At 42.4% G+C, this 143,552-nt stretch overlaps 4 protein-coding genes across 13 annotated transcripts; 2 read left to right on the top strand and 2 right to left on the bottom strand.

Moving 5' to 3' along the window:
- Positions 1–30,345: 30,345 nt before the first annotated feature.
- ACADSB (acyl-CoA dehydrogenase short/branched chain) lies at positions 30,346–77,293 on the bottom strand. Of its 2 annotated transcripts, XM_065923491.1 has the most exons (11): positions 77,149–77,293; positions 49,985–50,162; positions 49,662–49,762; positions 46,724–46,930; positions 45,851–46,021; positions 44,525–44,650; positions 43,071–43,163; positions 39,071–39,160; positions 37,547–37,684; positions 35,081–35,180; positions 30,346–34,344 (listed from the first exon to the last, which is right to left on the bottom strand). In XM_065923491.1, exons 1-11 carry the CDS (start codon positions 77,188–77,190, stop codon positions 34,274–34,276), a joined length of 1,317 nt encoding a protein of 438 aa, XP_065779563.1. In that variant the 5' UTR covers positions 77,191–77,293; the 3' UTR covers positions 30,346–34,273. The 2 variants fall into 2 exon arrangements, with proteins under 2 accessions (XP_065779563.1, XP_065779564.1); XM_065923492.1 differs by lacking the exons at positions 30,346–34,344; positions 35,081–35,180 and adding an exon at positions 35,301–35,578.
- Positions 77,294–77,399: 106 nt separating this feature from the next.
- IKZF5 (IKAROS family zinc finger 5) lies at positions 77,400–93,690 on the top strand. Of its 5 annotated transcripts, XM_065923487.1 has the most exons (6): positions 77,400–77,522; positions 79,038–79,160; positions 85,587–85,835; positions 88,367–88,567; positions 90,502–90,684; positions 91,285–93,690. In XM_065923487.1, the coding sequence occupies exons 4-6, from the start codon at positions 88,435–88,437 to the stop codon at positions 92,226–92,228; spliced, it is 1,260 nt and encodes a 419-aa protein (XP_065779559.1). In that variant the 5' UTR covers positions 77,400–77,522; positions 79,038–79,160; positions 85,587–85,835; positions 88,367–88,434; the 3' UTR covers positions 92,229–93,690. The 5 variants fall into 5 exon arrangements, with proteins under 5 accessions (XP_065779559.1, XP_065779560.1, XP_065779558.1 ...); XM_065923488.1 differs by lacking the exon at positions 85,587–85,835; XM_065923489.1 differs by lacking the exon at positions 79,038–79,160 and having other exon boundaries at positions 77,447–77,522.
- Positions 93,691–96,589: 2,899 nt separating this feature from the next.
- PSTK (phosphoseryl-tRNA kinase) lies at positions 96,590–111,925 on the bottom strand. Of its 2 annotated transcripts, none has more exons than XM_065923480.1 (6): positions 111,678–111,925; positions 109,034–109,325; positions 108,398–108,596; positions 105,724–105,799; positions 103,128–103,221; positions 96,590–99,331 (listed from the first exon to the last, which is right to left on the bottom strand). In XM_065923480.1, exons 1-6 carry the CDS (start codon positions 111,888–111,890, stop codon positions 99,132–99,134), a joined length of 1,074 nt encoding a protein of 357 aa, XP_065779552.1. In that variant the 5' UTR covers positions 111,891–111,925; the 3' UTR covers positions 96,590–99,131. The 2 variants fall into 2 exon arrangements, with proteins under 2 accessions (XP_065779552.1, XP_065779553.1); XM_065923481.1 differs by having other exon boundaries at positions 111,696–111,925.
- A 10,464-nt stretch (positions 111,926–122,389) lies between these two features.
- On the top strand, positions 122,390–139,789 carry LOC136160185 (ATPase PAAT-like). Of its 4 annotated transcripts, none has more exons than XM_065923482.1 (6): positions 122,390–122,652; positions 124,745–124,948; positions 125,764–125,836; positions 127,724–127,930; positions 132,735–133,189; positions 138,502–139,789. In XM_065923482.1, exons 1-6 carry the CDS (start codon positions 122,489–122,491, stop codon positions 138,734–138,736), a joined length of 1,338 nt encoding a protein of 445 aa, XP_065779554.1. In that variant the 5' UTR covers positions 122,390–122,488; the 3' UTR covers positions 138,737–139,789. The 4 variants fall into 4 exon arrangements, with proteins under 4 accessions (XP_065779554.1, XP_065779557.1, XP_065779556.1 ...); XM_065923485.1 differs by having other exon boundaries at positions 132,735–133,109; positions 138,502–138,692; XM_065923484.1 differs by having other exon boundaries at positions 138,507–138,692.
- The last annotated feature ends 3,763 nt before the right edge of the window (positions 139,790–143,552 follow it).

Raw genomic sequence — 143,552 nt, 5'->3', positions numbered from 1 at the left:
GCTTGGCTAGTGGACACTAGGCCTTCAGTTCCTCCAATTCATCCTCCAGGGAAGCTGAGACTCTGAGCAGCGCATTGGGTCCTTCTAATTTGTACAAAGCAGGTTTACTGCCATCATCTCACTTGATACTCACGGCTGTGCTGGGAAGCTGTACTGTTATTATCAACCCCATTTAACAGATAAGGAAACAAAAACCCCGGAGGAAAATGGCTCAGCCAAGGTCACACTACTGGCGAAGAAGCAGGACTCAGATGTCCTGAACTCACTTATTTGGAGACAAATTCATACATTTCCCACTGATTCTTGGGGGACAGTGAAAAACAGGCATTAGCCGGGACCTCATCAAGGTAGCTCTGAAGATGTAATCTGAAGCCAATTTCGTTGCTTTTATGTAAGGAGTGTATCTTCTCAGTGCAGTTCTGGTTGTGTTCCATTTAATTATTTGAAACGCAGCATTTTCACAGATGCCAGTAAAACTACGTATAATTACAGTGTGCAATGATCGGAATCCTGAAAATCCTCAAGGCAGCCACTTTCATGGGAAGGTGAAGACTCCCGAATGAAGCAGCCCACTGCTTCTTCACCAAAACATCCCCTATAATTAGGTCACGTTAAGGATGCAATGCCCGTAAAATTGGATTATTTAAAAATAATGAAACTTTAAGCAGCAAAAAAAAAAAAAGAATTTCAACAATTAAAGATTTTCAGAGGGTGATTAAGGGAGATTTGCTCCAGTTCGAACTGATTAAAATGTCACTGAGGGAATCAGATGCAGGGAAGGAATGGAAGGAGTACCTTTACCTCCATGACGTGGGTGAGACCCTGGTGAGTTCTATCTCCGAGGGGGTGGCCGTAGAGAGTCATACAGATGGAGTCTCAGAAGCTTAGAGGTTGTGGGGCATCACCAGTTATGGTGTGATTATGGGTTGAAGAAAGGCTGCCAGTTTTTGAAAGAAGTCCAATTACATGCCTTTTGGGCTTCGATTTTTAAAATATATATTTATTTATTTGGTTGTGGCATGCGGAATCTAGTTCCCTGACCAGAGATCAAACCTGAGCCCCCTGCCCTGGGAGTGCAGAGTGTGGGCCGCTGGACATCCAGGGAGGCCCCTGGGCTTTGATTTTAACACTGGGAAAGATCAGTGAAGTCCACCCAAGATGCCCGGCCTGGATCCCTTTCTCCCGCCGCGGTCTCTGTGGCCGGCCTGGCCCTCGGGCCCAGCCACCACCTTAACCTAGCTTGTTTACAAGGGCAACAGCTTGGCCTCTGTGCCCCTAGGAACATCAAGCCTGGGATCAGAGACAGGAGGTCAGGAATCCTCCTCACTCCTGCTCTGGAAGCTTCTAGAAAGCTCTCTAGAGAGTTCTGGAAACCAGGCCCACGAGCCGAATCGGGAAGCATGAGGGCACATCCGCTCGCTCAGGGAGGGGCTGCACTTTCCAGGGGAGGTGTCATCTTGGTTGGGGTGTCCACCCCTGGAAGATCGTTCTGGGTCGTGAGTGTCCCTCACATTCACTTCCTGGTTCCGTGTTATTGGGGGGGAGCCCCCTGCTCCCTGGGCCCCAGGCACTTGCACTGTTAGGGGGAGAGGCAGACAGGCCCTAAAGGGAAAACATGCAATTTCAGACCGTGAGGAAAGTGAGCAAGGAGGATGTGGGAGAGAGTGGGCGCCAGGTTGGAGAGGCTGGGCAGGGGGGGCGTAGGAGAGGGGAAGGACCCCAGGAGGGGCTGCTGCCAGGGGCTCGGCTGTGTCTGGGGGTAGTCTCCCTCTCTCCCAGGGCTGGTGGGGAGTGGCATCTGGAGGGACTCTCTCCCCTGCCTGGGGTCCGCCTGGGGTCCTGGAGGAGGCCTCCCCCACTCCTGGAGGCCCCGCCGGACTCAGCCCTTCACCCTCACTTTCCCACCTGCCTTGCCCACCCTGTACCTCACACGTGGGTGCCCCGGGATGGACCAGTTGCTTCCCCGACTCAAGCTCTGGGGCAGAGACACCTGTGCTGCTCATCACAGTGGGTGCAAAGAGCGGACAGAGTCTTCTGGGGTAGGGGTGGGGGTCATTCAAAGAGGGGATGGGAAATACCACTTCATTTCTTGTCTCCAGCCTCACTTGTCAGGCCCTTTCCAGGCCAGTGTTCATGGGGTGTCCATGTTGCTATCAAATTGGGTGCAAAAAAATGGGGGAAAATCGAGGTGAATGCTGGTTCCCTGGACCACTCAGAGTCTCAGGAAACAAGGCCAGAGTAAGATCGTGCTACAGGGGCTTCCCTGGGCGGTGCAGTGGTTAAGAATCCACCTTCCAATGCAGGGGACGCAGGTTTGATCCCTGGTTGGGGAACTAAGATCCCACACGCCTGCAAGGCAACGAAACCTTCAAGCCACAGTTATTGAACCCGCGCCACAACTCAAGAGAGAAGTCAGACTTCAACTAGAGACAGCCCACACGCCACAGTGAAAGATCCTGTGCCACGACTAAGACCCAACGCAGCCAAATCAATAAATAAAATCTCTCTTTTTAAAGATAGTGCTACAGCTCCCAGGCCTGAACAGACCGTGGTGTGTGCCTCTTGACCCTTGTTTCTGAGGCCCTTTCAGAGCTGTTTGAGGTTTGGAGACAGAAGGGTGTCATCCCCACTGCCCAGGGAGTAAACCGCCCACTTGATGTGAAAAGCCAACTCAATGGAAAAGATCCTGATGCTGGGAAAGATTAAAGACAGGAGAAGGGGACAGCAGAGGATGGGATGGTTGGATGGGCATGAGTTTGAGCAAGTTCCAGGAGATGGTGAAAGACAGGGAAGCCTGGCATGCTGCAATCCATTGGGATCACAAAGAGCCGGACATGACTGAGCAACTGAACAACAATAAAAACCACTATGCTCCGCTGTTATCACTGAGGCCAAGATGACTCCATGTCCTTGCTAATGGGCATGCCTGGCAGGTGGGACACTGACCAAGTCCCGTCTCCCTGCAGAGCCTGGGCTTCCTACCCACTGCCTTCTTCCACTTCTTCTCCCCATAGTTAGTGGACAGCGACCTGGCTCACTCCTGTGCCCTAAGTGACTCAGGCTAGCCTAGCCTTTCTGTGCCCAGGACATCTTCCCAATGAAGATCATCAAACTTGCCCTGAGCCTTTCTTGTGAGGGCCCTATGGGCTGACATATTCAAAAGAGTATTGAAAACACTTGAAGTGTGTCATTAAACATCATCATGATTCCCAGGACTTCCCTGGTGATCCAGTGATCCAGTGGTTAAGACTCCATGCCTCCACTGCAGGGGGCTCAGGTTCGTTCCCTGGTCAGGGAACTAAGATCTCACATGCTATGGCAGCACGATCAGAAAGAGAATCATCGTCGAGATTGTTAAAACCTTGAGTGGAACAAGCCAAGTGAATAAGTAAAGGAGCAGAATGGTCTGTGCCAACCCCCCAAACACATGGAGGCTGTAGAGGGGAAAGCCTGCCCTCTGAGCCAGGACCCGGCTGCAGGAAGACAGGTTTCTGGCTCTGAGCCTCCATGGCCACTTTGCTGAGTCAGTCCCCAGACGAGGGCTGGACCAGCAAACTGGCACCAACTGTCACTTGCCCGCAGGCCTGGAGCAGAGCTCTCGGGTCAGGCCATTTGCATGCAAGCCACAGACAGATGAGACATTTAAATTTTACCAGCCCTCAGTTATATGCTTGACATAGAGAAATGGCTGCAATCCTTTTTATCAGCTGAGGGAACAGGCATTACATGACAAAATATTAGCCAGGGCCAAGATTCACAAAACCTATGTGCTCTGAAGCAGCTTCATGAAGTTTAAACTTGCAGGGAGGCTGGAGGAGAGAGAATGGCCTGGGCCTCCCTTGCCAGGCAGAGCTCTCCAAGCATCTTGTCCATTCTTATATTTATTGTTTTGCCCAATCACTTTATTCGTCTGTCTGTTTATCTGTGCCGACCCATTTTTTTAAAATTTTAATTCTTATTTATAGACTGACCTTAATAAACTCTCCTCAAGTACCGCGGGTTTGTCACTGTCACGGATGAAAACATTATTAATGGCAGGCTGGTTGACCGGGGACAACAGCTGCCCTTTAAACTCCTCGCAGATGACCAGACTGCAGAAACTCAGCTGCGGAGAGGGGCTGCGGTCGATGAGGTCAGGGGTCAGCCATCATGGCCCATCATTAACGCCCTTGCCTATCATCACAGCCCACCACGCCCGCAGTTGGAGCGTTCTGCTCCTGCATTCATGAACAGTCCCCAGCTCTCAAATGCACCCGAAAATCCACAGCCGTGGTCCTATTTGTTTAAAATTAAGGCAGATAAATGGGAAGTGGAGGGAGCCATTTAAGGAGAGCATGTCTGACATCACCGGGGGGTGGGGAACCATAGGGCAGCATGGGGAGTGGTCTGGGTCATGATGGGGATACACGATGCCCTTCATCTTAGCTCCTCCAATGAGCTGCCTCGGTCAGGATGTCCTGTCCTTGAAAAAGAGAAATTCCCAGAGGAGGATTTGAAGGTTGGATCCTGAAACCCAGATCAGGGCCAATGTACCCACCAGGCACAGTCCCTAGGACCCAAAGAAATGTTTAAATTTTCATTTCTTGCAGAATCAGAAGCAGAAAATTTAATATCACAGTAAAGTCTTTCTAATCACGAGTCTAGTCCAAGTTTTACTTGTCTTCATACCAATGCAGTCATAAAATGCAATTTAAAATACACAAATCCATTATACACTTATATATATATTTATATAGTTAACGAGTATTTTAAATTATGTATTTTTAAATTTATTTTTAATGGCAGGAGGAGCACAAAAAGGCAAAAGCATCTAGGACCATGAGAGTTCAGAGGCAGCCCAGCCACTGGTTCAGGCTTCCAGGTGGTTCTGAGCTGCCTCCACCATTCTTCCCATATGAGCAATCCGTAATTTCATTAAAGGCACGGCCCAGCTTTGTGGGCTTCTCTTGTTCCTCGAGACAACAAACATTCCAAAGATGCTGGCTTTTACAGGGTAGGAAAATGTTGGGTCTCGCTGTTTGTCCAAAGAAGGAGGGGATATGTGTATATAAAGCTGATTCACGTTGCTGCACGGTAGAGATGAACACAGCATTGTAAAGCCATCATATGCCAATTAAAAACATTTCTTTTAATTATTAAAAAAAACCGTAAGTCAAGGAGGTGCCCATTAGCCTTAAAATTAGATATTTTTACATAAGCCTTGGACATGCTCTTGACAGACCACAGTCTCTGGCCTCACTGAGGAATTGGCCGAGTCCCCTCTGTCCCTGGAGGACTAACTTGCTTGAAATAGACATTTTCTTCCCTAGTGACTTAAAACCAGCTGAACAATTATTTGGCAATCTCACCCACCACTTACGTTCATCTCAGGAGAGCCCTGCCATGTGGGGTGACGTGGTTTGGGTACCAAAGGCAGAGCTGAAGGGCTGCGGTGTCACAGCTTTCCCAAACACGTGGCCGCTTGGACGCGGGACATCCTCTCCGGCCACGGGGCCCGGAGCCGGCGAGGTAAATCACGCCGCGTCCCCATTAACGTCTCATGTTGTTGCAGGGTGGTAATTTTGACAGCAAAATAAGCTACAAAACTGCATATGCTATTGGGTGACATGCAATTTTAACTTCATTCAGGAGCAAGACCTTTGAGACATTGTTACCTGCGGGAGCAAGCAATAAAACAAGGATGTACAGGGATGTGTCAAATAGAAGCCCTCCCTAAATTATGCCGGGAGGCCCAGATTAATACATTTAATATATTCTGGTCATGAGTGAAGTGCTCATAGCAGAACAACTGCTCCTTCAGCGATATCAGTCATGGGAATGAACTACAGTCTCACTGACAGCCTGGAAAAATGCTCCCACTTTTCAAACTGTACAAATGGTGGTTGGTCACAGTAACTCAAAACTGGACACTTCATTTCAAGTTTAAAGCTAGTGGCCCAGCCACAAACTATTACTCCATCTTCTTTATTTGTGGTCCATGGTTTTGTACTCTTTAAGAATCAAATAAATACTGGTGTAATGGTTAGCAACTGCCAGTTCAACGAAAAATACTGCTAAATTCACCAATAAGTCTTTTTTCCACACACACAAATTTATGCCCCAAGACCAGAAACCATTCCTGCCACAGGGCCTGGATAGTTTTTTAATGTAGAGGGAGACTCACTTTAGTGATAAGAGTTTAAGCCCTTGCTCCTTTTTCCTTTCCTCTTGCTCATAGATCTAGCGCTGGGAACAGGGGGAGGTAAACGATCGATATATGTAAGTGGAGGCGCGTTCACTCGAGCCGTTCACTGCTTGGTGGACCAGGCGGGACTCCTCCCCACTCCGTGCCAGCTGGACATGGCTTCTGGAATTCCAGTCCACGCTGGGAATCTTCCGGGTTTGCTTCATAGGCGTCCACCTTATGCTGAGTCCTAGCCAGCACTAACTTACTGTGATATTGTTGCTGTTGATAAAAATATCTCCTGTTTCCAGAAGGTTTTTCTTTTTTTAAATAACAGCTTTATTGAGATACTATTCACAAATACAAGTCACCCATTTGTTTATTTTCTTACTTACTTTTTGGCCACTCCCCATGGCATGTGGGATCTTATTTCCCCGATTAGGGATCAAACCCAAGCTCCCTGCACTGGAGGCGTAGAGTCTTAACCACTGCACCACCAGGCAAGTCCCACAATTCACCCACTAAAAGTGTATGATTTGGTGGCTCAGACAGTAAAGAATCCACCCGCAGTGCCGGAGACCTGGGTGGGGAAGATCCCCTGGAAGAGGGCATGGCAACCCACTCCAGTATTCTTGCCTGGAGAATCTCCATGGACAGAGGAGCCTGGCCAGGCTGCAGTCCTTGGGGTTGCAAAGAGTCTGACAAAGTGACTGAGTGACTAAGCATAGCACAATACATCTGTAGATACGTGCAGACATCACCACAATTTTAGAACATTTTTATCATCCCTAAAGAAATCTCAAACTCATTAGCAGTCACTTCTTATTTTCCCTCAATCCTCCAGGCCTCGGTAACCACGGACCTACTAAATGTCTCTGTAGATTTGCCCTGTAGATTTGTAGAATGGGCAAATATATTCTGTGTATTTACATAAATAGAATCAAATAGCACATGATCTGTTGGGGTTGGCTTCTTTCACTCAGGATAATGTTTCCAGGGTTCTCCTACATGGTAGCATGGATCAGTATGTCACTCCTTTTTACAGCTGCATAATATTCCATTGCATGAATAGACCACAGTTCACTCGTTAATGGATGGATCAGAGTGCCTCCCTCGCCCCTTCCCCAAATATTCATGGCAGGCCTGCTATGCTCTAAGCATGCAGAGGACAGTACAGCATGTGTTTATTCACGGCTTTGAGGGCTTGTGGTATACCCCGAGCATCACCCTTGGCACTCTTAGTTCCGAGATATTTGATAGCTGGGGACTCCACAACCATCTTACCTGGGACAACAGCTCAGAATGTGCCTTCTGCTCAAGGATCTTCCTCCCACACAGGATGGATACGCTTCCTGTGGGGTCATTACCCTGGGAAATGTAAGCCCCTCCCATTGAGGCAGGGAAGGAGTTGGGCTGCATGTTCTTTAGAGGCCACCTCACAGATCACCAGGGTTCAGCACCCTGGCAAAGACCACAGAGAGGCCAAGCTGCAGAATCCATAGGTCAGGGCTTCAGCAGGGCTCCTCTCCATACCCGCCCTTGGGAGAGGGATTGGCTACGACTTAGTCATCTTTCCAAGGTAGAAGGCCCATCACGAGTTTGGGCGAGACCAGGAGGAGCTGGATTCAACAGGAAGCCAAAGCAGAGATTTGGGCACCGTAGCCCCAGCCGCCCTGTGTGCTGTGCGGAGAAAGCTGAGGAATCGTGCCCTGGACAGAGGCTGTGAGTTCCGGCCTGATGTCTGTTCTCCCTTCTTCCTCACTGACATAACCTCAATTACATCCAGGCATCGGTATACCCAGTTCAAAGACTATATTCCCCAGACTCCCTTTCTACAAGGGCTGGCCAATGAAAAGAAAGCAAAAGTTATTGGACAAGGATTATGGGAAATAGATCTTTAAAAAGAAGCAAACTTTTTATTAAGAACGTTTTCAAGCATGAAAAAAAGGGTAATGGACACCCATATACACCCATAGCCCAGATTTAATACTTGTTAATATTTTGCCATGTTTGCTTCTTTTGTACCCCATATATTAACCAGCCTATAATTCAAGTTATGAAATCTGTTTCAAAAAGTTGACTCAGATAGGAGACAGGTGTCCCTTGTCCATCCTTGCTTTATCCTTCTTCTTTCCTAAATCACAAACAAGAAGACTGGAGCCCCAGCAGCCATCTTGTGATTCTGAAGCCATCATGAGGATACAAGCCAAGGATAAGCATGACAAAATGTAAAGAGGGAAGGATAGCTTGCTTGATTAGCAAAATCAAACAAATAAAACTAACAAAATAAGATACCAAAAAACAAAACTCCCTCAAAAGCAAATAAAGAAAAGAATAAAATCCCCGAACACCAGTTTAATTTGAATTTCAGATAAAAATGAATGATTAGTTTAGTATGTCTCAGGCAAAATTTGAGACATACTTATAATTTTAAAATTCTCTATTGTTCATCTAAAATTCAAAATTAACTGGGCGTCCTGCATTTTGTACGGCAATCCTATAATGGGTCTGGGTCTCTGGTGCTTGTGGACCTGCCATACAAGTGCTGGACTGTCCATTTAGACCTCCCATTTTATCTAATTAACTTATTTAGTGAGCACCGATGTAAATACCTAATCTGTGCTCAGTCTTGGGCAAAGTCCTGTGAAAACAGTCAGATGGACACATGGGATTCACAGTCTAGTGCGCAATACCAATATTAAGACAAATACCCAAGTACCAGTGAAGTGAGTAAGGTAAGGGGGACCTAGGTTTTCCCCTCCCCACACTTGTCCGTACTGGTTATTCCTTGAAGACTGGGCTGTTCCCACCCCCGACCTTTGCCCACAATGCCCTTCATCTTGGAATGTCCTCATCAACACATCTGCTCGTTTCACTTCTTCCACTCATTCATTCGTTGAGCAAACTCTGGTTAAGAATCTCCTGTGCCGTGTACTAGGGGACAGAGTGCCCACCCTGCAGGGGCTTAAGGACTCACTGCCCTCTGATGAGTCCTCCACGTGCCAGCTAGAGGTCAGACTGCGTGATGATGGTGGTGCAGGGACAAGAAAAGAAGGGGAGGTGGAAGGGCAAGCCAGCAACAGAGTGGGGTCTTGAGGGATAAATAGGAGCTCAATACGCATGTGAGGTGTGAGTGCAGCCGTGATCAGTGGACAGGTGGATGAAGCTGATCACGAAAATGAGGCCACCCCACATCACGACTGGCCCCAGCCCCACCTCCCCTCTCGTGGGGAGCAAGCCAGATCCAGGGAGGTTTTGGTGTCCCCGCAGGGTGGACAGAGGGCTTCTTGGGAGCCAGATGGCCCCTGGCCCTGCAGTCACGCCCCGAGCCCATTCCAGAAGGAGAAGCTTGAGTCAGGGCATCTGAGTCATACCATCCAGCTTCCTCCACCCCAAACTTAACACTCTACAAAACAATCCTGGAAGGCCCCCGAGTGGCCACATTCTCCAGGCCCCATGAACTTTTATGGAGTGCTCCGGGTCAAGGCCGGAAGGTTTCTTAGCTACGGTCTATTTCAACCGCTCACTTGTGCTGTACTGAGCTGTCATTCACTCGTGTCTGACTCTTTGCGACCCCGTGGACTGTACCTGCCAGACTCCTCTGTCCATGGGGATTCTCCAGGCAAGAATACTGGAGTGGGTTGTCATGCCCCCCTCCTGGGGGGATCTTCCCAACCCAAGGATCCAACCCAGGTCCCCTGAGTTGCAGGCAGATTCTCTACCTTCTGAGCCACCAGGGAAACCCAAGAATACTGGAATAGGTAGCCTATCCCTTATCCAGGGGAACTTCCCGACCCAGGAATCAAACTGGGGTCTCCTGCATTGCAGGCGGATTCTTCACCAGTTCAGCTACCAAGGAAGCCCAACCTCCCATTTAACTGATAAATAAAAACGTCCCAGAGAGGGGAAAAACCCAAGGTCACATCCCACAGCCGGGTCCTGTCCAGCACTGCGGGACCCCAATTCCCTGGCCTTCCAGTGTGATCAACAGCAGAAGTTATACTTAGCAAAATCTATAAATAACACCCTGCAACCAATTGTTCGGTACACCCCAGCAGTGATCTAATCCCCTGTGTACAGACCCCAGCCCTGCCAGGCCTTAAGCCCCAGGCAGCTCAGCTTGGCGGCCACCTTAGAGAGTACAGGCCACAGCTCTAGCAGCCAGAGGACCTAGAGGTGCCTCTGGGCAGATGGCCGGAGCATCCTAGAGATTCTTTCTACAGGGGCACAGGAAGGATCCCTCTCCCAAGCTGGTCTCTCTTTCCTTTCTGTAGGGACTCTGCCTCCTAACCAGCCAGGAGCGAGCTGGCCACAAGCAGACAGGGAGGGAGCCACGGTCAATCACTCCCGTTGAACAGATTTGGGGTTGCAGCCTGGCAGGGCTAGAGCCTCCGATTACCTTTGGAGGGAGCCATCATGGATTGTGGAGTAGCTGGTTTCCCCAGACTTTGGGGAAAGTGAGGACAGCCCAGAAGCTTAGAGGACTTCAAAGACCTGCTAGACAACAGAGAGAGGCCAGGCCTCCCGACTCCAAACCCAGAGCTCCCCTGGGGTTCATTTTCACCCCAAGCCCTTCACGAACGCCAGCTCCTCCAGGCAGAGCAGTCACCCAGATGGCCCACTGAGAATGTTCCAGGGTCCTGGGATGGGCCCGTCCTAGGTGAGAGTGTCCTCTCAGGAGCGGGGGACATTACCCTTCATGGACTCAAAGGTTAGCTGCCAATTCCACCTTGCCGCCGGTAATGAAGAGCGCAGGAGACAGATGGAGGCTGCCCCACGCACAGTATGCTAATTCCGCTAACCAGTGGACCAGGAAATGGCCGGTCATTTGCGCCGCCATCTAGAGTCAGAGATGCTGCCTCAAAGCTCACTTGTCTTTAATGCTGTCCCCCTGTTGAGGATCCTCAGAGCGATCGCTCCAGCCAATTTCCAGAGAGGCAGGCAGCCGGAGGACAGGAGGAGTGATGGATGTGCGGGCCTTGCAGGGAGCCCTCCACCAGCACTCAAGTTGCCCGGGGTCCGAGCAGGCCCTGGGTGCTCTTGGGGCAGTGCCAGCATCTCCACCTTTGTTTCCCTGCCCATGGGGCCTCCCTCTCGGGGTTGAGGCCTGGACCAAGAGGCAGGCAGACTGCTTCCATCAGCCTCCTGTAAAAGAACAGAGTTCCTGTTTGTTGTCGTTCAGTCGCTAAGTCGTGTCCGACTCTTTGCAACCCCATGGACTGCAGCACGCCAGGCTCCTCTGTCTTCTGCTATATCCTGGAGTTTGCTCAGATTCATGCTTATTGAGTTGATGATGCCATCCAACCATCCAATCCTCTGCCTGCCCCCCCGCCCTGACCCCCACCTTCTCCTTTTGCCTTCTGTCACTCCCAGCATCAGGGTCTTTTCCAATGAGTCAGTTCTTTGCATTAGGTGGCCAAAGTATTGGAGTTTCAGCTTCAGCATCAGTCCTTCCAGTGAATATTCAGGGTTGATTTCCTTTAGGGTGGACTGGTTTGATCTCCTTGAGTTCCTGTTGCCAGTGGGCGTTTCTGGGCTTGCTGCTGGCTCTCAGCCCCCAGGGGGCCGCTCTCCTTGCACGTGGGGTGGTGGATGAGGGTAGGACCAGAACACTGCCTGGTACATGCAGAGCTCTGTTCTCAGATTCTGGGACATGTTTGAGGCCAAACCAGGGCTGCCTCCTTGGCTCCCATTCAATCCCTCTTACGTCCACGTCCTGGAGCCCTGGTACTTTGAACTTGAGTCCAGTCCTCCTGGGACACTTTCTCTCCAATCACCAATGGTCCTTTGCCATGGGGAAGCCACTCATATTGGGAAAGCCTGCCCTACCAAGGTAACAGAGACCTGGAGAGGCTGGTCCCACCTAGAACCTGAGGGTGAGAGCTCAGGACAACTGATTCCTGATTCCTCTCTCTCTCTCCTTCGTGTGTGTGTGTGTGTTTTCCCTGCTCACTTATGCTGGGCAAGTGCATGTAAGTGATGAATCTCAGCAGCTCTGAATCATAACATAAAGAATGTCCACCTTTTGTCCTGGGGATCCTGGGACCTCACCTGGGGTACACAAGATCCACTCATCCTAGGAAAATTAGTGCTAGAAAAGGCCCATTTTAAATGGACCTGTGTTAAGCCGGGATCTCCTTTCTTAGTAAATGGTAAAAACTAAAAAGATGTGGAATTCATCTTAAAGCTTAAATTTGTCTTAAAACTTATAAATGGTATTCCAATTTATTAAAATTAATTTATCTTGTGTGTTAAGCTATGACTATAATGCCATCTGTAATCTTTGAGCAAATAATGAATCAAATGTTGATTTGGGGGTATAAATTTTTCAGCAGAAAATTGTGCGATGACTCACTCTGTAGCCGTTCTTTGTGGTTAATTTTCACAGCATGATCTTCCCAGGTGTCATTTTTTTGCAAAATGATCCAAAGTCTTCATACATTTTCACAAAGGTGTTCGTTAATCCATGGCACTCAAATCATTCCCTTTTAGTGTCTGCTGTGTTACCACCTTCCTCCTTTCTTTCCTTCAAATAAAAAATGGCCAGATCCTTCTTTGTCAGTGGCTTTGCACAGAATTTGAATGCTTCTTCAGCGTCATTTTCACTTCTTGAAATCCTGTAACTTTAGTACAATTTGCATTTTGATTTTGCAATCAATTTATCTGAGTTTTGTATAAGTGGGCAAAGATGGACACCAGAGTTTAGCAGAAGGGGGTGTTGACTGGTCACCACATTTATAGATGGTCTGTTTCTTAGCAAACAGAGTGTTATGTTGACTCTCATTGCCCTAAGGAAGTGATGTGACTGGGGGACCCAAGTACTGAGTCCAAGGATAACAAGGACCGTGTGTGGTACCCCTTCTTTTATGTACCCAGATCCTTCTCCTGGCCAGGAGTAGTGGAGGCAACGTGCTTCATCTTCCTGGTCTATGATGGCTCTTCCTGAACCACATCGGGGACTCATCCTGACAGGGGACTTGAGCCTCTGAAAAGGACCAGCCAACACTATCAAAAAGAGCTCCCGATTTAACTGTACCCACCTTAATTTGGGTCCCAGCAGCCTTCTCATCCCTGAACAGGGTGTAGGATTCAATCTGAGATGGCACTTTCCTGCCATTTTCCCTGGGGGCAAGAGGCTGCAGGATCCAAGGAAGTGGTGTGCAGTACTTGGGGACATCCATTTCATTAAACATCATCAACAGGTTTAAAAAAAAAAAGAAAAGAGAATTTGTCAGAATTTGTTACATGCAGCTGAAGCTGCTCAGTACCATTAAATGTTAATACAATGTGGAATCTTAAATAAGGTTCGAACATAAATAATGGACACTAACATAAAATTTTGTGAAATTTGAACAAAATCTGTACTTTAGTTAATAATACTATATCACAAGTTAATTTCCTGCTTGTTTGTTTGTTTTGTTTTTTACAACATAGTATTTCTTTATATTCTCAAGTTCAGATTAGAAGTTTCAAGTCTCATTCAAAATTTTTTTTAAATCACTAAAATAATAAAGTTTCTAGACTTTTAGCAGTAATTCTAGAAGCCAGAATAAATGGCATCAAAGTTTTGAATGAACGTAAATTAGAAATCTAGCATTCTATTCATACTTAGTCAAACAAGTGGAACCAAAATGTCATAAATTCTTTAGCTAAGCAAAAATTCATGTTTTATAAAACATATATATTACACATACTATATATATGTATATAAAAGTTTTTCTACTATATTTGATAAAGGCTTGAGAAAGAACAACAAAAAAAGAGAGAAATTGGAAAGTGTTAATTAACTAAAATGGGAGCAATGAATATGAAATAGAAAAAGTGTAACAAACTAGATAAAAGTAAAAGATCATCATATCATCCAGTTGTTTTTAAACATGGCTCTTCATTAGAATCACCTCTGGAGCCTTGGAGAAAAAAAATGATACCTGGGCATTTGTGCTATTTTTTAAAAGTTCCAAGATAATTCTAATGTGTATCTAGATTTTTTAAAGTGATTACAGATTTTTCTATTAAATGACAGTTTTAGTGGTATAGAATTCTATTATTTTCTGTTGACCAATCATGATACAATGGTATTAAAATGAATAATAGTTCAAATAATCACAATAGTAAAAGATGTCTGCCCGTTTCCACAATATGTTAAAAACTATTTTCTAATTTTCCTTAGTACAGCTTCTTAGATATACACATCATTTAAAAGTGGACATTTAATTTCCAAATACATGGGGTTTTTAAAGTATCTTTGATATTAATTTCTCATTTAAATATTTTATTTTCTGCAATCATTCTGTTTTTTTTTCAGTCTTTTTATTGAGGCTTTCAATGGTTAAGTCAAAGATCTCTGTGTAAATGTCACGTTACACTTGAAAATATGTGGGTTATTTTCAAATATCTTTTGATATTGATTTCTAACATAATTCCACAGTGATAACAGACTTCGTATGATTTTAGTACCTTTAGACCATGAAACGTTTGCGCCTTGTTTTTTGTTTCTGGTTACATCCCAGTGTCTCCTGGTTCATAGTCTGTGCGGTCAGTTGCTCAGTGTCTCTGACGCTTGGTGACCCCATGGACAATAGCCCGCCAGGCTCCTCTGTCCATGGAATTCTCCAGGCAAGAACACTGGAGTGGGTAGCCAGTCCCTTCACCCGGGGATCTTCCCCCTCCAGTGATCGAACCCGGGTATTCTGCATTGCAGGCAGATTCTTTACGATCTGAGCCACCAGGGAAACCAGTTTATAGTCTATGGGAACTTAAACAGAATTTGTATCCTGCTTTTGTGTGAAATTACATAAATCTTAATTATGTTGAATTACTTTATAGTGCTTTTCAGGTCTATTATATCCTTCTACTTTTCATTCTATTAATTCCATTATATTTCATTATTATATTATTATTTCTTTCTATTAATTTTTGAGAGTTTGATATTGAATCTCCAACTAAAAATCTTAATTTACCTACTTTAAAAATTAATGGTAATTTATAGTGGAACTATATGTAACTTTGTTCTGTATTTTCCAAGTCTGTAAATGTGTTATCATATTTTCATAATTTTAAAAAATCAAATGAATTTATTTTTTTTAAGTCAAATGAATTTAAACTAAAACTATAGTAAAATAAAGAAAATGAAATGACAAAAAACAAAAATCATCATGGTCTCCCAAGTCTTAAATAATAATAGTAATAAGTAAAATGTATTGATTACTTACTATATGCCAGGTATCGATGTAAACATTTCACAAATATTGTCTTACTCAGTCCTCACAACCCTGGTTAGCGTTACCACCATTTTACAGTTGGGGAATAAAGACATAGAAAGCTTATTTTTTTCCAGGTCATAAAAATGATAAATCGTGAATTGGGATTTGAATCCAGGCAGTCTGACTCTAGACTTCGTATTCATAACTAGTAATGTGTTGGAAATTAACATGTCTTTTTTCTTCTGGGTTTGAATGATGCTGGGGGGGTGGATGTAGAATTGATATGTTGCAGGACAATAGGATAATCTGAGGAAAGAAAACTTGCCAAATGCAGCCTCCAAAATCAATAGCAAAGTGCCATACTGAAACTAGCAAGTGTACTTTATGTTTAATCATGGATCCATTTTGAAAATTCTGTGCGTAAGTCAAGAAACTGTCTTTTAGGACCACGAACCCCAGAAAACCCGGTGTCCCTCAGTTTCAGGCACAGAAAGCATTTTCCCAAAGATGCCTCATTTCTTGAAACTAATAAAATAATTGGGTTGCAAATGCTCGGGGCCTCTTTCCCCTACCAGTGAGCTCTTTTATAGACACTGAAAAGTCACTTTTTGGGGGGGCTCATTATCCCTCAAGATCCTGTGCCGCTCATTTGCATATGAAAGAGGAAGTTCATAAAAGCTCTTTCTTATTTTCCAACACTAGTTCAAATCAGGGGCCATTATCACCCTATAGAAAGATCCAAATGGCATATGGATCATTCTGGAGAAGGGGGTGAGCGCCTTTTAAGAGAATTGTTTTAGTTTTTGCAGGAAATTAATCAGAGGGATGGGCTTTGTGGAGCGGGAGCAAATCTAATCTGTTCTTTGTTCGAATTTGCCTTGCTCCAATTCCTAGCAATTGTAGACAACATGCTCTTTTGTTCGGGAGACACTTGTTACATGCATAATTAGAGACTGCAGTAGCTGTGTTTAAAGAAAAACTGTTTTCCAATGTAATGTGTGATCTTGATAATAGTATTTTCATCAAAGGTAGCAATTACATTCATTAAGCTGGGACTGGCGTGGCGGCAAGGAAATTAAGTGGCAAGTGAATAAAAAGCTCCCCTCCCCCCCTGTTATCTCCTACTCTTTATAAGTTGAAATGCACCATGGTGAGCTGGAACTGGGAAATACATAGTGCATATAAAAAAATAAAGTCCTCCTTAACCTTTCTGAATAATGACCCTGCAGATATCCTAGGGACGTCAACTATAGATGCACTTTTCAAATTAAAGGGTTTTATTCTCCCTTAATTTCCTATGCAAGTTTTAAACGAGCTCAACATATGATTCAGGTCTTTAAAGGCTGCAGGGCTCTTTAGGATTAATTCACTGTTCTTCGCACTCATAAATTAATAGTTTTGTGTCCTCAAAGAAAAAGAAAAAAAAAGCTACAACAAGGCATAAATCAACCAGTTTAGGAGAGAAATAGAGCCATTTGCCAGTTTTTAATTACTCCTTTAACTATTTATTTAGGCTTCCTTATACTTTCATTTTAAAGATGCTGAAAATGAAGTCCACATGTGGAGGGTGGAAAACACAGTGCAGGAAAAGAGCCCCCTCTCCACAGACACTCAGGTTCTTGAATCTCACTATGTTGCTGTAAGAAATTTATCCTGAAAAAAAAAATCCCACACATGTATTTGTATGTGTGTGTGTGTGTGTGTGTGTGTGTGTGTGTGATCTCCTCCAGGCAGATGCTCTGGGTCCTCCCCCACTCCATCCCCCTGGTTTAAAAGTCCTGCTTGAAAAATGTCCTTGCAATGCCTCAAAGGGCTTGATGATTTCAATTTTATTCAACAGAGCACAATGATAGCCAGACATTTCTGGGCAAAAGCAGATGGAAATATGCCACCTCCTATCAGCGCCCTAGCTCCGGCCAATGTTTTGACCTGAAAAGCTTTCTGAGAAAATGAAACCAGTCCACAAAAATCAATTGGGGACCCCTATTTCTTGTGATTGGACATGCACCGCTCTGCGGCAAGAATCATTATCTGTAAATTGATTGACCCAAATGTCATGCAGACCATCTTGGAGTGGGAAGCCGAGAGCTTGAACGGCCTGTGCATTTTCTGCTGGCTGCACAGCCAGATGTGGCAGTGGCCTTGATGGCCAACCTCTAACCAAGCGGGTCAGGGTAGGGGAGCTGCTATAATTTGAGAAAAAGCGAGACTTCAGAAGTTTTTCAACTTAACTTTCTGCCCTACTCTCTGGCAGTTGATCTGACAAGGGTATTGAATGAGGAGCCAGGAGACCTGCACGTGGTCCCAGCTGGTAATGAGAGCTAAGCTTTGTTGAATGGCTTACTATCTGTCAGGTACTTTGCTGTGGTTCACACACACCATATATCTCATTCCTCACAGCAAGTCTTCGAGGGGGGCATTGGTATTACCATTTTCACTTTCCAATCAAGAAAATAAAACTTTGCAGAAGTCAAGTAAGCTACCTCAGTTTGCATAATTAAGACATCAGGGAATGGACATCCCTACACTGCAGTCTGATTTCAAAGCTCAACCCTTTTGGTCATTGACTTCATTATCGTGAGAGCAGGGGCTTTGCTCTTTTCAGACTCAGGTTCCCTGGATGTCAATAAGGGGGCAGCTGACAAAGCCCCAGGGTCCCAAGCAGCTGGACATTTACAAGATTTTTCAGGAGACCTTTGAAGTTATCTTGTCGAAGCAGCTACTTTGCTTTTGGGGCTTTTTGGGAAAGCCACAGGTAGCCCCCAGAGATGAGAGAGGACAGAGCTGGGTACCCAAAGATCATGGGCAGTTGAAGCTCCTAGGAGGGGGTCCAAAGACAGGGGATGGGTGTGGACCTTGGTCCACTGACTCAGGTGAGCAAGAAGGAAACAGCACATTGGAGCTCAGTGGAGATGCTTTCTAATCACCATCTCAAATTACCCTCTGCCCTATACCTCTCCCCTGCTAGGTGGTAGCTCCCTTGACAGCTGTAGATCTCAGTTCAATGTGACAAAGTCAGAGTCACTTTTGGTTCATTGATCAGTCTCGGTTCGTTCTTAAGACTTAGCCATGTTGGGAATTCCCTGGTGGCCCAGCGGTTAAGAACCTGCCTTGCAGTGCAGGGCATGTAGGTTCGATCCCTAGTCGGGGAACTAAGATTCCACAGGTCATGGAGCAGCTAAGCCTGAGTGCTGCAACTACAGAAGTTCACGTGCTGCAACTAGAGAATCTGTATGCCTCAATGAAAGATCCCAAGTGCCACAGCTAAGATCCGATGCAGCGCCCACTCCCCAAAAGACAGCTCAGTTCATTTAAAAACCACAGCCTCATGTCCATTTAAAAAAAAATTTACTTATTTAGGTTTATTTTTTGGCTAAGCTGGATCTTGGTGGTTGTATGCAGGTTTTCTCTAGTTGCAGTGAGGGGGACTACTCTTCTCTGTGGTGTACAGGCTTCTCGTTGTAGCAGCTTCTCTTGTGGCCGAGCACAGGCTCTAGGCATGCAGGCTTCAGTAGTTGTGGTGCTCAGGTTTAGTTGCCCCAAGCCATGTGGGATCTTCCTGGACCGGGGATCGAACTGGTGTCCCTTGCATTGCAAGATGGATTCTTAACCACCTAACCACTCAACCATCAGGGCAGCCCCCTCATATCCATTCTGAGGCTCCTATGAACAGAATCCCAGCAGTGGCCCCATCTGCCTTCTGTCTCTGACAGCTTGTGGCACCTGTGTGTGTGTGTGTGTGTGTGTGTGTGTGTGTGTGTGTGTGTGTGTGCGCGCGCGCGCGGGCGCGCATGGTATGGGGAAGAGTTCAGGGTCTTTCTTGACTCTTTCCTTTTTCCCTCTGGTGTTGGGGTTGGCTGTGGCTTGAGAATGGATGGGAAGGGGGGAGACCTGGGCAGGTGACTCCGCTTGACTTTGTTGTTCTAGCTCCTTTTCCATGAGCATGTTATGAATGAGGCTTGACTGTCAAGGGGATTTGTTTCCTTGGGCCTTGGGGATCTCTGGCAAGAGTGGCTGCATTTCACCGCTGGCTCTTTGCATTCCTTCCCCATGCCTATTTCTTTGTTCTCAAGGGAAAAGATCCTATAGAAAGCATACCATCTACAATCCCATTCTACCTCCTGTGCCAACTCTTAGGCCTATGGACACAAGCAGGACCTGTCTTCCTTAACTTTTTGGAACAAAGAACTCAAGATGAGGTGATCCTGATCCCCTCTTGAACATTCCCCCATAATGCCATATGGTTTCCTGGGTTCTTTTCTCCTGCTTTTATGGGAAAAATTAACAATCACCTGGCTAAGTAAGTTGTCCAGGTAGGAACAAAATGCATTGGCTGATGGATTCTTTACCACTAGCGCCACCTGGGAAGTCCAGAAGATCTAAACACACTAAGAATTATTTTGGAGTTCTCCCTGCCCCACAGTCAGCATCACTGGGCACTTTTGGACTCTTTCTGACTTCCTGAACTTGCCTCCTTGCTTGTTCTTAAGGTTTTGGTTCCCTGTTGCTCCACATCTGAAAGTCAGTCCCTAATGATCCTTGGCACCAGGACTCATCTCATCCTTCCTGCAGTGAGAATAAAAACGTTGGGGGGAAAAAATGAAACGTTGAAATCCTTTCCTCAAGTACCTTCAGTACAGTTCAGTTCAGTTGCTCAGACTCTTTGCAGCCCCATGGACTGCAGCAGGCCAGGCTTTCCCATCCATCACCAAATTCCGAAGCTTGCTCAAACTCCTGTTCATTGAGTCGGTGATGCCATCCAACCATCTCATCCTCTGTCATCCCCTTCTCCTCCTGCCTTCAATCTTTCCCAGCATTAGTACAGTTCAGTTCAGTTCAGTCGCTCAGGTGTGTCCGACTCCTTGCGACCCCATGAACCACAGCACGCCAGGCCTCCTTGTCCATCACCAACTCCCAGAGTCCACCCAAACCCATGCCCATTGAGTCGGTGATGCCATCCAACCATCTCATCCTCTGTCGTCCCCTTCTCCTTCTGCCTTCAATCTTTCCCAGCATCAGGGTCTTTTCTAATGAGTCAGTTCTTTGCATCAGGTGACCAAAATATTGGAGCTTCAACATCAGTCCTTCCAATGAATATTCAGGACTGATTTCCTTTAGCATGGACTGGTTGGATCTCCTTGCTGTCCAAGGGACTCTCAAGGTCTTCTCCAACACCACAGTTCAAAAGCATCAATTCTTCGACACTTGGCTTTCTTTATGGTCCAAATCTCACATCCATACATGACTACTGGAAAAACCATAGCTTTGACTAGACAGACCTCTGTTGGTAAGTAATGTCTCTGCCTTTTAACATACTATCTAAGTTTGTCAGAGCTTTTCTTCCAAGGAACAAGCTTCTTTTAATTTCATGGCTGCAGTCACCATCTGCAGTGATTTTGGAGCCCAAGAAAATAAAGTCTGTCACTGTTTCCATTGTTTCCCCATCTATTTGCCATGAAGTGATGGGACCAGATGCCACTGTACCTTCACCCCTACCTAAAGGATATCCGCCGCCTTTAGGATAAAGCTGGATGGGAAAAGCAGGCAGAGCCTGCACCTTCTCTCTGGTCTTGAACCTGATCTTCCACTCAGGGTTGAGAAGCAGAAGCTCTGTGGCAGACAAGAGATGTCTACTGTATACACTGGGAATGGCCTCGGTGGTACCCAACTCTACTTTCCTTGTTTGTTAGGAGCCAAATCTTAAACCAAAACTAACAACCTACATGAAGATGTGGCAATAGAAGCAATTTTACACCTAGATAAGAGTGTAACATTTCATCACAGTTTTGAGAATTTGGCTAGTTGTCTCAGAGTATTTCAGAACGAAGCACTGTGCAAGTACTGTATGAATATTCTCAAAGTTAGTACCTAATTAAACATGGGCGAGGCGAGCTGCTGCCTGGGGCTTTTGCGTTTCATAAACACACAACTGTCCCTGTGTTCGGATCTGGTGCTGTGCCGGCCCCGTGACCTGAACCGGAAGCATCCACTCTCCTGACTAACACCTGTCAAGCCATGGGGTCCTTTTTCAACTCCTCCCCCTGAGGTGCCTGAGACAAAAGGAGCAGGAATCCTGATGAGCATCTCAGAGAGAGATACCGATGTGGGGGTGGGGGTGCGGTAAGGAGGGTTTGCCTAAGCAAAAGACAAATTTACTAACCTGTCCATTCTCTCCTCTCAGAAAACAAGAGTGCAAGAGATTCTTGAGTAACCAGTGACCATTTCCTAAAGCAGGGAGTGTCCCTTCTTTGGTTCCTCTGTGTTCCAATGGAGACTTCCTGAAGTTCTCATGAATTGGCATAGCTTTCCAACAGTTTTATATGGTGCTGGACAACATTTTGTAGTAATAATTCACGTGACTTTTGATTTTATGTTCGAAGGTCTGGAACTAACATGCATGATATGTGACAGCAATTCATTACATTAGCTGATGAATACAAGAATTGTGAATGTTCTTGTTTATAAAAAGCATTTACAACTAATTGAAATATCAAAAATTAAAATTAAAAAGTTTCATTTAAATAATTAAAACTTTTATACAGGTTGGAATTTTATTTGGCCTTTTAATATTAACTATTTTGAGTACTTTAAAAGCTGGCTTTTGGGAACAGATGGAAAAAGAATTCTAATTTTAAATTCTGCATTAACTTCAATTTACATTTTAAAAAATGTAAAGGTACATTCTACTTTTGTACACTTTGAATTAAAAAAATTTTTTTTTAGGTTAAAAAAAATTTTTTTTAGATCCTGAGTACACATAAGATCATAGTAAAAATAGGAAGTACAAAAATAGAGGTTAGAAAACAAAAGTAGAAATAAACTAGAAATAGAAAATCTTCAGTGAGGTGGTGATAGTCAGCTTAAAACTTTAAAACTTCATAATATCAAGTGGGCACAAGCAAGATAAAACACATTTTTTATTTAAAGAAGATTTAATTACTGATCATAACAATGTAAAGTATGTGAAAAACCATTCCCATCAAATCCATACCATGAGGAAGGTTGAAATCTCTACAATTTCACCCTGTTTATTAATGAAAAAAATAATTACTGGGGTTTCCCTGATGGCTTAGTGGTAAGGAATCTGCTCGCCAGTGCAGGAGATATGGGTTCAATTCCTGGTCCAGAAGATCCCACATGCCACCGAGCAACTAAGCCTGGTGCCACAACTACTGAGCCTGTGAGCCGCAAATACTGAAGCATGCAAGCCCTAGAACCCATGCTCCACCGCAAGAGAAGCCACTGCAATGAGAAGCCTCTGCTCCACCACTAGAGAGTAGCCCCTGCTCCTCGAAACCAGAGAAAAGGCTTCGCAGCAAGGAAGACCCAGCTGAGCCTAAATAAATAAAGTAATAACTGATTAAAACAATAAGACCAGGGGAGCTCTTTGGTGGCACAGAGGTTAAGGTTCCAGGCGTTCATTGCCATGGCCCAAGTTCAATCCCTGGTCAAGGAACTGAGATCCTACAAGCTGTGAGGTACAATCAAGTGAAGTTGCTCAGTCGTGTCCAACTCATGGTGACCCCATGGACCGCAACCCGCCAGGCTCCTCTGTCCATAGGATTTTCCAGGCAAGAATACTGGAGTGGGTTGCCATTTCCTTCTCCAAAAACTTAATTCATTATTTTAAAAAACCCAATAAGACCATAGCTGCGCCTCTGCTGGTGGGTTAGCTCCAAGAGCAGGGCTATCAGGGCCTGGCCTCCTCGCCTTCAGAGAACAGTTGCAGAGATGATGGCATGGGCTCATGTTCTGTCTCATGCATGCTGAAATCATCATGGCAAAGTCAGAAAGTAGGGCGGTAAAAATGGTAGAGGGACTAGGGGTCAAAAACCATTAGAAGCAAAGGCTTGTTTTGAAACTTATATAAACTTGTTTGAAATTTTGTCTTTCCTTTTTTTTGCCTGAGCCATATGGCATACAGGATCTGAGTTCCCTGACCAGGGATCGAACCCACAACCCTTGCAGTGGAAGTGTGGAGTTTTAACCACTGGACAACCAGGTAAGTCCCCTGAAATTTTTATTCTTCTGGGGTTTGCCGTGGATTGCTGAGGCCCAGTAGAAATTTTAGACCAAAAAACCTGCTGGGAGGCTGCAAACATTTGTATGAATTTAGGGTCAACTGGGGCCTTCCCAGGTGACTCAGTGTTGAAGAATCTGCCTGCCAATACAGGAGATGCAAGAGATGAGAGTTCGAACCTGGGTTGGGTTGATCCCCTGGAGTAGGAAATGGCAACCCATTCCAGAAGTCTTCCCTGGAAAACTCCATGGACAGAGGAGCCTGGTGGGCTACAGCCCATGGGGTCGCAAAGAGCCGAACATGACTGAGCACCCCACCCACATATTATAAGGTCAACTGAAGTGAGAAGTGTGCTGATTCCAAGACAGTAGGAAGGTTCACACCAAATGATGACCTGTTAGAACATGACGGTAGATGAATGGAGCCTGAGTTTTTAACGTTGAGTAAAGCAACACCTACGCCCTTCTGTATCTAGTCAGTTTTCAGTGTTAGTACATTTCAACCTGAGTAATTCCCAAGAATTCTTGCCCGCTGTACAAGGGCAGGGTTGTTTCAGCCTCAAGATGCTCTTTATTATGAAATATACTTAAAATGAGCTTAGCAGCAATCAATAAGCAGCACATCCTTAGCTTTTGTCTACTTGGAAAAATCAATTGGGTTGAAAAGATGGAGCATTAATACTCAAAGGAACTGTACATGCATTATACATGCAGTGATAGGTTTCTGTACATGCAGTGATAGGTTTCTGTCATATGACCGAGTGCAAAATAACTCAAAGGACCCACAGAAGCTGTCTACTCAATCAGAGGTGTTCCCCTCAGACTCCCCAACCATCCAAAGATGCAAAACCTTACAACTCTGGTATTATTTTATTGTGTTTACATCTCCAAGAGGAAAATAAAGAACAATTTCTCTCTAAGACAAATGATTAGATTTTAAATCACCACGTTCAGTTCAGTTCAGTCGCTCAGTCGTGGACTGCAGCATACCAGGCCTCCCTGTCCATCACCAGCTCCCTGGAGTTTACTCAAACTCATGTCCGTTGAGTCAGTGATGCCATCCAAATATCTCATCCTCTGTCGTCCCCTTCTCTTCCTGCCTTCAATCCTTCCCAGCATCAGGGTCTTTTCAAATGTGTCAGCTCTTCATATCAGGTGGCCAAAGTATTGGAGTTTCAGTTTCAGCATCAGTCTTTCCAGTGAACACCCAGGACTGATTTCCTTTAGGATGGACTGGTTGAATCTCCTTGCAGTCCAAGGGACTCTCAAGAGTCTTTTCCAACACCACAGTTCAAAAGCATCAGTTCTTCAGTGCTCAGCTTTCTTTATGGTCCAACTCTCACATCCATACATGACTACTGGAAAAACCATAGCTTTGACTAGATGGACCTTTGTTGGCAAAATGATGTCTCTGCTTTTTAACATGCTGTCTAGGTTGGTTGTAAGTTTTCTTCCAAGGGGCAAGCATCTTTTAATTTCATGGCTGCAAACACCAAATCTAAGGTGATTTATCTTATCATTAACTCTCTTGCTAACAAAGGTAAACTCTCATTAAAGCAAGCCTCACTGAGCCTCCTATCTTGGGGTGGGAGAATTGCAATGAACACACTGCCCACGATTGCTTTTGGCTCCACAGAACTAAGTGCACAGCTTCTAGCTGGAGCCCTGGGAGAGTGACTGCTCACGCTCAATGAGCAAGTCACCTCTGGATTCGATAGGAGGAGGTGCCCCTCTTGTTCCTTCTGCTCTACCCCTCTGAGTAGGTGGGTGTTTGGGGACTTCTGGATTTGCTTAGTCAGTCCTGTTATATTGGGGTGCTGCACAGGTTGAAAAGGAGCTCAGACATTGGGGCTGGAATCATGCGAACATTACTCAAGTTTGAGTGTGTAATGAAGACGCTCAGGGGTGTGGTGACAAAGGCAGACTCCAGTCCCCAGGTCCAGTGATCTAACTGGAAGTGATCTTCCTGACTGGTCAGGAAGTCTGTCTTTCCACAATGACAACAGGTGATACAGGACAGAAGGCCCAGGGGAAACCTGTCTTTACACCACTAGTAACTGTTTACGTTGTCTCCCAGACCTCAACCTCCCACCTTATTTTATGTTTGGGTTATTGTTTTTGTTTTTTTTAGCTGTACCATATCATTTGTGGGATCTTAGTTCCTGGAACAGGGATCGAATCCACACCCCTTCCAATGGAAGCTCACAGTCCTAAACACACGACCACCAGGAAAGTCCCCTCCTGCATTTTACATATAAATTTTCAAGAGCCTCTGGACATTCTGCTGGGACAGGATCTGAAAATAAACATCATCTCTAACGACTCGGGAATTCTGGGACTAGTATTCCATGGTCTGCACTTTAAGACTCCAGAAGTTACTCTAAAGTACAGTGAGGACGTTGATACAAAGGATAGAAGATGAGTCATGGTAGAATCTTGATAAATGGAAGAATGTCCACGTAAGGGAAAAGAAACCAAGAGTCGGTCAAAAGTAGATGTTTGTCAAAAAGCAAAGGAATCAGAGTCTTAGAAGATGGGTATCCAACTCTATAAAAGTCACCAATTATGGGTCCAAAGATAACTTGAAGAAAATCATTTACATTCACTGACAAAAGTAAACACCAACCAAAAGGAGATTAAAGGAGCAGGCGCTGAGGATGAGCGGATGCCCGAGCGCTTCTGCAGACTGAAGGAGGGAGCCCATCGGGCTTTGTTTTTCCGTCGCTGAATCATGTCCAGCTCTCTGCGACCCCATGGATTGCAGCACGCCAGGCTTCCTCTGTCCCCTGCACTATCTCCAGGAGTTTGTTCAAATTAATTTCCATTCAGTTGGGCTAGACAAGCTACAAATGAAATTACGAGAGAATAATGATGCAAGTTCCTAGGGAAGGTCTTCCCTCTCTCTTTTTATGATGTGACACCCAGATGAACTGACCAACTTCGGTGGGATCTGACTTAGGAGGCAACACTTGCATCAAGGGTTGGCCAGTTTTTCTTTAGGCTTCATGGGCAAGAGGCATAATTGGGGATATCAGGTCCATGTTTATATAGCATTTTAAATGTAAAAAAGAAATTACTTTGCAGGTCATAACAAAACCAGGCAGTGGGTCAGATTTAACCCCCAGGCCCTGGTTCTGCCCACCCAATTTAAACCTGGGTCCTTGGATTTGAGATGCTTTGAATGTTGTTGTTGTTGTTGTTGTTTTTTTTTCTGGTCCAAGAAAATATTATGTTTGAGTACCTCAAGTCAAATCACATATAATCAAATTACAACCAAAGGCAAGCTGGTAATCCCAAGGCCAGGGTGGCTGGTCCAGTTGATGTGAGAGGGCCCCAGGGAAGTCTTCCCACTCCGCACACACACACTGCTTTGTGGGGGGGCGTCTTTCAAAGTGGTCAGTGCTGCTTATCCGCAGAGGTCAAACCTTCAAGGAATTAGGTATCAGACCCCTTTTCTGTCCTCTCTGTTTCAGAGTCTAGTCTCCCGTGTGGCCGAATGGAGCTGACTGCATGGCTGTGTCTATTTGAGAAAAGCAGAATGATCAGTTAAAGGTAAATGAATGCACAAAGGGAAAACTTCCAGTAACCCTATAGGTAGCTTTAATTTTATTTTAAATTACACAAGATTATATTTACTTTATTACAATTGTATGCTCTAATAAAATTATGAAGTTCAAATAGTCAGGATGATACCAGTGATCCCTGTGGCTGCCCTCTTGACCCCCCGTCCCAGGGCAGCCCCCAGCGTGTTGACTGTGTTTTCTGAGTTTATTCCAAGAATTTATATACATGCTTGGATTTACAGAATATATAGATTTGTACTGTTATGCACAAATTTTATGTGATGTGTTATTTTCTTAAACAATGGAACTTGGTGATGATTTAATCTTGGAACATGGGTCTTACTCTTTTAAACTGCTGCACCAGATCACATGGTATGTATGTCCATGATTTATTTATTCTCCTACCTAGCTATTTCTAATTTGTCACAACTGCAAACTCTGCTGCCCTCAAAGTCCCTGACATGACTTTCTGTCCATCCTCCCAGAGGCACTGGCCACTACAGCTGGGTTTCTTTTGACAACAATATATAATTTATATGTTTATTTTCCAATTAACCAAGGTTATTTGAAGTTATGATCAGTTTTTTGCAGCCTACCTTTTGGTTATTTACTTCTCATTGTGTACAGTAAATGTTGCCTGTTAAGTCTGTCTTCTTGGCATTTATAAAAGCTTCCTTTATGGCAAAAATTCAAAATTAGATAATTCATTTGCATTTGAAAAGAAAAACTTCTCTCTGTATATATATATATGTCACACTTGCTGATTATGCTACCCAGTCCCTCTCTGCTCTTACCATTTCCTACTTGACTTGTTGATTTCTAAGTCAGAGGCTGTGATTATGACTTTATCAATGTTTTCACTGTATTTTTATTATTTGTTTGGTTGTCTACAGTTCCCAGCTACACTGTAAGAGACATAAACTTCATGACTACTGGACCTTCTTGGTGAAGGCTTCCTGTTTTATTACGAGATCTCCTTTTCTGCCATTTAAAAATTATTTTAGCCTTTAACTCCATTTTGATGTTAATTTTGCTGTTCTTGCTTCCTTCTTAGTAGCATTTTGTATGGGTTTTCTCCTTCTGTTCATTTCAACTTTCCTGTGCTGCTGTTTTTTTAAGATGTTTCTAACATTATGTAGCTGGGATTTAAATTTTCCTTTTGTCCCATTTTAACATAGTTTAATGGGTGAGTTTAACCCATTTACAAGTTTTACTATGTTTAGCTACCTTGCTTTGTTCTCCACTTACCATAATTTCTTTGGGGAAAAAAAAGCTGTGTAAAGTTAAGTTTTTTTAAAGTTATTTTAAAAATGTATATTTTATGTATTGGCTTCACCAGGTCCTCTTTGGTGCTCATGGACTTTCTCTAGCTGCAGTGAGCAGCGTCTACTCTTCATGGTGGTGCACAGGCTTCTCTCATTGTGGTGGCCTCTCTTATTGTGGAACATGGCCTCCAGGCTCACGGGCTTCAGAAGTCGCAGCTCATAGGCTGAGTAGTTGCAGCGTTGGGCATGTGGGATCTTCCTTGGAGCAGGGATCACTTATGTCCCCTGCATTGGCAGGCAGATTCTTAACCAATGGACCACCAGCGAAGTCCTCAAAGTTACGTGTCTTTTTTCCCCTTTATATTGTGAGTTACCCACACAGGTGATGGCAAATCAAACCTCCAGCAGCCACTCCCGCTCAGATCTGTATCCTGCTCCATCTTTCTTCCTGCCTCGGGGTGGTTCTTTGACGGCTATGATGGAGATGAATTTCTTTTGGAATTTCCTTAGTTCCCGTTCAGTACCCTTCTCACTCCTCTCCTGCATCTTCCTATTGCCCTGTCCACCCACCCTCCATTCTTTCTCGCCAAACCCATATGCTCCCACCACACCTGTTTGTCTTACAGGCCATGTTCTCAGCTAGTTTCTCTGCTTGAAATGATCTGAAACAATCCCTGAAGAATTATTAGCTAGCAAAGGGCTATGTGGCAGCGAACTTTTAATAGGACACTCCTAAAAACGAACACACCTTAAAGACCCAAAGGAATGAATCTGAGGGGGCCTTCACCAGCCAAACTGAGTTTGAATCATTTCTGTCATGTATCAATAAGCAACTTATTTCCCTGTCTGTGCCTCAGCCTCCTGGCCTTTAAAATGGGCTCACAAGAGCACCTATCGTATAGAACTGAGTTAAAATGTGTCGAGAGCATAGAATAATGACTGGCACATGATAAGAGTGTGAGAGATCTTAGTGCTATTGTTGTCATTCTAATGGATCTAAAGAAATACTTTTTTAAATGCTGCTGCTGCTAAGTCGCTTCAGTCATGTCTGACTCTGTGCGACCCCATAGACGGCAGCTCACCAGGCTCCGCTATCCCTGGGATTCTCCAGGCAAGAACCCTGGAGTGGGTTGCCATTTCCTTCTCCAATGCATGAAAGTGAAAAGTGAAAGTGAAGTCGCTCAGTCGTGTCCGACTCGTCGCGACCTCATGGACTGCAGCCTACCAGGCTCCTCTGTCTATGGGACTTTCCCGGCAAGAGCACTGAAGTGGGTCACCATTGCCTTCTCCATTTAAATGAGCTTTTTAAACTAATTAATTTGGCTGTGACAGGTCTTAAGTTCACATGCAAACTCTTAGTTGTGGCCTGTGGGACCTAGTTCTTTGATCAGGGATGGAACCTGGGCCTCCTGCATTGGGAGCATAGAGTCTTAACCCCTGGACCACCAGGAAAGTCCCTAAAGAAATACTTTCGCATAGGGTTGGCCTTGGTGGTTTTCTATGTGTGTGGATTCACTAAGGAGAACAGGAAAAAGACACCTGACGTAAACGTCCTGATGAGAATGTGGTCTTCCTCAATTTCGCACGGCAGCCTGGAGTGCACAGCACCTCGTGCCCTTGGTCACAGTGACTGCGTGGCACACGTCACTGAATGACAAATGTAAAGACGGACTGGAATCTAGGTTTCTAAAACACTGCAGGAAATGATGGGGAAGAGATAGGCTGAAACCTCCTATGAGCTTAGACAACAGTGTATCACTGAGAAAAAGGTCCAACAATACAGATTTCCAGAAGTGATACTACAAACACAGGCATAAATATCAGCTAGATAAGAGCTATCCTGTGAAGTCAGTCATGTCTGACTCACTGCAACCCTATGGACTGTAGCCTACCAGGCTCCTCCATCCATGGGATTTTCCAGGCAAGAGTACTGAAGTGGGTTGCCATTTCCTTCTCCAGGGGATCTTTCCGACCTAGGGATTGAACCCAGGTCTCTGCGTTGCAGGCAGACGCTTTATGATCTGAGCTACCAGGAAAACCCCATACATAGTGTGAAGATGTGCTCAAAAGACGTGACCTCTCCACTTAAAGCTGCTTTTTTTGGTTTAAAAAGAAGCAGGGGAAAGGGGTGATCAATCTGGTAAAAATTTTATTTAGCATCACAAATTTAAAATTGGTCTCTTCCCTGAAAACAAACAAAATTGGCTTACATGACAGGCAAGCTACCAGCTTGGTAAACAAAGGTGCAGTGTCTGTCTTGCGGGAAGAGTACATAGTTTTCTTACTTCTGTATGCACAACAAACAATTTTGCTTTATTAAAGTAGCAAAAGCCTTCAGGTAGTGCTTTATTTTTTCATTCTCCGTAGAATACTGATTTTGTAACATGATTACAGTCTGATGTGTACCATTACAACCAAAGTTTTACTTTCTGAAAGATCAGCAAAAATACATCAGCAAAGATATAACTAGTGCATTTACTAAAACACACCATAATCATAAAACCAAGTGATTACAATCATCCTCACGTTTGACGTACCAGCTATATCCTAGGAGAGCTGGTATATTTGGCAGATGATTTATAAATGTAAGTAATGACATCTATCAGTCTTAACACTTCTGAAATGTTATTTCTTTATCAGTTAAACCTAAAACAAACCAATAAGAGGACTGAAACATAACAAGGATGTAATCCAGAACGTGTTGAACAGAGACAGTGGTAAACAGTAGGAAGAACACTGAATTGGGAGCCAGTACATTTGGATTTCTGTCTTATCTTTGGCCCTGGATGGATGATCTTGGGTAAATATTCTGGGCTACATGAATCCTTCACTTTTAAAATGAAGAGAGTTGGCTGGATGGCTCTCTAAAGTCTTTCTAAGATTTGAAAGTGAAAGTGTTAGTCAGTTAGTCGTGTCGGACTTTTTGCGACACCATGAACTGTAGCCTGCTTCTGTACATGGAACTCTCCAGGCAAGAGTATGGGTGTGGGTAGCCATTCCCTTCTACAGGGGATCTTCCCCACCCAGGGACTGAACTCGGATCTCCTGTACTGCAGACAGATTCTTTACTGAGACACCAGGAATCGGGAGCTTTCCATAATTCTAAAACCTTTGACACCGATTCATTCTTGTGTTGTAAAGTGAAATTCCTGACAATACTAACGTGGCAGTTGGGGTGAGTCCAGCTCTGCCCACATAAATACAACTTGGTGCTTGTGTTCAAGTCTCTTTCTTCTGGGACCCGTAATGGCCCTATTCTCAAATTAACAAAGAGTAATGATAGGTTTCAGGAGGTAAACAAGCCTGTCCTTCCACTAGACACAAATTCAAAACCCCCAAAGTCATGGTTATTAAGAAAAGCTATAATGGAAGAACTATGAGGAAAACCCACCATATCCTTTTTGGTAACTGGTACAATAACAAAATTCACTAATGGAAGAAGGCAGGGACAGATATTAACTACAATACATGATTTTCAACTGTTATTTTCAAACATGTGCAAAACTATACACACAATTAGAACTGTATCAATATGAAATATAAATTCAAGGTTCAGATATACACAGAAGCCTCGCTCATACTGCTAATCTGAACAAGGTTTATTGTAGCTTCACGTGTTTATAACTCTAGGGGAGGAAGTTAGCGTTACTTATGTTGGCTTCTGTTCTGTCATCTGAAAAGCCCACCTCATTCAAATAATCACGGAAATCAAAGTTGTCCCTGCCACGCTTTAGGACAATTCATCCATCCCCTACTTTCCTTATCAGAGTACCGTCCTTTTGTTCTGAAAGACTGAATGACTGGTTTCCATCAGCTCCCTATCTGAAAGTAGACTTGATCTCTTTTGATCGGAGGTCAAAATTTGTCCATATTTCTAATATTCTAATGTAACTCCCATCTCCACTATACTTACACAATTCTGAATATTTAACCAAGATATGCATTATACAGATTTGAAGAACATGAATGTGTAAAGCAAAATTACTTTGAAAATGTCAAGTTTTCTTAATAAACATCATCCTTTCATTAAAGTACTAAAGTGCTTCCCATTTGACAGCAGTGATTGCTTTAAACAACTGGATGTGTTGAAACATTCTCCAACACCTCTAATCCATGCCCTGTCCCAGGAAATATAATACACTCAGCCCTTCACTGTACACCTCCCGCCTAGGGGACAGAGGACTTAGATCCTGTTCTCTTGGCGAGAATCCCTGATACTGAAGAACTGGCATTGCCAGCTAGATATTTTGTTGAGCTTTGTCCTTCTATAATTTGACTGTAAAACAAAAGATTTTTGCCTTCCTAGATCTGTCCTTTTTTACAATATCTAAATATGCTTTTCAAACCCTACAGCTCTCTTGTACTCCTCCTTCCTTACAGGATTTTATTTTTTTTTTAGATTCAAAATGTATACTTTATTTTTTCCATTTATTTTTATTAGTTGGAGGCTAATCACTTTACAATATTGTAGTGGTTTTTGCCATACATTGACATGAATCAGCCATGGATTTACATGTGTTCCCCATCCCGATCCCCCCTCCCGCCTCCCTCTCCATCCCATCCCTCTGGGTCATCCCAGTACACCAGCCCCGAGCACTTGTCTCATGCATCCAACCTGGGCTGGTGATCTCTTTCACCCTTGATAGCTTACAGGATTTTAATATACTTCATTAAGAGGGCAAGACAACCCCTCTGGATAATCACTGAACTAAAGTATAATTTTTGAATTACCTATCATGATAAAGCTCAACAACTAAGCTTGAGTAAACAGTTTTACTCAGTATTCAATTTAAATTGAAGCCCAAGTATTCAATATAAAGAGAAGTAAACAGCATCGTTGGTAAAATGAATATTACAGTGTTGAGTATATTCTGATTATTAAACCAAATTATTTAAACTTCATACTTGAAAACTACTGTAGAGACTGTTTATTATTTTTTTTTAAGTCTGATCATCTTTAATTTATTTAAATGTTTTTTTATTTATTTGGCTGTGTCGGGTCTTCGGTCACATGGGATCTTTCGTTGAGGCACACGGGCTCTCTAGTTGGGTCACACGGACCCTGGAGCATGCAAATTCAGTAGTTGCCGAGTGTGGGTCCAGCTGCTCCGTGACACATGGGATCTGAGTTCCCCTACCAGGGCTCAAACCCATGTCCCCTGTACTGCAAGGCAGATTCTTCACCACTGGACCATCAGGGAAGTCCTCAAGACTTGTTTTCAAAATGATTTACTGCAATCATCATAAAATACACCTTTCACACTGGTCAGTTATAGGAACAAATTATATCACTTTCCTTTGTTAAAATGTTTTCTTCAATTATATAAATTATAGAGTTATACCCTCATTTTCCACTCATTTTCTTATATTCAGAACACTTTCAGTTCAGTTGCATCTGACTCTTTGCGACTCCATGGACTATGGCACACCAGGCTTCTCTGTCCATCACCAATTCCCAGAGCTTGCTCAAACTCATGTCCATCAAGTTGGTGATGCCATCCAACCATTTCATCCTCTGCCATCCCCTTCTTCTCCTGTCTTCAGTCTTTCCCAGCATCAGGGTCTTTTCCAATGAGCTTTTCCAAAGACTTTTAGATTTTTCTAAATAAATTTTGATCAGTGTCTACCTAGTTTAGCAACTTAGAATTGAATCTGTTTGTTCTATAGAACTGCCAATGATCACAAATGTCTCTTTGACTGATGATGTATAATGATAGGAATATAAAATAGCCATATCTGCAAGAAAGACTCAAACTGTCTTTATTTTCCCAAATTCTAATAAAGTGAAACTTCTGTATACTGAAGCTAGAATGATAATAGAGCTTTAAAAACAGTTTTGGAGAAAATATGGGCACATTTCTTCCCAAATTTTAAAAATGATTTTCTGTGCCTAAGTTAAACAGATTGTAAAGAAAAGACAGAAAGGGTCTCAGATCCAAGATGAAGGGCCCAAATGAAATCATTCAGTGAGACGGAGGTCCACAGCCCCCAACAAGGCACAGAGTTTAAAATTTAACACCAGCGGCACCAGGGAGAGGCTCCAATTCTCTGGCTGGCCTGTCAGTATTCCTCTCCGATGCACTTTGCAATGGTGTTCAGCTGGATATTTGAAGTTCCTTCATAAATTGTGCCTTAAAGAAAGGGGAGAAAAAGAACAAATAGGAGTGGAGCCACGGTAAAAGAGTCTGTACAACAATCAGGTCAGCAAACACCACCTCTGCATTTACTATAAAACTTTACCAGGAACACTATCCAATGTCCCCTAAATGTGGTATTATTTGACAAGGTAATTTTACCTAAGAGATAACAATATTCCATTTGATTTACAGATTTCCAGAATCAGTATTAAACAGGTGAAGTTCCCCGTTCCTAAACTATCAAGGTACAAGCCTGGATGGTTTCCTGGGAAGAGGCAGCTTTTATAACTGCTGAGTATCTGTCTTCCCACCTGGCAGTGCAGCAGCAGAATGCTCAGGCTTGGTTACCCACTTAATGTCTAAAATTAGCACTGAGCTTCCAGCAACAGCATTAAACCAGTCAAAAATATTAGCATTTTTAGTAAAAGAACAATTAAGACAGCAGAATTTGTTGTGGTTTTATTGAAAGGCCTTCAGAGGCCTTGAGGCATTTAAAAAGACAATTTGATGCTTAAAAAAAAAAATAAATCTACCTTTTGAAAGGAAGAAGTAGGGGAGAAAAAAACCCAGCCACAAGAAAAGGAGAGCCAAGAAATATAGTAACTGAAGAGATTAAAACTGCCTCTTCCTAGGTACCAGTAACAACAACAACAAAAATCAAACCAATACAACAGCCTAAAACACCTACAGAGTCAAAGAAAACAAAATAAATGTTAAAAACTCTATTTACCAATCTTCGCATCTCGGAAATATTTTTCCACAGGGTAACTTTTGGTGTAGCCCACTCCTCCCATCCACTCGATACACTTGCTGGTAATGAGGCCTGCAAGCTACCAAAAAGAAGCACAAATCATGCTGAAACCATATAACTTACACATGACCAACACTCTAAAATATTCTTAGTAACACGGATTCACTGCCATTGGCAACTGGAAGGATCGAGGTTATTTTGTAAATTAACATTTCTTCGTCCCACTCTCTATACCATTTATGGAAAATTTCCTACTAGTTCATAAAATTCTTCTTCTTTTAAGAGAATTAGGGTCTTTGTTTTAGATTCATACACTTGTCGACAGTGTCATTTACTCAGCAAATGTTAACCAAGAGCCTTCTTGTATCACCCACTCTGCCAGCCACAATGTCCGGGCACTGACCAGTCACTGCTCTTTTGGTCCTGCTGGTCGTTCAGAGAGACGGATGTTGAACCACGATCACCGAAACTGAAAACCTGTATGGGGTCAGAGAAGAGCCTGCAGGAGAAACTGCCGTGGTTTAGATGGGGCAATGGGTGAGGAAGGCACAGCCTCGCTGACAGCTAAAGGACAAGTCCAAGGGACATTTCAAACTGAGGAATGAGGCGTAGAAAGGCTCCAAGGGGGAAATGGGTTCACTGACCTCAGAGGCCTGAGGACCGATGGGCTGGGATAGGGGTGAGCTGTGAAAAGGGAATGGGTGTGGGCAGCAGTGGGCCTCATGTGATGTGAGCAGTTTAAATATTCTGCTGGCCCCCAAAAGGTGTCCAGAGAAGGATCCCCAGAAAGTATAAATGTGCATCACCTACATGGCATAGGAACTGGCAGGTTGATTAAGTTAAGGGATGATCCCAGGTTATCAGGGCAGGTCCCGTGTCATCACAAGGGTCCTTATAATGGAAAGAGGGCAGTAGAGAAGGGTGATGTGGCCACAGACACAGGAAGATCTAAACACACGACACTGCCGGCTCTGAAGACAGAGGAAGGGGCCCTGAGTCTCAGAAAGCGAGTGGGTTCTAGAAGCTGGGGAAGAAGAGGAGATGGACTTTCCCCTAGAGCCCCCAGGAGGGCAGCTCCACTGACACTCATATTTCTCCCCATGTGTGTGTGCATGCACACGTGTGTGCAGACACATGTGTGAACGTGTGTGCATGTGCGTGTGTGTGCTCAGTTGCTCAGTCGTGTCCAACTCTCTGCAACCCCACGGGCTGTAGCCCGCCAGGCTCCTCTGTCCATGGGATTCTCCAGGCAAGAACACTGGAGTGGGTTGCCGTGTCCTCCTCCAGGGGATCTTCCCGGCCCAGGGATCGAACTCGAGTCTCCGTGCGTCTCCTTCATTGCAGGTGGATGTTTTACCACGGCACCACCCGTGAGGCTCATTTCAGATGTCTTACCCCAGAACTGTGAGACGATAAAACTGCACTACCTCAGGCACCAAATTCTCAGTAATTTGTTCAAAGCAACAATAGGAAGTGAATAAAAAGGCCCCATTTGTTGTGAGGAGTCACTGAAGGGTTTAAAACTGGAGCGCGGCATGGCCTCATGGACACCTTGAAAGGGACACTGGACTGGAGGAAGCCACAGGGACCAGCGAGAAGCTAGAAGGAGACTCCGGTGGTTTGGTAAAGAGGTGTGACAGCCTGGACTAGACAACTGGTAATGAATACCAGGGGAGAGAGAAACAAACTCAAGACAAATTGAGGGGTGGAATTCTCGTGACGGATGACGGGTTCAACAGGGAGCAGGCGCGCAGCAGGGGTGTCGAGGGGACTCAGGTTTGTGAGTGCGCAGGGCGGGGAGGGCGTGGGGGGTAGAGCAGAAGCGATCTGTTAGTCTGCAGCTCAGGAGGGAGGCTGTGGCACAAGATTAGACCTGAGGGCCGAAGGGGCTAAAGAAATATCTGAGGCCAGGGAAGGGCATACACTGCCGAGCCCCGTGATGCGACCAAGTCTCCGCCCAAGTCCACCTCGTCACATGCAGAGTACAGTCAACACGTGGACAGTCTTCTCCTGCTATTTTCTATTTCACATTATCTCCAGGGCGCTCGCTTTGTCCCAACTTGAAACCACAGCCACGATGCCAGTGTTCAGCTGAGGCTCGCCTAGGGATTTACAGTGGGTTTTCCACCTGAACTGGGTGACTTGGTTTCTCCTGAGAGCCATGAGAACAGGGAAACCCTACAGAGTTAAAGCACCCTCCTATGGCAGCTTTACTTTCTTGCATTTCCTGTGTAGGAACTAGAAAGTCCATGTTATTTTACTTGAAAAACAAACAAATGTTCAACCAATGTTCCTGAATGACAAGGTTAATAAATAAATGTCTTAAAAATTAAAAGATTGCAACCTGAAATTATCACAGCATTGTTAATCGGCTATACTCCAATGTAAAATAAAAAGTTTAAAAAAGAGTTTTTTTAAAGACTGCATGACTCTTGTTTGTTTTACCTCTGATGCATAGTATTTGGCCATAGATGCTTCTTTGATGATTGGCCTTCCAGCTTCTAAGAGCCTCGCAGCATTGTATGTGAGTAATCGTGTCGCTTCCAGCTGGGTGGCCATGTGAGCCACTTGATGTTGGAGCCCCTGGAATAGTCAGACCCAGTGTAGAGAATCACGATTTCTGGAAACACAGCTCATCGTCAAAATCCTGCCTGGATATGGAACACCGACAGACGCAAAACGTACTTGCCCAAAAATAAACATTCATTTTGCAAAAGTGTTATTTAGTTATACCCAACTCTTTTTGACCTCATGGGCTCTATGTAGCCTGCGAGGCTCCTCTAGTCCATGGGATTCTCCAGGCAATTACACTGGAGTGGGTAGCCATTCCCTTCTCCGAGGGATCTTCCCAACCTAGGGATCGAACCCAGGTCTCCTGATTGCGGGCAGATTCCTCACTGTCTGAGCCGCCAGAAGGTACCTTAAAACCTGCAATCTAAAATAAACCACGCCACATATTGCTTCTGAAAAATTTTTCAAAGTTCAGGTAAATTGTTTACAACTGCCGAGATTTAAAGCCTTCCCTGCTGGCTCAGTGGTAAAGAATTCACCTGCAATGTAAGAGTAGCAGGAGATGCAGGTTTGATCCCTGGGTCGGGAAGATTCCCTTGAGGAGGGCATGGCAAACCACTCCAGTATTCTTGCCTGGAGAATCCCATGAACAGAGAAGCCTGGCGGGCTACAGTCTATGGGGTCGAGAAGAGTCAGATACAACTGAAGCAATTTGGCATGCATGCCAAAATTTAAAAGATAAATTATCATAGAATTATGTTTAAAAATGTAAGTGTTATTTTTAATACTGTGTCAAGCACTTGAAACATCTGAAATAAAGTGAAAGTCGCTCAGGCATGTCCGGCTCTTTGCAACCCCATAGACTGTAGCCTGCCAGGCTCCTCTGTCCATGGAATTCTGGGGGCCAGAATACTGGAGAGAGTAGCTGTTCCCTTCTCCAGGGGATCTTCCTAACCCAGGGACTGAACCCAGGTCTCCAGCATTGCAGGCAGATTCTTTACCATCTGAAACACCAGGGAAGCCCTTTAAAACATCTATTTGATTCCAAATCATCCTAAAGAGTCTGCAGTGTTATTTTTACAGATGAAGCAGCTGAGGTTTGCAGAGGTGATGTAACATGCTCAAGGACTAAGCCAGCAAGACAAAGAACCGGGATTCTAACCCAGGATGTCTGACCACAAACCCCAGGCTCTGGAACTTGGAATCCGTGAGGAGGCAGCTCCCAAGTGCTCACCTGTGTATCCTGAATCATGCCATAACCAGGCCTCAAGGACTACTGTTCTGCCCTTGGAGAAAGTCAGGGCAGTCACAAGTATACACACTGAGACCTATTCCTTCTTCCCTGTGCCTCTCCCATTAAAATCCCCGAGAGGATTCCCTTGCGGCTTTGCAACAAAGCTTTTCATCAACAGGAAGACAAGAGTATGGAACGGTAGAAAGATGCCCATAATTACATACCTGAAAATCAAATACCCTTCTGCCAAATTGTTCCCTTTCTTTAATATATGGAATAGTGGAGTCAAAACAGCCTTGAGCCAGTCCCAGCATCTGTTAAAAAAAAAAATCACACTTTCTTATTTTTTATTAATAGTTTATGTTCTTAATTATTCAGGTTACAAATTCTTTTTACAGGCAAATTGAAAAGTTGGGGTAGAGAAAGAATCAGGCATACCTAGATGGTGAGGCATGTTAATGACCTTCACCCACTGCATTTATAGAACTTAAGGTCTAGTAATTGGGAGAACACTTCCCTGATGGCTCAGTGGGTAAAGAACCTGCCTGCCAATGCAGGAAATACAGGAGACTCGGGTTCGATCCCTGGGTTGGGAAGATTCCCAGAGAAGGAAATGGCAACCCTCTCCATATGCTTGCCTTGGAAATCCCATGGACAGAGGAGCCTGGTGGGCTACAGTCCATGGGGTCGCAAAAAGTCGGATGTGACTAAGTAGGCAGGAAGGCAGGGTTTTCCATCTTTCTCTGTGTTCTATTTCCACTGTCGCTAAGCTTAGATTAGGAAGTCATAAAGTCATGAATGGGAGAAAATGTGAGCAATTTCCTATGAAGAAGAGTACATTTGACTCCAGCATGGAGGTAGACTTTTTGGCGTGGTTATGCCCACTTTTACAAATTCTTCTTTAAGCTTGAGTCTCTAGGCACAAACTAAGCCTCAGAAATTTTATCGCTTCTGAACCTTCTATCTTCTGGTCCATTTTGTATATGATCAGGATTAATAAGAGCTGTGGTGCTGGATAAAGACTCTTGAGAGCCCCTTGGACAGCAAGGAGATCAAACCAGTCAATCCTAAAGAAAATCAACCCTGAACATTCATTGGCAGAACTGAGGCTGAAGCTGAAGTTCCAATACTTTGGTCGCCGATTACGATGAGCTGACTCATTGGAAAAGACCCTGATGCTGGGAAAGACTGAAGGCAGGAGGAGAAGAGGGTGACAGAGGATGAGAGGGTTGGACAGCATCACTGACTCCATGGACATGAGTTTGAGCAGGCTCCAGGAGACGGTGAAGGACAGGGAAGCCTGGCGTGCTGCAGTCCATGGGGTCACAAAGAGTTGGACAGGACTTAGCGATTGAACGACAAGAGCTTGTGTGGGCTGGGTGTCAGAACCTAAAGGAGCAGTGTTTCTCAACCCTGACAGCATGTCAGAATCATCTGGGGGAACTCAAATAATAAAAATACCAATGTGGGGCTGCCCTGAGCAGTAACCTCTCCAGGACCCCAAATGCTCAGCCACCCTCCTTCCCTTGCCGGTTGACTTAGAGCAGAATATGAGAGGGACCCTTTTCATACTGGTCATGGAGTTCTCAAGGCAGGAATACTGAAGCGGTTTGCCATTCCCTTCCCCAGGGGACCACGTTTTGTCAGAGAACCCTCCATCTGCCTGGCCTGCTGCAGTCCATGGGGGTCGCAGAGTTGGACACAACTGAGTGACTGAACTGAACCGACGGGAGGGACCATAAAGGTAAGAGTCTACGCGGCACTGGGGATGGGTCCTTAAAGGCACTTCTTTCTGGGGTGATGAAAAAGTTCTCGGGTAAGAGTGGTGACCGCTGAGTAACATTGGGGATATAACACATGCTGCTGAATTATTCACTTTAAAAGGATTAATTTTGTTACACAAACCTCACCTCAATAAATTATTTTCAATGGTAGAAAAACAAACAGACAAACAATGTGAGGGCCTAGCAACCAAACCCAAAGCCTGGGCATGGGACCGAGGTGGGGGAGAGTGGGCCTGGGCACGAGCATTCTGAAAACTCTTTAATGATTTAACACACAGCGAGAGTTGGCAGAGTTGGGGGCAACTGACACAGAGGTGCCAGTAAAAATATCTGTGTATACATTTGAGGAACAAATCAGGATATGGTGGCAGTTATAGCTAGACTGTCTCATTGCCATCCCAATCTCCGTAAGAAGTGAATGCATTTGAGCTTAGAAACTGTTTCTACATTTTAACATAGGTAGCTGTTAAATCACTATCTAATTACATCAAACCATGTAAGTTTTAGAAAAAGGAAAAAGAAAATCAAGAGTTAAAGCTTTTGGGGGAAATGCCCACAAACTTAGCAATATTCCGTTAGTGGAATTTTTCCTCAGCCTTTTACTTTGAACTTTCTGGAGGATGGACTATTATGCTCCATTATATTAAGGACAAAACCCAAACCAAGTCAAAACCCCAAAAGCAAATTAAAATGAGGCAGCAACTCATTGCACTTTCGGCTGTGAGAGAAGATGATGTCGTTAAACCCTTACAACTAAAGTTCACAGGATGCCAACAATTGGTATATGGACACAAATTGTAGTGATCACTTGTCAGTCAACACAGGCTTTTCCAAAACAGAGTACAATGTGTTCACTATAAATAGTGAAAAACTAAAATTCTTTACAACTACAGAGTTTTGATGATGGGTGCCACTGTTACAGGTGTCTCCTTCTCTAAAAGGCAATCACAGTATTAATCAAGAAACAATAACTACCAGACCTTACTCTTTGTTTCTCTTTTTCCTGACCTTAACTTTTAATTAGGTTTTAGGATAACTTGGAGTAATTAGACTAAAGCCCAGGCTGTGTATTTACTGCCAGCCATCTGTATTATTTATGTGTCTGGGAAGAACAAAATCCAGTGCTATAGTTTTTAATGCCACATGTGATGAAGCTGAATCACAGAAAAACTTTAAAAAGAACAGATAAGCCAATTCTCTTTACTGATATGTAATCTATGCTTTGTGGGAAATATGGGTTAAGTTTGAGCTAAGAATATTTTATTCGCAGATTAACAGCAGGGAAGAAAAATCTAGAGTAAAATTATAATTTAACTACTCCAAATAGTTAATATATGCAGTATCTTCAAAATCTAAAAGCTGTAAGTTTTTAAATTCTGAATACTCACTGATTAAAAGTTAATACGTTACAAAAATGAATTCATAAAACCAAAGATTTCATTTTGTGATTCTAGAAAACAACTGGTGTCATCTAATAGAAAAATTTAATATGCTATTTAAAGGGCAAATTTGGTGTAAAAAAAAAATTGAATAGTTCTTATCGTATATATCTGTTTAATTGTTGTCATTTTTGCCAGGCCAAAAAGTTGTTTGATTTTCACATGCGAATCACTAAGTAAAAATCTTTCATTATCTACAGAGACTCTACTACACTACACAGACTACAGAGACTCTACTACACAATAGATTGTAAATAAAAAGATTTATTTATTTATTTTAAGTGTTTATTTATCCGGTTGTGCTGGGTCTTAGTTGTGGCACCTGGGATCTTCGCTCTCCCTTGTGGCACGTGCGATCTGCTTCCCGGACCACGGATCAAACTCGGGCCCCCTGCCACTGGACTGCCGGGGAAGTCCCCTAAATGTTCAGTTCAGTTCAGTCGCTCAGTCGTGTCCGACTCTTTGTGACCCCATGAACCGCAGCACGCCAGGCCTCCCTGTCCATCACCAACTCCCAGAGTTTACCCAAACCCATGCCCATTGAGTCGGTGATGCCATCCAACCATCTCATCCTCTGTTGCCCCCTTCTCCTCCTGCCCCCAATCGCTCCCAGGGTCTTCCCCTAAATGTTACTTACTCTTAATTTTAAAAATTGCAAAATGAATTGCATGCTTTGAAAAGTTGATTTTCAAAAAAAATACCACATTAATCTACTTGTTATCAATCCAGGTATTACATAGTACTTTAATGCTCCCAAAGCAGAAAAAAACTGTTAGCTCTAAGCCACTGTTTGGGTCTGAGGCCATTACATAATTGACGAAAGTGGAATTTTAAAGAAATAGCAGCCAGAAGCTATTCTTTGACTTCATGGAAGGGAAGGACGCCATCTTGTGTTGACAAGCTTCCAAATACTCACTGGTTTTACTGATTTTTTTTTTTCCTTTTCACATTTTAATTGACTGTGTGGAAGAGTCAAGTTAAAGGGCTAAAATCTGACTAACCTGTGCAGCAATTCCTATCCTGCCTTCATTAAGACTCCCGATGGTGTACTTATAGCCATGTCCAACTTGTCCCAGGATATTTGTTTTTGGAACCTGAAAAGAAAAATGTGCAGTTATTTCTCACTTTAATTTGCCATAATTCATTTTGATTATATATTTTTAAATGCACATAATACTCTCAATTTCTGTGATAACACTCTAGCAGAGTATTCATTAAACTCCAAGGAAATTGTCCGGTATGTCTCTGTAACTCCTTCTAAACTGCTTCCCACGCACTCTCAGAGGGATGGAACTCAAGTCCACGCTGTTCACTACTGCATCTCCAGAGCCTAGTACAGACATCTGTGGAATCCAGAAGAATGAAATCTCATACAATTAATAACAACACAAATGAATAACAATTCCCCTCTCCCCAAACTCTTACTTGTATGCTACAATGTGAATAAACTATCGGGAATAACAGAAAACATGTAAGGGTGGTAAGCCTTCTTCTCCTGTTGAGACTTCTTGCGACAAAAATCAATGGAGTGTTGTGTGTGGACACATGTGTGTGGACACGTGTGTGTGGACACGTGTGTGTGGACACATGTGTGTGGACACGTGTGTGTGGACACAAGATAAAGGAGGGGTGAAGAAACAGATTAAACTGTTTACTCATATTTTAAAAATCTAGACTAGGATCAATTTAAAAAAAAAAGACAGCAGAACTCCCTGGAGGTCCATTGGTGAGGACTCTGCGTTTTCACTGCTGGGGGCACAGGTTTGAACCCTGGCTGGGGACCTAAGATCTCACAAGCTGTGTGACATGGCACAAAAGAAAAAACAAAAAAAACTGCTTTACAGAGAGCAGGAGAGAAATAAAAAAAAAACACACTTAGCTTCTTAACATGAGCAGTTAGGAGACAAGAGAGGGCAGCGCGGGGAAAGCAGAGGGAGATGAGGAGAAGAGTGAGGGCTGGGGTGCAGCAGGGAGGTCACACGACACCATCAGGACGCCCCAGAGCACAGTCACCAGGGGCCCGGAAAGGTGACACGCTCACCAGTGGCAGCCGACGACTGCACCCGGCCCTGACTCAGTCAAGTCTGAAGCACCCCACTCTAGTCATCGCGGCTTTTTTTTTAAGACTCAACTCTCACCAGCCGGGGGCTGCCCGGCTGTTTTCCATTCTTCCTGGGCAACAGCCCCACCTGGTGGCCTCCTCCGAAGCCACGTTTGGTGCACCTTAAGCACCAGGCTGCTAAAGGGTGAATGAGATGGCCCTGGAGCCAGCGGCTGGGCAGGCCGCTTTCCGTCCTTGGTGTCAATGCTTGTGAGAAGCACACTGAGGTCATGACCTCAACTAAGATCACTGCTCAAGAGGTTTGCAAAATATTCTGTGTAGGACTAATAATTTTGATACCTTACTCGCGTCTATACATATAGGCAGAGCTTATTCCTTGTCTAAGATACCCACCTTGACATTTTCAAATGTGATTGGGCAGGTGGAAGATGCTCTGATTCCCAATTTGTTCTCTGGTTTCCCTATATGAAGGCCCTCGGAATCACCATCGACCAAGAAGCAGGTAATTCCTTTATACCCCTGAAATGCAGATTTAAAATGCTATCACCACTTTGACTGAGAAGATCTGTTATTTCCTAAGGGCTCAAAGTAAACAGATAACTAAAAGCAGACTTTAGCACTAATTACTAATGAACTCAGAATGGCACCACATGCGTTATGAAACCAGAGTGGTGAAAGTAGACTCAATATCAAGAACTTTACTCTTTATTTTACACTTTCAGAAACCACTGTTGCTATTAAAATTATTAAGCAACACAAAAGTATTACATGATTAATTCCCCAACTTAAATTTAACTTTATTTTATAAATTTCAAATTTTAATTAAATTAAATGTTACCCTAGAGAAAAAACAAAAGCAATCTTTACCATTTTGCTATATGTCTGTTTTTCAACTGAATGTGTATGTGCGTGCTGTCATGTCCGACTCTTTGCAACCCCATGGACTGTAGCCCACCACACTCCTCTGTCCATGACGGATACTCTAGGCAAGAAAACTGGAATGGGTTGCCATTGTCTCCTCCAGGGGATCGTCCAGACTCAGGGATTGAACCAGTGTCTCCTGTGACTCCTGCACTGGCAGGCGGATTCTTTACTCCTGAGTCATCTGGGAAGCCCTTTTTCTTCTAAATAAGAATAAGCTCTTCTTATTTTAAGAATGTAATAAAACATTCTTAAAAATAAATGTGCTAGAAAAAGAATTATAAAAAATGTGCCAGGGGACTTCCTGGCTGCCCAGTGGTTAAGACTTCACCTTTCAATGTAAGGGGTGTGGGTTCAATCCCTGGTTGGGGAGCTGAGATCCCACGCTTCCTGGCCAAAAAACAAAACAGCAGTGATACTGTAACAAATTCAATAAAACTTAAAATGATCCACATCAAAGATAAATAAATAAATGTACTAAATAGCTATTTAAATTCTTCATTATTAAACAGAAAATCTGAAATTCTATAAAATTCAAGATTCTAGCCTCCTGTCTAACAGATTAGGAGATTAATTAAACGGTCCTCCATGTAGCTAAAATTTATTGTTAATTGTAATATTTGTTTTACAAGGTCAGTAAATTAAGCGGATGAAAAGATGTTGGCTGTCTAACCTTTCCAATTCTGAGGAGAATGAAGAATTTAAGACTAAGTCCTAAGAGGAAAATGGAAGTAAGGAAAGGAAACAAAGAGAAAAGATGAGGGGGGCAATGGCGAGCACGTTTGTCTTCACACTTACAGCAGAAAAGTCTGCATTTGCCATCACCACAAACAGCCCAGCAATCTCAGCGTTGCTAATCCACATCTTTGACCCGTTGATGATGTAATAATCTCCCTTTTTATCAGCTCTGGTCTTCATAGCAAATGAATCGCTACCTGCTCCAGCCTCTGAAATGCAGATACTTGATACCTACATATGCAAGGAAATAATTCCAAATTAAGACCTATATTTATATTTATTATATTTATATTCTGGATAACACATACCCACTTATAGCAAAATCAACATTTGAAAATCAAAAACTTTTAGCTACTTCCAAAAGCCTGTACATATCAAAATAGTAATGGCATTCTGACAGCATTATTTCCCAAAATATATCCCACTATTTGTCTAGGTCAGACTTAAAGATCTAAGCACACATATTCAAAGTTCATTTCATTAAACTGGTTTTCATAATTGCAATGTAAATGAAACTACCAATCAAAATAATAGATATAATTGGGCCCAAAACAGAAATAATTTAATTGTGCAATGGTAAGTCTCTAAGTTTCCGAGTGTATTTTTCTAGTGCATATTAGCCACTCAGTCATGTCCAACTCTTTGCAATCCCATATACTGTAGCCCACCAGGCTCCTCTATCCATGGAATTCTCCCAGCAAGAATACTGGAGTGGGGTGTCATACCCTTCCAACCCAGGTCTCCTGCGTTGCAGGCACATTCTTTACCATCTGAGCCACCAGGGTAGCATTAACTTATTGAGCACTGTTGAGTAATTAGTGGCGCTGTGTTGTGGTCTTAAACAGAAAAGCCAACACTGTAGCTACTTTTCTCCTGAAAACATCCTACATTTAGACAAGATCAGATCCATTTTAACAACTCATGTCAACTCACCTTTTCCATAGCTAGCTTGGGCAAATAGGTAGCCTTCTGTTCTTCTGTTCCGTATTTTCCAATCATCCTGTTAATTAATGTGTTCTGAATGCTGCATACCAGAGCCACAGATGCATCAACTTTGGCTAACTCCTCCATCACTAGGATAGAGGAAAAAAATGAAGCTCCTGTTCCTCCATATTTTGGGTCAATTTCAATACCCATCAACTAAAGGAAAAAGAAGGAAACACACACTAAGAAAGCTATTTTTTATATGGGACAATTTCTTGCAAGAATGAGTTCAAAAATAATTTGTAACTATATACATTCTTAATTTTTAAATTCTGTATGTATATCTTATTTTTATTTGGTATGGCTCTATCCCTCTAATAACAAAAAAAATCTGTAACAGAAAAATCTATAACAGAAATATATTTTCAAAAGATAAAATGACATGCTAGAACTATCAATTATTTGCTTTTGGTATCTAAAAAACAGAAATAAGAGAGGTAAAATAATTTGAAGGATACTGAAATGGAATAGCAATAAAGTATGTAATAAGGAAACTGGAGAAAGCAGCAAATATCTCCGATTTCACTGAGCAGAATCTCTTTGAGTCAGTCCCCTCCACCTTGATCCTTTAAACTGAGATAATAATTGAATGAATAACTGAATGACCATTCTTTTGGGGACTATTTCAGCAAGTCCAGATGGTTAGCAGACCACATGTGGTCTAGTGTTTCCTAGAATCACACAAGACAAGGCCCAGCTGCCTGACAATCATGGTCAAAACTGGTCAAGGCTTTTCAGTTAACTGCCTGACTGTTCAGTAACCAGTCCTCCGTCTGGAACATGAAACATCCACAGTATTCCATTTTTTAAGTATCCTCGTTTCAGAAAGAGAATGTGTGCACATGTAATTCAAGACCCAAAACTGTGAATTCTCTGACTTCTCTCACGTAGAGTAAAACTTCTGCCTTTTACTGAGGTGGGTGGGGGGGACACACAAAGCCGTGAGCAGGCAGAGGAATGCTTCTCTCTGTTCTCTCTAGGTCGCAGGGAGCTGCACGCACTGCAGCCAGGGTATAGTGGTGTTTTTAGCTGATGGGAAACTTAGTTGACAGGAAGTGAGAACCGCAAGGGGGAGGATAGAGGGGCTGAGCAAACCTGCAATGATGTCCTCTGAGGAAGGATTCGGGACTGGGGAGGTGCCTGGAGGCTGACGGAGGCGTGAGAATATTGGACTATCGTATTCTCTAAAAAGGTCACCGATGGACATATTTGTCAGTTATCTTGGCAGGTGACCTCTGTAGAGGTCAGAAGTCAGGAGTCACGTGAGACCGAGAATAGCTGATGCAAGATATGAAAGGACGCAGACCCCCAAGGGGTGTGTGACAAGCAGGCAGAAGTGACTGCGATGTGGCAGGCAACCTGTCGCTACAAAGGACCCTGCCTGCAAGAACTACCCCCTCGCGAGAGGGAAGCTCAAACTGTGGGGCCCCAAGACCTCTCAGAGAAGTGAGGTTCTGTAAATGGACCTGGCTGAGAAATGGATGCTTTCTGAACCACTGTGACTTCACATAGGTTCTAGTTTCCCAACAGTTTCACTGCTAAAAGAAAGCTGAAAAACTACTACTGTATGGTATCTAACAACAAAAAAAAGCTAGTATTATTTCAACAGTAAGAAATAAAACAATTACTAGAAAAGGCTAATTTTCAAACACGATAACTGGTTAAGATTTAAGCCAATGGCTCTGAACTAATAGGGACTATTAGTTCTGGGATAGCCTTGTGTGCTAAGTTGCTAAGTGTCCGACTCTGTGCAACCCCATGGACTATAGCCCACCAGGCTCCTCTGTCCATGGGATTCTCCAGGCAAGGATACTGGAGTGGGTTGCCACGCCCTCCTCCAGGGGATCTTCCCAACCCAGGGATTGAACCCAAGTCTCTTACGTCTCCTGCACTGGCGGGCAGGTTCCTCACCACCAGCGCCACCTGGGGTAGTCTTGCATGTGTGTGCTTAGTCATGTCCCCGCTCTCGGTGACCCCATGAACTGTAGCCCAGCAGGCTCTATGGGGATTCAGCAGGCAAGGATACTGGAGTGGGTTGCTATGCTTTCCTCCAGGGAATCTTCCCGACCCAGGGATCGAACCCAGGCCTCCCACACTGCAGGCAGATTCTTTACCAGCTGAGCTACCAGGGAGAGCCTTGGTATTCCAAAAAAATCAAGAAAAATCTTCTCACCTATACAGAAGGGAGAGATGAAGAGCCCGGTGATTCTGAAATGTTCTCCGTGGGGCTCCCATGATGATAACCTCTCCCTATACTCACAGTCAGAACATTTCTATTTTTATCTATTTTATATACTGTGCTTCTATTAAAGCACCATGAGCTTCTAATTAAAAAGTTGGAAACTGGTTGCCCGGGTTAAATCTAATAAGATTTCAGATATGAACCTCTTGCTTTTAGGTTTCCTACATACACAGAGATTCAGGTAGATGCTCTGGTGTGAAGTTTTACTAAAGCAAGTTTTCGTATCCTTGGCGTTACTAAGCTGGATAATTCTGTGTCTCAGCAGGCCATCCTGTACACTCTGCGATGTTTTGCCTGCATCTTACTAGACGTCAGTAGCACATCTAGTTGTGACTACCAACGTCTTCAGACATTGCCAGATAGCCTCTGGGGAACAAAAACAGACCCTAGTTTAATACCGCTGGTCTGAAGAAATCACTCCTGCTTCTAACCTTTTACTTAAAAAGCACCGGTGTTTCTAATTTTAAAAGTTAATTCAATTTAAAAGAAAATTTAACTGGGCTCTCAATCTGAAAGAGAAGTCACATAATTCTGACTAGGAAATTATGCCATCATTACCATTCCTAAATTTAAAATTATGCATGCATTTTAACACTGGAAGGTATTTCTGAAAGTTTGAAAGTAGAATAATCATGAATTATATACCCCTTGTTGAAATAATCCTTGTATTATGGATTTTTCCATTTTTGAATCTTCATCCATTTTTGAAACAAAAGGAGCAATTTGTTCCTGGGCAAAATTTTTAACTGTAGGGGAAAAAAAATACTAATAAGTCTTTATTTTATAAATCTGGCATGTATTAATTAAAAAAAAAAAAAAGGAAAAGAGGAAGACTTAAAATTAATGACAAAAATTCCATTCACAAACTTAGGAGAACACCGCCCCCAGTCCTGCCACAGGCCGTGTGATCTCATACCAAAGGCCGCGCCGTGACCCGAGGGGAAATGTAGTGAAACCGGTTCACTCACCTGTGCTCTTTATCATCATCTCCTCATCGGTAAATGTTTGCAGAGGGGCAAGAGGTAGTCCATTGGTTGCTGCTCTGAGCTGAGCTTCTGGCTGAGAAGAGTTTAGGGCGTGAGGAGGAGTGTTCCAGGAAGACAGGCAGCTTGGGAAGTTTCTTCGTAGCTGTGCGAACCGTCGCCACTGCGTGGGGAACACACGCACAGGCGCCAGGGCAGAAGAGCATGTCAAGAGGAGAGAACGCCAGTTGCTTTGGGAGTTAACTTTACAAACCCACCCGTTATAACGTCTTTCAGCAAAATAAGGGAGACTGTCCTGGCGCCTGGTCACATCCTGTAACCAAAAACCACAGGCTGGGTTATCCGGGGAGGAGCTGTTCGAAAGGCATACGTCTCCCCACGTAATTACTTCTTACCTTCGAGGAAACAGAACGTTCCAGGTGGAACTCATTCTTCAAATGACACATTTCTGTAACCTCTTGGCTAGGAAAATCAGACTCTAACAGTTCTGACTGACTTCAGTGAAGAGAATTCTCCCGTGGGGCAGGGATGTGTGAGGGCCCAGGGACAGCTGGAGCTGAGCATCCCAGCTGCCCTGCCTGGCTGCATGAAGCTCTGCTTTTTGGGTTTCTGTGGCCAGTGTTTTTTTGTTTTTTTTCTTCAGCTTCTTATTAATTAGTACCAGAACATACAGGTTAAGAAAACAGGCTCCGGAGTCCGAAAGAACTAGTGTCAGTCTGGCTGCTTACTATGTGATCTTGAAGTGAAAAGTGAAAGTCACTCAGTCATGTCAACTCTTTGTGACCCCATGGACTATGGAATTCTTCAGGACAGAATACTGGAGTGGGTAGGTTTCCCTTCTCCAGGGGATCTTCCCAACCCAGGGATCGAACCCAGATCTCCTGTATTGCAGGCAGATCTCTTTACCAGCTGAACCACAAGGGAAGTCCAAGGATACTGGAGTGAGTAGCCTATCCCTTCTCCAGTGGATCTTCCTGACCCAGGAATCGAACTGGGGTCTCCTATATTGCAGGCAGATTCATTACCAACTGAGCTATGTGATCTTGGGCAGGTGGTTTTTAACCTCTGTGTTAAAATCGCTCATCTTAATTTCCTTCCCTGTAAAAATAAGGATAATAACCTTTGGAAAATAAGGATAATAACTTTGTGGAAGCAATCCACATCAAGGGTTTAGCATGGTACCCACTGTATAGTAGGAGCTCAACAACGGTGATGACTAACTCTCCTCTGACCCCTAAGAACACAGCCGTGGTGGTCTAAGAGAAGAAGTCGGGGTTGTAACTCCGTGAAACTGCAAGGCTAGCTCCTCCTGCCATTAGTGTGTCCCCTGTCACAGGGCCCCAAATCCTTCAACTTCTGGCCAACAATGGATGTGTGGACCAGAAAGAGAGACTGTCCGATTTCAATGAAAAGAAGAGCGAGACAGAGAGACAGCATCTGATTTCAAATGCTTGTTATAAGTCTGTTCTCCATGCCTGCATCTCCACTGCTGTCCTGCAAGCAGGGTCCTCTGTACCATCTTTCAAGATTCCATATGCATGCCTTAGAGGGTGGGATGAATTGAGAGAACAGCATGGAAACAGATACATTACTATAAGTAAAAGAAAGAGCAAGTGGGAACTTGCCGTGTGACACAGGGAGCTCAAGCGTAGAGGGGTGGGATGGGGTGGGTGGGGAGGGAGGTGGGAGAGGGGTTCAGGAGGGAGGGGACATATGTACACCTGCGGCTGATTCATGGTGATGTATGGCAGAGGCCAACAAAATATTATAAAGTAATTACCCTCCAATTAAAAAAACAGTGAAAAAGAAAAAAGAGTACATGGAATATCTAGTATCACCTCTACCTGGGAAGAACCCAGAAAATGCTAGGCAGATGGAGGTAAAGGGAAGAGAAAGAGCACAGATAACTGGCTTGGGATGCAGGGATTCGGACATCGGGGTGTAGGGGTATTAAAAGATAGGAAGTTAAATAAATGGATAAGTGTAAATTGCATAGATGAGGAAATTATATGAAGAGGAATTATTTTGGGGAAAAAATGCTTGTTATGCCTTCCCAATTTTTTTTCTGTAGAATTTTAGTACAGGGGAAACAAATGAGGAATTAGTTTTTTCCTGAACACACACAAAACACGCCAAGTAAAAGAAGCCAGCTCAGAAGACCATTTATTTATGTAAGTCTCTTTATATGAAATTTCTAGAACAGGCAAATCCATGCAGACACGAAGTGGAGCAGTGGTTGCTTGTGGTTCAGGGCGAGAATGAGCGGTGCCTGCCAAAGGGCACGGTGATCTTTATGGGGTGATGGAAATGTTCCAGAATCGGACTCTGATGCTGGCTGCACAGCTCTGTGTATTTACTATTGCATTAAATTCTTAAAAAGCACGAATGACGTTGCTGCTCAGTCACTCTGTCATGTCCGACTCTTTGTGACCCCACGGACTGCAGCACGCCAGGCTTCCCTGTCCTTCACCATCTCCCGGAGCCTGCTCAGACTCATCATCGAGTCAGTGATGCCATTCAACCACACTATAATTACACAGCGTGAATTATATTGCTATGTAAATTATACCTCAGTGAAACTGTTAAAAGAATTAGTGTCTTCCTTGCGGCCAACAAAAATTAACAGAATATGCTGAGGATCTGCCAAATGCCTGAGAGAACATAGGGACAGAGTTTACTAGCTTCTGAGAAGCTGAGGGCACTGTCAGGACAAGACAGAGTTCAAGGAACAGGCAAGAAACAAAGTCAAGCTTTGCAAAATTTAAAAGCAAATGTAAAGTTGAGGGGAAAAAAAGCCAATTAAGCAATCTGGGACTATACCCACAAGGCACAGCCAGCCCCCATTAAAAATACAGAGGAAGGAGTAGGACTTTCACGCACACACACACAAAAAAACCCGGGGAGATCAAATTCTTAAAACCTGGAGAGAGGGGTCTCTCCAAGACCACCTATTGACTCATTGGAAAAGACCCTGATGCTAGGAGGGATTGGGGGCAGGAGGAGAAGGGGACGACAGAGGATGAGATGTATGGATGGCATCACCGACTCGATGGACATGAGTTTGAGTAAACTCCGGGAGTTGGTGATGGACAGGGAGGCCTGGTGTGCTGCGATTCATGGGGTTGCAAAGAGTCGGACACGACCGAGTGACTGAACTGAACTGAACTGATTGCTGTCAAACTGCAGGGGATATCTAGTTGGGTACACTTGTCCAGACTAAAGCTTTTACCCTCAGAAACCCTGCAGGTCACAACAGAAAATAGTATACCTGTGAGCCAGAAGCTCTGAGATACCTGTTCAAAAGATAGGCACCATCAGACAGCTAAGTAAAATGATGTAGAGGGTTGGCTCCTATTTGAAGTCTTATAGGGCCTTGGAAATGTTCTTGTTCCCTTGGCTGACATGGTTCTTGACAATTGTGTGACCCTTGATAATCTTCTGACAGAACAACTGCTTCCTGCTGCACTTGGATCAATGTGCCAGAACAGATAAAATTTAATATTAAGGAAATACAAGCCTAGGCTACATATTGTCACCCTGCTTATTTAACTTATATGCAGAGTACATCATGTGAAATGCCGGGCTGGATGAAGCACAAGCTGGAATCAAGATTGCTGGGAGAAATATCAATAACCTCAGATATGCAGATGACACCACCCTCATGGCAGAAAGCGAAGACGAACTAAAGGGCCTCTTGATGAAAGTGAAAGAGGAGAGTGAAAAGCTGGCTTAAAACATAGCATTCAGAAAACTAAGATCATGGCATCTGGTCCCATCACTTCATGGCAAACAGATGGGGAAACAATGGAAACAGTCAGAGACTTTACTTTTTTGGGATCCAAAATCACTGCAGATGGTGACTGGAGCCGTGAAATTAAAAGACACTTGCTCCTTGGAAGAAAAGCTATGACCAACCTAGACAACATATTAAAAAGCAGAGACATTACTTTGCCAACAAAGGTCTGTCTAGTCAAAGCTATGGTTTTTCCAGTAGTCATGTATGGATGTGAGAGTTGGACTATAAAGAAAGCTAAATGCCGAAGAATTGATGCTTTTGAACTGTGGTGTTGGAGATTTTTGAGAGTCCCTTGGACTGCAAGGAGATCCACCCAGTCCACCCTAAAGAAATCAGTCGTGAATATTCATTGGAAGGGCTGATTCTGAAGCAGAAACTTCAACACTTTGGCCACCTGATGCGAAGAACTGAGTCACAGGAAAAGACCCTGATGCTGGGAAAGACTGAAGGCGTGAGGAGAAGGGGATGACAGAGGATGAGATGCTTGGATGGCATCACCAACTTAGTGGACAGGAGCTTGAGGAAGCTTCGGGAGTTGGTGATGGCCAGGGAGACCTGGTAGTCCATGGGGTTGCAGAGTCAAACACGACTGAGCGACTGAACTGAACTCAACTGAACAAGCCCAGGTGATATTGCCTCCCTTATCAACATTAAGGAAGACCAAAGTTAACCAGGTTCCTTCTCTTTCTAGGTTCTTCAATGGTTATTGTTCTCCTTTACATCCCTTGCTTGTTTAACCTTTTGGTTAAGTTTGTGTCCTTTTGGCTCCAACAGCTTGATGTAAGGCTCATAATGGCTCAAGGAACTCAGTCCATTCCAGTGGAGAGTGGCCCAGGTCCCCACAGGTCCTTGGAACAGTCAGGGAGGGACGTCTACACCTCTAGGGTAGGCTAAGGTCTGCGGTCCCTGTCCAGCAGGAAGGAGTTTCAGAATCTTGAGCACCTTAAGAACAACAATGTAGAGTCTCTCAGTGGGGAATGAGACAGGTCTGGGATCTGGGACCCTTTGCTGCACTGCTGCAAAGTTTATACCTGAACAACCTCTCCTCCAGCAATAAAATACAAAGAAACTATATGGGATGAAAAATAACTGCCTGCATGAGCAGTTAGGGCAGATTCTGGGTAAAGGATACAAAGAGACCAAAAAACCCAACTGCCATGAAGAGCAAAAGCATGCCCTAGCCCCCAACACCACCTAAGGGGTGGGCAGACCACCTAAGTAAGCCACCCCTCCTACTGTCCCCTGGACACATCCCTACCCTCTCCCATATGAGGAACAAGCTCAGCCTTCCTTGGGGTGCAGAGCAAGCAGGGGAAACTGTTGGCTTGTTCTCATATACCCCCACTCTGCAGCAGGAGTCCCAGTAAAGCCTGGCCTGGGGAAAAAAAAAAAAAAAAGGCATATGTAGTAATATATTGCAATATATTTTCTTAATATCTTTTGAGTGTTCACTGAAAAGCTTATTGATAAAAAGAGGAAAAAAGAAACAAGAGTCACCATGTCTGACATTACTGTTAATCTTACCTACATATGGGTTAGTCTCTGCAGTTCTGTGCTTAAGAGTACATGCAGTCTGCTCTGGGTTTTCCTGGGGAAAAGAAATACTGGCCAGTCAGGGAAAAAAAAAAAATGTGTCCAGCTCAATTTTTCTAGCTGATTTTGTTTTGAGAATTAGGAGACAGACAATTCAGGGCAAAGCTGCATGGACCTTTTTCTTTTCTCATTAAAACACAGAGGTGAGACATGAAAACTTGGGACTAGATAAAAGGAAGGGGGAAGACACTGCCTTCTTCCTGTTGAAACAGATGACAAGAATGAAAACACAGGATAAGGAGTGAAGTCAGAAATGCAAGTATGAAGGGGCCCCCCAACCCGACCTCTGGGGGGTGGGGCAGGGGAGCGTTGCTAAGCAGCAGAAGGAGACAGAGTGATCGGCAGAAGCAGGCACAAGGAGGGAGGAAGAGTGGGAGAAGGGCAGCTGGAATTAAGTGCAGGTGCCCTTCTGGTCAGTGGCTGAATGGGGCCCTCAATCTATATTCGAATGAATGAAAGAACCGGCCAAGCTACTTTCTCCACAAAATGCTCTGGAATCTTGCCTATTACATGTCAAAAGCTGTAATACACTGTCCACATTTCTTATTTCTAGGGGAGATTTGCTTCACTAAACCCACTACAGAACTCGCTATACATCACCTTTCTACCAAAGCTATTCTTCAGCAGAAAACCCAGCACCAGGGGGTCTTACTGTACCCAGTTTTCCGTGCTGGCACAATTGTGACCCCGTTAAGTCTCAATATTGTTACTGACAAAGTATATGACTGTTCAACCCATAGCAGTTACTTTAGACACAAGATAACAGGGGCAAACGTACTTTAAAAAAGTGGTGTACAAGTATAGGAGACTACTGAAGATACTCATCATAAAACAGTGGCTGTGTATGCTAAGTGAATGGAATCCATTATAAACCAAAGCATTGAAAGATAACACCTCTCCTTTTGGGCAGGGAAAAAAAGACTTCCTTTTAACACAGCAGTTCTTAATAAAGGAGATATCTCCTTGCCTTGCCTTTAACAGCTCAGCCCAAGGTGTCCACGATGATTTTCAACTGCCCCCTGCCCTTCAGTGTTGACCTCAGCCTCTGCAATTTGGTGTCCACTCCATCAAAATGATTTTCCACGGTTATAACCCATTGCACCACATCATCACATTTTTTTGTATAGAGCAGCAATTGCTAGCTGAATGGAATAATGGTTATTTATGCCTTGCCAAATACTCTTCGAAGCTTGAGTCTGATCTGTTTCCCACTCAACTGCCCAGAGTTCTGCTGCACTCAGAAGTACTAATGATCAAATCTGGGGTCTGCAGGCTCCTATAGGCAGAACAAAGCCCAAGAACATAGATGGGGAAAAACTATATTTTATTTCACTAACCTCTAACTGGAATATTAGAGATTATGCTAATACTTGATTCAGTTCAGTTCAGTCGCTCAGTCGTGTCCGACTCTGTGACCCCATGAACCGTAGCACGCCAGGCCTCCCGGTCCATCACCAACTCCCGGAGTCCACCCAAACCCATGTCCATTGAGTCGGTGATGCCATCCAAGCATCTCATCCTCTGTCGTCCCCTTCTCCTCCTGCCTTCAATCTTTCCCAGCATCAGGGTCTTTTCAAATGAGTCAGCTCTTCGCATCAGGTGGTCAAAGTATTGGAGTCCCAGCTTCAACATCAGTCCTTCCAATGAACACCCAGGACTGAGACTGATCTTCTTTAGGATGGACTGGCTCGGTCTCCTTGCAGTCCACGGGACTCTCAAGAGTCTTCTCCAACACCACAGTTCAAAAGCATCAATTCTTCGGCGCTCAGCTTTCTTTATAGTTCAATTTTCACATCCATACATGACCACTGGAAAAACCATAGCCTTGACATTATTAGGTAATGCTAATCAAGGAAATCAGTATTCTTTGAATGTTGGCAACAAGTTACAGTAGTTATTATCTGTGATTGTCACCAAAATAAATCACAGATACCTTTACATCAGTTGAAATATTGTTGGGAGCTCATCACCACTTCAAAATTATAGTAGTTATCCAAATTTCTGTCAGGTCTTACTTAAGAAGCACATATTCTTGTATTGCAATGTAAGGCATATGTATCACTTTTATGGTAACTAATTTCCTTTGTGATCCTATATATTTTATGCATTTTAAAACATTTTGAGAAAAGGTCTATAAACACAACTACATTGCTGTCTACCTTCCACAAACAGCACAAAGAAGCTTACGAACGCCCAGCTGCTGAGTGTTCTGGCGAAACTTGTTTAACTCACTGAGTGAATCACAGCCCTTCCCCGCTATGTTCTAGCTAACAAAGTGCTGCTGGAAACCTTCAAGTGTTTCAGTCAAGAAGCTTTCACACGTCTGAAAGGTAAGAAGGAACACAGAAGAGAGGTCTTTTCCAAGGACACGAGCGGACATAACAAGACCTTGCGCCCTAGTAGACAGTGGTTCCCACCACCTGTGCCTTCCTGGCTCTCCTACTGCACATGTGCAAGAATCTTTTTTTTTTTTCCTTTAATTCCATTAAGCACCAGACTTCACAAGAGTTCATTCTAGCCAGTTTTTCTTGTTTTAACTTCTGACAATGAAAAACCTGGCTATGGGCTTCTCATTGGCTAGGACGAATCTGCTTATTCAAATCTAGCACATACATGAAATCATTTCAGAACACACTACACCGTGAGAATCAAATTAATTGGAGTGCTTGGGTCCAGTTCTGTCTTTAGCCCCATGTAGCCAGTCAAAAGACTGCTTCTGAAAGTTCTTTCTTCACCCCATCTCAGTGCGGTTGTGTGATTCACTTGTAATGATTCTGAGACCAATTCCAACATCTGAGGGACTTCCCCACACCAATGAGCAACTTTCCAGCGCCAACTGAGGGTCCTTCTATTCAACTCGATTTTGACAAAAGCAGCTCTTCTGCCCCTTTCCCGTTTCCCCATTTCTGTCCTCTTCCCTTCAAAGAGCCTATTTAAGAAATGAGAGCACCGAGCAATTGAACCTAACTCCCGACTTACACTCTCCTGAATGCACACTGTGTCTTGCCTACCCTCCCGATTCTTTCCCAAGAAGTAAAGATTAGCCCTTTAATCCCAAGATAACATCTGAAGAGAATCAGACAGTCTGCATACAATGGAGGAGGAGGAGGCAGAATCCAACCTTCTGCCTCAGGGATTCACTGATATTCTCCCCCCCTCCCCCTTTTTTTCCCCTCTTTAAAAACTGTCAGGGCTGAGCAGAATCTTTGGAGGTGGTCTCAGGAAATGAACCCACCTTGCCCCCAGATTTCCAGCTTTTCTGATTAAAGCACCTTTCCTTTTTTCTGACACTTGCCTCTTGATTATTGCCTTTGAGTACCAAGCAGCAGAACCCGAAATCAGTAACAGATTTTGACACTCATCATGGGGCTGGGCTCTGGTGACATCTAGTTGCTTCAGGCTTCCTGGGTTGGAGCTGCCAGCTGCAGTGACTTGCACTTTTGGTGCATCATTAAACTGCTTAATCTTCAAGAAGTTTCAAAGAAAGGATTGTTTGACAACTGCAGGTTTTTAATAACTTTTAAATCATACTGTTGAACTGGGTAAGATATACAAAAAGTCTAATAGAAACTGATTTCATAAAACTCTTAAAAAGAAATTAGTTGACTTGAATACACTGGTGAATACAGTTATAATTTTTTTGTTTTGTAAAATACTATTGGCTTTTAATCTTATTTTCCCAGATGTGAGGAAAATCTTTCCCCTTAAGCTAATTATGACAGACAGCAATTTGGTAAATTATACATTTATTAGCAGACTTGAAACATTTTTTCCTCTCTACTTGATCCCTCCAGAGACTGAAAATGCTTATGTTCCTAACAGCTTTATCAGGGAAATTAGAAGGCCACATCTTAACAGGTGCAAAAATCTCAGAGTATTTTGGGGATCTCAAAAAGCAAGGGATTCACCTAAATCCACAGAGCAAAAATATATGACAAGCCGTTCGTATGGTTTTCCTGGTCCTGAGACTCCTTTATGAAAACTTTTGGCACAGCCAATTTAAAGGAACCAATATAATCAATTAATCAGATTCATTTTATAAACAAGTTTAACCTCAATTTGGTTATATTTGATTAAAACAAGGGTAATTTCAGATAGAGATGTTTCAATGGATATCAAATTCTGATTCTGTTGAGTTCAGTTACTTAGTCATGTCGGACTCTTTGGGACCCTATGGACTGCAGCACACCAGGCTTATATGTCCATCACCAACTCCTGGAGCTTGCTCAAACTCATGTCCATCAAGTCGGTGATGCCATCCAACCATCTCATCCTCTGTTGTCCCCTTCTCCTCCTGCCTTCAATGTTTTCCAGCATCAGGGTCTTTTCCAGTGAGTCAGTTCTTCACATCAGGTGGCAAAAGTACTGGAATTTCAGCTTCAGCATAAGTCCTTCCAATGAACACCCAGGACTGATTTCCTTTAGGATGGACTGGCTCGGTCTCCTTGCAGTCCAAGAGACTCTCAAGAGTCTTCTCCAACACCACAGTTCAAAAGCATCAATTCTTCGGTGCTCAGCTTTCGTGGTAGTCCAACTCTCACATCCATACATGACTACTGGAAAAACCATAGCCTTGACTAGATGGACCTTTGTTGGCAAAGTAATGTGTCTGCTTTTTAATACGCTGTCTAGGTTGATTATAGCTTTTCTTCCAAGGAGCAAGTGTCTTTCTTTTTAATTTTATTTATTTATTTTGCTTTACAATATTGTATTGGTTTTGCCATACATTGACTTGAATTCACCATGGGTTCCCCATCCTGAACCTCGCTCCCACCTCTCTCCCAATCCCATCCCTCTGAGTCATCCCAGTGCACCAGCCCAGATCACCCTGTATCATGCATTGAACCTGGACTGGCGATTCGCTTCACATATGATGATTTACATGTTTCAATGCCATTCTCCCACATCATCCCACCTTCGCCCTCTCCCATAGAGTCCAAAAGACTGTTCAATACATTTGTATCTCTCTTGCTGTCTCACATAAAGGGTTATCGTTCAATTCAGTTCAGTTCAGTCGCTCAGTAGTGTCCAACTCTTTGTGACCCCATGAACCGCAGCATGCCAGGCCTCCCTATCTATCACAAACTCCCGGAGTTCACTAAAACTCATGCCCATCGAGTCGGTGATGGCATCCAGCCATCTCATCCTCTGTCGTCCCCTTCTCCTCCTGCCCTCAATCCCTGCCAGCATCAGGGTCTTCTCCAATGAGTCAACTCTTTTCATGAGGTGGCCAAAGTATTGGAGTTTCAGCTTCAGCATCAGTCCTTCCAATGAACACCCAGGACTGATCTCCTTTAGGATGGACTGGTTGGGTCTCCTTGCAGTCCAAGGGACTCTCAAGAGTCTTCTCCAACACCACAGTTCAAAAGCATCAATTTTTCAGCACTCAGTTTTCTTCACAGTCCAACTCACATCCATACATGACCACTGGAAAAACCATAGCCTTGACTAGATGGACCTTTGTTGACAAAGTAAAGTCTCTGCTTTTTAATATGCTGTCTAGGTTGGTCATAACTTTCCTTCCAAGGAGTAAGCATTTTTTAATTTCATGGCTGCAGTCACTATCTGCAATGATTTTGCAGCCCAGAAAAATAAAGTCAGCCACTGTTTCCACTGTTTCCCCATCTATTTGCCATGAAGTGATGAGACTGGATGCCATGATTTTAGTTTTCTGAATGTTGAGCTTTAAGCCAACTTTTTCACTCTCCTCTTTCACTTTCGTCAAGAGACTCTTTAGTTCTTCTTCACTTTCTGCCATAAGGGTGGTGTCATCTTCATATCTGAGGTTATTGATATTTCTCCTGGCAATCTTGATTCCAGCTTGTGCTTCCTCCAGCCCAGCGTTTTTCGTGATGTACTTTGCATATAAGTTAAATAAGCAGGGTGACAATATACAGTCTTGATGTACTCCTTTTCCTATTTGGAGCCAGTCTGTTGTTCCATGTCCAGTTCTAACTGTTGCTTCCTGACCTGCATACAGGTTTTTCAAGAGGCAGGTCAGGTGGTCTGGTATTCCCATCTTTCAGAATTTTCCACAGTTTATTGTGATCCACACACTCAAAGGCTTTCACATAGTCAATAAAGCAGAAATAGATGTTTTTCTGGAGCTCTCTTGCTTTTTCAATGATCCAGCAGATGTTTGCAATTTCATCTCTGGTTCCTTTGCCTTTTCTAAAACCAGCTTGAACATCTGGAAGTTCATGGTTGACGTATTACTGAAGCCTGGCTTGGAGAATTTTGAGCATTACTTTACTAGCGTGTGAGATGAGTGCAATTGTGCGGTAGTTTGAGAATTCTTTGGGATTGCCTTTCTTAGGGATTGGAATGAAAATTGACCTTTTCCAGTCCTGTGGCCACTGCTGAGTTTTCCAAATTTGCTGACATATTGAGTGCAGCATCTTAAAACATCATCTTTTAGGATTTGAAATAGCTCAACTGGAATTCCATCACCTCCACTACTTTTGTTTGTAGTGATGCTTCCTAAGGCCCACCTGACTTCACATTCCAGGATGTCCAGCTCTAGGTGAGTGTGAGTGATCAACCTTCATGATTATCTGGGTCGTGAAGATCTTTCTTGTACGGTTCTTCTGTGTTCTTGCCATTTCTTAATATCTTCTGCTTCTGTTAGGTCCATACCATTTCTGCCCTTTATTGAGCCCATCTTTGCCTGAAATGGTCCCTTGGTATCTCTAATTTTCTTGAAGAGATCTCTGGTCTTTCCCATTCTATTGTTTTCCTCTATTTGTTTGCACTGATCGCTGAGGAAGGCTTTATCTCTCCTTGCTATTCTTTGAAACTCTGCATTCAGATGGGAATATCTTTCCTTTTCTCCTTTGCTTTTCGCTTTTCTTCTTTTCACAGCTATTTGTAAGGCCTCCTCAGACAGCCATTTTGCCTTTTTGCATTTCTTTTTCTTAGGGATGGTCTTGCTCCCTGTTTGCAGTACAATGTCACGAACCTCCATCCATAGTTCACCAGGCACTCTGTCTATCAGATCTAGTACCTTAAATCTAATTCTCACTTCCACCGTATAGTCATAAGGGATTTGATTTAGGTCATACCTGAATGGTCTAGTGTTTTTCCCCACTTTCTTCAATTTAAGTCTGAATTTGGCAATAAGGAGTTTATGATCTGAGCCACAGTCCGCTCCCGGTCTTGTTTTTGCTGACTGTGTAGAGCTTCTCCATCTTTGGCTGCAAAGGATATAATCAACCTGATTTTGGTGTTGACCATCTGCTGATAAAACATAATTCTCAACTTTTACATTGTGCTTTTTTTTTTTTTCCGGTCAACACGTGATTCTAACACAGAATAATAGCCAGAATTTGATATGAGCCAGAATTTGTGGTTTTCATGCTTGACTTTGGAGAGTAAAAACTCAACCCCTTCTTACAACTTTCTAAAGCCAAATGAGTCACTTGTCCAAGATAAATGATCCACAAATGTGCCTTCCCTGATCCCCCTACACCACACTCCCAGCTGCCCTACTTAAAACTTTTTGGTTTGACCAGATGTTCAAAAAAGCTACTGCCTTATCCCCATCCAGCCTCCCATAGGGGAGCTTCTTACACATCCATCTGGTATTCTTCACAAACAAACATAAAGCAAATAGAAACACAGTTGTTTATTTTCCTCCTGGTCCTTCTAAAAGAGAGCACACTATGTACCATATTCTGGTTTCTCCCAACCCCAGGTAGCAATATATTCTGGAGAGGTTTCTAACATGTAACAGAATTCCCTTTGTTTTCATAAGTAATGCTGCAACAAGGAAGATCTTTGCTGTGAATGTGTCCATCTGCACCTGGACTGTGGACTTGGTTATACAAATCTGTAGGAGATAAAATACCACAGAAATATATGTACACATTTCTCTGGAAGAGAACTTCTCTACTCCTTTGGCTTCTAATGGTAGGGGTTGGGGTGTGGTGGGGGCACTGGAAAATAACTGACAATAGATTTACAAGAGAAAAGAAAGTTTGTTTATATCTGCAGAGGTACTTTCAGCAGGCTCTGTTTGAATATAGAAAATGCTTCTTTCTTGAGGCTGCTGAATGGTCAAATGGTTTAGGGTTAGAGTAATTTTCATACCATTTTAGTGGGTTGTTATTTCCTTGTTATTACAATAATATCAATTTCCTGGTTTCAATAACTGTATGACTGAGATGGAACTATGCTCCCAATCAAAGAGTGATGGACAAGGGAATCTCTGTCTCTACTATCTGTGTTTATGTAACTTTCTGTGAATCCAATTACATATTTCAAAGTAAAGTTTCTTTAAAAGATGCTGCAAACAGTAAATTTGGATCTACATGATTTCACATCTGTGCATTTTACTTCTACCTGCAGCATAAGCTAGAAGAGGGAATTCTCTAGCAAAGGGCAAAATAAACTCAAAATACTGATAAATTTTCTCTAACAGTGCTTTGCAGCAGTTAAACCATTCTCTTTCCCATTAGCAAATATATCATGGGTCCTATGTCCCTAGCATCTTGCCAAAACATCTGATAGGCCAATGTTTAGGTCTCTGCATGCCTCTCATAGGTTAAAAAAAAAAACTGTGTCACAGTATTCTTATACTTGTCTTCATTTATAAGTCTGCACCTGATGGTGTGATCACTCACCAAGAGCCAGACATCCTGGAATGTGAAGTCAGGTGGGCCTTAGGAAGCATCATTACAAACAAAGGTAGTGGAGGTGATGGAATTCCAGTTGAGCTATTTCAAATCCTAAAAGGTGATGCTGTGAAAGTGCTGCACTCAATATGTCAGCAAATTTGGAAAACTCAGCAGTGGCCACAGGACTGGAAAAGGTCAATTTTCATTCCAATCCCCAAGAAAGGCAATGCCAAAGAATTCTCAAACTACCGCACAATTGCACTCATCTCACACGCTAGTAAAGTAATGCTCAAAATTCTCCAAGCCAGGCTTCAGTAATACGTCAACCATGAACTTCCAGATGTTCAAGCTGGTTTTAGAAAAGGCAGAGGAACCAAAGATCAAATTGCCAACATCCGCTGGATCATTGAAAAAGCAAGAGAGCTCCAGAAAAATGTCTATTTCTGCTTTACTGACTATGCCAGAGCCTTGTGCAGATCACAATAAACTATGGAAAATTCTGAAAGAGATGGGAATACCAGACCACCTGACCTGCCTCTTGAGAAACCTGTATACAGGTCAGGAAGCAACAGTTAGAACTGGACATGGTACAACAGACTGGCTCCAAATAGGAAAAGGAGTACATCAAGACTGTATATTGTCACCCTGCTTGTTTAACTTATATGCAGAGTACATCATGAAAAACGCTGGGCTGGAGGAAGCACAAGCTGGAATCAAGATTGCTGGCAGAAGTATCAGTAACCTTAGATATGCAGATGACACCACTTTCAAGACAGAAAGTGAAGAAGAACTAAAGAGTCTCTTGATGAAAGTGAAAGAGGAGAGTGAAAAAGGTGGCTTAAAGCACAACATTCAGAAAACTAAAATCATGGCATCCAGTCCCATTATTTCATGGCAAATAGATGGGAAAACAGTGGAAACCATGGCTGACTTTATTTTTTTGAGCTCCAAAATCACTGTAGATGGTGACTGCAGCCATGAAATTAAAAGATGCTTACTTCTTGGAAGGAAAGTTATGACCAACCTAGACAGCATATTAAAAAGCAGAGACATTTCTTTGCCAACAAAGGTCCGTCTAGTCAAGGCTATGGTTTTTCCAGTGGTCATGTATGGATGTGAGAGTTGGACTATAAAGAAGGCTGAGCTCTGAAGAATTGACGCTTTTGAACCGTGGTGTTGGAGAAGACTCTTGAGAGTCCCTTGGACTGCAAGGAGACCCAACCAGTCCATCCTAAAGGAGATCAGTCCTGGGTGTTCACTGGAAGGACTAATGTTGAAGCTGAAACTCCAATATTTTGGCCACCTGATGTGAAGAACTGACTCATTGGAAAAGACCCTGATGCTAAGAAAGATTGAAGGCAGGACGACAAGGGGATGACAGAGGATGAGATAGTTAGATGGCATCAGCAACTCAATGGACATGAGTTTGGGTAAACTCTGGGAGTTGGTGAAGGACAGGGAGGCCTGGTGTGCTGCGGTTCATGGGGTCGCAAAGAGTCGGACTCAACTGAGCAACTGAACTGCATCTAACTCTAAGAATTACTTTAAAAGTAAATTAACACAATGGGATATAATCACACACCTATCAGAATGGCTAAACTAAAACAATTTACTGACAACTCCAACTGCTGGCAAGAAGGAGGAGAAACAGGATCTCTCGTACCCTGCTAGGAGGAATGGACAATGGCAGGGCTAAGGCGAAAAACAATTTCAAAGTGAAAGCAAAGTGAAAGTGTTAGTCGCTCAGTCCTGACCAACTCTTGCAACCCCATGGACTGTAGCCCACCAGGATTCTCTGTCCATGGGATTTTCCAGGCAAGAATACTGGAGTGGGCTGCCATTTCCTTCTTCAAAATATATATGTTACTCCAAAAAGGAAATAGAGGAAGAGAGGAGGAAGGTCCTTCATACTAAGTTTTTTTAGATAATACATACAAGATCAAATGTCAATTTGCTTAATTAAGGGCTTCCCAGGTGGCTTAGAATCTGCTTGCAATGTAGGAGATAAAAGTTCGATCCCTCAGTCAGGAAGATCCCTGGAGGAGGGCATAGTAATCCACTCCAGCATTCTTGCCTGGATAACCTCATGGACAGAGGAGCCTGGCGCACTATATAGTTCATGGGGTCACACAGTCAGACATGACAGAAATGACTTAGCACACATGCATGTCGTTAATTATGCTCGTTGCTTGTTATTGCTTTAGGTTAATTACCCTAATCAAGATGAGAACTGTGATTTTCTGATGTTTTTATGAACCATGAAAGGATAAAGGCGTAATATGGCATATAAACAGTTCTATAGGTTGATAGGTCAATTAACACAGAATTTAGATTTGAAAGATACAGCTCAATTCTGACTAAATACAGCTACTCAATTCTGACTAAACATAGGATATCCACTTTAAGATCTGACATAAGTACTGCATATCTCACTGTAGGTTTTAAAGTTGATCCTTTCTCTGTTTTAATATGCTCGGGCCAAAACTTTAGCAACAGAATCTCTTGAATCCCTGCATGCTTTCTCTCCAAACAGTAGCTTCTCTTCTAAGGTGTTCCCCAAAACTACTGAACATGTAATCTCTCCCTTCCATTAGTCTATAGCTCTTCATTCCAGTCACTAGTAGTTCCTAACAACGCCACCACCTTCTGGAAGAACAGCGGATGGCCTCAGGAGTGGGCTAAATCAACAAACATAGAGCACAGTGCCAGGAACCAGCATAAAGGAGACCTGTTTGCCTTCTGTATAACCTTCGCAAGTCAGCACGTTCTCCTTCCCAAACCACCAGTGCATAAAAATGAAAGCAGAGACTATCTTCCCTTTATTTCCAAAGGAATCTTAAAAGAAGGAATTATTAATGAATCTGGTTTTTTAATTGTGCAATTAACTTGGGTCCAATACCTTCTGGGAGCTAGGAATTTCTTTGACCCTTACTCCTCTTCAGGCAAACCAGGCTGGTAGCAGAAAAAACAGTTAAGATCAAAGTTAGCACACCTAAATTCCAGAACAGGCATGGCACAGTCCAACGCCAGAGGGGCCAGCTGGTTGCCAAACCCAATGATGACAGCACTAGCAACTCAAGCAGTTCTTCATGGGTCAACGAACCAAGTTCATACCCTGCCACAATTTTCAATCCAGCATCTCCATAAATTTGCCCTGGGTTAGGGGGCTGCACTTGGAACTTCTCAAAAAACATTTGCCTCTGCTTTCCTTAGGTTGTTTTCTTTATGTGGCACAATCTCTGCTCGTACTTCTGCTCTTATGAAAAGACTGAAATAGCCCTCTCCTTCTTTTCCTCCAGTTCTGAATAAAGCACGTTTGCCACAAAGCCTCCTCGGATATCCTACATTTATTCTTCTTTTGCTTTGCCTTTCTGCAACATTCACCCAGCATGGTCTGTAATGTACCCCAAGAGGCACAGACTTGGGCTCTCTGGAGCTTTCAGTCCCTCAGATGTCCCAGGCTCACCTGTGACTTCAGCTAATACCCACTTCTTTAGTTCTTATTTTTCTGATTTCCAGATCCTCATCCTGCCCAGCTTCCCAAACTCTCCAGAGATAATGTTTCACTGACATTTTTTAAAATTAAAAGTCTAACAGAGAATTATTTTCCCTCTGTTCCCCCTAAATTACCTTTCCTCTAAACATCCCAATCTTTGCCCATCATTAAGCCACTCCATTTAGAAAATGTGTAATTTTGTTAGGGGAAGCACACTGATTGAAACCGCCCACCCTGGCCAGGCACCATAGTAACCATTTGCATGAGTTGTTTTATGACAGGAGATCCTGATAAGGAATACGGAACTAATAAGCCAAACCAGCCCGAAGAGTTCGGGAAAGATCGAAAGGAGACACTACCTGTCCGTCCACTTCCCAGAATCCCTCTTGCTAGCATCCACCTTGGCTGAGCGATGCGTGCGCCACCAGGAAAGACTCTGAATTAGAATGATTGGCCAAAGACTACCCGGAAACGAATCTCATCACCATAAAACCCAAGACTGCGAGCCACACGGCAGAGCAGTTCTCCTGGGTTCCCTTACCCTCCTGCTCTCCACCCGGGTGCCCTTTCCCAATAAAATCTCTTGCTTTGTCAACATGTGTCTCCTCGGACAATTCATTTCCGAGTGTTAGACAAGAGCCCAGTTTCGGGCCCTGGAAGGGGTCCCCTTCCTACATCAAATGGCGACCACGAAGGGACATCTTCTTCGCTGAGATTGACATCCTGACCACTCGGGGTACTCAGGGGCCAGCTTGCCTGCCAATGGACCAGACCCAGCGGCCGCGACTGGGACCCTTTTGTCCCTGGTCTCCTCCTGACGCGGACAACTGGCCAGAGTGCCCCGACCGGTAAGGAACAAGAGACTTTATTGACCTCCCTCCCCTTCCCTCTCTCTTTCCTCTCCTTAGCCCTTCCTATCCTTCCCGTTTTTCTAGTCCCCCGGTCCTGGACGCAGGAATCTGGTCGAAGGGCCTCAGCCTGAGCTGTGGATTGGAGACTGATCACCTCCTCTTGGCAGAGAACTCGAATTCTGGTCTGGTTTCTGGTAGGGCCGAGTTCCAGTCCTCCCTTCTCTGGAAGCCCAGGGAAAAGTCCCGTAACGCCTGGGTGTCTGCAGGTGGCAGGAGATGTCTGTAAGGCCGCCCCTTTTGCCCCCCTTTCCCGCCTCCTCCCCCTTTTTCAATCTGGCTTCCTTTCCTCCTTTTAAAATCTCTGAAGACATCTGAAGTTCTGTGTCTCTATAGAAGGTTTTCTGAGAGACTGCATTCTTGTATTTAAGGGAGTGTCTGATGAGGACTGCCAGGTTTATACGTGTGTGTTTTAACTCTGTTCTGTGTTGTGATTTGTGACGGCCGTTTTCTTTGTCTGGCCACCATTTAGACCTGCCGCCATTTTGTTAAAACTTGATTTTCTTTCCCTGTGCCTTGAGACCAGGGCTCTCAGGAACACTTATCTAGACCATCTCTAACTCCTGAGACTGAGAGAAAAAGGAAAAAAGCCTTTTAAAATGTTATTTAAATTTTATATTGTAATATCTAACTCATGACCAAACTTAGAAAATGAAGCTAGATCTTGCAGTGTGTCTGTCTAAAGATGTCTTGGTGTGTTTTTGTCTCTGGGTAATATTTTTTAGGTTAATTTGTAAATGAGCTCTATTTAATTGGCTTAAAAAAAGGTAAGCGCTTACAAATCAAATAATTCTAAATTAAACAATAAATTCCAGGTTCAGGTGAACTGGGAAATATTCAGTATTAAATACCTGATATTAATGTTTGTTTGTTGACCTATCTAATATAGACATGTCTTAAAGTAATTAACATCAAGAAGAATATTAAACCTAGGTTTAATATAAGTTAAATATTATATCTGTTACAAGTTTGTCAAGAAGAAAATTACCTCAAGTGAAGAAACTTCTAAAAAATGCAAATGAGACATGCGTTTGTAATCTTTAAGAATATTTGTCTACAATAGTCTCCCCAAATTGGCGCAACTTGAATTTCTAAGGGTTGTGCTAAACTAAGTATTGGAAGTCTATTAAATAATTAGGTCATTTCCAAATAAAATAAGATTTTGAAACATTTACTACTAAACATTGATTTCCTTTTACAGAAAAACTAAAGAGATTTGGGACCATAAATGAATAATGTTTGAGGCCATCCTAAAATGTTTTAAGAAAGCAAGGGTTTTAGAATTTATCACTGGTATTTATGCTCACCAATCTATAAAATGCTAATATAAAAGTTAGCTCTTGGTTGCTAAAGGAAAGCAGGAAATGTGCTTTCAGTAAAAAGTATGAAAAAAGTATTAAAAAGAGTTATGCATAATCAGGATTTTCTAAAATTGGATTACAATTAGTTAGATAAGTGGATTTTGTTAGAAATGACATGGTTGTAAGAAAATTGCTTAGAGCCAATTAGGTCCAAGATGGCGGAGCTGACTTTCACTAGACCTTGAGCCTTGGTATTTACGCCCATTGTGACATATCAACAAGCTAAATGATACAGCCATCAACATTGACTAAATCTGACCAAATGTTCTAAACGCTTTTAATTGATCTTTTCGATAAAAATTCCTAAATCGAATTCTTTTAAAGTTCCTTTGACCTCTAGCTAACTTTGGGGTGCTTCAGAGGGCCCCTGAAACAACCCAAAGAGAGATATTAAACTGTGTTTATTTGGTTGGTTAAATTACATAAAAAAGATTATCAAATGAGCAATAAATCTGCTCATGTTATAATGTATGGTAAAATTATTAATACAGATATCCTAGAAATTATATAGAGTTCTTAACATTTTGAAATGTCTTGGTGTTCTAATGAGAAACCTGATGTCTTCACAAAAGTTAACAAAGAACTAAATAAACCAGCGAATATGCTTATAATTTTTATGGTTTCTATCTGAAAAATTACAGGTTTAAATCTTGTGTTTTCCGGGAGTAAGGAAAACATTCCTCTCAAACTAATTATGAAAATAATTTGGTAAAATTATACATTATGAACAAAACAATTATATTTTCTCTCTATCTGACTCCTCCAGAAATTTGAAACTCTTAAGTTTCCAGTAAGTTTATCAAATGAGCTAGAAAGGTTATCTCACTAACAGGTACAAAAATCTCAAGGAATTTTTGAGACCTTAAAAAGAGAAGAGTTCACCTAAATTTGTTATTCAAAATCTGTAATAAGCCTTTGGTGTGAGTTTCCCAGCCCTGTTTTATATTAAAAGTTCAGTCTGAGATTCTATAAGTGTTTCAGCAAAATAAAAAGTCTATAATCAATTATGGTTATATAAATCATCACACCAAAATCAGTGAGAACAGACCTATTTTGCAAACAAAATAGCCTTAATTTGGTTATATTTGATAAAAATGAGGGTAACTTTGGGGGAAAAGATATTTCAAAAAATGTTAAATCCGTTTGTTCATGGAGGTCTGCATGTAGTAAGACTCATTTCTTGGATAGTTCTTTGCTGTTATGTGATATTAATGCAAAATTTAATTGAATTCTTAAAGAACACCCTAAGTTTGTTTCTGAAGCTTACCTCAATAATCTATCTTTGGATGAAGATCGGATGCCTCATGACCTGCAACCAGGACTGGAAAAAGACATAATTTAAGGGACTGTCTCCAACCTGGATGGAAGGACTTTTTATCAGGTACTCTTAACTAGCTCACGCACAATGAAACTGAAGAAAAATTAACTTTTAGATTAATTCCCACTTCCAAAGGCCCCTACACTGGATTGGTCTATAGAAATGATAGCTGACCTGATCTCACCTTAAAATGATGCTCAAACAAGAGAAACTACAGTACACCAGGATGAGACGACAACGACATCAGAGGTAGACAGCTTGTCCAAGATGCTGGACCTGATTCATATGATCATTTATAATGTTTTCTTGACTTCTTAGACCTTTGCATATAAATCAAATGCTTTTCTATCATAGGCCTGATACTATGCTAGTTTCAAAAATCAATCCAATTATTGGGTTTGTGGCCAATTATCTGTGTCGAGCTCTGGGTTACCTTGGTAAATTTTTCTACTACAAGACTCTAACTGGTTGGCCCTGAGGAAATTTACTTGGAAAAATTATAGTCATATTCAGGTTACTATGATACTACCAGACGGGATCCCCTCACTGGGCCAATTAATAATGCCTACTCTGACTCTGGCCATAAATTTGAGCCTTTTTCTATTCTTCAAGCTCAATCAGAGCAACACAAAAAGTTTTAGCAAAAGAAAAAAAAATCTCCCACCATTATGAGATAGATTTATATAGATAACACTAAGCTATGGTAATTTAGGTTTAAAGTCTCCTCTGTGTTAAAAACAATTAAATCATACTAAAGATAATCAGTCTAGTAACACTAAAAAACTGGGTTATGTGCCTTATAGATGGTGGTGCCAATGTATAATTTCCCTGAAAGATAAAGATTCGTACAGAGTAGACTAAGTCAGACGACCTGGGATATACTGGGCTACATCTAATAGAAGCTCTTAGGTCTTACTTGTGACTTTACTAATACTACTGGCTACGTTCTTTGTATTTCACCTGTTTTACAGAATTGCTATTTCTTACAGTGCCAAATGTGTGACTGAGGTCTCTGATAAAATAATATATAGTTCCCTAGGAAATCGATGATGATGACTCTAGATATGAGAGATGATGACTCTAGATATGTAACTCTAGATATGAGAAAAAGCAACAAGAGGGAATGTTTTCCTGGACCAAGAGGCTAGTAAGACAGGTGGTCCAGAGGATTTTAAATACTGTTTTATGGCCCAATCCAGTAACAGCACATTGAGAAGCCGGTCGACAAAATCTTTGCCAAACCTGAGAATGGACATTCTCAGCACCATGGGATAAAATGGTCATAAAATGCCCCCCTCAAAGTTGTCGTCAAGTTTGTGAGCAAAAAGGGGCTTTGCCAACTGAAGATTGACACTTGCCATCTACATCTACAGCGATTATATCATGGCCACTGCAACTGCTGACTTTCAACAGCCCTGAAAAGAGTTCAGGGTAAAGATCAAAAATGAGGTGTTCTGTGCTCTCGGAAAAACTGGCAGAACAGGCCTTCAGATAGTTAGATCTTTTCAAGAGATTTTATGAGTCCCAATTCTTGCATCTTCTCATACCTAGAGAAACACTGACATCATTAATGGGTGCCATCTGCTTTGGCTATTAAAGAAAAATTTTACAATTAAAAGTCAAAATAGAGTACTCAGCTATGGTTCAGACATCCTGGGAAATAACCAGGTGTTACTATGGGTATAATTTCAGATTAGACATTGTATTGCTAAACACTTGAGTTTTCTGAGTCGTGTCAGGCTTAGATGCTACCATTCTCAAAAGTGTCCGCTGGAAGCTAGTAACTTCTATCTTACTTTTTATAAAACTAGGCAACTGGCCACCTGGCTACAAGTCTCCCTGAAGTGCCAGGTCCAGACTGGATTTCAGGCCTATTCTTCTAAAAGAAAGAGATTTACTTTGTCTATTAAAACTCCAGTTATCCCTTCTCCAGCTACTACTAACTGGGTTAGTTACAACAAAATGTTACAACAAAATGGCAGACCAAGAGATTGAGATTTTAATCATACAAGACTCAGATCTAAGACTTAGAACTCAGGAATACTTCCAATTCAGTGTCTCTTCTCGAAGCTGAGGCGATCCTATGCCCCATTTTGACAAAAAGTTATCACAGTCATAGTTGCCCTGTTCCCTAAATAAAACTGAACAGGACTCTGCGGGGTGGCGACTCTGGAGTACAGATCTGCTGTACTGTAAAATATAGGCTTTATTCAGCCTCCTTGACCTTCCCTGAGTTCCAAAGGGTAGATTCAAACAATTGCCAATCAGAGATGGAAAAAAATATAGAAACAGAGGGGAAACAATCAAATGGTGGTACAGCCTTGAGACGGGTCCTGGTTCCTACTCAAAAAAAAAAAAAAAAAAAATGCATAACAATGTCTTTTGAGTTCTTCTACAGAACTAGAGCCCCCACCCAGGTGGAAGATGGTAACTTCAGACTAAACGTAAGATTCTTAGAACACAGCTCTGTTGCTTGACCACCAGCCAATTATCCCAGCGGTGCCTCCTGTTTCTGGCGACCAGTGATGACCATCCTGTTAGGCCTCCTGTTTGGCCCCTGTCTATTTTACCTCTGAGAGGCGCTGACAGTTTCAAACTAAGTTGCTGTTATTACAAGAGTAAAAGCTGGTTTCAGATATAAAACACCCCAACTTAGATCAGGTAGAGAGAGACTTCTGCTCTGCTAGGCAGGCCTACGCCCAGGCACAGCAGTAAGAAGTTACAGAAGAAAGAGACCTCCACCCCAATTCCCAAGAAGCATCTTGAGTATGAAGTCTCTCAGGGGGCAGTTGTTAGGGGAAGCACACTGATTGAAACCGCCCACCCTGGCCAGGCGCCATAGTAACCATTTGCATGAGTTGTTTTATGGCAGGAGATCCTGATAAGGAATACTGAACTAATAAGCCACCACAAGCCGCAAGAGTTTGGGAAAGATCGAAAGGAGACACTACTTGTCCGTCCACTTTCCAGAATCCCTCTTGCTAGCATCCACCTTGGCTGAGCGATGCGTGCGCCACCAGGAAAGACTCTGAATTAGAATGATTGGCCAAAGACTACCCAGAAACGAATCCCATCACCATAAAACCCAAGACTGTGAGCCACACGGCAGAGCAGTTCTCCTGGGTTCCCTTACCCTCCTGCTCTCTACCCGGGTGCCCTTTCCCAGTAAAATCTCTTGCTTTGTCAACATGTGTCTCCTCGGACAATTCATTTCCGAGTGTTAGACAAGAGCCCAGTTTCGGGCCCTGGAAGGGGTCCCCCTTCCTGCAACAATTTCTCCATCTCAATGGGAGTCTAAGATAGGGTTAGTACTAAAGGATTGTAAGAGAAAGGAGAAAGAATCTTATGGCTGCCAGAGAAGATCTTTATGGTTAGCCTTCAAGGCACCAGAGAGAAAGGAGGGTGGAAAACAAATTCCGAAGAAATACCGTCCTTTCACTACCGATGAGTAATAGCATTATAAATACTGTGTTTTATTAAACAAAAAAAGCTGTTGTCTGTGACTGTGGGCAATGCTGTTTGGGCTATACTCATTGTTATAGGAACAAGTGCAGACAGATATAACCTCTGAACATGGTAGAGTCATGCCAGCTGAATTCGTTCCATCCCTCTGCAAGCTATCCTGGCACAATTACTCCTCATTCCAATCTTTGTTAATACATCTCCTTAGTCTGGAACTTTCACCCCTCTGAGCTTTACTTAAACCTAAGATAACCGTTTTTTTGGTGCTCACATCAAGCCCTACCTTCAGTAAGCACACCTCTCTGAACTATTTATTTAGCACTGGCAATAATTCATGCAAGGCAATAATAAGCTAACACTTAAAGAGAGCTGACTCTATACTGGGCACTGTTTCAAGTGCTTCACTCTCACCGACATACGGATTAATTTAATCTTCACAATGCTCCCACTGTATAAGTACTGTTATTCTCCCCATTTTTACAGGTCAAGAAACTGAGACCCAAAGTGGTTAAGTAAGCTGCCCATGACCTGAGCGACCAGTCTACGGAACCCACATTCTAACCCACTCTGCTACAGGCAACATCCCGTCCATCAGATTTTGCTAACTTAAGTAAAAGAGCTACAAGGGAAAGTGCAAGTCACTCAGTCATGACTCTTTGCGACTCCATGGACCAGACAGGCCATGGCATCCTCCAGGCCAGAGTACTGCAGTGGGTAGCCTATCTCTTCTCCAGGTGATCTTCCCAAGCCAGGAATCGAACCCAGGACTCCTGCATTGCAGGCAGATCTTTTACCAGCTGAGGCACAAGGGAAGCCCAAAGAGCTCCAAAGGCCACAATAAAACCAACAAATCCAAATAGGCTTTTGATATCTCTGAGGAAGGGGAGGCACTGGTACAGGAAGGTTAAGCTTAGAAACAGACTATGGAGAAATTAACTGACAACACGGAGTCAGTCAGGGTCTCCTGTCCCACGCTCTCACGGTCTCGTACCTTATATTCTGTAAACAATGATATTCTGACCTTGGCAGCACTGGGGCTGGGTGCGCACTTGGCCATGGGCCACTTTGTCTTAGTATATGAGTAGTCTTTGAAGACTCCTTGCTGCTGCTGCCGCTGACCGGAGAATAAACATGCCTGCAGTCCCTACAGCTCCTCAGTCTTCATCCAGCTTCCCTGGTCGTGCCTTCCCTACCCTGGGTTCAGTGAACGGTGTGAGCGGCAAGACACAGACCAGTTAGAATACCATATACCATATTCTAGTTAATCAATTTCGAGCAAGTCAAGTCACCTAACCTTTTTTAGCGTGAGCCTCTGCATCTGAAAGACTTTTTAGATGCAGAAACTTTTTAGAATACTACTTTTTAGAATGGTTGTGAGAATTAAATGAGATGATACAGGTAAAGCACCAAGCACATGGCTGCCACCTACTATGTGATCAATAAATGCTGGCTCTAGAACATGAGAAGAGGCTCAAATTATGAAATAGTGTGCCCTGTCTTCGCTAAAGTATTACACATGGTTATAAAATGGTATTAAGCAGTAACCATAGAAACCTAATTGTTTATGACAATACACTAATGTGATTTTACTAATTTCCTTAATATCCCAAGCCTGTAAAAGAGCCAAACATTAATTATGTCTAATGAAACAAAAAGAGCCTTGCCTCTGGGTATCAGACTGAAACAGTAAAGGGCCTATAACTCACTAAAGACAAATGCAAATAACAATAAAAAGCAAAAAACCAGCAGTGGAAAAGTTCCCATGAAGTGCACCAACAAACGGGAGTGTATTGGGATAGTTCTGGAAAGCGCGTCTTAAGGGCTGAAGGTTCAATGTGATGAGAACCCGACGACGCAAGAGTCTACAGTTTTTGGAGGTCTGGAAAGCGGACCTGGGAGGCAGGTTTCAGTTCCCTTTCTAGGAAGAGGGATAGGAAAGGGCTCCACTGTGCCACGATGCCACGATGAGCCCACCCGTGCAAGATGCTCGCGTCCCAGCCGGCTTAAAGGGCAGAGGAAATTCTCCTTCTGGCCGATAAGGCCCACCAACTCCGAGGTCCCTTTCTAACTCTGGAGCAGGGCCGCGTTAAAGAGGACTGGCGTGAACTGCGCAAAATGAGACTGCTCACAACTCAACGATCTTTTTAGGGGGGAAGGGTAGGCGGTGAAAATGTAAGCATTGGGAAAAGTCGGCATCAGATAAGTGACATCTCTGCAAAATGCCTCCAAAGAATCTCAGGATCCAATGACCTGCAAAAGCTTCCTTGCAGCTGTTGTCTCTCCGACCCCACGCAAGGTTCACTGCTCCTCCAAAGAAGCTTCTAGACCAGTCCCTCGCCTACTTCTCACCAGCTGCTACTCCCAGCCTTCCTTACGGAAACTGAGGCCGGTTGGATCAGAGGCCTGGAGAGAGGTCGGGGTCGTGGCCTGCCCGCGGTAACAGGTCTTGGGACAGACCTGGCGGAGGGAGGGAAGCGCGGATCCGGGACAGGGACCGGGCACACACCACCCTCCCACCCCAGTCCTGTTAGGAAAAGACCCCTCTGTCGCTGCCAAGGTAATCCGGGACCCCCCAAGACGCCGGCATCGAGCGCACTCACCAGCGCGCCGCCGCGCAGCAGCCGAACCGTAGCTGGCTCCATCAGTGCTAGAAAGAAGATGCTACTGATTCCGCCAAGACGTGCGTGGGGGCCCTAGGGCCGCAAGCCAACACCTGAAGGCAGGTAGAGACAGAGCCCCACCCACTCACCCGCCCTTTGTTCCGCCCCCTTGTCCCGACGGTACGCCGAGAGGGACAACAGCCTCCCTTCGCTTTTCGCTCTGCTCACGCGAGAGTTGGGCACGGCAGTGGGGCGGGAAGGGAACCGGAGACACAACAAACATGGCGGCGGCGGTGACGAAGACGGCGGGGGCGACGGTAACGGCAGCGGCATTGAACAAGGCGGTGGGGGTTCCTCGGTGCGACTGTCAGGCGGTAAGTAGCTGGTCGTCGGCTCGGACGGCAGTGACAGGGCTGAGCAGAGCGGTTAAGGAGGAGCGGCGGGGGAAGAGAGCCGGGTGCTCGCGACGGGCCGGCTGACTCCGCCCGGGACTTAGCCCCAGCGGAGGGGCGGGCGTGGTTGGTCGGTCGGTCGTTAGGGTCGCACCGGGAACCTTCTTGACAGGAGCGCGGAGGGTGCGGTGTCTGGGCCTCCGGAGCTCCGAGGGAGCGGTGTCTGCGGTGGGGTCGCCGTCAGTTGGGGGTTTGGAGGCTCCGGGGTAGGGAGTAGCCTCTCTCGCTCTGACAGGTGGTCGCGAGTGCGGGGGGGCGCGCCCCGAGGTTCGCGTCATCACTAGGTACCCGGGCCCGGGGTCTCCGCTGAGGCGCGGGTCTCCTAGGCGTTCCGAATCCTGGTGAGGATGCCGCCCCGACGCCAGTTGCGGGCTGCAGGTTGGGAGGACTTTAAAAACCTCCTGTCTTTTATCAAGCAATCCGGTCTTGATCCTTTTCTACTGCTTGAGAGCATTCCCTCTACTTGGGGGGAGATGTGAGATGTAGGGAGGATTTTGCAACAAAGAACTGTTGAGGTTCGTGCAGGATTTAAATCTTAACATAACTGGCCGAAGTGGAAGTAGCCAAGCCGTACACCTCCTAAGTGCTCGGTAACTGAATCTAAAGAGAAGTTAAACCGGTTCCGGCTGCCCCTCACCGAGCGGCCCAGTCAGTTAGTGGCCCCTCAGTGTGCTGTTTAGGTCCGAAGAGGATCGACCAGTGGGGAAAAGAAATACAGGCCCTTTAAGTTGTGAGCTCTGAAGAACTTAAGTTTGGAAGACACATGACTTCTTTAGAATGACTGTTTAAACATCTGAGCTAACAGTTTTACAGATTCCCTTTAGAATTTATGTTGTGCATTTAACACGACGGTATGTTAATGTAATCTTGGGAGTTCGTTACAGAGAATTGAGGTGTTTGGTGTTTTTTGCCTCCTGGGATCCCAAGAGTTTCCCAAGGAAACCCGAAGTGTTTTGAGTTGCGACAGAGAGGACAGTAAAGATGGGGATCAGATATGTCGTTATTAGGCGTGCCTGGTGGGTTTGTTCTTTTAAACCTTTTCCCGCAAATGTTTCCCTGTGGGGCTACGCTAGTACCTCGTTTTCATGCAGTTACAGCTGTTCGGCAGTACTAAGCCTGAGCCTTTTAGAAGTGTACTATGAACAAATGAAATAAATAATTTAGAAAGACAAAATTTTTGCCCAAAATGTGAAATCTTAAGAAATCAACCAGCGGGGGGAAAAAACGATAGTCACACTGATGCATGTTACTCTTTGTTGATTAGTTGGAGCTTTTGCTGAAATGAAGCTGCTGCTTTGGTCTGTATCTTCCAGCTTAGTTTTCTGGTACTAGTAAAACTAGCACGTTATTTTATTAGCTTATTAAACCTGTGGATGTTAATTTTTTATCTGTGGTCTGTTTTTCTTTGCGGAACTCTGTATGGCTTTTCAATTTTAGTTGAAATTCCCTCCATGGCCTTTGGGAGTCTCTTGGTGTGTCTCCAGAGTAAATTTCGATTACTCTACATTTCATCAATGTTGGAGTGGCAAGAAAAAGGAGGAACTGATTTGGGGTGAAAAGGTTAGATTGCATACATCTTTATTTCTTCCAACGTGTTTTTGTTTATGTTTTATATTATGTTTTATGATTTCTCAAAGCCTCATAATGTGCCTTTTGCCTTTGAAGAACTTGCTTTTTTGACAGTTATGTAATTCTTTCTGAAGTTTCATGTTCTCTGTACAAAGGAAGCGCTATGATATGTATTCTATGGCAGAGTAATCAGGACCATAATTGTTAAGGTATAAAAGTATATATACATTCATTGAACTGCAGTCACTGTGTGTATATAGGCTGTCTAAACCCCAAATTAAGTTATTGTACAAGGAAGTTAGTTGCTAAGTCGACTACTTGATATAGATAAAATAAAATAGATCCTACTGCTGCCTAATCATATTCTCAAAACCTCCTGTAGCTTATTAAAAGAATAGAGTTTGGGAGGAAGGTAGGTTAAAGAGCTCCTTCTGGTTCTCATATTACCTGTCTTTCTTATGATTGTCTTCTAATTTGCATCATGATGCCTCTGTTTTAAATTGTTAGCTCCTAGTTAAGAGGGTTTGTGGGTGTATTGATGAGCAACTTCCCTTTCTTAGTGTGAGACTGAAGATCAGAGGACTTGAATATCAGGACCCAGAGAAGGTCAGAGAAAAGTTTAAGTTACCTGCTTAAACAGGTTTTTGTGTTCTTTTGGGATATCAAAACTTATTTCTCAGATGCTTCTTTCTTTCACTAGCATGGGTAATTTCTGGTTGTTTTGTAAGAACCTTATTTGTAAGTTTTGAATGGATAGTTGGGGAGGGCTGTTGGCATAAAAATAATTTAGGTGCATTCTAGTTAATTTCTGTATAGACATGTATCTAGAACCCGTGGAATACCATGCCAGCTTCACTTTAATCAGGGGGATCACAGGGAGGACTCAGAATTTTGCTGTATCATAGGAAATGATAATGAGGATATTATAGTTTGCTGATTCTGAAAGTAGATTTTTATGTTAACATTTGCAAAAGTTTTAAAATTTATCACTGTCTTAGCTGCATCTCTAGATACTAGTTAATTTATGGAGTTCTTAAACATTCCGTCCTGAGACTGACGAGTCTATCTAAAGATAGGAAGATGGTTTGGATACAAAAACCCTTAATTTTTTTTCCCCTCCATATCAGGAACTCTTCTGTAGTTTCAGAATTATTGTTCTTTTTCTAATTATTGTGATTAGAACTACTGACTTGAGATGGAGAAAGCTCGGTTTTCAACTGTAGACTCTATTCGGATTTAGGAATCTCTCATATATACTTGCTTGTTTTATAGACTAGACCCCTGCAAGGGCTTGCAAGTCTGCAGTGGGGGAGGAGTCTTGCAGGTCTGTGTGGGAGGAGGTGATGTAGGTCAAGTGGGCGCAAAATTGCTTAGGGTTGGAATGACAATTTTTAAATCATTGCAGGATGTCTGTAGTTATAAACCATATCGATATATTTAAAATTTTTAACTACAGAGTTTCTCTCAAGTTTACAATGTTCAGTTCAGTCACTCAGTCGTGTCTGACTCTTTGTGACCCCATGAACCACAGCACGCCAGGCCTCCCTGTCCATCACCAACTCCCGGAGTTTACTCAAACTCATGTCCATTGAGTCAGTGATGCCATCCAACCATCTCATCCTCTGTCATCCCCTTCTCCTCCTGCCTTTAATCTTTCCCAGCATCAGTGTCTTTTGAAACGAGTCAGCTCTTAGCATCAGGTGGCCAAAGTATTAATTTCAGCTTCAGCATCAGTCCTTCCAATGAACACCCAGGACTGATTTCCTTTAGGATGGACTGGTTGGATCTCCTTGCAGTCCAAGGGACTCTCAAGAGTCTTCTCCAACACCACAGTTCAAAAGCATCAATTCTTTGGCGCTCAGCTTTCTTTGTAGCCCAACTCTCACATCCATACATGACTACTGGAAAAACCATAGCTTTGACTAGACAGACCTTTGCTAGTAAAGTAATGTCTCTGCTTTTTAATATACTTTCTAGGTTGGTCATAACTTTTCTTCCACCGAGCAAATGTCTTTTAATTTCATGGCTGCAGTCACCATCTGCAGTGATTTTGGAGCCCCCCAAAATTAAGTCTCTTACTGTTTTCATTGTTTCCCCATCTATTGGCCATGAAGTGATGGGACCAGATGACATGATCTTAGTTTTCTGAATGTTAAGCTTTAAGCCAACTTTTTCACTCTCCTCTTTCACTTTCATCAAGAGGCTCTTTAGTTCTTCGCTTTCTGCCATAAGGGTGCTGTCATCTGCATATCTGAGGTTATTGATATTTCTCCCGGCAATCTTGATTCCAGCTTGTGCTTCCTCCAGTCCAGCATTTCTAATGATGTACTCTGCATATAAGTTGAATAAGCAGGGTGATAATATACAGCCTTGACTTCTTTCCTGATTTGGAGCCATTCTGTTGTTCCATGTCCAGGTCTTACTGTTGCTTCTTGACCAATGTTGTCTTCCCTTTTTTCACTGGTATCCTTTGTGGTTGTTTTTTTAAGTCCATCGTGCATTTTGATTGAAAATCAAATTTATGGCAGGGAACACAGTGAAATTTGTAATTTGACAATGTGATAATAGCCTGGACTGTCAGAATATGCCAGCCATCCTCTGTGATTAGGTTCATTTGTGTTCTTAAAACTTGAGATGCATGCATAAAAATGTCCTGCATTTTTCCCTGCAGTCTCATGCATTTTTCCTCCTGCCTTGTGGTGTGTACCTTAGCAGTGTTATGCTTTCTAATCAGGATTTGGTGTAATTTATCTTGCTTGTTGAAGAAGTATGTTCAGATACTTTGCAGTGGAAACATTGGTTTTTATGTGAAGTGATTGGCAAGAAGTGATGCTAAGTTGACATGAAACACCAGGATTTCTTTCTAAACTACAGCCTTTATAATTAGAACACAATCTGTAGGGCCTTAACAGATTTTATATTTTAAAAAACAGTTTCCAAGATCTTATTCTTTTCTTTTTTGGGGCGGGGGGAGGAGTATCTCCCAGTCCTTATATGTTTTAGTACTTTTTTCCTTTTTATATTGTGAGGGGCTTTTACCTGTGTTGAATGGCAGTAGTAATAGCAAGCATTCTTGCGTTCTTAATTCTAGAGGGAATGCATCTAAATTTTCTCCCTTAGTTGTGATGTAGATTTTCAGAAGTGATCCTTTAGCAGCTTGAGGAAGTTTGTTGTTTCTTTGTATCCAGTGCTGCTACTCTATCTGTTTTTCTATGTGGGTTGGCAGTCTTTTCTCACTAGAAAGTTTCCTATTACTCCCTTTGTCTTTGAGGTTTTAAAATTTCACAATAATGTGTCTAAGTGTTATTTTATTACATGTTCTATTTTACACTCTATGCTCCCTTTAAGACTGAAATGAAAGAAATCTTTAATCCTGGAAATTTCTTGGTCATTTCTTTAAAAAGCATTTTTCTTTATTTTTCTCTGTCATTTTGGAACTCATTCTGCATCTTTATCTGCTATTATTTCTTACCTTTTTATGTATATTTTTATGTTTCTCCCCATCCCTGTGTATTTTGAGGTGTGATTTTCAAGTTTATTGAGATACAATCTTATCAGTTCATTCGCTCAGTCATGTATAGTTCTTTGCGACCCCAGGGACTGCAGCACACCAGGCTTCCCTGTCCATCTTATATTTTTATTTTTTTGGCTGCACTGTGCTGCCTGAAGGACCTTAGTTGCCTAATCAGGGATCCAACCCATGCCCCCTGCCGTGGAAGTGTGGAGTTTTAACCACTGGACAGCCAGGGAAGTCCCTATTACAGATTATTATTATTATTTTAAATCTTATTCTTGATCATTTTCACTGTAGCTGATTGGCCAACTTTTTTTTTTTTTTCCTAAGCAAAGCGCAGATTTTAAAGGACAAATAATCAGCAGAATCAAGTGTGGTCAGAAATACTAATACAATGATTAGGAAACATAGAGAAGCAGTTCAGGTTGACAGACAGATGAGGAAACAACTGAAACAAACTTGTTTAGAAGCCAGCAGCAATCCCGAAGATTGAGAAAGCTGAGTCAGATTAAAGCAAGTGACTTAAGGTGACCTAAAAGAGGAAAATAAGAAGAGATGAGTTTGGGAATTTGTAAATTGATTTGGGAAATTGCAAATTGGAATATATGAATAATGGAGAAAAGTGGACCATGTTTGTTTCATTGTAACCACAGACGAGATATGTAAAATGGTAACATAAGACACTTGAAATTTTGAACAATGGGGAATTTCTTAATCTAAGGTATAACCATTTTTGGCTGCAGAAATAGCTGCTATTGTCTGAAAACATAAACTGCACATCTTGCAAGATACTTATACTTACTTGTAAAACTTAAAACAGTACTGCAAATTGGTACTGTTATCTCATTTTACAAAATAGGAAACTAAGGCTAGAGAAGACCCTGTTCAGAGTCTTTAAGGTAGTAGGTTTATCCTAATACCACAATAATATTCTGTCCTTCCAGAGGACGGACTTTCAGTAGCCTCAACTTTGTAGAACACGGTGAAAAGAGACTAATAATAATGACCCCTAGACATCTTCTAAAAAAGGAGCAAACAAACTATTCAAACATGTTGCCTTAAGAAAAGTGAGGATTTGGTCACCTGTAGGTTCTTACTTGGCCAAATGTTTCTGGAATAAAGAACAAATTAAATGCTAGGAGAGAGGAAGGCAAGAAAGATAAAAATAAAATGTATTGGTCTGGGGCCAGTGAACAAAGGAAACCAGATGAGCCCCCGTGTTCTTATTGGTTCCTCAGTTCAGTCAGTCAGTCGTGTCCGACTCTTTGCGACCCTATGAACCACAGCAGGCCAGGCCTCCCTATCCATCACCAACTCCTGGAGTTCACCCAAACCCATGTCCATTGTGTTGGTGATGCCATCCAACCATCTCATCCTCTGTCGTCCCCTTCTCCTCCTGCCCTCAATCCCTCCCAGCATTAGGGTCTTTTCAGATGGGTCAGCTCTTCACATCAAGTGGCCAAAGTATTGGAGTTTCAGCTTCAACATCAGTCCTTCCAGTGAACACCCAGGACTGATCTCCTTTAGGATGGACTGGGTGGATCTCCTTGCAGTCCAAGGGGCTTTCAAGAGTCTTCTCCAACACCACAGTTGAAAAGCATCAATTCTGTAGAGTCCAACTCTCACATCCATACATGACCACTAGAAAAACCGTAGCCTTGACCAGACAGACCTTTGTTGGCAAAGTAATGTCTCTGCTTTTTAATATACTTTATAGGTTGGTCATAACTTTCCTTCCAAGGAGTAAGCATCTTTTAATTTCATGGCTGCAGTCACCATCTGCAGTGATTTTGGAGCCCAGAAAAACAAAGTCAGCCACTGTTTCCACTCTTTACCCATGTATTTGCCATGAAGTGATGGGACCAGATGCCATGAACTGAGTTTTCTGAATGCTGAGCTTTAAGCCAACTTTTTTCACTCTCTCTTTCACTTTCATCAAGAGGCTCTTTAGTTCTTCTTCACTTTCTCCCATAAGGGTGGTGTCATCTGCACATCTGAGGTTATTGATATTTCTCCCAGCAATCTTGATTCCAGCTTGTGCTTCCTCCAGCCCAGCATTTCTCATGATGTACTCTGCATATAAGTTAAATAATAAGGGTGACAGTATACAGCCTTGACGTACTCCTTTCCCTATTTGGAACCAGTCTGTTGTTCCATGTCCAGTTCTAGCTGTTGCTTCCTGACCTGCATACAGGTTTCTCAAGAGGCAGGTCAGGTGGTCTGGTATTCCCATCTCTTTCAGAATTTTCCACAGTTTATTGTGATCCACACAGTCAAAGGCTTTCGCATAGTCAATAAAGCAGAAATAGATGTTTTTCTGGAGCTCTCTTGCTTTTTCGATGATCCAGCAGATGTTGGCAATCTGATCTCTGGTTCCTCTGCCTTTTCTAAAACCAGCTTGAACATCTGGAAGTTCACGGTTCACATATTGCTGAAGCCTGACCTGGAGAATTTTGAGCATTACTTTACTAGCGTGTGAGATGAGTGCAATTGTGCGGTAGTTTGAGCATTCTTTGGGATTGAAATGAAAACTAATTGTTGTATAACACAATATATAGTAGCAACACAGTCAAGGTAGTCTGTTTCTAGTAGATTTCTAGTTAAAGTTAATTAAAATAGAACTTTTTGTTTTCAAAACGTTGGTCAAGTTTTTTGGAACCTCCCTGGTGGTCCAGCGGCTAAGACTCCATGCTGCCAATGCAGGGGGCCAGGATTTGATCCCTGGTCCATGACTGAAGCGACTTAGCAGCAGCAGCAGCAGGGAGCTAGATCCCACATGTCACAACTAAAGACCCTGTACACCGCAACTAAGACCCAAAGTAGCCAAATAAATAAATATATATTTTTAAAAGTTGATCACACTTTTGTTAATTGGAAAATGTGCTTTTATCTCATTTCTTCAGTGCTGCAGTTCTTCCACGGAAAAACTTAGGCTTAAAAGGGTGCTGACTCAGACCATAAAGAAAAGAACCCAGAGTGGTCCAAATATATTCTTTGAGAAGAAAAACAACTGATGGACTTAAATTACTGAGATATTAAGATTTTTATTACTGAGACTGTGTGGTGGTAGTGTGAGGAGAGACAAAAATAGGCCAATGGAACAGAATGAAGAATCCAGGAATAGCATCTCGTGTATCATCTGTTTTAGAAAGGTGAGAAAAGAGGCTGGTGGAGAAAGGCTGGTCTATCAGATGCATGTTGCTCAGACAGTTGGATATCTCCATGGGGAGAAAAAGTGTATCTTGACTCATAACTTTACAATACACAAAGCTCAATTCCAGATAAAAATATGAAAGGTAAAAACATATAAAAATTTCACAAAAAAATACAGGAGAACATCTTCATGTAAAATATAGGCAAGGATACCAGCAACTCTAAATGTAAAGGTAGGGGGAGGATGGGTAAATTGGACTATATTAAGAACTTCTGTTCATCAAAAGTTACCATTAAGAAAGTGAAAAGGTGAACCACCAGAGTGTGAGAAGTACTCAAGATATACATATCTAATAAAGGGCTTCCCTGGTGGCTCAGTTGGTAAAGAATCCACCTGCAATGCAGGAGACATGGGTTCGGTCCCTAAGTTGGGAAGATCCCCTGGAGGAGGGCATGACAACCCGCTCCAGCATTCTTGCCTGGAGAATCCCGATGGACAAAGGAGCCTGGCGGGCTACAGTCCCTGGGGTCGCAAAGAGTCGGACACGTCTGAGTGACTACGCACAGCACAACAAAGAACTCACATCCAGAATATTGTGAAGAACTCTCACACATTAATTAGATGGACAGCCTAATGGAGAAATGAACAAAAGACTTGAACAGATGCTTCATTGGGTATGAAATAGAAGTTATGTAAGCGGGGAGTTAACATAACAAGTACACAGCTTAATTAATTATCAAGTCATACAAATTAAAACCAGTGCAATACCACCATACACGCATCAAGATGGCTAAAATGAAAAAGGCCAAAAAGTACTTGAGTGTTGGTGAGGGTGTGTGGCAACAAAACTCTTGTTCCACACTGATGGGAGTACAGATTGGTATACTCACTTTGAAAAACTCTCTGGCATTATCTGAAGCTGAATATATACATACCCTTCAGCCTAGCAGTTTCAGCTCTCAGGGATGTGGGGCCCTTGGTGGTGCACAGGGGCATTTGTGTTGGAAGGGTGCATGGTGGGGCTCCTGGCATGCTGGTAGCCTTCTGTTTCTTGACATTAGTGTTGATTTCATGGATGTGTTCATTTTGTGACAATTCATCAAGCCTCTATCCTTAGGACTGCTGCGCTTTTGTGTGTGTGTGCTGTGCTTTGAGAAAAAGTTAAGCATATATACTAAGACGTGACTGATCTTTAGCTTTAGATGCCTACTACTGGCTATCAAAGATAACTTTCTTAGATAGTAGATTACTCATTAAGTAGTTGGGGTTTAGGAAAAGAAACTTTTAGCCCAAGGCATATTTAAGAACATGTGCATAAATATGTATTTATTGGAAGGAAAGACTTGTTGTCTCCTAGGTGCTAGACTTCCTCAGCTTTTTACTAGAAAACTTTTTGGTTATTTGATTTGTGAATTTGGGCCATACACCTATGTAAAGACCAGTTTTTAGTTTACGATTGCAAAATCTGACATGAGAGTTTCTCTCTGTTAGCATCAGGTATTTTTTTCTTTTCTGTAAAAAATTTTTTTCTTATTCTCAGAATGAGTAGGATGGTGAGTGTAGTAGAGGTGGTGATTTGGATTTCTAGGGTCAGGGTCACAAAACCTCAGCCCATAGGCCAAGTCTGGCTCTGTGCCTGCTTGGACCCTGATGCTGGGAAAGATTGAGGGCAGGAGGAGAAGGGGACGACAGGATAAGATGGTTGGATGCCATCACCGACTCAATGGACATGGGTTTGGGTGGGCTCCGGGAGTTGGTGATGAACAGGGAGGCCTGACGTGCTGTGGTTCATGGGATCGCAAAGAGTTGGACATGACTGAATGACTGAACTGAACTTAGAACATGAGCACCTTTATTCCTTTACGTATTGTCTGTGGCTGCTTTTAGTTATAGTGACAGTCACAGGCTAAAATATTTCCTATCTGGCCCTTTTCAGAAGTTTGCCACCACTGTTCTAGATCACCTGCTTCTAGAGTTCTCATTCATGTGAGAATGTTGTTTTAAGACCCTTTGCTGTTTGATATGGTAGTCACTAGCCACATATAGCTATTTCACTTTTAAATTAAACAAAACTCAAGTCTTTTGTATTAGCCACATTTGAGCACTCAGTAGCTACATGTGGCTAGTAGCACCTGTACTGGCCAGTGCAGGCGTGCACCATGGACATCATCCAGAAATTTTCTCCATCAGCCCCGTTTGAGCCACTTGGTTTCTCTACTGTCTCCTTCAGTGATAATCCCTGCTGATATGCTGATTTCTTTCATCTGGATTTTTCTTTTTGTAATTTCTTTCCATCCATTCAAACTAAGTTTGAATCCCAGTTTATTTAAATATTAAATATATGAATTGTTGACTGTTTTTTGTATGTCTTCTTTAGTTCACTAGGAAGATTATAAGATATTTAAAAGCAGGGACTGTGTTCTCTTGCTTTGTAGTACCTGGCCCATAATAATCTTCGTCAGTGTTGTTGTTTTGATACATACTGCATCTCCCTAAATAGTGTAAAATTATTTTATTTTCCCCCCATAGGTATAACGAACTGTAAGCTCCAGAAACATTTATATATATATACATATATATATATATCAAACACAAAGATGGGTGAGAAGAAACCGGAGCCTTTGGACTTTGTGAAAGATTTCCAGGAATACCTAACTCAGCAGACCCATCATGTCAACATGATTTCTGGATCAGTTAGTGGGGACAAAGAAGCAGAGGCTCTTCAGGGAGGTAGATTCCTCTTAATACCATTAAATAATTCATTTTTTATACATGTGATGTTTGTGTGTTGTTATCCATAGTATGAAGCCACTATTGCTTGCTAATGTGAATCATTCTGTTTTTCCTAGAAAGATGGGCAGTTTTTTTCCCCACTTCTTTAAACGGGTCAGGTTTTGCTGAGGGAGAGGAAGCCCCCTCCCCAGAGCTTACCCTGGGATCCAGAGATGCGTTCTCTCCTGTGCAAAAGTTGGGGATTCTAAATTTCCTTCCCATTCTCCAGGTTCCAACAGTGGGCACAAGGAGCCCAAAGGGGGTCCATCTTCATTACACAAGGCCTTTGGCCATTAGGAAATTTGTATTAGACCTGAGACAAAATAGAGGCTTCTGTTTCTTCTCTTAAAATGGAGAGGGCCCACCATGTGTGCTCACCTAGGAGGTGAAACTAGAAGAGAGAAAGCAGTGACTACTTGAACCTGTCCTACCTGCCCTAGAGAGAGACCGGCGGGTTTGCTCCCACATGAAGACTGGGGTCTCTTCCTAACCCTCGCTCAGGAGGCAGCAAACTGCATCCTGTGGGTCCCATCTGGACTGCTGGTGTGGTTGCTAAGAGTGGTTTCTACATTTGTAAATGGTTGATAGGAAAAAGAAAAATAATGCCATGACACATGAAAATTAACACGAAATTCAAACTTCAGCATCCATAAAGTTTCACTGAAACATAGCCATGCTTGCTGACCTATTTTCTATAGCTGTTTTTGAGTTATAGCAGCAGAGTCAAGTGAGAGACTGTGGCCCACAGCCTGAAATATTTGCTATCTGACCCTTGTGGGAAAAGTATGCTAACCTTTGACCTAGATGACTTAGGGCTTTGTAATTCAGGGACCAGCAACAGCAGAGACAGGCATCACCTGGGAACTGGTGAGAAGTGCAAACCGTCAGGCCCCACCCCAGATCTACTGAATCAGCAGCTATATTTTAATAAACTCCCTAAGTTATTCCGTATGCATGTAAAATTTTGGAAGTCACTGCTTTAGAAAAGCAATGGGAAAGGGGGGGACACTGAGCCTGGTTGTCCGTCCAGTGCAATGGACCCATTGGATTTTGGACTTGCACCAACCGGCAAAGTCCCTTCTCTCCTGGTGAGGGATAAAGGAAACCGTAGAGCAGAGGGCTCAAACTGCCCATACATCCATGGCTACCTCTTGAAGATGGTGTAGAAGTGCTTTTCCCATGAAACGGGAGGAATAGACACGCCACCTTCCTGCTCTAGTGTACAGTTCCTGGACTCAGACTCGAGAGAGCAGGGTTGTAGTCCCCACCATCTGCTGGTTTTCCAGACCCGAGCACTTGCTCCTTCGGTTTACCTATACAAAGTAGTTGATTAAAACTGAACAGCCCAACATCTCTTAACTGAAATTCTGACAGGTTATAACATCCAGAGATATCAGGTACAATATTTCCCTTTATGTGCTTAATTAGAATTTTAAGGTCCTAAATGCAACCCATGGTCTAGAACATACATGTAAGCTGAGTGGAACTACAAAACTCAACATGAATTACTCTAGATTAAATAGACTAGGATTTGGGAAGATGATCACAACGGCCCATTGTATTTGTAGAAGTGGCTAGAATCTTAAACATGTATTTGCAATCACTGTTTACTCCCCTCTTTCTCCTTACCTGTCAGATAAAGGTAATGCCCTGTTCTCTTCCTCAAAAGCATTGTGAACACTGATATGTGTTAATGATTTGAGATCCCCCTCATATAATGCTGCTTTTGTATGGAATTAATGTCAGTTCAGAAAGACTGTGATTTTTGTGAATTTAACTTTTATGCTAAGCGACCTGTCAGTTTATGAAAGATTTTCTACCACTCAATACTAAATTGCTAAATTGAGTTGATGCTGAGATGCATAATTTCTTTTGCTATACTTTGTTTGTAGCTGGAACAGATGGTGATCAAAATGGACTTGATCATCCATCTGTTGAAGTTTCCCTGGATGAAAACTCAGGAATGTTAGTAGACGGGTTTGAAAGGACCTTTGATGGAAAGCTCAAGTGTCGGTACTGCAACTATGCCAGCAAAGGCACCGCCCGGCTCATTGAACACATTAGAATTCACACAGGTAACGGAGAAGGGGCTGGAGAGGGGCCGAGGAGGGCAGGTTGATCTGTCTTATATATAAATAGTTGTGATTGTTTGAAAATGAAGGTTGATGTAAGGTTCGAGTAAATGGAGAAGTGATTCCAGTTTTACAAAGCAATAGCATGACAGCATACAAGGAAGGAAGACCCCTTGTAAGCTTCCCCTTCCTTAGCTATCTTCCTTCGTGGTCTAAACTCAGTATCTGTCAGCTTTTCACATTGGTCAGGTTAATGCTGAAGGCAGAATGAAGTGATAAGTGTTGTTATCTTTATCCCGTCTAAGTCCATCGCCATTGCAGACTAGGGAGGAGGTTTCCGTACAATTGCAAGCGACACTGCTAACCCTTAGACGTCGCCTTGGCCATCCCTTCTGTGAAAGGAATGTGTTCCACTCGTCAGTATAGTATGAAGATTGTTGTATGCAGCTTTCTTAACAGATTTTAATAATATTTTGTGCATGTGTGTATTTCTGAAAAGCATTTTATTTTTGATCAGTTTCTAAATAATGAATGGACAAAATATGAAATTTTTCATAAATGAGCTACTCCTGCAGTTTCTCTCCCATTTTTCTTTTTAAACAGGTGAGAAACCTCATCGATGTCACTTGTGTCCATTTGCATCTGCCTATGAGCGTCATCTGGAAGCCCACATGCGTTCCCATACAGGAGAAAAACCATACAAATGTGAATTGTGTTCCTTCCGCTGCAGTGACCGAAGCAACCTGTCCCATCATCGAAGGCGCAAGCATAAAATGGTACCAATTAAAGGTACTAGGTCTTCCTTAAGCAGCAAGAAAATGTGGGGGGTTTTACAGAAGAAAACTAGCAACCTGAACTATAGCAGAAGAGCACTCATCAACTTAAGCCCACCTTCCATGGTGGTTCAGAAGCCAGACTACCTTAATGATTTCACCCATGAAATCCCAAATATCCAAACTGACTCCTATGAAAATATGGCGAAAACCACACCAACTGGAGGCCTGCCAAGAGACCCCCAAGAACTCATGGTCGACAACCCTTTAAACCAGCTCTCAACTCTAGCCGGACAGTTGTCCAGTTTGCCACCTGAAAACCAAAACCCCACATCCCCTGATGTAGTTCCCTGCGCCGAGGAGAAGCCCTTCATGATGCAGCAGCCCTCTGCCCAGGCAGTAGTTTCTGCCGTGTCAGCAAGTCTTCCTCAGAGCTCCTCTCCCACCAGCCCCGAGCCTCGGCCGTCACACGGTCAAAGGAACTACAGCCCGGTGGCAGGGCCGAGCAGTGAACCAAGCGCCCACACGAGCACTCCGAGCATGGGGAACAGCCAGCCGAGCACTCCAGCTCCCACCCTGCCAGTGCAGGACCCGCAGCTTCTGCACCACTGCCAGCACTGTGACATGTACTTTGCCGACAATATCCTTTACACTATTCACATGGGGTGTCATGGGTATGAAAATCCTTTTCAGTGTAACATATGTGGATGCAAATGTAAAAACAAGTATGATTTTGCCTGTCATTTTGCAAGAGGGCAGCATAACCAACACTGAAAACAATCACGCTATGCTTTCGTTGCTTTGCCTTCTTGTGTTTTGTAGTTTACTGTTGTTTTTTGCGGGGGAGGGGTGGGGTCGTGTCATCCCTAATAAGGTGTCTGCTAATTTAAAGTTCCATACATATAGAGTATAAGTTTGACAGTGGAAACAAAATGTCTGTTTTCTTTTTTTCATAGATGCCTCGTCAGGGTCATTTATTAGAAGAGTTGGACACTTTGGTGTTTTAATTTTTTTTCCTTTCATTTAGACATTTGAGAATTTGAGTGCAATCATAATCTTACAAGTGGTTATTTGAATTTCTCACATTTACAGTCCATAAAAACGTCAAGGCTGATGGATACTCTTGGTATTTCAACATTTGAATTACAGCTAGATGTTATTTCTGCCATACTTTCAAAATGGTAGAATAAATTACTTTCTCTTTCAAAATCTATTCCAACTTATTTCAATGTTTTGTAGAGGAATTGCCTTTGAAATTGCCCTTAATTAAAAATTAGTTAACATAGCTTAGTTGAATCAATAGTTTAATTTCAACTGGTAATAGTAAAGCAGTATCAGTGTAGTAAATCTTTCTTTTTTCCATAAGGGCAAATGTAGAACATTTAATTCCTTTAAAATTAAAGTCATAAAAATATGAGGTAAAAGTTCTGAAAAGAAATGAAACTTTAAGACTGTAAATTGAAAATGGAGTTTAATATTTAAAATACCTGCTTATTCAGTTTCTAGTTTAAACATAGCAGTTTTCCATTGTATCCTTTTTATTGTAATTTATTTTAAAAACTACCAGTAAGTACTCGAGAAATCCTAGAAATATCAGAGGGTTATCTATGAAGATGCCTTTTTTTCTTTTAATTTGAATTTTTCATTTAAATCTTCACTCTGATGTTACAAATGAGTTTTACAGCCAAACTGAGAATATGTTATTCCTTCCATTCCTTTGATGACCAAAGAGGTACAGTGGAAGTCATCCATCTTATTCCTAGGAAATGTGGTCCTTCCAAAAAAAAAAAATCTGAAGTTTCCTTTTCCTGCCTGCTATCCATTTATTGCCCATAATTTTCAAGAAAAGGTAGATATAGGAACACTTGGGAAAATGTGATGGTGAAGTAACATTTACAAAAATGAGAACATATGTCCACAGTAAATTCTGTTCTCTTCAGAATTGGCCATTTAAGATATTTTCTGTGAATTCAAGTTATAACACTTACTTGCAGTTTTACCAGTCTTTCGTGTATGGCAAGAAAACTATATGAAAACTGTGAACTGAATCATCGCCTTAGTAGAAGAGGATATAGATATAAAAATGCATTTAAACATATTTGTTTACAAAAATAAAACTTGCTATATAAATCTAGAATAATTTTGAATAGGAGGCTGTTGTTTTTATATTGTGTAATAACTAGCTTACTCTGAGGACAGCTTGGTTAAACAATAAAATATATTGTTACTAACTGTTGGTTTCTGTGTACTTTGCAAAATTTTTGTTTTTAATTTGGTTCAAATCTTGAAAGTGTTACTAATTGGCTTCTTAAAGCAAACATTTTAATTATTAAACATTAACTAAAAAGGACTTCTACTCTTAAAGTAAGTGAAAGGGAAATATTGGTGGTATCTGTCCACAAAAACCCCCAAGTGCCAAGTTAATGGATCTTTTGCCCTCTCTTCCAAATACTACAAAGCCATTAAATTGAGTTCCTGTGGTTTGATCTAATCTCCACTGCACTGTGGAAAGAGCAGCACTGAGGAGTTTCTCTAGACAACCCTTCCTGTCAGCCTGAGGCCTGTGAATCTCAAGTCTGCAGTCTCTCCTGCTCTGTTGCTTGGAGCTCTTGCTCCTCGGATCAGTTTTAGAGCAGCCTTTTCCAGATGTGTAACTTGACCCTCATATGTATATACTGTCAGAAACAGGGTGCTGTCATTTGGACGCTTTTGCATTTATTTTTTTCTTCTATTGTATTCTTCATATAAAAGCAATACCACAAAATAGGAAATGGAAGTTTTCATTAAACAAAAAGGAAGAACTCTAATGTTAAAACCAGTTTATTAACTGTATATTCTGGGCCAAATAGTGACAAATGTGGTTTCTTTTTTTCTGACAAAGATGCTTTGAAAGAGCATTTTAGTTCAGATAATTTTTTCATAATTACAAACTAGAATGTATAATGTTAAAATTCCTATGACTTAAAGAGCATAGTTGTATTCCAAAGGTATCAATGCTTGAAAGCTACAGTTAATTCTAAATGCACTAATGTTTTTGAAGCAAATCTACCTTAGAAACTTTTTTAGTATTGTATTTTTCAAAATATGTAGGATTTTATTTAAATTTTTTGAGAATTAAATTCTGTATTGGAAAGATATTATCTTCCATTAAGTATTGATATGTTTCTCCCATTTTATTTTTAATCATATATTTTATAGAAATGAGTTGAGAAGAGTTTAACATGCACTATTTATAATACTTTGCTGATAACAGGCAATGTTCTGAAACTAAATTTATTTTTGTTCAGTGAACATAAGTTTAGATTTTTAAAGTTGGTAGATAATTTATCTCCACTAATATTTTTTTAAGAAACTGTGATGAGATTAACAGGGAATAATTTTATTTCAGATTTTTATTAATATAGTATGTAGCTACAACTTCTTGAAACTCAAGGCTAGATTTTTACTTTGAAAAAATTTAATTGGATATTTTCCAGTGCTATCTCATTTTAGAAATGTGTTTGCCATTCATCTGCAGAACTGTTTGACAAAGGGAATATTACCTAAAAAAATGTCCAGAGATAAAACCTCATTTAAGTTCTACAAAAATATTTATCAAATGGATGTATTATTTTTAAAAAAATTCCCTGCTAAGGACTTTTCATTAAGTAGTCTTAGAGGATATATGGTTTCTAGAACGTGGTTTCATTAATATGTACTTTGATGTAAAGAACGTATTTTGTATGTAAAATATAAAACTTGAGTATGATTGCAGAACACACTATATTGTTTAGGGATTCCAGAGAGCAGTTTAATGCTGAAATAACTCTATCTAGTATGTAGTTCATATTGTGAATGAAGCTTTGCTTTTGTAATGTATGAATAAAAAAATCACACTTTCTAATGGATCTCGATTTTTCTTTTTTGAAAACTAGGATTCAGTTTTTTAAATAATTTTTCAGTATGTCAGTGTTAATTTTTTTTTAAAGAAAAGGTTTTATGGCTACATTGGTTTCGATTTGTAGAATGCCTTACCCATGAGAAGATCTGTCATGTGAGTTACCAAAAACAAAAATGGTAACATAATTAGCATTTTGTCTCCTTCCTAATTTCTGTTTATTTAAGGTGTGACCCCCTTAAAGTGTTCTGGCACAGGAATGAGGAAGGCTTCCTCTGCTGCTCAGTTATTCATGTCACATCTGAAAAGTGACTACTGACTGAAGGAGTTTCTGTTATGACAAATGAACTGATTTTATTTCCTTCTCTGACTTACTCTACTCAATATGACATTCTAGGTGATGTTGCTGCAAATGGCCTTATTTCGTTCTTAATGGCTGAGTAACATTCGAGTTGGACTATAAAGAAAGCTGCGCACCAAAGAATTGATGCTTTTGGACTGTGGTTGAGAGCCCCTTGGACTGCAAGGAGATCCAACCAGTCCATCCTAAAGGAGATCAGACCTGGGTGTTCATTGGAAGGACTGATGTTGAAGCTGAAACTCCAATATTTTGGCCACCTGATGCAAAGAACTGATTTATTTGAAAAGACCCTGATGCTGGCAAAGACTGAGGGTAGGAGGAGAGGGTGATGACAGAGGATGACATGGTTGGATGGTATCACTGACTCAATGAACATGAGTTTGGATAAACTCTGGGAGTTGGTGATGGACAGGGAAGCCTGGCGTGCTGCAGTTCATGGGGTCACAGAGGCGGACATGACTGAGTGACTGAACTGAACTGAACATTCCATTGTATATATGTACCATATCTTTGCCTATTCCTCTATAGATGGACATTTAGGTTGCTTCCCTGTCTTGGCTATTATAAACAATGCTGCAGTGAACATTCAATTCAGTTCAGTTTCAGTTGAGTCTGACTCTTTGCGACCCCATGGACTGCAGCACGCCAGGCTTCCCTGTCCATCACCAACTCCTGGAGCCTTCTCAAATTCATGTCAATTGAGTCAGTGATGCCATCCAACCATCTTATCCTGTTATCCCCTTCTCCTACCTTCAATCTTTCCCAACATCAGGGTCTTTCCAAATGAGTCAGTTCTTTGATCAGGTGGCCAAAGTATTGGAGTTTCAGTTTCAGCATCAGTCCTTCCAATGAATATTCAGGACTGATTTCCTTTAGGATGGACTGGTTGGATCTCCTTGCTGTCCAAGGGACCCTCAAGAGTCTTCTCCAGCACCACAGCTCAAAAGCATCAATTCTTCGGCACTCAGCTTTCTTTATAGTCCAACTCTCACAGTGAACATTGGGGTGCATTTATCTTTTAAGCCCATGTTTTTCTCTCGGGATATATGTCCAGGAGTGGTACTGCAGGGTCATACGGTAGCTCTATTTTAGTTTTGTAAGGAACCTCCATAGTATTCTCCATAGTGGCTGTACCAATATAATATACATTGTCACCAACAGTGAGAATTTGCATTCTCACCAATTTAAATTCTCTCCACACCCTCTCCAGCATTTCTTCTTTGTGGAGTTTTTGATGACAGCCACTCTGGCTGCTGTGAAGTGGTATCTCATTGTAGTTTTGGTTTGCATTTCTCTAATAACTAGCGATGTTGAACATCTTTTCATGTGCCTATTAGACATCTTTCCTCTTTGGATAAATGTCTGTTCAGGTCGTCTGCCTATTTTTTGAGTGGGTTGTTTGTTTTGATGCTATTGTCAAGCTGTCTCTTAAGCTTTGGAGACTTAACCCCATATCAGTTACATGATTTGCAAGTATTTTCTCCCAGTCTGTGGGTTGTCTTTGTTTTATTCCCTTTGTAAAAGTTTTTGAGTTTAAGTAGGCCTCATTTGTTTATTTTTGCTTTTATTTACATTATTCTGGGAGATGGATCGAAAACGATGTTGCTGTGATTTATGTCAGAGTGTTCTGCCTGTGTTTTCCTCTTAAGAGTTTTATAGTGTCCAGTCTCACATTTGGGTCTTCAATCCATTTTGAGCTTATTTTTGTATATGGAGTTAAAGAATGATCTAATTTCATTTTTTACATGTGGTTGTCCAGTTTTCCCAGCTCCATTTGTTGAAGACGCTGTCTTTTCGAACACTGTAGTCCTGCCTCCTTTGTCGTAGATTAATTGACTTAAAGTTGCTGGGCTTATTTCTGAGTTTTCCATCCTGTTCCATTGATTTATATTTCTATTTTTCTGCCAGTACCATACTGTTTTGATGACTAGCTTTGTAGTATAGTCTGACATCAGGGAGCCTGATTCTACCAACTGTTTTCTTTTTCTCCCCCTCCAAGATTGCTTTGGCCATTCAGGATCTTTTGTGTCTCCATGCAAATTTTGAGATTTTCTGTTCTAGTTCTGTGAAAAATGCCATTGGTAATTTGACAGGGATTGCATTGAATCTGTAGATTGCCTTAAGTAATATAATTATTTTGACAATATTGATTCTTCTAATCCACAAACATGGTATATCTTTCCATCTGTTTATGTCTTCTTTGACTTCTCTCATCAGCATCTTATAGTTTTCAGACTAAATGTCTTTTGTCTCCTTAGGTAGGGTTATTCCTAGGTGTGTTATTCTTTTTGTTGCAATGGTAAATGGAATTGCTTCTTGAATTTCTCTTTTTGATCTTTTGTTGTTAGTGTGTAGAAATGCAACAGATTTCTGTGTCTTAATTTTGCAAACTGCAACTTTACCAAATTCATTGATGAGTTCTAGTAGTTTTCTGGTAGCATTTTTACGCTCTTCTATGTACAGACTGACGCTACCTGCAAACAATGACAGTTGAGCTCACTTTCCAATTTGGATTCCCATTACTTCTTTTTCTTCTCCGATTATTGTAGCTAGGACTTCCAAAACTATGTTGAATAAAACTGGTGAGGGAAAAGAAAAAAACTGGTGAGAGTGGACATCCTTGTCTTGTTCCTGATCTTAGAGGGAATGCTTTTCGCCACTGAGTATGATGCTAGCTATAGGTTTGTTATATGGCCTTTCTTATGTTAAGGAATGTACCCTCTATATCTACTTTCTGGGGAGTTGTTGTCATAAATGGGTGCTGAATTTCGTCAAAAGCTTTTTCTGCATCTATTGAGATGATCATACAGTTTTTATTCTTCAATTTGTTGGTATGATATGTCACAGTGATTGATTTGCAGATGCTGAAGAACCCTTGCATCCCTGGGACGAATCCCAGGGATTCACCACTTGATCATGGTGTATGATCTTTTTAATGTATTGTTGGATACAGGTTGCAAGTATTTTGTTGGCGATTTTTGCATCTATGTTCATCAGTGATACTGGCCTGTAATTTTCTTTTTTGTGTGATATCTTTGGTTTTGATATCAGGGTGATGGTGGCCTCATAAAATGGGTTGGAAAGTTTTCCTTCCTCTGTGACTTTTTGGAAACAGTTTCAGAAGGATAGGTGTTAACTCTTCTCTTCATAAAATTCACCTGTGAAGCCATCAGGTCCTGGACTTTTGTCTGCTGGAAGGTTTTTAATCACGGTTTGAATTTCAGTGCTTGTGATTGGTCTGTTCATATTTTCTATTCCTGATTCAGTCTAGGGAGACTATCTTTCTAAGAGTTTGTCCAAAGAATAGACTGATTTTTTTTAAAACAGGTCTTTAGCAATTCACATTATTAGACTAGAACACATCCAGTAATACATAATTGTTTTAATTTGTTTGCAAAATCATAACCAAACTAGATGTTTGATTGGAGGTTCAGAAGTTTTAATGCTGCTTTGAAAAATACTTCTGTACAATGTTATCTTTCTCATAATGGAAAAAAGAAATAACATCTGGTAAGTCAATGGTTTGTTGAAAGCACAGGTATCTTTTGTTTCCTTGTCTTAGGTCTTCCAAAAACTCTGCTTTGAGCTTGTTAAGTTCCTCTGCCAAAAGCTTCAAGTTGTAGGGAAACATCTGTTCATCTAAAATAAAGATACTCAAAATTATTTGGGTAGATTAAATTTAGCTGGACTGATGACACTAGGAAATTAATTTGATTACTTCAGACAAACCATTCAGATTCTTCTACAAATAATAATTGAGCTGGTGTAATATACATGTAGACAAAGGTCACAATGCAATACAAGCAAATCATTTAAATAACTTGCTATGAAATATGTGAGCAGAAAAGGCTTTTTGTTGACAAAATAAGTTGGCTTACAATCTTATTGAATTAACAGATAGTAAGGCAAAAGAGCAGAGCTAGAAAATGACATTTGGGTTTAAAGCTCATATACCTAGAATAGTTGTCCAATATAATTTCCTACAATGATGGAAGTGTTCTATGTCTGCCCTATTCAGTTCAGCAGCCACTAGCCATGTGGGTGATGTGACTGAGAACTTGATTTTTTTGTTGAACGGCTTTATGGAGGTTAAAATTAACATTACAGCTTACCATTTAAACTACAATTCAGTAGTTTTAGTATATTCACAGATATAAGCAGCAATCATCACAGTCAATCTTGAAAAACATTTTAATCATCTGTGATAGTTAATATCACCCTCCTGCCCTCCTGCCCTCTCTCTGCCCTCAATCCCTAAGCAACCAGTAATCTACCTCGTGTTTCCAGATTTCCCCATTCTGGACATTTCTCATGACTAGACTCATACTATGTGACCTTTTGTGACTGGCTTCTAACACTTTTCATAATGTTTTCAAGGTTCATCCATGTTGTAGTATTTTCTTGCTTTTTATGGTTGAATAATCCATTTTTTGGATAGATGGACATATCCATGTTTGTCAGCTGATGGTCCTTTGGGTTACTTCTACCTTTTGGCTATTAGTAATAATGATGCTATAAGCACTTGTGTACAAATGTTTATATGAATATATGTTTTCATTTCTAGGTCCCATGGTAACTACATTTACTCTTCGGGAGCTGCTAGGCTGTTTTCCAAAACAGCTGCACCATTTTACATTCCCCGCAGTGGTGGCCATAGATTCTGAGTTCTCCACATCCTCACTAAAACTTGGACTTTTAGATTCTAGCTGTCCTAGTGAGTGTGCAGTGGCATCTCCCTGTGGTTTTGATCTGTATTTCCCTGATGACTAATAATGCCAGGTGTGTTTCCATGTGTTTATTAGCCATTTGTCTATCTTCCCTGAAGAAATTTCTACTCAGATTCTTTGCCCGTTTAAAAAATTGGGTTATCTGTCTTTATTATTGAGTTGTGAGAGTCCTGTATATACTTTGGGTATAAGTCCCTTATGAGGTGTGATTTACAAATATTTTCTCCCATTCTGTGGATTGTCCTTTTACTTCTTAATGGAAAGAGAACCAAATTTTCTAATTTTATTTAAGCAGAGTTCTAGAAGCTAGTGCCATCTCCTTCACCAAAAGGAAAAAAAAAAACAAAATATTTTAATGGATAGAAAGAGAGTCAAGAGTAATTTGGGTATAACCCTATTCCCCCTTGATTTTATGTTGTTCAGTCGCTAAGTCATGTCTGATTCTTTGCCACCCCGTGAATTGTAGCATGCCAAGCTTCTTTGTTCTCCACTGTCTCCCGGAGTTTGCTCAGATTCATGTCCATTGAGTCAGGGATGCCATTCAACCATCTCATCCTCTGTCACCCCCTCATCCTCTTGCCCTCAATGTTCCCCAGCATCAGGGTCTTTTCCAATGAACTGGCTCTTTGCATCAGGTGGCCAAAGTATTGGAGCTTCAGCTTCAGCGTCCGTCTTTCCAGTGATTTCCTTTAGTATTGACTGGTTTGATCTTCTTGCAGTCCAAGGGACTCTCAGGAGTCTTCTCCAGCACCACAATTCAAAAGCATCAACTCTTTGGACTCAGCCTTCGTTATGGTCCAACTATCACAACCATACATGACTACTGGAAAAACCGTGAAAGTGAAGTCGCTCAGTCGTGTCCGACTCTGCGACCCCATACCTACCAGGTTCCTCCTTTCATGGGATATTCCAGGCAAGAATACTGGAGTGGGTTGCCATTTCCTTAGTTTTGACTATATGGACCTTGTCGGCAAAGTGATGTCTCTGCTTTTTAATACGCTGTCTAGGTTTATCATAGCTTTACTTCCAAGAAGCAAGCGTCTTAATTTCATGGCTGCAGTCACCATCTGCAGTGATTTTGGAGCCCAAGAAAATAAAATCTGTCACTGCTTCCACTTTTTCCCCTTCTGTTTGCCATGAAATGATGGGACCGATGTCATGATCATAATTCATTTTATAGACAAAGGCAAATGGCTGAAAGAACTTCTACAGCTATTCTTGTTTTCATTCTGATGTAAGACCATTTTCCAGCTCACTTCCAAATTTTGTATTGTAACCCATTCCTGGGTTGCACATTGCAACCAGTGTTTTTCTAAGATGCAATCAAATAGTCCCACAGTAGAGTTCATTAAACATGGGAGTGTTTTGTGAAACCAGTTTCTATGCAGGAGTATGTTTGTGTAAGGGGCTACACACACTAGGTCATTAAAATCTACTTATGGATCACAGTTTTAAAAAAAAGTTTGAAAAACATAATATGGTTAGTATACTGTTTCTTCTTCCAATGTCCTAAGTTTTTCTAAAGGTATTAATAATAAATGTTGGTGATGTGCGGGAGCATAACAGAAAGCACTGACTAGAATCAGACTTAACTCTGAGCCCCAAGTTGCCCAAGTATATACTGTTCAGTGTAGTCTTGAGCAGGGATACTTATCCTCTCAGACCCTCCACTTCCCCATTTGTAAAACTACACTTCTCTGATAGGATTCTGAAGACTAGAAAAAATATATAAGGCTCTTAGCATATAAAAGGAGTTCAAGAAATGTTAAGCTGCTGTTATTTTTTAAATCAAGGGTGATAGTAAAGAGTTCAATATTTAAAACCTAAAGGAATAATTTTCCAAAACTGTAATTACCACATATTTCATCTAACCTCAGACTGACAGTGCACTGAGCTTGTTCAGATGCCATGCTGATTTTCCAACTGGCCCTGACTACCTCTCCCCATGCCTTGCTTCACTCTGGACTCAATGGCTTCTTTTGTGTTCTAGAACATAACAGCTTTACCTATGCACTGCTTGGAATGATCCTTCAGGCATCAGTATGGCTTGCTATTTCCCTTCATTCACATCTTTGCTTAAATGTCATTTCCTCCGAAAAGTCTTCATGGTTGCTCTTTTAAAAATAAATCCTCCCATCACTACACTGTCTTGTGAAAGTGAAGTTGTTCAGTCGTGTCCAACTCTTTTCAACCCCATGGACTAATGTAATGTAGCCCACCAGGCTCCTCCATCCATGGGATTCTCCAGGCAAGAATACTGGAGTGGGTTGCCATTTCCTTCTCCAGAGGATCTTCCCGACCCAGGGATCGAACCCGGGTCTCCTGCATTGCAGGCAGACGCTTTAACCTCTGTGCCACCAGGGAAGCCCCTATACTGTCTTACCCTACTTTATTTTTCTTCAGAGCACTGGCATATATTCATATATTCATTTTTTGTGTGTGTCTCCTCACTATGACATTCTGCTCCCTGCAAATGTTCCAATATCTTGAATAAAGCCTAGTACAGAGTAGCCACTCAATAAAAACCTACTGGATGGATGAAAGCCTGATTCCAGGGGTGGAAGTTTAACATAACCAAGTAGCACATTTAAACAGAAAACATGATGTAAACGTCACAAATGAAAGTACATAAAGTACTCGTGTCCAGGGAACAAGAGTAGCAGGAGAGAATAGTCTCAACTGAACAGAATCTTAACTACTAAGCATACCTTTGGCTTCCTTCATTGTCTGAGAGACAATTCTTCGGAGGGTCTGATCAGCTTGATGAAGAATGTTAGTTGAACAGATAAGTCTGTCTGTTTCCTAGGTAATAAGACATTGTTATTAGGACAGTTACCTAGTTGTATAAAAGAAATGACTAAAGTGTGGGTGATACACAGGTGAACAGAATGAAAGAAAAGTAAAAGGGGCTTTTCTGTTCCAGGTATTCTCTAGTGAAAGTGTTAGTCACTCAGTCGTGTCCGACTCTTTGTGACCCCATGGACTGTAGCCCGCCTGGCTCCTCTGTCCATGGGATTTCCCAGTCAAGAATACTGGAGTGGGTAGCCATTCCCTTTTCCAGGGGATCTTCCAACCCAGGAATCGAATCCAGGTCTCCTGCATAGCAGGCAGATTCTTTACCATCTAAGCCACCAGGGAAGCCCCCTTCTTCTCTAGGAGAGGGTCTAAGTGAAATACATCAAGTTGTAAACTGGGTTACATGTAGGCAGTATGCTGGTTAATGTCTAAGAATGGGCTCTTAAAGACAGAAACAAACCCATCTATAGTGTTTGTCTATTTAGAATGGAAAAGATTCTCTATTCAAGAAAATTAGAGATACTAAGGGAACATACCATGCAAAGATGGGCACAATGAAGGACAGGAAAGGTATGGGCCTAACAAAAGCAGAAGATATTAAGAAGAGGTGGCAAGAACAGACGGAAGAACTATACAAAAAAGATCTTAATGACCCAGATAACCACAATGGTGTGATCACCCACCTAAAGCCAAACATCTTGGAGTGAGCAGTCAAGTGGGCCCTAGGAAGCATCACTACAAGCAAAGCTAGTGGAGGTGATGGAACCCCAGCTGAGCTATTTCAAATCCTAAAAGATGATGCTGTTGAAGTGCTGCACTCAGTATGCCAGGAAATTGGGAAAACTCAGCAATGGTCACAGTACCGGAAAAGGTCAGTTTTCATTCAAATCCCCTAAAAGGGCAGTGCCAAAGAATGTTCAAACTACCGCACAATTGCACTCATTTCACATGGTGGCAAAGTAAAGCTAAAAATTCTCCAAGCTAGGCTTCAACAGCATGTAAACTAAGAACTCCCAGATGTGCAAGATGGATTTAGAAAAGGCAGAAGAACCAGAAATCAAACTGCCAACATTCACTGGATCATAGAAAAAGCAAGAGAATTCCAGAAAAACATCTACTCCTGCTTTATTGACTATGATAAAGCCTTTGACTGTGTTGATCACAACAAACTGTGGAAAATTCTTCAAGAGGTGGGAATACCAGACCACCTGACCTGCCTCCTGAGAAATCTGTATGCAGGTCAAGAAGCAACAGTTAGAACTGGACATGGAACAACGGACTGGTTCCAAATTGGGAAAGGAGTACATCAAGGCTGTATATTGTCACCCTGCTTATTTAACTTATATGCAGAGTACATCAAGTGAAATGCTGGGCTAGATGAACTACTAGCTGGAATCAAGATTGCTGGGAGAAATATCAATAACCTCAGATATGCAGATGACACTACCCTTATGGCAAAACGTGAAGAGGAACTAAAGCGACTCTTGATGAAAGTGAGAGAGGAGAGTGAAAAAGCTGGCTTAGAACTCAATTCAAAACACTAAAATCATGCCATCTGGTCCCAATCACTTCATGGCAAATAGATGGGGAAACAATGGAAACAGTGACAGATTTTATTTTCTTGGACTCCAAAATGACTGCAGATGGTAAATGCAGCCATTAAATTAAAAGACACTTACTCCTTGGAAGAAAAGCAATGACAAACCTAGACAGCATATTAAAAAGCATAGACATTACTTTTCCAAAAAAGGTTCGTCTAGTCAAAGCAATGGTTTTTCCAGTAGTCGTGTACAGATATGAGTGTTGGACTATAAAGAAGGCTAGGCACTGAAGAATTGATGGTTTTGAACTATGGTTCTGGAGAAGACTCTTGAGAGTCCTTTGGACTGCAAGGAGATCAAACTAATCAATCCTAAAGGAAATCAGTCCTGAATATTCACTGGAAGGACTGATGCGAAGCTGAAGCTCCAATACTTTGGTCACCTGATTCGAGGAGCTGACTCATTGGAAAAGACCCTGATGCCGAAAGACTGAAGGCAGGAGGAGAAGGGGACAACAGAGGATGAGATGGTTGGATGGCATCACTGACGCAGAGGACATGAGTTTGAGCAAGCTCTGGGAGATGATGAAGGACAGGGAAGCCTGGTGTGCTTCAGTCCCTGGGGTCGCAAAGAGTCAGACGCGACTGAGTGATTAAATGAGAACAACAATGGTGTAAATATTCCCATCCATGCCCACTTCAAGCTACCAATGTAACATCAGCAGGCTCCAATGTTTCTGAAAATTTAACAGCTGCCTGTGACCAAGCAAAGCAGGCTGCCTCCAGAGCACCGCTGCACCCAGGTATCAGGAGCTGGATGCTGGTGAGATGCTGGGGCAGGGACAGAGATCATCTTCCACACGTTATTCATACTTCACACTCAGCTCCAAATGCTCTTCCTACAGAAGATCCTTCTTCCGAGAGAAAGTTCCTTCTCATTTATGCTAAATCTCAACTGAAAGACTTACTTTTTGTTCCAAATTCTCCTCCACGTATTTTATTGGATTTTCCAAAGCAGTAATCAATAAATCAGTCAGCTTCAGCCTGTAAGAGGAGGTAGGATTAAATAAATTCTTACATCAAACACCTGTTTTTTAAAAGAACTTGTGTTTTTGAGCACTAAGTTGAATTCTAAAGGAATACAAGTGGTATATCCAAAATCCTAAACAGAAGGGGGAAAGCAAAGTGATTTGGAAGCTACCTTCTACTTGCAAAATTCAAATGTAGAACTTCAAAACAAAGAAGCCCCCCAAAATCCCTCTTGTAAAAAATTAATAATTTCCCAAGACCCCTATTAATAAGCTTTGAAAAGACATTCTCTCTTTTCTCTCATTAAGTGCTGAACTTTAGGCACCTACAACTTTATATTCCCCAGAGAAGCATGCTTAGTCTTTATTTCCTGGCTTCTACTCATTTGTGTGTGTGTGTCTGTGTGAGTTCAGATGTCACGTCCAACTCTTTGTGACGCTATGGACTCTAACCCACCAGGGTCCTCTGTCCATGGGATTCTCCAGGCAAGAATACTGGAGTCGGTTGCCAGTTCTGACTCCAGGGGATCTTCCTGACCCAGGGATCAAACCTGCAGCTCCTGCATTGCAGGCGGATTCTTTACTGCTGAACCACCAGTTAAGGAGTTGTAGTATTTCACAGGAGCCTGGAAAAGGTATATTTGTCATATCATTTTTCAACTTCCAATAGAAGGTCACCAGATTTTAGACAACCCCTTCACAGCTATGAATGGTACTATTTTAGACCACGGGTTGGTTTTTTTTCCTCCCTGGTTTAGGTTTTGTCTTTTTTAAATTATATATTTATTTATTTGGCTGCACAGGGTCTTAGCTGTGGAATGTGGAATCTTTTTAGCTGTGGCATGTGGGATCTAGTTCCCTGACCAGGAATTGAATCTGGGTCCCCTGCTTTGGCAGCACAGAGTCTTAGCCACTGGACCATCAGGGAAGTCCCTGGACCAAGTTCTTAAGACTTAAGACAAACCTGCAGATTCTGCTCAGGGTTAGCCCTGGTACTGGCAAAGCTCACACTCCTTCCTACCCCTAGTAAGAACTAGCCCCCCAAGCAGTTATGGTAACCTTGGGCTGCTCTCATGGGATATCTCAATATCTCGACCAGCCATTCATTTCCGAAGGAAAACATTTTCAGTATTCCAGAAACACAAGCCATCAATCAGCTATGTGTTCACCTGCTCAAAGTTTCAAGATATTATGGAAAGTTAAAATTAGAAATCTCAGCCATAGCTTATTTCATTAACCCTATGAACAGTACTTACTTAAATCCAATTTTGAATGTTTTTAGAATGTTAGAGTATTACAAAATGCATGGAAACTCTCTTGGGAACTAAACATTTTGAAGAATGAGTTTAAGAAAAAGATGGGAAGAGAATACAGAGTTTAAAACATTAGCCTTTTAAAAACTGTTGATCTCATGTGGACAACAGTGAGGCAGGAACTAAGGAACTATGGGGGACATACCTCTAGAATTGTGTTGTTCCTGTAGCACCCACAGGCCACATGCAACCAGTTAAGTTTAAAGTGATCAAAATAACATTTAAAATTCAGGTCACGGGATTTCCCTGGTGGTCCAGTGTTTAAGAATCTACCTGCCAATACAGGGCATATGGGTTGGATCCCTGGTCTGGGAAGATCCCACATGCCTCAGAACAACTAAGCCCATGGGCCACAACTACTTAGGCTGTGCTCTGGAGCCTGTGGTCCACAACAAGAGAACCCACCGAAAGGAGACTCCCACGCACAGTGACTAGAGAGCATCCCTGGCTCTCTGCAACTAGAGAGAGAGCCCACATGCAGCAAAGAAGACCCAGGGCAGCCAAATAAATACATAATAAATAAAATTCAGGTCGTGAGTTGCACTGGTTATATGTCTAGTGCTTGATGGCCAGTTGCATGTGGCTAGCAGCTACCATACTGGGCAGGACAAATACAGAACAGTTCCATCATCGGTGAAATTTCTATCAGAAATGTTGTAAACGAGAACTCTAGAGACCTATTTCAGTAATCAAATGCATTAGACAGCACAGCCACAAGCCTCACTCCTACACAAGCAGTGTAATGGAGTGAGATTTAAGGCATAGCCAGGATTCAGTTCCATTACTCTTCTCTGTATAAGAAAACTACTGGGAGGACCTCCCTGGCGGTCCAGTGGTTAAGACTTTGCGCTCCCAATGAAGAGGACATGGGTTCGATCCCTGCTTATGGAACTAAGATCACACAAGCCTTGTGGTGCAGCCAAAAAAATAAAAAGTTTTTTTAAAAAACTGACAAAGGAAAGAAAATTGCTGGGCAATCTAGACTACACTACTTCAGCAAGAGTATCAGAGAGGTACCCTACTCTGAACTCCCTGCCCTGATCCCTGGGAAATCGTGTAATTTTAACAAGACGACATATCTGCAAACAAACCTGGATTCACCTCTTAGCTGTAACCGACAATCTCAGTGACTCTGGGCAAACTAAACTTCCTCACTGGGCTTTCTCTTCTACACAAAGGGGAAGAAATAATCTCTCTCCAAGGCTTGTGTGAAGAGCAACCAAGTGAATACAGGACAAGCATGCAGCCCAGGGCCTGGCTCAGCAAGGCGCCTGGTGAAAAGACACCTCTGAGTGGGCTACCTGGCCTCTGAAGCACATGCTGGACTCTGAATTGCGAGGCTGTGGTGTTCCCAAGCATTTTTCTCAGGGCTGGGCTTTTCTATCTTGTTTCCCATCTGGTGGATGGTCTCGGCAGGCAGTGGTCGTGGTCTCTGGGCATTCCTCTGTAGACAGGTCTCGACAGCACAGTCTAAAAAGAGCTGGCAAAAGCCTAATGAATCTGAAAACAATTCAAAAACCACAAAATTACTCAGGCAGTACTCTTCCAAAATGGGAACTAAATGTATTTACATAAGTTATCCCATCTGCAGAAAGAAAGACCATTTGCAGTACTGAACGTGTAGCTTTGAAAATGAAGTAAACCCATATAAACCTCCTAATCCACTTAAGTTCCCACTAAAAACAGTGATGTTGTTTTTTTTTTTTTTTTTTGATGCGACCATTTTTAAAGTCTTTACTGAATTTGTGACAGTGTTGTTTCTTATTGGCCACAAGGCATGTGGGATATCAGCTCCCTGACCAGGGATCAAATCCTCACCCTTTGCATTAGAATGTGAAATCTTAATCACTGGATCACTAGGGAAGTTCCAGCACTAGTAAATTTGACATATGAATAAATATCTTTGTGTGTGAGAAGAGAAAAAATGTGTTAATTACATTTCCGAGCCAGCTGATAGACTTCATATCTCATACTTTGATAATAAAAGTTGTCATCTAAAATCAAAAGCAGAGGTCTAGACACAGCAGTCTTCGTTAAGGGGTAGAGAGACTGGGCCTCAACAGCTGCAGAAGATATCATATCTTGATCCTTCAAGCAGGTTATAAAATCCTCCCACATGGCTTCAGTCCTGCTGGGTGGGGTAGACATCTGACACCCATTAATGACAGCCAGCAAGAAGTGTTCAAGGTACTTCAACAGTTCCTGGCGAAGCAATTTCCACTGGGATGGCTGCAAAATACCAGAGAACTGCAAATTATATTAGGCTTTGGCCAGTAGTGTGGTCAGGCCTCAACACCCGCCCTGCTCCATATGATAATTTCTGAACCATTTGGGGGTCTCTAGACACAACTGGCTTTCTCATACTCATGTCTTCATATATGCTATTCCCTCTGCTGAAAAACTACTCAGCGATATTAGCTCTCTGTGAACTCTCTTCAGACTCAACCTTGCAGAAGGCATGCAGACCCTCCCTCGCCTACCATGACACCTGTATACATTGAGTCTCCACTCTAAGAGGGTTTACAATGTTTAAGCAACTCCATGTCCCTGCTAGATCAATAATAGTCTGCTGTATACTCAGCCTCTAGCAGAGGGTTTAACACCTAAAAATGCTCCAGAAATGTATATGAGATGACTGAAAAACTGAATAAATGAAAGAATGAAAAGTTGTTACCAGGAGAAAGAAGGAACTAAAATAAATATCCTGCCAAGATAAAACAGTCTGGCTAAGATATAGCAATGCCCACGTGCCCTTGAAATAAGCAAATTTGCAGACAGAAAGAGGATCAGCTTAAAAGTCTCTGGGTCCAGATGAAAGGACATCAGGCTAACAATAAGAATGGAATGGGATAGTGAAAGATAGAGCAAGCAGATTGAGGGGAAGAGAATAAATAGTGTGGAAACACAAGTAACCTCGCTGCTGCTCACGGGCTCTGGAGAACACCGACTCAGTTATGAGGTCAAGGCTGGAGGGAAAACACAAGGATGGGAGATGAGGATCCCTCTCCTGTCTGTGCATGCCTCATCACATCACTGAGATTACAGCACACAAAACAAATATTGGATTGCCCAAAAAGTTGGCTCGGATTTTTCTGTACCATCTTATGGAAAAACCCAAATGAATTTTTTGGCCAACCCAATATATCAGTGAAATCCACTGAAAAGAAAAGAGCAACACAGATCACTTCCTAAAATGTGAGATATCCTAATCATGGTAACAAAATGAGCCCCTGGGCCTTTGTAGGGGGAGAGTGGAAAAAATACAGTAAGAAAACTGAGGGAAAACCACAGCAAATACAATCTCTATTGCCAAGTTCCAGCTTCCTCCAGAGTGGTGAAAATACTATTACCTAAGTAAATCCAGTGCTACCACAGGACTGATACCATATTTACCTCACAATTAGCCAAGAATGGGGAAATATATAACTTTGCTGGTGAAGTCCAAAATTTTTCACACGCCAAATGTATTGTATTTTTCCAAATATACTCAGACTGAAATCACACATTTGCATTTTATTTATGCGAACTCATCTACATTCAGCACTAAACAACAAAACTACTTAAAATTTTCAGAATATGTCACAGAGTATTTTCTCTAGAGTTAGCATGAAATGAGTGCCATCAACCTACTGTTCCCCCAAAAGTCTCTGTTTTCACATGCTTCTCAAAGGGATGCATCCCATTGCACTGAGGGTGATCTGAGGGCTTAAAGTGGAGTATGCACTTGGTACCCAGAGACAAGCCTATTACTTCACCTGGTGGTCAACTAAGAAACCAACATGTTTTCCTATTCTGGCAGTGGCAGGTTTACTCTGATTACAAATGAAGATCCAGCTTCAGAGGACGAATTCTTCATTTGTACAGACTGGACTTTCACAGAAGGCACCCTAGAAAGTATCTTGTTACTTGTAATTTTGTATTCTTCTTCTTTAAAAGGGTTTCCCTCAAACTGCATAACTTAAAAGCCCCATAAAACCTGGATTTTCCTGGCTGATTGTTAAATTGGCTGTGTTGGAATTTTTGAGAGCATCTGTCCCTCTTTTCAGAACCTTCCCAAAGGATTTTCAGGAGGGTATCTGACAATGGGAGATTTCCATCTTGCACGCTGACTTCAGAATCTAACCCTATACTCGTGGCTGTTTGTACCTGTCATATTCATAGTCAACTTATTCTGTGTAAACCAGCTCACTTTCCTCGAACCTCCGTCTCTCCTCCATCAGGGAACCTTCTCCCACACCATGCATTAGCCAGAACACCAATGGTGCCATCCAACCATCTCATCCTCTGTCGTCCCCTTCTTCTCCTGCCCCCAGTCTTTCCCAGCATCAGGGTCTCCTCCAATAATACATTTCCCTTGGCTATTGAAGGCGGGAGGAGAAGGGGACGACAGAGGATGAGATGGTTGGATGGCATCACCGACTTAATGGACGTGAGCCTGAGTAAACTCCGGGAGTTGGTGATGGACAGGGAGGCCTGGCGGGCTGTAGTCCAAGGGGTCACAAAGAGTCGGACAAGACTGAGCAACTAAGCGGAACTGAACTAAACTCAACTCCGGCCTAGGCCCCGCCCCCCCGTACTGACCAATGGGCGTGCGCTTGCCTCAAGGCCCGCTTCCGGCATGACGTCATCATAGGCGACGACGCCCACCGCCCAGCCCAGCTCCTGCCGTAGCCGGTGTCTGAGGGCGAGCGCGAAAGTTGACTTTCCTGCCGCGGGCAGGCCGCAGAGAACGCAGAGGACTAGCTTCTGTGGCCCTTCGCTGTGCGCTCCTCTGACGTCCTCCCCCATCTTCATGCTTTAGCGGGAGACCCGAGGCCACCGGAAGCGTTGACGGCGCAATGTCCGTCAAACCGCGCATGCGCAGTCCCCCACCGCCGGGTTGCTCCTCCTGGGGGCGCAAGGGAGGACTTGGCGAGTCTTCGGATCATAAAGGCCTGCCTGGTCTCGGTCGTCTCCGAGATCGTCCCCTTGGACCCTTGAAGCGCTGGTGCTGAACTGACTGTGAGTCGAATCCCTTAGGCTGGCAAGTTCACGGTGATGCGTTTCCTAAAAGGTCAGAAAAGTTGGACTTAGAAATTTCTTGGGATCCACTCCAGCTAGGACTCAACGCGGTCACCGCGGAGGAAGATTCAATCCCTGTTCGGGGAACTATTGAAATCCCTGAAGCTGCGGGGCTAGGCAGTTAAAAAAAAAAAAAAAAAAAAAAGAACCATCGAGCTGAAGCTGAGTCCGACAACTGTGCTCCGCTGTTCCTTCCAGGTGACAGGTGGAAAGGCAAAAAATACTAGTTATTGCGCGGTAACGCCACCAGCCGGCAGCAAGTGTCCGGAAAGAAGGCAAGAAAGGCACATTGCTCCTTACACTTCCAAGTCTTGTGCATCCATGCAGAGTACACTTTTTTTTTTTTTAATGTTAAAAAAAGAAATGCTAAGATGTGGGGAAATATAAAACGGATTCCCTCTGTGGGGAATGTGATGTAGTATAATTGCATTCAGATTCTAGCTTTTAGCTTATCTTAGGAGGTTACTTCTTCGTCATAAGGATGTATGTTCAAAATGTGGTGAACAAGTGAATGAGAATGAGGGACAAAATATAATCAATAACCTGGTGTGGTATCTGATATATTTGTGATTACAGAGCAGGTGCACATACATCAATCTCATTTTCTTTCTCTTGGGTTTAAGGTAACCATTGAGTTAAACATTGATTTAATGACAATTGTCATAGGCCCAGTGCAAGATCCCTCTCCTTTATTATTGTTTTTTTATTCCTCATCCACGCTCACACTCATTTCCTCTCCCTTTCCTAAGCAACCTTTTTTTTTTTTTTTTCTTGTTTAAACATGGTTAGTTTTGCTTGCTTACTTTTTAAAGAGCAGTTTTAGGTTCACAGCAAAATTGAAAAGAAAGTGGAGAGTGCACATACATCTCTACCCACCCCGACCCAAGTCTCTTTTGACTATCAGCATTCTGGATGGTACATTTGTTGTGAATTGATGAACCTACACATCATTAGCAGGCTTCCCTGGTAGCTCAGCTGGTAAAGAATCAGCCTGCAATGCAGGAGACTCTGGTTGGATTCCTGGGTCAGGAAGATCCCCTGGAGAAGGGATAGGCCACCCACTCCAGTATTCTTGGACTTCCCTGGTGGCTCAGACAGTAAAGAATCCACCTGCAATGCAGGAGGCCTGAGTTTGATCCCTGGGTTGGGAAGATACCCTGAAGGACAGCATGGCAACCCACTGGAGTATTCTTGCCTGGGGAATTGCCATGGACAGTGGAGCTGGACCAGCTGCAGTCCATGGAGTTGCAAAGAGTTGGACATGACTGAGCAACTAAGCACGGCACAGCACACATTATTACCCGTAGTTTACATTGGGTTTATTCTTGATCTTATACATTCCACGAGTTTTGGCAAATGTATAATGACATTTATCTACCATTATAGTGTTAAACAGAATCGTTTAACTGCCCTAAAAATCCTCTGTACTCTACCTATTTGTCTCTCCCTGAAATGAAGCAGAACCTCACAGTCTTTGCCCACCATGTCCTCAGCCAGCTTTTTGTTTGTGGAAAAACTTTAGCCAAAGAGTAGGTTTCTTTCTTTACTTTCTTTCTAATTCCTAGAGCTAAGCCTTCTGGAACCCCTTTCGATTCACAAACAAATTTTCACTTAAAAAGACCTTGAACTACTTTACCTTAACTCAAACACAACCTGGACAGCACGGCATTGTTCATACCCTCTCCAAAATCTCACCTGTAGTTGCTGAGATTAACTAAGATGTTTATTCTGTATTCTGTAGAGCTGACTGTGGCTCAGTTCTTGAACTCCTTATTGCCAAATTCAGACTTAAATTGAAGAAAGTAGGGGAACCCAAAAGACCATTCAGATATGACCTAAATCAAATCCCTTATTATACAGTGGAAGTGACAAATAGACTCAAGGGATTAGATCTGATGGAGTACCAGTTCTTGAACTCCTTATTGCCAAATTCAGACTTAAATTGAAGAAAGTAGGGGAACCCAAAAGACCATTCAGATATGACCTAAATCAAATCCCTTATTATACAGTGGAAGTGACAAATAGACTCAAGGGATTAGATCTGATGGAGTACCATTAGATCTCATGGACAGAGGTTCATGACATTGTACAGAAAGCAGTGATCAAGACCATCCATAAGAAAAACAAAGGCAAAAAGGCAGAATGGTTGTCTGAGGAGGCCTTACAAATAGCTGTGAAAAGAAGAGAAGCCAAAGGCAAAAGAGAAAAGGAAAGATCTACCCGTACGAATGCAGAGTTCCAAAGATAGCAAGGAGAGATAAGAAAGCCTTCCTTACTAACCAGTGCAAAGAAATAGATAAAAAACTAGAATGGGAAAGACTGCAGATCTTTTTAAGAAAATTAGGTATACCAAGGGAACATTTCTTGCAAAGATGGGCACAATAAAGGACAAAAGCCATATGGACCTAACAGAAGCAGAAGATATTAAGAAGAGGTGGCAAGAATACACAGAAGAACTATACAAAAAAGATCTTCATGACCCAGATGATCACAATGGTGTGATCACTCACCTAGAGCCAGACATCCTGGAATGCAAAGTCAAGTGGGCCTTAGGAAGCATAACTATGAACAAAGCTAGTGGAGGTGATGGAATTCCAGCTGAGCTACTTCAAATCCTAAAAGATGATGCTGTGAAAGTGCTGCACTCAATATGCTAGCAAATTTGGAAAACCCAGCAGTAGCCACAGGACTGGAAAAGGACAGTTTTCATTCCAATCCCAAAGAAAGGCAATGCCAAAGAATGCTCAAACTGCCGCACAATTGCAGTCATCTCATGCACTAGCAAAATGATGCTAAAAATTCTCCAAGCCAGGCTTCAACAGTACGTGAACCGAGAACTTCCAGGCATTCAAGCTGGATTTAGAAAAGACAGGGGAACCAGAGATCAAATTGCCAAAATCTGCTGGATCATGAAGAAAGCAAGAGAGTTCCAGAAAAACATCTACTTTTGCTTTACTGACCACGCCAAGGCCTTTGACTGTGTGGATCACAACAAACTTTGGAAAGTTCTTAAAGAGATGGGAATACCAGACCACCTGATCTGCCTCCTGAGGAATCTGTATGCAGGTCAAGAAGCAACAGTTAGAACTGAAGGTGGAACAACAGACTGGTTCCAAATTTGGAAAGGAGTACGTCAAGTTTGTATATTGTCACTTGGCTTATTTAACTTATGTGCAGAGTACATCATGAGAAATGCTGGACTGGATGAAGCACAAGCTGGAATCAAGATTGCCAGGAGAAATATAAATAGCCTCAGATATGCAGATGAGACCATACTTCTGGCAGAAAATGAAGAGGAACTAAAGAGCATCTTGATGAAAGGGAAAGAGGAGAGTGACTAAGTTGGCTTAAAACTCAACAGTCAGAAAACTAAGATCATGGAATCCAGTCCCATCACTTCCTGGTAAATAGATGGGGAAACAATGGAAACAGTGACAGATTTTATTTTCTTGGGCTCCAAAATCACTGCAGGTGGTGACTGTACCAATAAAATTAAAAGACGCTTCCTCCTTGGAAGAAAAGTTATGACCAACCTAGACAGCGTATTAAAAAGCAGAGACATTACTTTGCCAACGAAGATCTGTCTAGTCGAGGCTATGGTTTTTCCAGTAGTCATGTATGGATGTGAGAGTTGGACTATAAAGAAAGCTGAGCACCGAAGAATTGATGCTTTTGAACTGTGGTGTTGGAGAAGACTCTTAAGAATCCCTTGGAGAGCAAGGAGATCCAGCCAGTCCATCCTGAAGGAAGTCAGTCCTGAATATTCATTGGAAGGATTGATGCTGAAACTGAAACTCCAATACTTTGGCCCCCTAATGCAAAGAACTGAGTCATCTGAAAAGACCCTGATGCTGGGAACAATTGAAGGCAGGAGGAAAAGGGGATGACAGAGGATGAGATGAATGGCATCACTGACTCAGTGGACATGAGTTTGAGTAAACTCTGGGAGTTGGTGATGGACAGGGAAGCCTGGCATGCTGCAGTCTATGGGGTCACAAAAAGTCAGACATGACTGAGCAACTGAACTGAACTGGACTAGACATTTAGTAAATGCTTGTCTCTCTGGCTGCTACCCACTTACAGACCCATAAAAATGAACTTCCTTACTTTAGTCTCAAAGAGGTATTGTTCATACCCATTTCAGCAACTCCTCTGAAGTTTAGGCCAATGTAACACTTACAAGCATATTGGCTCCTTTTCTATACCTTACCATCAATGTCATTTTCAGTTGAATCATTATGTTCCTTCTTATCTTCCTTATTAAAAAAAAAAAAAAACTAACAAAGATAGCCTAAAATGTGAGCCAGATATTCAAATGTTACCAAATCTTGAACTAATTTTACAGTATCAAGTGTTTTCCTGATTTCCCAAAGACCACTCTGCTCCTGGTATTGTGAGGCTGAAAGCAAAGTAAATGTGAATGTGGATACTTAGATCCAGAATAATCATCAGTCTCACTAATCCTAAGAATTACCTAAGTGTCTGAGGAAAGAACAAAAGTACAAGCAGTTTCTCCGAAGTAAGGGAGAATCTGAATGTTACCAACCTCTTATAGCAACAATGAATAGATATCAATTCTTTGTTTTTTTAAGCTTCCAAAAGTATCTTCTCAGAAGAAAGAAATTCCTAGAGATTTCCAACAGAGACTTTTCACTGTTTGCTTACTTACATCATTGTGTTTAAAATAATTAAGATATTTAAAACAACCAAATCCTTCAACAACAATAAATCAGCCTTGTATTTTAACACTGTGAAAGTTATCCATTCAATGTATTTGTGTATCAGATACTGTTAAATGCTGAGGATTCACACATAAATAAAGATTCATTCTGCTGGTAAAAAAAGAAACAATAATTTATTTCAGGAGGAACATGAGAAAAACTGTCCACAGCACAGAGATAAGTGTAACTAAATCATATAAAATTTACATTGGCTGTTCACATTAAATTGTATATAAAAGCAAAACTATCAAAAGTAAAGCTAGTAGGAAGGATTCTATAGATTCCCCTTAACCTGCAATGTGCAAGGATGGGTTTGATAAAGGACAGAAATGGTATGGACCTAACAGAAGCAGAAGATATTAAGAAGAGGTGGCAAGAATACACAGAACTGTACAAAAAAGATCTTCATGACCCAGATAATCACGATGGTGTGATCACTCACCTAGAGCCAGACATCCTGGAATCTGAAGTCAAGTGGGCCTTAGGAAGCATCATTACAAACAAAGCTAGTGGAGGTGATGGAATTTCAGTTGAGCTATTTCAAATCTGAAAACTGATGCTGTGAAAGTGCTGCACTCAATATGCCAGCAAATTTGGAAAACTCAGCAGTGGCCACAGGACTGGAAAAGGTCAGTTTTCATTCCAATCCCCAAGAAAGGCAATGCCAAAGAGTGCTCAAACTACCGCACAATTGCAGTCATCTCATGCACTAGTAAAGTAATGCTCAAAATTCTCCAGGTCAGGCTTCAGCAATACGTGAACCATGAACTTCCAGATGTTCAAGCTGGATTTAGAAAAGGCAGAGGAACCAGAGATCAAATTGCCAACATCCACTGGATCATTGAAAAAGCAAGAGAGTTCCAGAAAAACATCTACTTTTGTTTTATTGAATATGCAAAAGCCTTTGACTGTGTGGATCACAACAAACTTTGGAAAGTTCTTAAAGAGATGGGAATACCAGACCACCTGACCTTCCTCTTGAGAAACCTGTATGCAGGTCAGGAAGCAACAGTTAGAACTGGACATGGAACAACAGACTGGTTCCAAATAGGAAAAGGAGTACGTCAAGGCTGTATATTGTCACCCTGCTTATTTAACTTATATGCAGAGTACATCATGAGAAACGCTGGGCTGGAAGAAGCACAAGCTGAAATCAAGATTGCTGGGAGAAATATCAATAACCTCAGATATGCAGATGACACCACCCTTATGGCAGAAAGTGAAGAGGAACTAAAAAGCCTCTTGATGAAAGTGAAAGAGGAGAGTGATAAAGTTGGCTTAAAGCTCAACATTCAGAAAACTAAGATCATGGCATCTGGTCCCATCACTTCATGGGAAATAGATGGGGACACAGTGGAAACGGTGTCAGACTTTTACTTTTTGGAGGGCTCCAAAATCACTGTGCATGGTGATTGCAGCCATGAAATTAAAAGACACTTACTCCTTGGAAGGAAAATCATGACCAACCTAGATAGCATATTAAAAAGCAGAGACATTACTTTGCCAACAAAGGTCCATCCAGTCAAGACTATGGTTTTTCCAGCGGTCATGTATGGATATGAGAGTTGGACTGTGAAGAAAGCTGAACACTGAAGAATTTATGCTTTTGAACTGTGGTGTTGGAGAAGACTCTTGAGAGTCCCTTGGACTACAAGGAGATTCAACCAGTCCATCCTAAAGGAGATCAGTCCTGGGTGTTCATTGGAAGGACTGATGCTGAAGCTGAAACTCCAATACTTTGGCCACCTCACGTGAAGAGTTGACTCATTGGAAAAGACCCTGGTGCTAGGAGGGATTAGGGGCAGGAGGAGAAAGGGACTACAGAGGATGAGATGGTCGGATGGCATCACTGATTCGATGGACATGAGCTTGAGTAAACTCCGGAAGTTGGTGATGGACAGGGAGGCCCGGCGTGCTGCGATTCATGGGGTTGCAAAGAGTCAGACACGACTGAGCAACTGAACTGAACTGAACTGAATCTGCAACATAATGGAACAAAATATCCCTGGAAGGACTTTTAATAAACATAACCTCCAGTTTGGGATTTTCTTTGGGATACCTAAAAAACATAAGAGTCATATGGAGGAATGAGTTTAATTCTGTCGTAGGGTGGAGATCTGCTTGGTTTTGAATGATGGATGAACAGGATTTTCTCTGCTCCAAAATAACAGGCTTTCCAGGAAGAGGGAACCGCTTTTGCAAAGGTTGAGGTAGGAGGGAGGGCAGGGAGGCAGGCAGGAATCAGAGTACAAGAGGCTGTACTCAAGTCAAGAGCAACAAGCACCAGAAGCAGCAGCAGAGGGCAGAGCAGAGGGTGGAACGGAAGTGACTGGGAATGAAGGCTAAGGACAGGAAAGAAGCTCCTGGAATTGTTCAAACAAAAGTTAGTGCTTCAAAAACGAAGCAGAGATGAAGAAAGATATAATAGGTTTTCTTTCAGAAAACCCAGATCTGGTGACTTCACTGACTGTGCGAGAGAAAGGAGAGACCATAGAAGTCTAGTTTCCTGACTCCTGGTCATTCAGCCTTGTTCAGGAACTCTGAAGTCCAGTGATAGTGTTGACCCCGCTCTTTCAAGTGCAGACTGATGTTTCTGAAGAAGAGTTTATTTGGACTGTTCAAACATGTTACTGTCAATGAAAGTTAATGTATTAGAACAAGAAGCAAGACCTTTCAAACTCTGACATTCCACTTTCTTATTCTGATTCCCTCTTTGCTTTCAGAACATGGAAAACTCATCTCTATGGGCTTCATGAAGAGGATGGGTGGTGATCGTGGGGAAGGACTATATACCTTCCTACTCCGAGAGTATCTAGAAAATTCCATCCACTCCCACTTTTCTGGGCAAAGCTTAAAGGCCCATCAGGTTCAGCTCAGATTTTACTCCACCACAGGCTCAACGCTTCCTGATCGCTCCTCCAGGGGCCTCGAGTGCAGACGGGGGGTGGGGGGTGGGGTGGCCAACCCCTTCAGGCCCTGCTGTTTCTCCACCTTCCATCTGACCTGGTGGCCCCGTGGACAAGAGGCCCACGTTCCAGAGCCCCTAACCTTCCTCAGACACCACCTGCCTCAGTCCCACAGCTGCCATGAACACCATCCAAATCTCTGCAACTAAAGTCCAACGGCCGGCATCCACCTGACACCCTCAAAGGAAAGAGTGCATGTGGAAAAGGGAGTGAGGAGAGAAAATCCGACTCCATGCCCTCCCCATCCCCATCCCCCCGCAACCACCACCCTCAGGCTCAGGGTCTGTTCCAGAGAGTGAGGGTAGGAAAGGGGTGCTTCAGGTCTGTAGAAAGAGGACACCACACTTACCTTGCGAGGGACTCTCCTCTTTGGACCAGGTTCAAAGAGGCACTGGCATCCCCACTATCTGCTATTTCTCTAAGGCCAAAGTCACTGGCTGTCTGAGGAGGCCTTACAAATAGCTGAGAAAAGAAGAGAAGCTAAAGGCAAAGGAGAAAAGGAAAGATATATTCATCTGAAGGCAGATTTTCAAAGAATAGCAAGGAGAGACAAGAAAGCCTTCCTAAGTGATCAATACAAAGAAATAGAAGAAAACAATAGAATGGGAAAAACTAGAGATCTCTTCAACAAAATTAGATATACCAAGGGAACAGTTCATACAAAGATGGGCACAATAAAGGACAGAAACAGTGTGGACCTAACAGAAGCAGAAGGTATTAAGAAGAGGTGGCAAGAATACACAGAAGACCTATACAAAAAAGATCTTCATGGCCCGGATAACCATGATGGTGTGATCATTCACTTAGAGCCAGATATCCTGGAGTGAAGTCAACTGGGCTTTAGGAAGCATCACTAGAAACAAAGTTAGTGGAGGTGATGGAATTTCAAGTGAGCTACTTCAAATCCTAAAAGACAATGCTGTGGATGTGCTGCACTCAATATGACAGCAAATTTGGAAAACTCAGCAGTGGCCACAGAATTGGAAAAGGTCAATTTTCATTCCAATCCCAAAGAAAGGCAAAACCAAAGAATGTTCAAACTACTGCACAATTGTAACCATCTCACAAGCTAGCAAAGTAATGCTCAAAATTCTCCAAGTCAGGTGTGAACTTCCAGATGTTCAAGATGGATTTGGAAAAGGCAGAGGAACCAGAGATCAAATTGCCAACATCTGTTGGATCATAGAAAAAGCAAGAGAATTCCAGAAAAACACCTACTACTGCTTCACTGACTATGCTAAATCCTTTGACTGTGTTGATCACAACAAACTGGAAAATTCTTAAAAGATGGGAATACCAGACCAGCTGACCTGCCTCCTGAGGAATCTGTATGCAGGTCAAGAAGCAAGAGTTAGAACTGGACATGGAACAATGAACTTGTTCCAAAGTGGGAAAGGAGTACCTCAGGGCTGACATTGCCACCCTGCTTATTTAACTTAAATGCAGAGTACATCATGCGAAATGCCAGACTGGATGAAGCACAAGATGGAATCAAGATTGCCAGGAGAAATATCAATAACCTAGATATGCACCACCCTTATGGCAGAAAGCAAAGAGGAACTAAAAAGCCTCTTGAAGAAAGTGAGAGGAGAGTGAAAAAGTTGGCTTAAAACTCAACATTCAAAAAACTAAGATCATGGCACATGGTCCCAATTACTTCATGGCAAATAGATGGGGAAACAATGGACACAGTGACAGGCTATTTCTTGAGCTCCAAAATGACTGCTGGTGGTGATTGCAGTCATGAAATTAAAAGACGCTTACTCCTTGGAAGAAAAGCTATGACCAACCTAGACAGCATATTAAAAACAGAGACATTACTTTGCTGACAAAGGTTCGTCTAGTCAAAGCTATGGTTTTTCCAGTACTAGTGTATGGATGTGAGGGGTGGACTCTAAAGAAAGCTGAGCACTGAAGAATTGGTGCTTTTGAGCTGTGGTGTTGGAGAAGACTCTTGAGAGTCCCTTGGACTGCAAGGAGATCAAACCAATAAATCCTAAAGGAAATCAGCACTGAATATTCATTGGAAGGACTGAAGCTGAAGTTCCAATACTTTGGTCACCTGATGTGAGGAACTGACTCATTGGTAAAGGCTGTGATGCTGGGAAAGCCTGAAGGCAGAGAGGGAGAAGGGGACGGCAGAGGATGAGATGGTTGGACGGTATCACCGATTGGACGGACACCGGAGTTTGAGCAAGCTCCGGGAGTTGGTGATGGACAGGGAAGCTTGGCGTGGTGAAGTCCCTCGGGTCGCAAAGAATGGACCACGACTGAGCGAACGAACTAAAGTCGAGTAAACGCTGGGGGGAGGGGTGGGGATGCGAGACCATCGCACTGCGCCTGCGCCTGCGCCTAGCCTAGAGGGTGGCCAACGTGCTGTCAGCGCGCATGCTCTAACCTGGAGCTTCCCTGCGCGCCGCCCCACCGCGGCCCAGAGCTTTTGAACGTCGCTGCCAAATCCGGCCGGCGCGCGCATGCGTGTCTGCGGTAGCTGGTCTCCAGACAACCGGGACAAGCGGCCGCTCTCAGGTTTGCGGCGGGCCGAACCGGAAGTTGCCCTGTTCTTTCATCTTCCCTCGGTCTGGCGCAAATTAAAGAGCTATAAAGAGAGGTTCCGGAGCCGGCTTGGTCCGTAGGTAGCCGAATGGAGACCGAGACCCTACACGGGCCGCTGAGCCGCTGCCCGACCCTGGCCTCTTCCTGGGATGCCGCGTGCGGAGCCTTGGCCCAGAGGCTCCGTCTCACCCGGGCTGGTCTCGGCGCCCGAGACGCCGACTGGGAGGAGCTGCTGGCGCCGCCCGCCGCGGGGTGCGCTGGGCCGGCGGGGACTGGGTTGTGCTCGGGGACACAGCCGCGCTCCTGGGGGAGCCGCGAGGGGAGGCGGGGACCCTGAGGGGAGAGGGTCTGCGCCCGAAATGCGGGAGCCGAGCGGGTGACGGGGCTGTGCGGGCGGCGAAGGCGAGACGGCCGGGCCCGGGTGTTGGGAGGACAGAGGGTCGTCCGCGGGAAAGCTGAGGGGACTCGGGTGTGAATGTTGGGAATGGGGGGGCGGGGGCAGGTGAGCAGGAGACAGGGTTTCACGCACACCCGCCTTGAGTCCATCTCCTCGGCTCCTGAGGCCCCTTGTCGGGATCAGAACCGGCCTCTTATCCTGAAACAAAAACCTGTCGACCAATGCATGCATGGTCGTCCCCACACTTACCTTGCGAGGGACTCTCCTCTTTGGACCAGGTTCAAAGAGGCACTGGCATCCCCACTACCTGCTATTTCTCTAAGGCCAAAGTCACTGGCTGTCTGAGGAGGCCTTACAAATAACTGAGAAAAGAAGAGAAGCTGAAGGCAAAGGAGGAAAGGAAAGATATATTCATCTGAAGGCAGAGTTTTCAAAGAATAGCAAGGAGAGACAAGAAAGCCTTCCTAAGTGATCAATACAAAGAAATAGAAGAAAACAATAGAATGGGAAAAACTAGAGATCTCTTCAACAAAATTAGATATACCAAGGGAACAGTTCATACAAAGATGGGCACAATAAAGGACAGGAACAGTGTGGACCTAACAGAAGCAGAAGGTATTAAGAAGAGGTGGCAAGAATACACAGAAGACCTATACAAAAAAGATCTTCATGACCTGGATAACCACGATGGTGTGATCATTAACTTAGAGCCAGATATCCTGGAGTGAAGTCAATTGGACTTTAGGAAGCATCATTAGAAACAAAGCTAGTGGAGGTGATGGAATTCCTTCTTCAGTCGTGTCTTGACTCTTGGCGACCTGTGACCCTATGGACTGTAGCCCGCCAGGCTCCTCTGTCTGAGGGATTGCCCAGTTTAGAATACTGGAGTGGGTTCCCGGCTACTCCTTCAGGGGATCTTCCCCCACCCAGGGATCGAACCCGCGTCTCCCGTTGTCTCCTGCATTTGCAAAGGATGCCTTATCGCTGAGTCAGCTGGGAAGCCCGTGGACTAAAATAGGCCTTTAAAAAAATCCAGATGTTGAAAAATCTTCATCAGTTTAATTTTGAAAATGGCACACTTTTTCCCTTTATTCTGCATCTGCCCCCAACCCCCAACTTGTGAACGGTTTTTAATTTGCAGTAGCCATCCAGTAAGTACATTTCATTAACTGGTCAGGCAGTTTTCAGGAAGTTGCCTACAGTGTAGATAGAAGTCCAGGGGAAAATAGAGTGGAGAGCCCTGAGTCTAAAGTCTAAATCATTTTCTCATGATTTCTGTATTGAGCATTTATTTGATCAGTGCTTTGCAGGGTGCTTGGACTCCAAATGCAAATGTCAATTAATTGGATAACATGTCAACCCTTGTGGCCCATTAAGGGGGTCAATGACAGTGTTCTGTTAATGACAGAGAACTGTAATACTGCATGTTGTTCAGTCACTCAGTTGTGTCCGACTCTGCGACGCCATGGACAGCAGCAGGCCAGGCTTCCCTGTCCATCACCATCTGCTGGAGCTTGCTCAAACTCATGTCCCTTGAGTCAGTGATGCCACCCAACCATCTCAGCTTTTGTCATCCCCTTCTGCCTTCAGTCTTTCCATCATCAGGGTCTTTTCTAATGAAGCAACTCTTCACATGAGCTGCCTAAAGTATTGGAGCTTCAACTTCAGCATCAGTCCTTCCAATGAATGTTCAGAGGTGTGTGTGTGTGTTAGTCAGTCAATCGTGTCTGACTCTTTGTCACTCCATGGACTGTAGCCCACCAGGCTCCCCTGTCCATGGGATTTTCCAGGCAAAGATACTGGAGTGGGTTGCCATCCCTTCTCCAGGGGATCTTCTCAACCCAAGGATCAAATCTAGGTTGCCTGCGTTGCAGGCAGATTTTTTTATCATCTGGGCCACCAGGGAAGCACTATAATACTACATAATATTCTTCATTTTCTTTTCAGCCAGGATCTGGTGATTTTGAAAAGGAACCTGAATTGCCAAGATGAAAACCCCTGCTTCCTTCACCTGAGATGTGACCCTCATGGAGGTGAAGAAATCGTTTCTATTGGCATTTTAAGTTCAGCAAGAAATATGGAAGTATACTTAGGAGAGGAGTACTGTGGAACCAGTAGGGGCAAGAATGTTTGTAATGTTCTGGATAACAGGTTTGTGACTTCTGCATGTGGAAGTGTTCTTCTGAAGTAGTGTTTTCTTGAGCTTTTGCAGTATCTGTTGATTCTCTGACATTGGTGCTAAACACTAGGAGAGAGAAGATAAAAACATACCAGCAGACGTAGAAGTTTAGACCTTTAGGGATCTTAAAGACAGTGTAGATCAGCCTAGTTGGGAGTATGAATGTGGAAATGGAAAGCTAATGGAAGGTAGAGAAGTCGGTAAAAGATCATAGCTAGTTTGGGGAAACGCTTGACGAAAATGAAGTTCTGATAAGTTTCTTATTTGTTTTCTTTAACTCACAAGGAATCAGTTTTCCAAAAATCACTTTGTCAGTCAGCCTGGAACTTTGAACATTTTCTTGTAGAATGCCGTTACCAAATAGAGCATGAGCTCAAGACTGTGCCATCCTGGCAAGCTTAACCCATTATTAGACTTTTTGATTTTTTTCCCCTCAATTTCTTATGAAGATTCTGTTCTAATCATTCTTTACTATGAATCAAAGTAAGAGCTGCTTTATGTACTATATATGTTGTGTATGACAGATACATTGTCGAGCTTTAAAATATGCCAGTGCTGCAGAGTATACTTTGGATATATAATTTAGTTTTCTCCTATAATTAGTAAGTGGCAGATATTGTCTTCATATCTAGTGCTATTCAGTAGGAAGGCTCTACTGTTCATGCCTCACCAGGAAAACTGAATCTCAGGATTAAAATGTTGTCCTGGTAACCTTTATCTTTAAATATAACTCTTCTTAGTGATAATGTGTGAAATTTTTAATAAATCAGTTCTTTTCTCTTTTTAGTGAATATGAAAAGATTACTTTATACAAAAAATATCTAAAATTGGAGTCTTCCACACATGCTGGTAAAATAAAGGTAAGTCATTCCTAAATTTTCACTAATTTAAAACTACAGTTGCTTTCCTAATATATAGATATATTTATTTCCATAAATTGGTAATGCAGTTAGTCCAACGTGGTCCCTCGTTTTATTTCAAAAATGCTTAATAAACATGTAAAAAGAAATTCTTTTCTAAAATAATTATCAACCTTCTTTTAAAATTTGATCATTTATTTCCTATGGTCATGTCAATGTACTTTTGTTAATAGAGCAGTGTTGGACACAATTAGAGAAGTTTCAGACAAGAGCATCCCAAAGTTAAAGGAGTTTAGACTGGTGTTGTCAGCATGAGAAATTTTATTAATGTTAACTTTACTGATGTCATCAGATCTAGAAGAAGAGTACTGAGCTGGAAATCGTAAGCCCTGACTATTAAGTGAGGTCTCTTGCTGACTAAAAAAGTAACCTTGGGCAAGTTCCTTCATCTTTTGGGACCTACTTTGTGGGTAATAATAGGGAACTAAAGAAAATTCTTGGATTATTTTTGTCTCTAAAATTCTGTGCTGATTACTACTTACGGAGGAGCACAGAACTATCTCAAGATGTTGTTTAGGTGTATACCCTAATGGCTTCTAAAGTCATTTTAATAAAGTGATGCATTCATCCAGCACATATTAGAGTGCTTATAGATAGTGGCTGCTGTACTAGGCATTTAGGAAGTGGCAGTTATAAAATAAACTGGAATGTCGCTCATATTATAGTGGCAAGACAGGTAGATTAAGTGTGCAGAATAGGCACAACATTCACTGGTGAGAAAGGCTTGGGGGTTGAAAGGCATAATATGCATGTTGAAGTGTGGGTGTATACATTTCATGAGGTACTTAACTTGTTGATGACAGTCACATCTTTGGTGCCACACTGAGTTTTTAGATCATGGACCTCTATTCACCTGTGTCTTTGTGTGATATATGGGTTTGTTGTCTCTGAAGATGAATGGGGTTTGTAACTGTGCTGTGGAAGTACCAGGGAGTGCAGAGAGTTTCATTTAGGAAAATCTTTGGGTTTGTATGAAGGCCTCTTCTGGGCCAGTACTACCTTCAATAGTTTGTGAAAGTTAAATGGTAGTTACTGATGTGTATCTTTGAGCACTCACTCAGTGATATATACTGGACGTTTTAACGCACAACCCTTATAACAACCATGTGAACTGATTTTACCCCTAACTCAAGCTTGGCATCTGCCCAGGGTCACCCAGGCACAGCCCTCACTGAACTCAGGTCTGTCTGATTCTAAATCCACTTTGCTACTTTGCAGTCCTACAGCACACAGGAAACATCTTGGTTTAGAAGCATATACAAGATGAGGCAGGACACAGCCCTGAAAAGCTCCTGGGACAGAATCCAGAAGAACTAGGCTCAAAGATTGACCTTTATTTACTCTCTTGACAAATTAGAAAAATCGCCATGAACTTGTTTTTCATGTGTAAACTGTTGAGATCTCTTAGGTTGTCTTAATATTCCCTATGGTTTTAATTCTAAAATACTGAGTTATATTTAGCACTTCACAAACATTTTGCCTGGGATCCTGGACAGTCTTATTTTGTATTAAATGATATAGCATGTTTCAGGATGGTAAGATCTCAGATTGATACAGTTTATCTTTAGTTCCTTAAACAAGAAAACATTATTAAATAAAACATTATTTGTATGTAATCTTTTACTTAAAAAGGACTTTTTACATTTTCCTTGTTCTTTTGAATCTTTTCTTGGGTTTGACTGTTCTAGAGACAACTTAAAAGTGTACTTGAATTTAATTTTTAGATTCTTGAATGCTTCTTTCTTACTTCAGTATTAATAAGAAATGACCTTAAATAATGGTTGTTTTTATTACTATTAATTATCCTGGTCTTCTGTGTTATAATAGCTGCTCTCCTTTGGTGAAAAGAACTGTGTGTTCATCAGTAAAGTTGTGGTACACGTGAGGCCAGTCTCGGCACATTCTTCAGCAGGCTCTCCTGCTCTAGGATCAAAGATAGACCTGGAGAGGGCCCAAACCATCATGGAGTCCATGGGGTCAAAGTTATCACCTGGAGCTCAGCAGTTGATGAATATGGTGAGATTCCAGCAGCAGGTGAGTAGGAATGGATTTCTTTCCAGATACCATTACAATTCTTTAAATAATAGCTTTTTATTAGGACATGTGGTGACATAAATCTTTTCCATTTAGCTATTGTTATTGATGTGACTGTTATCTTTACTAACTTTTCTAAAAGTAACATTCTGTAGGTTATGCCCTTACAAGTAAAATATTTCTATTACAGACTTCGTAATTTTCTATGAATTCACTCATTTATTCATTCAGCAAGTATTTACTTAGCCCCTTCTTCGTGAATGATGCTCTGTTCTAGTTACTACAGAAGGTTCCAGGGTGAATTAGTCTATGGCCTGTCTCTAAGGGTCTCTGTGGTCTTACTAGGGGACTACATAGGTGGGATTAGGCATGTGAATTTGGAGGGCTGCAGCTTGAGAGATAGAGAGCAGTATGGATTAAATCATCAGTGCTGGAAGGAGTATAATGTAGCTAGGAAATGGATAGAAGTTCATTTCTCTGGAGTGAAGAAGCGATAGGGGAAGCTTCAGGTAGACTAGGGCTGGATCATAGAGGATTTTGAATGCTCTTATGAGGCTTGTGGGCATGTTTTACCTGTTTTAATTAACTCTAATCCACTATTACATGTAAGATGAGGAGTCAGTAGAAAGTGAGACTGCAGGAAGAAAAAGACCTCTTATTTCTCGTCCAGATGAGGGTTAAGGAGGGTCTAAACTTGAAGGCGGAACCTAGTGCTGGGTGTGAGATGCTACAACAGTGGAACCACTGGGACTTGACAATAACTTAGTATGAGGTTTGGGGGAGAAAAATAGAATCAAACGTGAAACCAAACTTTTGAAGATGGTGATGCCAATAATACACAAGGAACACAAGGGAGGGAGTACTTGGGGGGGGGGAAGTAGTTTAATTTGGGAGTATTGAGTTTTCTATGTGAATACCACATTCCCTGGGGTGGTAATGTGAGCCTTCGGAAACACAGAGGGGCGGGAGCATCCCTAGTAGATGACAGGGAAGGTGATGAAGGGAGAGACCGGAGCCAAGAAGGAAGACCCTGGGCAAGCACCTGCATTTGCTCAGAGCACAGGGAAAGGGGCGAGGAGCCGGAGTACAGGAGCCACTGTTTAGAGCAGCAGAGATGTGATGTCAGGAGACCTGAATTCAACCGTGTTAGTTCTGTCTTATTTAGCATTGCGTCCTCTATTTAAGGATACATTTCTTCATGTTTACAATCTAAACGGTAATTGTTTACAATCTAGCAATGCTGCTGAGATCATAGGATGAATGTGAAAGTTTAAATCAAATAATACAAATAAAAAAGTCATATAACTTCTGTGAGATTTGCTATCATTAATTTAGTAGGAGTATCATTGGAGGGACGGGCAGACATAGGAGGACAGGAGAGCTGGTGATGATCTTGGAAACCTCGGAAAGGAGAGCTTCCAAAAGCACAGAGTCCGTCCTCTTCGTACTCTGGTACAGTGATCTTGCCCGCATAGCTCAGGTTCCTGATGGGTGCTCCTGGTCCAGGTGCTCCCTCTCCACAGAGTAACCAGAATGATCTCAGAGGGTCCATGAGACTCGACTTCCCCCATGTAATGTCCCGAGCTGCTTCCCCTCACACCAGAGTCAATCCAGATTCCTTACCCTGTCATCTCAGATCTGGGCCATCGTTCCTGCCTCAACACCATCTCCTGTCGCATTTCCTCAGTTGCTCGTCTCTAGACATTCTGAGGTGTGTGTTCCCCAAATATCCACCTGTGCTCCCACCTCAGGACCTCTGCACTCTTAACTGTTCTCTTTGGCCAGAATCCCCTCTTCCTGATCTTAGCAAGTCTTCCCTTTTCTTATTCTTTCAGCCTCATCTTAAATGTTCCATCTTGAGCGAGACCTTTGCCAGCCACGCTGTTAGATTAGACTTGCCTGCACAATCTATCATATTTCCATCATGGCTTTCTTCATTATTTTTGTTGTTTTATATACACACACACATGTATACATATATATACACATTACTCTGTTTATCTCATTAAAATATAAGCTTTGTGCAAACAGGAATCTGATCTGTCTTATTTATGACTCTAATGTATATGTTCCTTGATTATCAACTAAGCCTCTTTTGCAGATCCTTAATGGGTCTGCTTGAATAGTGAGGAGATGAAAACCAGATTCTGAAGGATTGGATAGTAAATGAGTAGTTGGAATGTGGAGGTAGCCAGGTTAAAGTGGGTTGTTTCAAGAATGCTAGAGATAAGGAACCTGCCTGTATCAGAATCCGTTGGAATGCTTATAAAGACAGAACACTGGCCCTCAGTTGTGACCTAAAACCCTGAGGGTATGATCCAGGAGTCAACTATTTCTAACCAGCCAACACCAGATGAGCCCTATGCATAGTGTATTTTAAGAAAAGATGTTTAAGGGGAAAGATCCAGTGGACATAGAGATTAAAAATTTAAAAACAGAAGAAACTGTGTGTGTGTGAAAGATTTTGGAAACATTCAAGAGGGTTAATGAATTTTTAAAAAATCAGTTCATGACTGATATTTATGTTTTAAAAACTTGTCTTTGGAAAATAAATGATGCCAAAGTTTCAGGTGTTTTTTTGGCTATGTCTTTAAGGGTTTTTTTTTTTTTTTTTTTTTGCTTTTTTATTTAATTCCCAAAACAACATACTTTCTTCGTCATGAATTTATGTCAGTTCAGAAGTGCGTTGGGTAAACCCTGAGTCCTTGCCCAACTCTTATCTTACTCTCAGCCTTGCTGTGTGTCTTTTTAGCTTTGTCTCAGCCAGAAATGCACGTCCTCCAGCCAGCAGCACGTGTATTGTAACCTGTCTCCCCTCATATGCCTGTGCTAAATCCTTACCTGTGGGGGCATTTGGGAGACACCCTGGGGAAGAAAGGAGATGATCCTGTGAACTCTTCTTTTAAACATGCTAATAAATATCCTACTTCTATGGGAAGTCTATATTTATGGAATGATTCTCACGGGATATACCTGGTTCTCTGGGGTACCTTTTGTTTGCAAACAAGTAACCATGGACTGTCTTTCTGAAAAGTGTCGCATAAGCTCTATAAGTATCTGTTGAGGGTAGAGTAGGGGTGTTTCACGATCAGGACCCCTCCTTCTGTGGAAGGGGGGTAACCACGCACACTGGCGAGGCCTTCGCGTGTTCTCTGGGGCAGGGCCTGTCCGGAGGGAAAGGAGGGACCTGGGAGCAGCTTCCCGACCTCCCCTTGCTTCACCTGCACCTTGTTGCCTGAAAAGCTTTATTCAGGTGGTTTCTTATTTCCTTCTATTTGGAGTTCACATGTGCTGACTTTGATTTGTTTTTGCTTCAGCAATTTAGAATAACTGAGTAAGAATTCTGTCTCATAGTTGTCTGGCATATGTTTGTCATTTAAAGTTATCTGAGTGGAAACTCTGGGCCATTTTCTCAAAGAAAATATATTCAGTTATTCCAAGATTTTTCACTATTTACCTTGTTCATCTTAAAAAATAAAAAGATTCTCTTTGTTGTTGTTTTTTCAAGGTGATTAAAAGGTTAAAGCAAATCCTTTAAGAGGTTCAGAGATAAATATTTAATTTTTCAGAATTCTGGGAGTATATATACAAATTTGTGTTTGCTTTTCACTGTCTTATTTCCAGGGCCTGAATCAGTACCTAACTCAGAGTAGATTTCTGGTAAGTATTTGTTGAATGAATGAGTTCTGGGCTAATTTTATCCAAGGATCACTTGTTAGTATATCCAGAAAATATATGGATCGAGTGTCTTCACCTGATCTTGAATAATGCTTTTCTTAGTCTCTCTCACAAGGTGTTGAACAGCAATAACTATGAGATGATATTCCTTGACAAGAATCTCTAGGACTTCCCTGGTGGTCCAGTGGTTAAGACTCCAAGCTTCCACCTACAGGGGGCCCACGTTCAAACCCTGGTTGTGGAATTAAGATCCCTCATGTGGTAGAGTGCAACAAAATAAATAAAACAGATAAGTTAATAGAAAAGAATTTCTAGTAGAGTTCTGGGTTTAGAATTTAGGGTAGAGCCATGTAATGTAACAGTTAGCTAGGCTGGAGGTAGTTTTGCTTTTCTCTTGTGGAAAAATTGAGGACCATAGCAAGAGCATGCTTCTCTAGAGGAAACTGTAACCTAACAAATGTGAGCCAGTCTTTTCAGGAAGAAATATAGCCTAGCTGGTCGAGATGAGGCCACAAAACATAATCATTACCCTATAAATTATTACAGCAAACATGGCCCAAAAGTAGCTCATTTTAATCATTGAAAATCACAAAAGTATTCGAACTTTAAGTATACAAGTAGAACACCAAACTTTAAGCAAGTAACTATCTAGTCTATCTTCCAGTGAAAATGAATTGCATATCCTTAGGGTGGCCTATATATGTGACAGTGGGCAGATGATTTTTAATTCTAGGAAAATTATCAATTATTGTGACTCATTCAAAAATACCATAAATTAAGGAGGCCTTTGTAGTGGAAACACTAAAATATGCCTGTGCAGTTTTACTAAGTATGCTTGTATTTATTTGCAGATTTTCCTTAGCAGAACTACACTGGAATTTGGAATGACTAGAAGTCCTGACTGGAGTTGGGTGTCCGGGGCTCCAGTCCTAGTTCTGCCACAGACAGCTGTGTTACCTTGGCCGGGTTAGCTTTAGTCTTTTCTCCTCAACTCAGTACTGGGACCGCGGCTGTAGTCTACTCCGTGTGAATGTTCTGAGGCTCAGAGGGAAGAAGGCACCTTGCCTCCAGAGCTAGCTGTCATTGTCATTAATGTGCCTGCTGTTTCCTTGCCTGCCTCCCTTAGAATTGCGTTGCCCTCGGAGAGCAGCTCCAGCCGATCCTGGGAAACGCAGGACACAGGCACGTGCCGGGACTGCCATCCTCGTCTGCTCCGGGAGCCTTCGGCAAGTCATCCTCCACACCTTTTCCTTTCAGAACTGGGCTGACATCTGGAAACGTGACTGAAGACTCGGAAGCTAACACTGAGAAAAGTCTGCAGCCAGCTGGTGGAGGAAGTCTGAGCGGCCTCCAAGAGTGTAAAATTGTGCCACAAAGCCGTTCTCTTCTTGAGAATGACCTGAAGAATGCAGTATCTTCTTTCTTATCAAAGAAAGCAAGTGACAGCTCACACATACCTAACTCGGAGTTGCTGCCTCTTCTCCAGAATTTGTGTGGTCAGGTGAGCCATCTCCAGGTGGGACCTGGCATCAAGTGGCAGGACAGCATCCCGAAGCCCGGCGGAGGCACTGGGGGTGTCACGTAAGTGTTTAGACCCGTGTCGTCAGGTGGGGTGTGGGGGAGGGTGAGGAGGCAGGTGGAGGAAAGGGGTTTGTTTCAGTAACTTCTGCCTGAAATTGTTTCCGGAGAGAACCGTAGAAGCTTTGACATTTCACCACTGACACATGTAGAGGAAAGAAATATTCTACGGAGTAGAACGTGTTGCTTTGAAAGAAGTGTGTAAGCTGGAGGTGCCGAGCACTTCTCAGGCGTTTGGTGGGAGGAGCATAAGCATCAGACAAGGGTCGGAGTGGAGAGTTACCTGTATGAAAGGAGAGGAGCTGTGGTAGCCTTGATGTGTACACTGTTTGCCCGATGGTATGAAGTGAGCCATTGCAACGGATTTTCCTTGTAGATCCTGTGTGACCCGGGCTAATTTTGGAGTCATCCAAACAGTTTTCATCTCTTAATTATTTATAGTATACAGCCTCTTATCCTCTGATCTCATAATTCCAATTTTTTCTAGTCCTGCTTTGATCGAGGGATAGTTAAGTGTTTAGTATGTGCAGGAGACAGAAGAGACGCAGGTTCGATCCCTGAGTTGGGAAGATCCCTTGGACTAGAAAATGGCAACCCACTCCAGTATTCTTGCCTGGAAAATTCCATGGACAGAGGAGCCTGGTGGGCTATAGTCCATGAGGCTGCAAAGAGTTGGGCTCAACTGAGCACACACACACCGTCCTTTAGATAGATAAAATGTTTCCAAATATTGCACTAGATGGGAATTCTGGACTTTAGCCATGGTTCTGACTTAACTATTTTGCCTTCCTATTTCAGTCTTTTGAGTTAGACTTTTTTTACATCTCAAATGAGGTCGTTGTATTGGTTGAAATTTTCTTAATGTATTTAATAGCATTGAAATTTGAGGAGTTTAGTAAGTTATTAAAACAAATAGTGGTCCTTCTTTGGGAAGAACAAGGAAAGGTGACAGTGTTTTAGTTGTTGACAGTCTTCATCAGTGTTAACCTGTGACATGGCAAAACAAACCAATCCTAAAACACAGAGAAAACAAAACCTAAACCTTAAAAACTGCGCTTCCCTGACGGCTCAGTTGGTGAAGAATCTGTCTGCAATGCAGGAGACCCTGGTTCAATTCCTGGGTCGGGAAGATCCGCTGGAGAAGGGACAGGCTTCTCACTCCAGTATTCTGGTCTGGAGAATTCCATGGACTGTATAGGCCATAGGGTTGCAAAGAGTCGGACACGACTGAGCAACTTCCACTTCCACTTTTCTGATTCCAGCTGAGCTGGAATGTCTCCAGTACTCTCAGATCCTCCCTGTTAACAATAAAAATCCCTGGATATAATACAACAAACACAAAAGACTAGAAAAGGTGGAGAGAAGTCAGATTGCTTAGGGCCGCTGAAGCTCAGTGTTTCTTAGTTCCTGGTTATCAGAGTTTCTTTCATTATAGAGGGATACAGGATTTTCTCAAGTATTTTTCCTATGGCCATTTATTTGATCATGAATTTTCTTCGGTAATCTCTTCATATGGTGAATTACATTAATTTCAAAAACTGAACCTGCCTAGCATACCTAGAATAGATCCCACTTAATTGTGGGGTCTAATTCTTTTTATACAATGCTGGAACTGATTTGCTAATATTCTGTCAAGTATTCTTACATAGAATTCATTGGAGATACTAGTGTGTATTTATCTTTTACTGTCTTTGTCTGGTTTTATATTATGAGGGTGATACTGGTCTCATAAAATGAGTTCTACTTTTTTTTGAGTTCTATATTTTAGAAGAGATTGTGTAAAATTGATGTGATTTTTTTCGTATGATGTTTGGTATTGATAGAAGTCTCCAATGAAAACCAGTTGGGCCTGGATGATTTCTTTCCTAGTAACTGTTAAATTACAAATTGAATTTCTTTTTTTTTTTTTCAATTATAAATTGAATTTCTAACACAGTAAAGTTGTCAGTTCTCCTCGTTGACATGAAGGTTTAATGCAATACATATTAAAATTTCACCACAATATTTTGTAGACATAGGCAGGATTATTTTAAAAATTATATGAAAAGCAAAAGAGGCAGAATAACTAAGACAAGCTTGAGAAAGAAGAATGAGGTGGGAGGAGTCCCTCTTCCAATGTCGAGTCTTCTACAGCGAGAGCATCAAGACCGGGCAGTGATGGCGGAGGGGCAGACCAGGGCTCAGTGGAAGCCGGTAGAGGGTTCAGAGGTAGACCCACACAGGTGTGCTCCACTGAGTTTTGACAGAGGCGCAACAGCAGTGCAATAAAGGAAGAAGAGTCTTTCTAACTCGGGGTGCTGGAGCAGATGAATAGCCAAGGAGCAAGAAGTGAACTATGACCCAAACCTTGCACGTTGTATAAAACTTCACTCAAAATGGATCAGGGATGTTAGTGTAAAACATGAAGCCATGGAAGTTTTCTAATAATCCATAGAAGACATTCTTTGGGAACCTAGACAAGACACCAAAAATGTTTGACCTCCATGAAAATGTTAGAACTTTTGCTCTGTGAAAGACTTTTAGGAGGAATAAAATACAAATTCCAAAGTGGGAAAAAAGAATTTCAGATTACAAATCCAACAAATGGCTTACATCTAAAATATAGAGAGTGCTGAAAACTCAACATTTAAAAAAAAATAAAATCCAATTAGAACATGGGTAAAAGACCATAGAGAGACATTTTTACCAGATAAGATGTACAAAGCAAATAACCACATGAAAAGATGAGCTGTTCTTGACCTCATGGCTATTAAGGAAGGGCACATTAAAACCACAAGCACAAGATACCACTATACAATTATTCAAATGGTTAAAATAAATAGTTTAAAAATGGTGACAAAACCAGATACCAATGAGAAATAGAATCTCTCATACATTGCTCATGGGGATTTAAAGTGGTACAGCCACTTTAAAAAAGGTTTGGCAGTTTCTCATAGCTAAACATGTCACCGTGTGACTCAGAAATCAGACTCCTGAGCATTTATCGCAGAGAAATGAAAATGTCTTTTTTTTATTAATTAATTTAGTTTTGGTTGTGCTGCTCGTGGGCTTTCTCGAGCTGTGGCGAGCAAGGGCTGCTCTTCGTTGCTTGGCACTGGCTTCTCATTCGTTGCTCTGTGGCATGTGGAATCTTCCCCAACTAGGGATTGAACCCGTGTCCCCTAAGTTGGAAGGAATAGAAATCCTATCTGTTCTAACACCAGGGAACTCCCCCAAGAATTTTTTTCCACATAAAAATCAATATGCAATTGTTCATAGCTTTATTTGTGAAAGCCCCAAACTATAAGCAACCAATATGTCTTAAAGTTGATGAATGGTTAAATTAACCCTGGTATATCCGTATCATGGGATGCTATCAGCAGTAAAAAGGAATGACCAAAAATAAAAGGAATGACCTATTGACACATGCAACAATTTGGTTGTCTGGCAAAGCATTATGCTAATCTACAAAAGAGAATCTCAAGAGGTCACGTTACATGGTTCCATTTCTGTAACATTCTCATAATACAGATGAACACTGTAAGTGATTACGAGGTGTTCGGGATGGAGGAGATTAGGGAAGTGGATGTGACAAAGGGTAGCAGGAGGGAGATCATTGTAGTTAAGGGATAGTTCTGTCTCTTGATTGTGGTGATATTTACATGAATGTGTGTACGTATGATAAAATGGCATACACACACTGTACTGACATCAAATTCCTGATCTGGATATTATACCACAGTTACATAAGAAGTAAAGACCAGGACCATTTGGTGAAGGATACCGGGCAAATATAGTATCTTTACAACTTCCTATGAATCTATAGTTATTTGAAAATAAAGAGAACAATAAAAAGCTTCTTGTATATTCTAGAGTGTTGTTGTTCAGTCACTGTTGTTCGACTCTCTGCAACCCAATGGACTGCAGCACGCCAGTCTTCCCTGTCCTTCACCATCTCTCGGAGCTTGCTCAGACTCATGTCCATTGAGTTGGTGATGCCATCCAACCATCTCCTCCTCTGTCATCCCCTTCTCCTGTCTTCATTCTTTCCCAGCATCAGGGTCTTTTTCAGTGAGTCGGCCCTTCGCATCAGGTGACCAAAGTATTGAAGCTTCAGCTTCAACATCAGTCCTTCCAATGAATAGTCAAGGTTGATTTCCTTTAGGATGGACTGGTTTGATCTCCTTGCTGTCCAAAGGACTCTCAAGAGTCTTCTCCAGCCCCGCAGTTCAAAAGCATCAATTCTTTGGTGCTCAGCCTTCTTTATGGTCCAACTCTCTCATCGATGCATGAGTACTAGAAACCACTACATTCTAGAGTAGCGGTTCTCAAAGTTTTTGGTCTTTACCCTCTTAAAAATAATTGAGCACTCCAAAGAACTTTTATTTATGTAGGCTATATAAAAATATTTACTAGTTTAGAAATAACAATAAACCCATTACATAGTAACATAGATATCTTTTTGAAAAAATACCGTGTTTTCTTTTTAAAAAGTTTAGTGAGAATGGTATTGTTTCAAATGTATGTAAAACTGTGTTGACTTTGGGTTGTAGTTTCATATATGTTGCCTTTCAGAGCTAGTAAGACCACAGTAGAAATACTGAGAACAAACCCAAGTTACCTCTGAGAAAAACATTTATCTATACCCTAAACCTACTACCTTAAAGAATTCTAGGAAACAATATACAACCATATAGCTACTAGTCATCACAGTAATGACATTACATAGTGTGGCCTCTGGATAATTCATTGTACATTTATTGTACAATTCATGTTCAGATAACTTAGTGTTATTATAAAAAATACTTTTGACCTCATGGAATACCCTGAAAAATATGAGGAGATCCTAGATTTTGTGGACCACTCTGAAATTCACTGTCCTTCTCCTTCCAATGCTTTAGAAGGTTGTTTGGATGAAGAAAAGAGAAAACTGAGAAAACTGTTAAAATGGTAGGGTTGCTTGAGGAAGGACTTGGAAGACATACAAAGACCTTAAAAAAAAAGCAAGATTGCTTTTGATTTGGAGCTCAAAACCAAAAAGAAAGACCCTTTGTATCTAAAGACTTGTTTTTGAGGGTAGAAATTCTGTCATCTTCATTTTTATATTCTTATTTCAATTTATGCTTAAATATTTAAAGAACTGAAGCAATAATAATGCTTTGAGCATTCAAGATTGTATGTGTCTAGAACCTGGAAATATGTTGGAAGGAGGCAGAATGTAGTTGTGGAAACAAATTTCAGCAATGTGTATTGGCTACTTTATTGTAGTGTATTTTGGCTGTTTTGCTATAATACTAGGGAAAATTGTCATAATATTTTTTTAAATTTATTTTTAGAGTAGAAGAGCAACCTGTTTGTTCCTATTTGGAAAAGATTCTTTCTAAAAATATGGAACTGATGGAAAAGAAACTTACAGACTACATTGATCAGCGAATATATAAACTCCAGGAGCACATAGATAATAAGATTGCTTTGTTAATGGGCTTGCTGCAACGTCCCAACTCCCCACCCTCTGGGATGCCTCTGAGACATTATGACTCTGGAGAAGGACTTTCAAATGGAGAAAGATAAACGCTCAACATGTAAAAAGTACTACAGATATTTATTACATATTTATTAGAAAGCCAAACCCTACCCCAGAAAGTTTATGAAAAGCAAGTATTTAATGTCCTTTGAAATATTACCATTTACATGAAGTGACCTCAGTGTTCATTTTCCTGCACATGTTGTAAATCCAGTACTGTACACTACGTTAACATGGTGGGATCTTCAGTTATTTTTGTTTGTAGTATTTTCACTCTTATTGAAATTTATGTATACTTCTGGATTAAATGTTTAAGATTTTAAGGATTTCTAAAGCAGTTCGTTAGTTTGTATTGTGTATGTGTTTTGTTGAAGTACTTTTTTTTTTTTTTTAAAGGGTGATGTCTTGTACTTATTTCCTCAGTCACACTGGGCTTTTTCAAGTGATACTTCCAGTTTATGTTTATAAAACTGTTTTCCCTCAAAAAGGCTGAACTGTATTTGGTCTCCCTGACATAGCACAGCCAAGTTATAACTTCTCTTGGCTGAACATTGAAGTACTTTTTTTTTTGATGCAAAGACTTTTTACAGTCTTAGGAGTCTGAAAAATAATGCTTAGGGTAATTTTTCTTTTTCTAATTGTTTTTGAAAAATTGGGAAGACTTGGAAACTTTCATTAAAATCACTAATTAACATTTTGTATTGTTTATCTGAGGTAAGAAGGAAAATGCAGTGTTTGGCGTGTGTGAAAGTAGTTTACACTGACGTTAGTATCAATGGTTTCAGTGCAGTGTCGTAGTAGAGAGGGAAGTACAAAGCAGAGCTAGTCTATTCCCTGTGAGGAATGTTATCTTAGATCTAGTGTTTGATGTAAATTGAGAGAAGTCATTTTATTTTATCTCAGTCAATCCAAAAGATACAAGGAACTGTTTTCCTTTCTGGACCGGTACAGGTTCCTCTTTCCAGAACCCTTTTCTGTATATTTAAAGCATGAAATTCTGAGGATCTGCATTGAGGGGTTGAGGCATATGAATCAAGGAGATGGCAGTTCTCTCAGGCAGACTTAATTTTTAGAAATTATAACTATCATATGTGTGTTGAAGGGTGATGATTCACATTTAAAAAATAAATTTATCCACTCTGGAAACTACTTGTCTAAGTAAACAAATTTATTTTCAACTCTCTTTTCTAATTGGAGGATAACTGCTTTTACATTGTTGTGTTGGTTTCTGCCATACAACACCGTGAATGTATATATATCCCCTTCCTCTTGAGCCTACCTCCCTCAACTATCCTTTCTTAAAATGCTTTATGAAAGGGGGTGTTTTGCAATCGACATTGTGGTCAGTTCTTTCAAATGAGGGCAATTTACATACTCTTGTTCATTTGTATCACACTACAAAGGTGACACAGTATACGGGACATACTCTCACTACAGCTACCTAAGAATTTGCATATTTTTCTATTCTTTTCTAATTGATGGGACAACATACATAGCTGTAAGATAGTATTTCCATTGTTGTTCAGGAGAAATGCCTCTCCCTCCAAGCTGAACTCTTTAGTTCAGTTTTACAGCTTCTGGTAGTTGTAGTCTGTTGATTTACAAAATGTCTCCTTCCACTCCTACCACTGGTGGCTCAGTGGTAAAGAATCTGCCCGCCAAAGCAGGCGACACAGGCTCGGTCCCTGCTCTGGGATGACCCCACATGCCTCGGAGCATCTAGGTCCCTGTGTCACAGCTCCCGAGCCTGTGCTTTAGAGCCTGGGAGCCGCAGCTACTGGAGCCTGCGTGACCTAAGCCTGTGCTCTGCAATAAGAGAAGCCACCACGTTGAGGAGCCCACTTGCTGCAACTAGAGAAAAGCCCATGCAGCAGCAAAGACCCAGCAAAGCCAAAACAATTAAAATTATTTTTAAAAAGGCCTCCTTCCAGATACGTGACTCATATTACAAGTCTCATCTTGATTACATCTGAAACAGGAATATGGTCATATCAAAGATATATAAAAAGATAAAAGTTCAAGACTGAAAAGAGCTGATATCAAATATTCTTCAACTGAGCTTTCCACCTTGTAGACACCAAAATCTCTCTCTTAAAAAAATGTGGGGAAGATGGGCCTGGAATGCAGGACCCCTTTCCTTCTTGTTTCCATCCTCTGTTCCTGGTGCCCATGTAGATTTTGGTGTAGAACCTTCTTATTTTGAACTGATCTCCTTTGACATTTGAAATCCACGGCTATTGAAAGGTGAAGTGACTCATCTCTCAAGGGAAAGCAAATACAGCATCTTCCTCGTTGTCCCTTCCTGCCCTCACATCACTACTTCCTCCTTCTTAAAGGCAGCCCAGGGTTTCAGCTCTCTACCATTCTGACATTTCTTCTCTAAGTGTTCTTGGAGAACATATGTCCATGATGATGTAGAGGAAAAAACACAAGGATAGATAAATCTGAGCTCTTCCTTGTTCATCACTTAACTGCTGTCTAACTGTGCATGAGGAATTCAATATTTTTAATAACTTCAGTTTTCCCTTCTGTAAAATGGGAATATCACAACTTCCATCTTGTGTGAGTTTATAATACTCTGAACATGAAGCAACTAGTACAGGTCTGGCACACAGGAGGAAACAGTAAATGTTAATCTCCCTCTTCCCTATTTTTGGCTACACTGAATCTTCCCTGCTGCATGTGGGCTGTTCTCTAGTTGTGATGTGCAGGCTTCTCACTGCAGTGGTTTCTCTTGTTGCAGAGCACAGGCTCTGGGGCTCCCAGGCTCAGTCGTTGTGGCATGTGGGCTTGGCTGCTTCACAAGTGGAATCTTCCCAGACCAGGGATTGAACCCTTGTACCCTGTGCATGGGTTCCTATCCACTCTACCACCAGGGAAGTTGTATGATTCTTAATAACCCTAGAATTCCAGGCAATTTGAAAGCCCCACTTCTCTTTTATTTCTTTGAAGGGTAAAGAGAAGTCAGTTCTGCGTCAGTGGTGTAGGGCTGTGATTCTCAATGTGTGGCAGCATCAGGATGACCTGGGAAGTTGTTACCTGTGCAGATTCTCAGGCCCCACCCACCCTATTTGAGTCTGAATTGGGGGTGTGGTGGGGCCCAGCAGTTATGCTTTTAAGTAACTCTGCATGTGCTTCTGATACTCCGTCCAGTTTCAGAACCACTGGGATAAGGTAAGGAACAGTATGGGCTCTGGAGCCAGGTTGCGTGGATTCAGTTCCTCTCCGCCTTCCATTAGTATGTGCCTTTGGTCACATTAAGTGACTTCTCTGGACTTTCTTGGGCTTCTCCAGTGGCTCAGCTGGTAAAGAACCTGCCTGCCAATGCAGGAGGTCCTGGAGATGTGAGTTCTATGCCTGGGTCAGGAAGATCCCCTAGAGTAGGAAATAGCAACCTGCTCCAGTATGGGAGCCTGGAGAATTCTATGGATAGAGGAGCCTGGGGATTAGAGTCCATGGGGTTGCAAAGGATCAGACACAGCTCAGCAATGGAGCACAGCACACTGGACTTTCTTAGCCATTGACTGGGAATTAGATCACATCTACGCCTGTAGATGCGAAGATGAGAAGGCTGTTGAGAAGATTAACTGAGGCAGTTCTCATGAAACTTTGAGACAGTCTTGTAGTTTAGCGCCCTGTTCTCAGCTTGACCTCACACTGAGATCACCTGCGCACTTACAAAAACAAAAACAACAACAGAAAAACCAAAACCACCAGTGGGTGTATATTTATTTCAAAATAAAAGGTTAAAAATAATCAATTGGTTCTTGTGTCCCACCCCTGGAGATTGTGATCTGAGTCTAGGGTGTTCAGCCCATAGATCTGGGTTTTGGGAAGCTCCCCCGCTGATTATAACGCACAGAAAAGCCCAGAACTAGAAGTTCAGTATCCTGGGGACAAGAATCGAACTAGACTAGCTGGCTACTAACTCTGGTCATCCCATTTACAAACAGTATGATCTGAGACAAGTTCTCAACCTCCCTGTGAGCTTGAGCTGGGGGCACAATCATCAGTCAATGACTTATCAGCCATGCCCATCATCATCATCTATAAGCAGCTGACTGTCTAACAGGTTTTTCAGTATGGGCAGAGACTTCAGCCTTTCTTGCTCAGAGATCAAAGTCTCCACTTACTGAAAGTGGGGAAAGACGAATCTGATGTGTTGTTTTCTGCTTATTGTCCAGGTGCCGTCCTCACTGGGGCTGAGTTTCAGGATCAGGGCTTTGTGGATGTCCGCTCCCAACTGGGAGATCCCCACTCAGCCACGTTGCCGGAAGTGAACCATGGTTCCCTCAGCACAGGGTTAGCTACCAGGACTTTATGTCCGCAGTGTGAAGCTCTGGGGAGAACACATGTATGATGTCTCGACACAGGGTTCACAAAGAGGGAAAATTTCTTACAGCCTGAAGGAGGACAGTTTTAAAAAGAAACTAACTGGGGAGGAGCTAAGATGGCGGAGGAATAGGATGGGGAGACCACTTTCTCCCCTACAAATTCATCGAAAGAACATTTGAACGCTGAGCAAACTTCACAAAACAACTTCTGACTGCTAGCAGAAGACATCGGGCACCCAGAAAAGCAGCCCATCATCTTCAAAAGGAGGTAGGACAAAATATAAAAGATAAAAAGAGAGACAAAAGCGCTAGGGATGGAGACCCGTCCCGGGAAGGGAGTCATAATAGGGGAAGTTTCCAAGCACCAGGAAACCCTCGCACTGGCGGGTCTGGGGGGAAGTTTTTGAATCTCGGAGGGCAACCTAACTGGGAGGAAAAATAAATAAAACCCACAGATTACATGCCTAAAAGCAACTCCCAGCAGAAAAGTACCCCAGACACCCGCATCCGCCACGAGCAAGTGGGGGTG

This window comes from Muntiacus reevesi, chromosome 2 (genome assembly GCF_963930625.1).
Source record: "Muntiacus reevesi chromosome 2, mMunRee1.1, whole genome shotgun sequence".
In the NCBI taxonomy this organism is placed as follows: domain Eukaryota; kingdom Metazoa; phylum Chordata; class Mammalia; order Artiodactyla; family Cervidae; genus Muntiacus; species Muntiacus reevesi.
Note: the sequence above shows the minus strand (reverse complement) of the source record. Positions and strands in the feature narration are given on the sequence as shown.

What these genes read in the sequence shown, in the direction of transcription:
- ACADSB (XM_065923491.1), bottom strand. Translation starts at nt 77,190, where the DNA reads ATGGAGCCAGCTACGGTTCGGCTGCTGCGCGGCGGCGCGCTG. An exon ending in CCAAATACTATGCATCAGAG is followed by an intron (nt 35,181 to 37,546) that starts GTAAAACAAACA and finishes TCTTTTTGGTAG; the next exon opens with CTTGCAGGCCTCATTACCAG. An exon ending in TTTCCGAGATGCGAAGATTG is followed by an intron (nt 34,345 to 35,080) that starts GTAAATAGAGTT and finishes CCTTTCTTTAAG; the next exon opens with GCACAATTTATGAAGGAACT.
- IKZF5 (XM_065923488.1), top strand. Translation starts at nt 88,435, where the DNA reads ATGGGTGAGAAGAAACCGGAGCCTTTGGACTTTGTGAAAGATTTCCAG. An exon ending in AGCAGAGGCTCTTCAGGGAG is followed by an intron (nt 88,568 to 90,501) that starts GTAGATTCCTCT and finishes CTTTGTTTGTAG; the next exon opens with CTGGAACAGATGGTGATCAA. An exon ending in ACACATTAGAATTCACACAG is followed by an intron (nt 90,685 to 91,284) that starts GTAACGGAGAAG and finishes CTTTTTAAACAG; the next exon opens with GTGAGAAACCTCATCGATGT.
- PSTK (XM_065923480.1), bottom strand. Translation starts at nt 111,890, where the DNA reads ATGAAGATGGGGGAGGACGTCAGAGGAGCGCACAGCGAAGGGCCACAG. An exon ending in CTATCAGCTGGCTCGGAAAT is followed by an intron (nt 108,597 to 109,033) that starts GTAATTAACACA and finishes AATTGTTTTCAG; the next exon opens with ATTCATTAGGCTTTTGCCAG. An exon ending in GCATGTGCTTCAGAGGCCAG is followed by an intron (nt 105,800 to 108,397) that starts GTAGCCCACTCA and finishes CTCCTCTTACAG; the next exon opens with GCTGAAGCTGACTGATTTAT.
- LOC136160185 (XM_065923482.1), top strand. Translation starts at nt 122,489, where the DNA reads ATGGAGACCGAGACCCTACACGGGCCGCTGAGCCGCTGCCCGACCCTG. An exon ending in CACATGCTGGTAAAATAAAG is followed by an intron (nt 125,837 to 127,723) that starts GTAAGTCATTCC and finishes GTGTTATAATAG; the next exon opens with CTGCTCTCCTTTGGTGAAAA. An exon ending in TGGTGAGATTCCAGCAGCAG is followed by an intron (nt 127,931 to 132,734) that starts GTGAGTAGGAAT and finishes TGCCTCCCTTAG; the next exon opens with AATTGCGTTGCCCTCGGAGA.